We start from the raw sequence: 144,179 nt of genomic DNA on the forward strand, positions 1-144,179 counted from the left end.
TATATTGTGACAGTAGTTGCAAAGTTGCGTCCATATTTTAGGTCAGATTTAAATAAACCAGCTTTCCCTGGACGTGTCAGGTCAAATGAAGCAGTGCAGTGAAGCAGTAGTCATCTGATGACAGCAGCATCAGCAGCATTGGTCACTTTTTGTCTAGAAGACTAATGAAAATTAATGAAATCAGATAAAGCGGTTTAAAAATCAGTTGTGAGTTTTACTGTACTTTAAACAGGGGATACGTTCTGTTGACCAAACACTTTAAACACACCTAGATATGAAACAGTATAACTAACTGCCCTTCTGCTCCAGTCCAAGGGCAGAGGCTGCGCCACAATTTCTTTTGGTTCCTGGAGATCTATCAAAACCAATTAGCCATGGATTAGCATCCAATGTTGCTAATTATGATGCTAATTGGAGGATAATACACAGTGGACCTCGGAAAGAAGGCTGAGGCTGTGACTTGAATACTGACAAGGTTTCCAACTTCCATTTCTAATATGCTATTTGTATGGCTTCTATCTATCTATCTATCTATTGTACATATTATTGACCTACATAAATTAGTTATGTTTGTGTCTATCTGCCTTTTAATCCAGTCATGTAGTGTTCACTTCAACTCAACATATTATTGGTGTGAGGTATTAAAAAATAATGTACATGGTCACTGGAGTACTTTATCCATTGGATTAGGGTTTAAATAACTTTTTTAGCACTAAATTGGATGGAAAAATCAAAATGACTTAGACATAATATGACCTGAATATCGCATTGGGTAATTGCTGCAATCAATTGCTCTGGCTATTAACTGCAACCAACAATGCAAGGGTAAAAATCAGTCAGTCTGTCCACATGAATAATATAAATACATTAATTTAATAATGAAACCGTATGTGCACATGTGTCATTACAAACCGTATCTGCTGTGACGTTATGCGTCAGAGCTGACACGTTCATTCAATGCTGCTGTGTCCAGGGGCACACAATGAAAGTCCGGATGGAAGTCGCATGACAGTTTTTGTCATTGCACTCTTTTTTTACATTTGAAAGTCAGCTGATGTAAAGAGACAAGTCCGACAGCTAGATCTTGAACTCGGTGTGCTCTTAAAAATTTGCGGTATTGAGTTTCATGCTTTCTGCTTTATTATTGAGAACAGCAGCCTTGAAGGAATCTCAGACAGCACAGTCAGTCAAAATATCATCTAAAGGCTGAACACGTATTTCCCTAATGGTTTCTCATGTTATTATCAGATGTTTAGTCCAGTTTATTTGGGTAACTGTTTTGTCCTAAATAAATCTATTATCCCAAAAGCCGTCTGCATGGCTCCGGGAATAGCACTGCCTGTTGTCCACCAATTTCATTAATGCCCCCCTGGAGGCTGAATCCTAAAAGCCAGGTTACGCTTGAAAATAACTAATTTGTACGTGTTGTCTGTCCTCGTATGTCAGTTTTCAGCCATTCTAAACAACCACCCTGTTAGGTGAATTGAAAAGCCATTGTCATACAGAGTGGGGGGGTGCATAATATCTTTGGAATCGAACCCCGGGTAAGGCGGTAAGGACTGAGCTCTTGTACATGGGGTGCACGCTCAACCAAGTGAGCTACCATGGCGCCCCTGGGAGTGGCAACTTTGACCTGCTGCTGGCGCTCGAGGGCGCTTAGATCATTAAAATAGGGCCCATTGACTATCAAAAAGGTAAGACTGGAAGACTTCGGTGCAAAAAATCAGCAGGAAGTTTAAGTTTAATTTATTGTAGCCTAACACTGATAGACTGTGATGGCTGGTATTAATTGAGCGAAAGCAGTGTTTGTTTTAAATGGAAATGGACATTACAGTAAATGTATGACGGTAAAACTCAGAGGCGGATTGGCCATCTGGCAAAGGGGCCGGACCAATTGTTAAATGTGGGCCGGTCAGATTTTTTTTTTTTAAATATACAAATGAATTGTCTTTACAGACCGACAGCACGTAGGCCGGTTTTTATCGCTTGCGCGATTTCACTATGGTTATAATCATAATAATAATATTAATAATATTTATTATTATTATTATTATTATTATTATTATTATTATTATTATTATTAAGCATTTGGCCAGCCTGGTCCCGAGATGGGCCGACCGACCCAATCAGAAGTTACTCAAATTGGGACATTCAGTCAAAATCAAGCACTTCACCTTCAAACGGGATCTCCGGTTGCAGGGTTCAGGCTGTACCGGACCCTCCTGGTGATCATGATGCTCTTGATCATGCTAATTGTTACCTGCCACCAGAATTTTGTGATTTCCTTGCCATAAATATAGACATTTTTACCATAAATTGGTGCCCAAAATGTATCAGAATGCAGGAATTGAACTCTTTTACACTCAAATGGGGGAGACCAGACCCCCCTGCTTTATGTGTTCTCCCAAAGGCCAATTCTGAGCAAGGAAAAACCCTGAAGTATAATTACAGACAGCCATAAAAACATATTAAAATTGCAGTTAGAGAGTTAAAACAGATGAAAAGATGGAGAACCAGACTGACAATATGTACAGTGTCAACAGAGAGAAACACGGACAATCGAACAGACAGACAGTGACGACAAAGAACAACATACTGTAGAGAATGACAGCAACAGCATACAAACGGCATAAACAGATTTGTTATAAACGTGTGCTCTTTAAAAAGTATGCATTGTTTGCCAGTTACTTACATTAAATGTTTAAAATCTGTTACATAAGGTACTGCTTATATTATTTCACCATCTGTACACAAATGTAATTAGTGAATGCACGTGTCCGTGGGTGGGGCTGCATGGTAATGTGGGCTGGTGTGACTACGGTGCCAGGGCTGAATTTTTGTCCCAGTCCGCCCCTGGTAAGACTGGAAGTCTTTTCAGTGTGAAAAATCAGCAGAAAGGTTATGTTTAATTTAGTGTAGCTTAACAATGATGACTGGTATTAATTGAGTGAAAGCAGTGCTTGTGTAAAATAGAAATGGACATTATAGTAAATATATCAAGACACCAGGTGAGGTGGATAATGTTTTGCATTAACTGGGGACATAAGAAATAAAGGCTTGACTATAAGCCTGTTCCAAATAAAGGGCTTGTTCTCTCTGCAGCAGGAGTAAATAAAGCCCATGTAGGTGTATACATTGGATGGATGGGTGTATGAATAGAGTAGTTACTATGACCAATGTTACACTTCATGGCTGAACAAACACAAAAAAACAGTGCCACCAGCAGAAAATCAAACTTCCCCAACTGTTAACATAAGAACATAAAGAGATCTTTAGAGATCAATGATCTCCCAGAAAATGGCAAAAACACCAAAGACGTTAGCAAAAGATGGAGGCAAAATAACCAGCAAATGGAGATCATCGCATTAACCAGAGCATTCCTGCTCAGCTGTTAACCTTATTAGTTGGTCTAAATGGTCTACATTTGCACATGAGAAACCAAATCTTGATTCACCAAGGGATTTACACATTTGACTCCTCTGCGTCACTGAGAAAAGTCCCATCTCTGTCAGAAAAGCTTAAAAGTATCATACTATTATAAGCTTCAAAGAAATCCACAGATAAAAAGGTGGATGTTTTGAAAATCTGCATTCATCCAGCTGCCAGGTCTGCATGCAAGACTGCAGAGGATTGATCACAGTCCACTGTGCAAATGATTTCTTTTAAGCTCTGCTCTGCCTGGAGTCAAACACCACCAATACACTGGCTGATAGGGCTATAGGTGTGTGTGTGTGTGTGTGTGTGTGTGTGTGTGTGTGTGTCACCATGGCAAAATGTGGTCCTGTGTGTGTTAACGGCGAGCATATGTGCAGTCATGAAAATAATATTATCTATGGCTAAAACCACCAGCTTCACATATAGAGTGTCAAGCTCTTGTTCATCTACACACTCTCTTAAATAATGCACATAGAATGGACGTTCTCTCTTTCTCTCTCTCTCTATCTCACACACACACACACACACACACACACACACACACACACACACACACACACACACACACACACACACACACAGCTGCAGCCGCTAAACAGCATTTGGAGTGAAAGAATAAAGACGGAGAGAAGGAAAGAGATGAGAGGGAAACAGAGAGAGAGAGAGAGGTGGAGATGAATGGAGTGATGGTCTTTACCTCGTGCAGACGGATGTGTTCGGACTCCCCTCTCCTCACGCCGTGTTACTCTCATCTGTCTGTTTCCCTCTCTCTAGATCCCGCTCACTGCTTGCCACTGGACAAGCAAGTGTATCTATCTCTCTCTCTCTCTCTTTGACTCTCTCTCTCTCTCTCTCTCTGTCTCTCTCTCTCTCTCTCTCTTTGACTCTCTCTCTCTCCATGGTTGTGACACTGAGAATAAAAGACCGCCTCTGTTCAATCTGTCACCATCTCTCTCTCTCTCTCGTCACTCTCCCCCTTCTATTTCCTAATCTATCTCTATACATATATATATATGTTTTGTTATGCTTGCAATATATATATGAATATATGTTTTGTTATGCTTGCAGCCTCTGCAGTGAGACCACAATTGGCTGCAGCACACACACACACACACACACACACACACACAAACACACACACACACACACACACACACACACACACACACACACACACACACACACACACACACACAATTGGCTATACAAAAACACTGAGATTATGATTGGCTCCACACAATTATTTCTGCAGTTTGCTCACACACCTCCCTGTCAGTTTCTCTGCATCTCTCAATATGGCTACAGATGGCTAAAGGATAATTCTATCTGACTTCTTACTTATTTCATATTAGTAATCACGACATTGTACTCACCAAAGTAATTGCTAAGATTTGAAAACACACTGGTTGTGGCAAAATCTGATTGCTTTAAATGGATGGGAGCTGTTCTTAGCTCTGAGATCAGTAATTATTCTTTCTTGGTCACTGGCTAATTTAAATTCAACTTTTTTTTTCTTCACCTGCTCTTAGATAAGACGTTCTGCAGATGCAGAAGTTTAACTGCAGGGATGGGGGCCTTTTTAAATGCCCTACTTGTGACACAGCTCGCATTAGAAGAAAAGACACCTGGAGGCTTGCCAAGGTGTCACACAAACAGACATCCACCTCACCTGCTGCTCGGTCCAAACATGACCTAGACCAGGGGGGTCCAAACGTTTTTTTAAAGTGCCAGATTTGATAATGTGAAGATGCCCCGGGGCCAATGGTCCATTCTGACATTGTTTTTTTAACAATAAAAGTTACATACAAATGCACTGACCTATAACATTTCTATCTGCATTGTCACAACTATCTTTTTTTTTAAATGGCAATGTCAGACGTGAACAAATCTACAAAATAAATTAAAGAAAATTCTGCCTTACTTTTACATCTGTAGTCTGATGACCAAACATACTGTATGGAATACCTTAAACTTGAAGTTGATAAATATCTTAACCTCATGTTCATTTTAAACATGACTTATTATGCGTAATGCAAAGTTTGTTAACATTTAAGCTTACAACATCTGACTCTTGCTCTTGTCCTTCACAAACCGAAGCTGCGGGCCATATGAAATCTGGCTGCGGGCCGTGATTGGCCCCTTGGGCCGGACTTTGGACATGCCTGACCTAGACCCTAGTCTATCAGCATCTACTCCTGATGCATTGTTCCATCTCTTCTTCCTCACTGTGACTAAACTTAACTGCTACGCCCTCTCCCTAGGCTTCTCCCAAACACTGTCTCTCCCTCTCCACAATTGACTGCTCCTCCGCATGTGCTGTTCCCTCTGCACGGTTAAATCAAACATCTGCCATCCACTCCTCAGCAGATACACATTCGACAGTTGCCCATTTTAAGCCTGATTCGGCAACAACTGTCTTTTACTTGTCTTGCCATGTCTAAAACTTCAAGATGAATCCTGAACATGGGTAAATGTCCTCACTGCAAACTTACTTGCCATGAAAGACATATATAGACATATCCACAGTAAAAAGTCAAAGAACACAACAGTGAGTGATCATTTAAAGATTGACTGTGTGGATGCTACAAATGGGATAATGCAGCGTAGCTAAGGGCAACACATTCTCACTCCCACCGCGTCAAAATAAGGACGCTTGGTCAGGTGCCTTTGGCGTTTAGAACTGACGCAAAAAGTCTCCTTTAGCGTCGGGACTCTTGGCATCACTTCTTGACGCCCTGGGTCGGCACTGACTTGGCGTCAAAAAAAAAAGTAAATTTATAAAGTGCTCATATTATGCTTTTTGGCTTTTCCCCTTTCCTTTATTGTGTTATATATCTTTTTTGTGCACGTTATAGGTTTACAAAGTGAAAAAGCCCAAAGTCCACCCCAAAGGGACTTACCATTTCCAACACTGTTGAACACTATTCACAAACTGCTCCAAACAGCTCTATTGTAGTCCAGCCTTTTTTTCCGTGACAAACGTGCGTCACTTTGTAACACACGTTATAATGCTCGCCTAGTTGCTAGCGTGGCACTCCCTCATACTCTGTTTCTGACTGGCTAGTAGTCCTTACCTAGATACTGAGCATGTGTGACTCCCAACAAAGGTGGAGCAGAAGTGTGATGCCTCACTCTGTAGCTAAAACAGAGAGCTCAACACACAGGGTGAAAAGAGGAGCTGCAGCAATGTGCAGTACAACAAAAATATGGTGTTTTTTTGAAAATTAAACCATGTAAAACTATTCTGATATAACCTCTAAATACAATTATGAACCTGAAAATGAGCATAATATGAGCACTTTAACTGACATGAGGCACCAGAAAGGGACAGTTAGGTTTAGGAAAAGATTGTGGGTGGAGTTACCAAAAAAAAGCTACAGTAAGTTAGTGTATTTTAAGATACGCCTTTTAAATATAGGTGTCCCAGTAGCACAAGGACAGAAATAGCACAGACAACTAGACCCAGATAAAATAGAAATAAATAGAAATACACAAGGGACACTAAAATGAAGAAAATAAAAAGTCTAGCAATAAACATGCATTTAAAGCTATAGTGCGTAGTTTCTGTCTCTCCCATGAGGAATTCTAAGTAATGAAAAATAAAATAGGCATCTAGCGGTGCCTATAGCCGGCTCGCAGTCACCTATTGGCGGCTAAGAAACTGCCGCTGGTAGCCGGCGTCCCAGAGCTCTGTAGCGGCTAAATACAACCAGCAACTGCTGCTCAGATTTTATTGTTTTACGGCACTATAGACTGTTAACGTTACAGCGCTTTACTTAGTTTAAAATACTTATTTTTTAGAATATATAGTCTATTGCTGAAGTAGCATTGATCACTTTGAGGGTGTGTGTGTGGGGGGGGTACATTTTATTATTAAAAATAATAAAGCAGAGGCAGGGATATGTAGACCAGAAAGAGGGAAATCCCACGCATCCCCATTATTTTAAGACACACTGGCATAGATAACCATGCTACGTGCTACGTAGACAAAATAGACAAAATCGATATACAGTATGCTGTAAAGAATAGTTTTTGATGTTACAATGTTGACTAATTAATTAAATAAAAATCAACAACAAAATGCTTCCACAGGAAGTGTCTACCGGATTTTATTTTGTATCTTACCAAAAGTGTACACAATTTTATTTTGTATTTTTTGCGTGCATTTCCTGTCCTGAGAGTGGAGCTGACTTTAGAGCAGAGCCTGGACCAGAAGCGATCCCACAGAGGAGCCTTGCAGGCAGATATTTTTGAAAGAGTGTGTAAATGCCAGTAAGTAATGAAAAGGGAGACAGAGAAGCACACAAAGCGAGGCAAAAGATATTGAGCTCCTAACTGCCGGCAGGGAGACAAACAGTCCTTTCATCAACTCAGAACTCTGGTGTGTGTCTCAGTTGTTCTGATCTTTTAACCGACGGTAGGAGAGTTTATTTTAGCACATAACAAACACAAACAAGTCTCAGCCGTGTGGCTTACTTGGCAGTTGAAAACGTGTTAAAAGTGTAAAACAAATGCCACTCCATCTATCCGCAGGCTGCGCCAGATGTTCTGGCAATTATCCTGGAAATGAATCGTCGTTGAATAAGCTAAATTGATCTTTGGCTGGACCCAGCATCCTCCTGGTCCCCTAATTGGGATTGAAAATAAGGATGACTCTGCCTTTTCCGCTTTAATTTTGACTATTTTTTTAAATCTGTCTCTTGCAAGTCAATAAATGTTATGGAACTATAATACTAAATCCCTGGAGTACCAGTTTAAGTATAAACACAGTTTCAAAAACCTGACCTTTTCATTTCTCATGAAATGAAATGTAAGTAATGAAATCATTGCACTACTGTTGGACTCAAATCTGGATAATTATTTTTTTATGCCTCAGTGAAAGTTGGCTTCACAGCAAGGTTTTACCTACCTACATTCACATGCACATAATATTCCGTTTTTTTGCCCTTATTCCGAAAAAGACGATATCCCGACTAAGCTGTTTACATGGCTAATGAAAGTGAGTATTCCACTAATAATCTGCTGCTCTTTGCTGCTTGTTGTGTTTCTTCTTCTTATCGGGTCTGCAGCCTTGCAAACTGTTGGCTGGTTGGTTTGTGTACAGCAACCATAGCAACGCACAGAGCTGACCACAAGTCTGAGGTGAAAACCCCAATTGAGACGCATATTACGAATGCGCTGTCCAAACAATGCCTCTAAAACCCGAATAATACAGGAATATCCCACGTCTTAATCGGAAAATGCTATATTCAGAGAAAAGCCTTAGGCGGAATATCCAACCGGAATTTGAACATTAATTTTTGTATTTATTTATGCGTGATAAAGTCAAATGTACAAATATTAATGATTTAATATTATATTTCATCATTCACTTCACTATCATAACAAAAGTCAAGCTGCAAGTCTGTCCAAAACCTTAAACTGGCTTTCAAAAACCCATTTGAGCCAGACTCTTAACGTAGTGTCTCTCATTGAGACATTTCATCTGACTGCTGTTGACAGCCAGCGACCAGACATTTATAAAGTGGTGGAAAGAGACACTAACTGTCAGCACACATCAACATCAATCTACCACATTGTTAACGACGCTCACATGGGGACCACAGCACCTGACCAGAGTTGGGTTGAGCAGCCAAAAGTGTACTGAGAAAGTACTGTTGCTTTGGTATACGATGTGTTGGGAAGGTTACTTTGGAAATGTAATAGATTTGGATTATATAGTCTATATCGACAGCGTTTCATTTCCGGGATTGCTCCGGTGCCGCCGGAAATTCCGCCGGATGTCCCTCATTCCGCTTTCTTTGTGTTGGCGTTCTAAACTCCGGTGGATTCATGAGGACTATGGTTAACTGCTCCTCAGATCTCTGCAGGGTAAATCCAGACAGCTAGCTAGACTATCTGTACAATCTGAGTTTTCTGTTGCACGACTAAAACAACCTTTGAGTGAACACGTTCCACCAAAACAATTACCTTCCAGAGGCTATTTTGCAGAGGCACCGTTGCACAGTCTCCGACGATTATGATTGGTTCATATGCCAATACACCAGAACACATTTTTCTCCCATCCCGGAATGCTGTGTGGACTATCCAGACTTTCAATGTTTTATGTAACTTATTACATTTAATTATTAGGGCCCGAGCGCCGACAGCGGCGAAGGCCCTATTGAAACTGAAGGAATTCTTCCTTTCCTTTTTTGCGGCAAATTAATTGCCTTTTTGAGGGGCTTAACATACTCAAACACTCACCAAAATTGGCGGTCGCATCAATTCTGGTGTATATTTACGTATTTTAAGGGTTTCGGGAATAGGCGCACAAAAATGGCTCGCTAGCACCCCCTACAAAATTAAAACAATTGAGCCCCTGCAGTACGTTTAACGTAGATTAACTAAACTTGGTACACATATGTAGCATGTCAGGATGTACAAAAAACGTCATTGGAGCCATACCCTAAACCCAACAGGAAGTCCGCCATTTTGAATTGAAAGTTTGAAATTAGTGCGATTTTTCCACGTGTCGTACTTTAACCAACTCTTCCTAGAGATTTCATCCGATCAACTTCAAATTTGGTCTGTGCCATCTTGAGACATTAAAGATGAAAAGTTATTAAAAGAAAAACTTTTCGTCATAGGGAATGGTTGTGGCGGGGCGGCCATTTTGTGCGTTTTGCCAACGAAACAGGAAGTGGGTGTAACTTGAGTGTACATTGTCCAGTTGGCTCGAAACATTTCAGGATTCATAAGAGTCCAACCCTGACAACATCTAAAGGCCGTTATTTACTCAAAGTCATAGCGCATCCCTAGTGGCAACAGGAAGTAAGCATAAAAGTCAAGGTGCTATACCTTAACGAACGCCTAGAGATTTCATCTGATGGACTTCAAATTCGGTCTGTGTTATCTAAAGAACTTAAAGATGAAAAGTTATTAAAAGAAAAACCGAAATTTATCACAATTGACAAGGGTCCAGGCCTGAGGACATTTATTGGCAAAAATTGGCAAAGGAAATCAGGCTTATATGATAAACATCATCCGATTTACATGAAACTTATAATGTGTGATCTACATGTTATACTGAGCCGCTCCCTATACTTTAATCATGCCCACTTACTCAGGCCACGCCCCCTTTCATAACGTTTGAACCATTTAAGGTAGAGTCTTGTGTGAGGTGTCATTGAACTCAGCAAAGAGTTCCTTCTTCATTGGTCATGGTTTGGCCCGCCCCCTATGCTTAAACCACGCCCCTTTCATAACTGGTGACCCATTTAAGGTAGACCCTTGTGTGACGTATCATTGAACTCAACAGACAGTTTATTTTTGATTGGTAAAGTTTGACCCGCCCCCTATAATATAGCCACGCCCCTTTTTATAACTTATGACCCGTCTGATGTACACCCTTGTGTGAGGTATCATTGAACTCAGCAAATAGCTCCTTTTTCATTGGTGATGGTTTGGCCCACCCCCCTATGCTTAAGCCACGCCCCCTCTCATAACTGGTGACCCTAAGGTAGAGTCTTATGTGAGGTATCAATGAACTCAGACTTCCTTTTTTATTGGTAAAGGTTTGCCCCGACCCCTATGCTTTGGCCACACCCACTTTCACAGCTAATGAACTGTAGGACGTAGAGTCTTGTGTGAGGTATCATTGAACTCAGCAGGGAGTTCCCTTTTCATTGGTGACAATTTGCAGTGTCTGAGTGCCGCGCAAATGCACGGTCGCAAGGAGTGGCGTCCACCAGTAACCCCGACGCGCGCAGAGGCCGAGGGCCCATCCAACGCTGCTTGCAGCTTTAATTTTGATTACTTTTCTAACTTCTTATGAATGGCGATTAAATATGAACTGGATATGCAAAACATGGTGCTAAAATACGTCTTCATTACATATTGGAAACCCGGTGTGTAGGAAGGTAGGCAGGTCTTCCCTACTTTATTTAATATGACTACTTGCAGTTACTGTAAGCTAACTTAACTTAGATACCTGCAGATGTTTCCTGAGGTTGGGCATCAACTTCTTTTGCATATTCAAACAGGATAACCAAATTGAAAGCATTAGAATAGCATCAAACTTTACCAAACGGCTGTGGCTGGAAATGGCAAAAAAAGACATTGTGCACATGAAAAACATGCAAAGCAACATAATTAATATTATTCAACATATAGCCTGAAGTTACCCCCAATGTAATCATGAACATTCTGATTTTATTAATTTACAAAAAAAAAAATCCCAGTAACTATAACGAATAAAATGTACCTTTATTTTTCAATTAAATAACGTAACACTGTGACATGTAACTAGTTACTTCCCAAAACTGAGTATAAGTACAAGTAAAATAACTACATGAGTTAAGAGTAGGAGTACAAATGTATTTGCTGCAAAACGACTTGCTGGTTGCGAGTAACTTAATTAGTAAAAGAAAAACCACAGGCACTCTGTCTGACATCTGTCAGAAAATTGTGAGTCTTGGACCCAAAATGCAGAGTTGAGGAATTTATTGAACAGAAAACTTACAACAAAAAGTGTCCAGAGGTAGGCAGGCAGGCACACACTAACATAATCCAGAAGACATGAAGGAAAGGAAGCAAGACAGCAAGACCAGACGCAAGACAATACTCTAGACCAGTGGTTCCCAACCTGGGGTCCGGCAAAGATCACAGGGGGGGCGCAAGTCTATCTATCTGGTTTGAGGTTGAGGTAAAAAAAAAATATGTGCACATGTTAAACAAATTATGATAATACACTAGAATATATAACGTATACAAAAGAGTTACCTCAACTTCGGTTTCGGGGGGCTCAGCTTTTCTTAGACATAAGTAGGGGGGGTGCCAAGGAAAAAAGGTTGGGAACCACTGCTCTAGACAATACGCTAGACACTGAACCCAAGACAATACAATGAAACGACACGAGACTGAAGACAGCAGTGTTTCAGGGCCCCAAGTAAGCCGTTTTCGCTGGGTAGACACACGGACACACACACACACACACACACACACACACACACACACACACACACACACACAAACACGCTCTGTGCTACAAACACCATCAAATGCCTCTTTTCTAATCAGCAAGGAGTGCTGAACACCATTTCCTATCCATACTGCTGTTAACCATCTTCCCAAATGATTGCTAATATTATGCCAAAAACATTTTTCTTGCTAGTGCTGAAGCAGCAAGATACTGTACTGTATGTCTGCACAATATTCTGTCTGCAGAGGCACTGCTTTGGATTCAGATTTTATGCTGAGTGCACTGTCACAGTAATTGGCTGAGAGACTCCTGAGACAGAAAGACAGACCTATAAATAAATAAATAAATAAAAAGCCAATAATAAATGCCAACAGCAGTGCCAAGACATGCTCAGAGGGTAGAGACAGGGCTGCTAAGGACAGAAGCAACTCTGTGTATACAACACAGCCTCATATCATTATTTCAAATAAACACTGAGACACAGATCACATCATCAAATTGTGTCAACCGTTGAAATAGAGCTCAACAGTGTGGTTTCAGAAATAAAAATCCCATTAATTTTCTCCATAAGGATTTTGATTATTAGCCATAACGTCTAAATCATCCAAAGTAGACTTACCACAAGAAACAAAGTTTTATGCTCATGTAGAAGCCACATGTCCGTATGAAATCTGTTTTTCACGTGTTTTTTACCCCCCATTTTTGCTGTGCAAAGGCCGATTAATAATAGTACGTAGGTGCCACACAAAGCTTGGCCGTAGCCTACGTAAGAGGCCTGCGACGTTGTGTGAGCATTTATACTTTTGCGCTGGCGTGTCTGTGTCGTTCTAGCGTATCTCTTTAAGAGAATAGCAGAGCCAGTATGTGTGGGTAGTGTGTGGTAGAGCGAATGAGAGAGTGGCAGGGATTAGCTTCGGAGCGAGTAAGAAAGACATGCCGGTGAGGACGGAAAAACAAAGCGTCTCCCTTGTGCTTTTCGACTACGCTACCAAGCCCAGCCAAGCGGACCAATCACAGTTGTTGTGGTGTGTGTCCATTGTCAGCGTCATTTCAACGCTTACATTAATTTCTATTGGAGCAGTTGTGCAATTCATTTTGGTAGCGTAGGGGACTTTGGAGAAGCAGGGCTTTGAGTCCTTGGACTCATCAACTCCTCATTTGCATAAAGTTGAATCCAGCCAACTTTATGCAAACGAGGAGCGGCCGGCTCGGCACCTCTCAAAAGCTGACAAAAATCGTTTAAACTTACCTTTGTTGATCTGAAATAACGATTGATTCAGCGACTGCACAGCCTATTTCTCGCTAAAAATGTTTTCAGCAACACGTTTCGGTGAACTATTTTCGTAAAATAAGAGATTGTATTCTGAGTGAGCCGCCATTATGGTCGGTTTGAAATCCAGGAGCAGCCAGTCCCACGGGACGCATTCGTCGAATCAGCTGCAGCCATCGCGGTTGCAGGAGGGTGTAATGTAGACAGTTTGCTGGTCAGTGGTCATTACAGAGAAACTGGTGGCAAGCCCACTAGCATGCAGTACTGGGAAGCGGTGCGATCACATCCATGAAAGCACGCGTATATGGACAGGTACCTTTAGTTACATTTCTGGGGAGGTGCATGTCAGGCTAGGGTCGGTATCTATGCGTACCTACGTACATAGGTATCTACGGCATAGATGATGCCAACCTGGATGTTGATAAGTGTGAGTGTATACAAATTCTAACACTTTAGAACATACATAAAAAAGGTGTAAAGAAACACCTGCATAAGTCTGATTAAATCAACTATACTTCCACTCCACTACTCATCTTTCATGCCACCTACTCCACCATATTGGACCACCCCTACCATTGTACTTTGTAAGTCTTTATTCATAGGCCTTCCATTCAGTAGGTGGCTAAAAATACAACAGTGTTGGCCAAGGTGTGCATGAAACAGACGTTCCTTGTTATTACCAAATATTAGCTGTTACCAACAGCCCAGTCTCATTCGAATGTTCGTGAAATGGTCACGTTATTGAATCTATTGATTTGTGTACTGAACACGTTAATGTCGTTATTTTCGTGTGGTGAGCACAAACTTTAAAGTAATGTATTACTATAAAATGGGAAGCATATTTCGTGATCACAGAACGATTACGGTAGAGAGTAGTATTGATAAGGCGAAAATCTGCGCAGGGAGGTTGGTCGGGGTGGTGGATGGTTCAAACAACACAAGACTTTCACCCCGGAGACCAGGGATCGTGTCCCGGTCTCCAAACAACACAAGACTTTCACCCCGGAGACCAGGGATCGCGCCCCGTGTGTTGCAGTTCCTTTCCGTGTTATTCTCTTCCTAACCACAACCGTCCCGTTGTTGTCGGCGTTTCCTGCGTGTGACGGTTCCTTTCTCCGTTCTTCTTTTCCTAACCACAACCGTCCCGTTGTTGTGGCGTTTCATTTCTCCGTTGTTGCGTGCCACAGAGACCGCAGATCGTGTACCTGTGCCCGTCATGCCAGTCATGCCAGTTCGTGAAATGGTCACGTTCGAAAATCATGACCTGTACACGAAATAAACGAGAAAATCGTGAACTGTACACAAATCAATAAATCAAAATAACGTGACCATTTCACAAACTGGCGTGAGACTGGGTTGTTACCAACATCCATACAAAAATACTATATACATAGACATCAGACTTTAAAATGGTCCCTATGATCCTATGTAAACCGTATTACATGGCCGCTGTATGTGGATCTGAGCTCTGTAAAGCTTCAGCTTCAAATCCGAGTACTTCAGGTCAGACTAACCAAGATAGTGAGAGGATCAAATCAAAAAGGAAGGCTAAAACATTTAAAGCTTTTTCACAAAAACAGGAAGGAGCGAGAAGTGGATAAAAAGGTGGAGATGAGTAAGAGGCAGGAGGGTAATGAAGAAAAAGAAAAAAGAGGTAGAAGATGCCCCACTGAGAGAGAGAGAGCAGCGAGGCTGGGGAATGAATGAGAGATGATGGCGATATGAGTGATGAGCAGCAGAGTGGGAGAGATAGAGAGAGAGAGAGAGAGAGAGAGAGAGAGAGAGAGAGAAAGAGAGAGAGAGAAATGAAGACTGGAGAGAAAAACAGGTGGTGAGAAAGAGAGGGAGGGGAGGCAGGACTGACTTAAAGCTGGTCCACCTAAATATTTTTATAAAGTCTTGTACTGAAACATAACATATGTTTTAGTTGGCATGTGCAGCAGAGTGTTTCATTATTAATAATAGCAGACATGAGTAATTTCAGAGATATTTCATGGACTAAAATGTTGGTTAAATAACTGACAGTGGTCAACATGAATATTTATGTCAGTCCAGCAGCAGGCCTTTACATTTTGCATTTTCACAGGCGGGGTTTTTTCCACATCGAAGAATTTTTGACGCCCACCAAAGGGGTTTAAGTCGGCTTTGTGTCACGTCTAGGGAATAGCAGGCTTGGACCCAAAGGTGCAGTGTGAAGGTTTAGAAGGTTTATTAAAATAAAAAGGCTTACATCAAAAGGTGTCCTGAGGAAGGCAGGCAGGCAGGCAAAAGAAATATCCAACACAAAATCCAAAAACCACATCGAAAACTAAAGCAAACCCACAAGGATGGAGAGAAGACGGGAGTTACGACGATCAGACAACAGACAAAGAACGCACAGAGACTCAGTACAGGTGACATGAGGGCTGATGAACAGGTGAAACACAATCACAAAGGCGGGGAAACACACAAGGCAGGAAGTAAAACAAGACGCGACACAGGAGACACAGAGACTACAAAATAAAACAGGAACTGAAGCATGAAAACAAGAATGGTACTGGGAAAAACAAAACAGAATAAACAGAGAACAAATGAAAGGAAAACATAATGGTCTTAAAAAGGTCTTAAAAAGTCTTAAATTTGACTTTGATGAAACCTGTTGTAATCTTGGTGCTTATGGCGTGGACTTAACGCAAGACCATAAATAACTTAACTCATTTGTCCTGCATTGTGTGTAGATTCAGTGGCAGTAATTAGGTATTTTGGAAGACTTGCTTTTAATGAAAAGCTGAGGCTATTTCGGGAACCTCTGCAGCATCTTCTCCCTTAATGAAAGACACTGTTCAAATCAACATTTCTCAGCTCAGATGCTTATCAGTAAACCCCAATACATCCCCCCCCCCATGCATTGACAACACTACAGAGGTTTTGCTTTGTCCCCCGCCTTTTCATCAAAGTGCCTCATCTACTCCTCCGTTTATAAATAGATGTTACATTTTTAATATGAATCAAAAGGAATTTCCCATCCCATATACGAGTTGTTTCCCTATCCTGGCATGTTCTGATAGGAACGATCGTACCATGACTGTCGGTAGCCGAGTGTTGGCCATTGTCACAGCTGAGATCAAGTCTTGATAAAGTGAAGGTCATCACCACTGTCTGAGGCTATCTGTTACGCCAAAGCAATCAACAAAATCTATTTTCCATCACAGCAGCCGCAAAGGAGAAGATGAATTTGATGCACGTGGACAGGTATTGATTTGCCAATTTCCAAAGGACAAACCAAATGGTCTCCCAACTGTTTAACTGTTTCTATTTGTCTCAGAGAATGTCTGGTTCTTTGTGGGAATTTCATACATTTTTTAAGCACAAATTAATTCTCCTGACAGGTTTTTCCCCACAGTTTTGAGATCGATGACAGCATCTAAATACTGTAAGCTGGTGTATAAGTGCAAGAAAGTAGGGGACATGTTTTTTTTATAGAATTACAAAAAATCATTTAGTGTAAACTTTATCTTTCAACCTGGCTCCTATTTTTCCACGTTTTAGTGTCTAACTAGTCTATATCTATAACGTTCCACTTCAGGGATTGCTCCGTTGCTACCGGATATTCCGCCAGATGTCCCTCATTTTGTGATGGCATTTCTAAATTTCTAAATTTTCTAAATGATTAACTGCTCCTCAGATGTGGCTCACCTGTTGTGGTAATGTTAATGTAATGTGGTATTCATAGTGTTATAACTTACCTGGGATAGACAAATTGCCATAGATGTCAGACTCATGTTAATTTATTGACGTGTTCCATGCACAGATCTTATCTTAATCTTTTTTTCATTCATGACCAGCGACCTGAAGTTCCTATAACTTTATTAATGGTTTATTTTGCCTTCATTGACATCCCCCTGGCCCTGCCACCTCTCCAATAATGCATGTATAGGTCCTGTTTGGGCATGTGTGTGCATTTCTGGCCTGTGTGTAATGTGCAATACCAACAGAGTGACAAAATGTGTCAATAAGTCAATCATCGTCTTCTTCTTCTGCAAACATAACACAGAACATTATCACCTTATAAAGCTGTTATGATTGACATGTTAGCCAATAGTTACATATTAACACATCCAGCTGACACAAAGCAACGTTAGCATTCATTTATCATGTCATGTTTGTGTCCAACTGTTGAATGTAAGTCTACAGGAGGCGGGATGCACGGATCCATCTCCCCAGGAACAAACGCTGTGTCGGGGGGGCAAACTCATGTGATGCGTAAATGATTCCGTGGATGATTTGTAGGCTATTAAGTGAACAAGGTGTACCCGGTCCACCAAACACTGGGCCGTCTTGACCGTCTTAATTCTGCACATAATTCTGTTGCTGTAGTCCTATTTACTATTTCATTATTTCATCCATGCGTGGCGCAGCGGATCCGTGCGCACTGTCACCTGCCGTGGAGACGCTGGCCTCACTAACCTCTCCTCCTCTGAGTCGGGTCTCCCTCGCGCTGGACTCAGTTTCACTGACCCTACTAACACTTAGAAAATAAATAAATGGCATTACATCAGTGAGTTCAAACTGCTTATTGTGCGTAATTTGGACTGACACTGAGATGCATGTTGTTCTGTAACTGGTGTGGCGCTGCCACTATTCTCTTGATTTCCACTTCGACATTAGATTTTTTTGAGTGAAAGAGACGTTACATTTAGCATATAAAATCACAGGTAACAAGCTAACCATCTCAAAGTGTTGTGCTAATGCTGGGAACAGGCACATTGTATCTTTATCATTGTATCCATATGATGTGACAGACTTAGGTTAATATTTCACCAGGTCAGAGGGCTAGAGGGATGTGTTAAATAGACCCCATAGAGTTATGCTACAACTGATTTTGATACTGTATGGATGGTAGCTACAGGACATGCATTGAATTCATAAGATTTAACAATACAGTGTTAGGGACAGATCAGATGGCCAGAGACTTGAGACTTGACTTGGACTCGAGCTCAAAGACTTGAGACTCGACTTGGACTTCCAAAAAATGACTTGTGAACATTTCTGACTGCATGCGTAACGTATGCAGACCGTTCGCGGTGTGGAAGTGCCGCAGAATGTATCTTTTAACTGGCTACACCTGCTGCTCACACACCTCGTAGGATTGTGCGAGTTACAGGCGAGACGGTGAGCTTTTGCTTTGGGATTGTTGTTGTTTCTTCAGTTTCTGGAGCCAGCACAGCGCTGTGAAATGTAAATCTACTGTAAGCTGCTATTAAAGGACGCAGGTGACAGGAAACAAGAATTAAAAACAGAAATCGAAACTGGTAATAAGCTCACTGACAATCATTATGTCATTTCCTGTATATCAGTAGTTTAATTTAAGAGAAATATAGACACTTAATGATCCATTTCTGTGTAAAAGGGCCAAACACACCTAGCGTAAAAAATAGAAAACTGTCCTATTTTTACGCTTGTAGAGTGTATCTCCGCAGAGCATACGCACAACTTACTCGTGCCCGGTGTAGCCAGTTTCATTGATTAAAGTGGAAACATAGTGTTGGAATATTCGCTCCGAATACTTTACGTGTGCACATAGCAGCTTTACAAAAGTTAATATATGTCTGGCATGTATGTATGGCATCTTTTGTTCGCTTTTCTAATCATAAAGCCCCTGGTTTGGAAGTTGAACAGAGTGAATCTAAATGAATAAAAAAACAAGTCTTTTTTCAACTCTGATCCAGACCAAAGAAAAATCCAGACGTGAGCACACCCTTAGACCGTGTTAAAGCTGGTGAAGAGATACACGGCACGTGGACAGTAATGGTGTTGACAACTCCTACAAGACACATGGGTTTTCTGAAAAGGCTAAGTCTGATATTTATTGTTATCCTACACTTGGCTCAGTATCATGACTAATGTGCACAAACAGGAACAATTAGCGCACAGCCCACACAGTCATACAACATGTGCCGTATGACTGAGCAAGAATTCTTTGCTTGTGTCCTCCTACCAAACTGAATTCATTTCCCATACTGATGACTCAAAGTTTATCAAATGTTCTGTTTTTATTTCTATTCTAGTTATTCTGTTTTGTCTAGCTTTATCTGGTGGCAGCCATTTCAAAAATATTTCAAAGCAACTGCAGAGCAAATAAAGTGTAAAAACAATGGATCACAGAAAAGGAGTGCCATAGTTTTCAGTGTATAAAAAAACCTGATATCAAATCGCATGCAAAAAAATGTAAATTAAAAAAAAGCAATGTGAGCTAAATCAGAGTTCCCACTACTTTTAAGAAATCATTTTTCAGGACCATTCTAGGAAATGTTCCAGGAGTTATAAACCAGACAACGAAACTATTGCTGCAAATTGAGAACAGGTCTGCTCCACTCCGCCATCTTGACGTGCACTGTTTTTTTAACCAGGCTGTTCTCATAAACCATTAGTTTGTATAGCTACGAAAAGTAATGCATTGTAATTTGTATGTATTCCACGTTATATTTTTTGCTGGGGACAGCCTAGGGAAGAGGTCGGAACGGATGGGTGGGTTATAAAACAGCACTTTTAAGCCATGGAGGGACATTCGTTACCTGGGGAAAACAAAAGACTTTCAACCAGGAAAAGCGTGTTTATTCCTGGGGAGTGTTTTAATCCAAACCACGATCTTTTTCCTCAACCTAACTAGTTGCTTTGGTGCCTAAACGTAACTGTTGTCGCTGCATGACGCTAACTTTTTGCCGGCTAAACTCAACTGCCACGGCCCCTGAAAGGACCGTCATCTGGTGAGGCCTGTACCTGGCTCACAGTCACCTTCTGTCGGCTAAACTCAACTAGCATCTGGCGCTGATACGACGGAGCTCTGTGGCCAGCGGCACATGACCTGTTCATACATTTTTGTATTAAATTATAACAACATAGCGCGAGCTGCGGTGGTGGGCGGGGCGAGGCCAAATCCAGAATTTCTGAATGAGGTAGAAAGAGTAGATGTGCTTTACTTTTTATCATAGAACATAATTTCACATGATTTAAGATGTGTCTGGAGTAGGACTTTATTATTCTCACAATCAGTAGGTAGGACATTTGGTTCAACCGCAACTAGCAAACCGCCCCATGACACCTCCTTTGGTTGTGTGTTTTTAAACACCTTTAATGCCTGCTGCTCACAATGACGATGCTATCATGCTGATGTTTACCATGGTCACCACCTTAGTTTAGCGTATTAGCAAGCTAACATTTGCTAATAAACACTAAACACAAAGTACAAGGGATCACCAAAAGTATTGCAATTCCTCCTGTTGGGGACATGCATTTCTGTACCAAATTTAATAGCAGTAGCTGTTGAGACATTTCACTCTGAAACAAAAATGGCAACCTCATGGAGGCGCTAGAGGAAACGTTAGGGGATCACAGGAAGTGATCACAAGTCAGTACGAGTCCTCCTCTGGGAACCAACTGACCGGCATTACAAAGAGAAAAGCATTTGATTTTCCGATTGAATCCCTATTAAGAAATGTTTTGATGAGACTAAAGGTTCTGATGTTGGAAATCACATCAGATGGAGATATATTTTATTAAGTAACATAAATTAAAATACATGTAAACACATAATACCTCAGGCACTTTGAGGAGCTATCAAGTTGACCTTTTCTAGAGCTAGATTCTCCGCTCTCTCGCTAACCAATCCACAACTCTACTTCACATGGACAGCTTTCTAAAAAAACAATCATCTTCATTCTAGCCAGTGCCTGTCACAGTAAAAAAAAAAAACATGTCTAAAAAAGAAAGCCAATTCCGAGATGGCCTCCCAAAAGTCTCTGTGCTGTCCAGCTTCCTCTCAGCTCTCCTCAGTCAGAGTAGGCGGCTGTCTGTCCAGGATGCTAGCCAGTGTTTTGAACGGTTGTCCCCAGTCGCCGAGGGAGCTAAAATCCTCTGAATGGTCAATTACCCATGACTCTATGGAGCTGAGCGAGCCAGCCATCGAGCCTTCGCCCTCGTAGGCGTAGGTCGCCAGCGAATCGTAGGGTGGGGCAGCGTAACCCTGCTGACTCTCCTCCAGCCGATGCGCGATGAACTCCCTGATCAGTTTGGCGTCGCCATCAGTCACTTTGCCACGGGAAGGGGGCGGGGCCTTGTCGTCCGCAGCAGCGATGACACTGGCTGTTTGCCGATGGATGTCGGGTGACCTGACGTCGTCGCAGCGGCTGCTGAGATGCAGCAGAATCCCGTCTCCGTAGCCATTTTTTTCCTTCTTGGAGGTGCTGCTATGAGTGCTCGTGCGCTGGGAGTGCGTGTTGCGCAAAGTGCCCATGTCGAAGGCCCGAGTGTCCGCCTCGCCGCCGCCCTCATCGTCATAGTGAATGACATTATCGCGGATGTCCTCTTTCGATGTCATCAGAGTCTCTTTCTCTTTGTGGCGCCTCTGGCCCATGTATAATGCTGCCATGACTGCAAGACACAGACAGAAAATATGTCAAAAAAAAATTCAGGTCCCACTGGATGTTGATTAAAACCTGAAAGTGTACTGTTTTTTATCTTTCAAATGATTTGACCCAATCGACCCAAGAGTTCATCGACCCTTCTGGCATTCGCCAGAACAGCCAGGTTGCCAGTCCCCCTATGACACATAAAATTCAACAAGTGTTGAACCCTTTAACTTTGTTAAAAGTTGTAATTGCAATAAAAAAAAATCTATAAAAAGCATTCATTAGTGCAGCTTTAAATGGTAAGGAAACATGTTTCACCACAAATGAAAAGAACATGGATTGTAACTCCAAATCAATAGTGAGCGTTAATGAGGTCTAAAGCCATTGATATCCTGGCATACACTTATTTCTTGGATCAATTTAGTGCTTAAGTTATTGTATAAGGACACATTGGAGGGAGAAGGGTAAGCTTTAAGATCTGGGGATTCATTTCTGATATAAGAACCTGCAGCTCAGTTGTGTGTTCAAATGATATTGACCCCATCTGTTTTATTACAGAAAAGATTTGCTTGAATGGTCACTTACTCTAGCTGGAATGCTCATACTGCCCGTTTATTTTAAACCCTGGAGTTATTAAACATATTTGACATCGACAAACTTCAGGTACATTTGTGTTTCAATTGTGTAAAAAAAAAAAAAATCACTTTTTTCAAATTTCATAATTTCTTTCTAACTAGGTCTCAGATTCATTATTACCACACCAGATCAGTTGATCTTCTATATAGTCAGTTCTCCAGAACTAACCTTGGCCACGTTTCAATCAGGTAAAGAGGCCCAGCTTTATGGAAAAAAAGCTTCATGGTTGTTTCTGCTTCCTTTCACAGTCACTCCTCATTTATGATTATATATATTTTTTTAAATCTTAAACTTCTGTTGATGGAGTACAGCACTATGTAAATTTAGTTACGATACATGTATAGGCTAAACACAGTGTACATATGTTGCTGTAACATTTGGTTTTCTTTTCTTCCTTGTTCTCTCTGTAGTACTCCTTTTCTGAAATGTTTATTCTTTTCTTTCATTTAAATGTTCATTTGCAAATTGGTGTCAAGCATGTAGGCTACAGACTTTGAAAAGACAACAGTCTGACACCATCTCACACCTAAAGACAATCATCTCACATCTAACGTCAAAGACTGTCATAGTATGTGAAGACTGGAGATCTTGCAGGGTCACAAATTGCAAGGCTACAACCAGATTTGTTTTGAAAAATGTAACCAAGCTAGCTAGCTACCGCTAGCGTTAGATGGTAAGTTAAGGGAAAGTTTGCAGATTTTCTGTTCTGCAGTACATGCAGATGAATGGCAGCAGTACCCGGAGGTACACGTTTATCAGTCGATAAAACTCCCGTTTGGTGCTGGAGGGAGCGCACCCATTGGTTGTTGAAATTGTTAACATGATTTAACTTCACTACCAAGACTTAAATCTTACAATAATATCAAACACGTTACATTTTGTCGAAACGTCAAGACGGGAAAAAGACTGACTCGGACTGAGTTTCATGACCACCTTACACCAAACGATTGAGATGACAGGAGCGCGCCCAACTCTAGCAAGACTCAGGATTTCATGCCAATATTAGAAATTTGTCTGCAACAGTGAAATCACTTGAAAAGTTGATTGGTGTCAGGTTGGCATTAGTTTTCTCATGTTTGCGACTGGATTTAATGCCCGTTTGTCTCCTGTGCTTCTGGATCTCAGCCTGTCTGCTACCTCGGCCAATCTCCCCGCCTTGCGATCTGCATTCCACCTGCTGTCTCCGGCCATCTTTATTCATCTCATCTCCTCTCCTCCAATTACAATAAATCTTTTAAATATCATCTGCCTCTTGAGCCTCTGTTCTGTGTTTGGGTCCACTAGAGAACTAAACCTGACATAATCAGTTTGTTAGAGGGGAGGCTAGTTACTTGTCCTTGCTGCCACTTTTGACTCCTACTGGTTGGTTGGAGCGCTTGCACAGTGAGAGATAGAACCATATTATAGTACTGGTACTATTATTGTTCTCTGGCCTATGTTAGTATGTTGAGATAATTAAAGTAAAAAGGATAACTTGTTATAGTATGTTACCTTGCTACCGGAACTACGTAGGTTGCAGTATAGTTCTAGTTCCATTTTGTACATGTTGCTGTTGTTGTGATCGCTCTGCTCTGGTGTGTACTCGAAAAGTTTGTCTCATCGGGGTTAGAGCTTTCACAGACAAATATTGCCATTCTTTTGTCCCGAGTAATCCTTCCTCCTGCATATATACATCCGAATATCCCTCGTTAGCTGAAGCTAACAATACAGTATAACATGAATAATTGTGCTTTGGTTTGCACAGCGTTTTGTTTCCCTCACAGGACAACACAGACCAGTTTCTGTATGTTATGACTTAGGCTGTTTTTCAAGGCAGCCATTAAAGAAAATGCCCAAACAGATTAGTGAGAACAGAATACTACTTTAGAGTCTAAGTTCTCCAACCTATATGATGATATACACTCATGTGAAAAAATTAGGACACCCATGCTAAAGTTGACTAAAAAGAGGAATAAAAAAATCATCTTTTGGAAATTGATCTTAATGCCTTAATTAAAAAAAATTAGGAAAAATCCAACCTTTAAGGACACCAATTTTCTTTGTGAATGAATAATGTATCATAAATAAATAAATGTTCTTCCTTAAAATACAGGGGGCATAAGTAAGTACACCCCTATGTTAAATTCCCATAGAGGCAGGCAGATTATTATTTTTAAAGGCCAGTTATTTCATGGATCCAGGATACTATGCATCCTGATATAGTTCCCTTGGCCTTTGGAATTAAAATAGCCCCCCCCCACATCAACACATACCCTTCACCATACCTAGAGACTGGCATGGTTTTATTTCAGTTAGCCTAATAGCTGGTTTGATTTGCATTGAGAGATGATTTTATGGAAAGTACCCCATGCCTGTAGGTCGTTTGTTCCTCCCCTCAAATACGACTCACAGGAGCATTTCATAAATTAGCGCCCTTAGCAGTGGCAGGAAATACAACCCAAAGGAGCATTTCCCTTCCTTACAGTAGGCCTATATCTAAACCGGTCACAGTTTGTTCAGTTTTAGCGAACCAAACTGCTACAATCAGTAAATTTGTTATATTACTTCACTTCCTGTTACGCCTGTGATGAAGAAGGTGACTTCATTCTGTTTGTTACATAAAGTTAAGACACAAACCCCGTTCGCCTGGGTGAAAGTCCTTTGTTTGTTTGCCACTCTTATACCGTTTTTTTCAACCTGGACCCTATTTTCCTATGTTTTTGTGTCTATGTGACTGATGGGAATAACAATCTTTGACATTGGTATTAAGTGAGATCGCTGCAGTCGGCAGCGGCGAAACAAGCCACAATGTAAGTTAATAGGGCAATTTTCTAGCTTGTATTATCCCTTCACAAAAGTGCTCGTTTTGCCCCTGACAGGCTCAGATTAATAGTCTAAGTTTCTGACATTATGGAACGGATTTCTAAGGAGGTCTTTCTGTTGAAGAGTAAGATCCTTTTTTTAAACATAAAAACATCCGCGAAATCGCTTTCCCTAAACCCACCAGACTAAATAAACAGTAATTTTAGCATCGTAAAATATACTTCATTCAAAGTCGACAGAACCAAAATAAAACTATAAAAAACAGTTTGGGGTCGTCTTTCCACTTTTCCAACCACCACAACTCTAGTTTTGGTTGAAATAAACACAAAGTTTACCGATTTACATGAGAAAATGTGTTGCCTCTATACACGCTAAAAGTATTGCTTTTTTAAATGGAGTTTGGTGGGTTTAGCGATAGCGACTTCAGTGCTGTTTCTGGTTTAACAGAAAGGTCTCAAAGATGTTTTAAAGGTCTATCTCTGAAGGGATCCTTTTCATTATATTGTCAGACACTTAGAATATTAATCTGAGCCTGTCAGTGGCAAAACGAGCACTTTTGTGAAGGTAAATACAAGCTGGACAACTGTCCTGTTAACTTACATTGTAGCTTGTTTCGCCGCTGCCGACTGCAGCGATCTCGCTTAATACTGGACCAATGTCAAAGATTGTTGTTCCCCTCAGTCACTTAGACACAAAAACATAGGAAAATAGGGTCCACGTTGAAAAAAACGGTAGTTACCCTTTCATGTCTTTCTCTCGTCATTATTATTACAGCTACTAGAGGGAGCACTGCCTAACAATAAAACATCGATATGGGTCATAATTGCTGATTGTACAAATTACTTATGAAGACTTTTTTCGGGGAGAGGACAGTGTTCTCCTGGTTGAATCCTCAGTACAAAAATGAACTGCAAGGCTTGATGTACAATTAATCTTAAAATGATGCTCTGTGGTGTGCTAACAGCATGTTGAAGCCGAAGATTATGCTTCTCAGAGAATAATAATAATAGAATAACATCTGCATCCTAAAATTAATTACCTTTCAGATTCTGTTCAGTCAAATTTGGATAATATCAGCAACTACGGTATGACGATGTCTTTTGTTCCCTTATTCAACAACGAAGTGTTTTGAATTTACTACAGCTCTGATTCAAACATGATTTGTCCGAATACAAGTTAAAACTAGAAGGGCAGAGCTCCACCAAGGCCAAATGCCTCTGTCAATGTGAACGAAAGTGAAAAAAATGATTTGTGTATCCGCTCTGTGAATTAGAGCCGCTCCTTGGCCAATGCTACACCCTTCCACTAAGTCGCATGAAAATCAGGCCAGTAGCCTTTCTGTAATCCTGCTGACAAACTAAAAAAAACAAAAACAAACCGAAAACATTACCATAATTATAACTGGAGAACATATCATAAACCTATAGGATCGTACGTAAGAGTCTCCTGAGTCCTGTGTTTCTATGTTAATTAACATTGAGGATATCATTAAAAGAAACATTTGAAATGGGAATACAGAATGGGGCCAAACACTTCTGAAACAAGCAGCGCCCACTTAGCTACTCTATCATGGCAGACATGACGCTGAAAGCAACACATCGACTTTACCATATTTTAACAGCTTGTGGCATTTCTATGCAAATAAAAATGTAAACTTAAAATGTTACAATCACATAATTTCTACACATACAGGCTTTTAGACGGTATGGTGTGCTTAAAATATGGTGTGGCTCTCTGCTCCTTCCTCTGTCCTGGTTAATCTCTTCACTTTTAATTTACTCACTCATTCTCTTCTCTTCCACTTTTGATAACAGGCAACTTTATTTGTCCACTGTGTGTCCTGTCTACTGCTGTATAATCAATAGGTGCAGGAAAACAAAGGCAGCTGCTCTAACCAGGCAGTCAATAAAGATTAAACTGCCCTGTGAGGCCTCCTCTTCCTGGCTAATGTCACCACTGCTGCTGCTAGCTGCAGTACACTAAGGCCATATTAGATAGCTGAGCACACAGAAACCGCTGTCTTCTAAAAGATACGGATACTTGACTGAGTTTGAGATGTTATACTGCTGTGGTTGTGTTATGTGTAATGTCTCTCTGTTGTATATTAAAAATCCAGCACAAGTTGCACTTTTTTTATTATTATTATTATTTTTTTAAGATTATTTTTTTGGGTTTTTCCGCCTCTAATCGACAGGACAGCTAGGTGAGAAAGGGGAGACTGAGGGGGAAGACATGCAGGAAATCGTCACAGGTCGAACTCAAACCCTAGGCCACTGCGTCGAGGCATAAACCTCGAAGTATATTTGCGCCTGCTCTACCCACTGAGCCAACCCGGCCACAAGTTGCACATTTTTCAAATTATCATAATTTCAGTTGGTCACAGGTTGTTGTTTTTCTTAGCCATGCATACTTTATGTCCTCTTCCTGTCATTACAAACACAGCCAGCAGTGGTTTCTACAAAGAATGTTCTGTAAGCGTTTTTGGGTGCAGAATTTCAACACTTACACTTAGTACACAAAACTAATGTACATAATGTACGTAACTGTACACAGAGATCTTTGACTTTTGGTTTAATTCTGCTTCACACTGTAGTTGTTTTGTACCAAAACATCAACAGACCATCTTTCCTGATGCTCCAGTATTTAGATTGGTCAGTATATGACAGCACTGTTGAACCCAGATTAAAAGTAACTGCACTTCTGTCAGTAATGTACTATTTGTGTTCTATCCTGGTTTACCACTGTAGCCTCCAGCACCGTTTACACACAATATGATAACTGTAGATGTTTTTCATGCTCTTCAAGTAAGATTATGTCATCTGCATTCTGACTGGTAATTCTAAATAATGTATGAAAGTCTTTCTGCTGTGGACTGACTATTAATGGTCCCATATTATGCTCATTTTCAGGTTCACACATGTATTTTGGGTTTCTACTAGAAAATGTTCACATGCATTAATGTTCAACACATTCTTTTTCTCATACTGTCGATCTGACTATACCTGTAGCACCCTCAGATTGAAACGCTCCGTTTTAGCTTCTGTCTCTTTAGGCCTCGCTCCCGAAAAAGCCCAGTCTGCTCTGACTGGTCAGTTGTGTGGGGTCTTCCGAATCTGCGCTCTTAGAATCTCTGCACAGTCATTGGAGCCGGGGAATGGATGTAACGGCATTGTAGCTGCACTTTCTACCTATATATAGTATAGTTGTGACATCACAACCATAAAGTCCTGACAGCTTGTTTAAAGGCACAGTTACTGAATTCGGGCTGTGTGCATTTCTCTGTGGATTGAGCATTTTGGTACTTTCACAGTATTTATATAGCACTTTAAACTGCTTTAAAATCAAACAAGACAAGCCAAGAAATCTCACTTTTTACAATATGGGACCTTTATTTATTTTGGCTTCCATCTTAAGAAAGGACTGCTTATTGGACTGAAGTCAGAGGGCTAATAATCAAAGATCTAATCCATATGGTCTTTCCCTCCTATTTGCTGCTGAAAGTCCTCACTGGAAGCCCTGCGAGCAGATGTGCTTTGTCATCCTTATATAAAAACTACTCTCCTCCACAGAAAACCAATCATCTGATCTGTGAAGCAGATCAGTGCACAGAAAAAAAGAAACTTAACAACATCCCCTTGGGGTTTGTGCTATAGAAACTAAACAAGGTCATAGTGTAGACTAGGAGCTGGGTTAATGGAGGCTGCTGTTATGTACTTGAGTATATTGATGTTTCAGCGTGTTCAGCTCTTTGGGAGACCTAATAGAAAACCATCTTGTGTTGGCATCAGGGGTTTTTGTGAACTGCTTGCTGCTGGATGAACGAAAAGCGTACAGTATGGTACACCTGAGGATTGTAAAAAGAAATAAACATGGTTCCCGAGAAATAATAACAGTTGGTCAAAAGGGGAATTCAGATGAGAAGACACACAGTACATATTCTGTCTGTGATAAACCCATCCACTGAAAGCCATGCGCTGTTTATTAGATTCCTTTGTGATTTAGGTCAAAGTCAATATTGTGTTTGTTGGAGTGTGTAACTAAATAGTTTTACAATTATAGAGAAATAAACAGTGCTGTACATTTAAAAGGTCAGAATAATGTAAAATCACATTTGTTTCTGTTTCAGCAGCAGTACTGTATCTTGCTGCAGGTTGGAGAATAACGCTGTGTTAGCAGTAGAGGAGGATTTATTTAGTGTATGGGAAGAGGAGCAGGAGGTGGGGTTGAATAATGTAGCAGGAAGCTACTTTCTAACATTACAGACAGATACACCTTCTGAGCCAAACCCAAATGAGAAATAAGGCACTGTAAAACAGAACTGATCTAGCCACCAGCAGCTCACCATGAATGAAACCAGGGCTGCAATTAACAATTTTGTAATTATCGTTAAAACGGTAGATTATTTTTTACGATCAATTAGTGATTAGATGTTAAGTCTATAAAATTTCAGAATGTAATGAAAAATCTCCCAAAGTGATGTGTTCAAATGCCTTGTTTCATTAAGACATATATATGCAGACAATTTACCATGGAGACCTGCTACAAGCTGACAGGGATTATAGGTAATACTCATTTACATTAACTCCTAGGACTGGCGCACCACAAGGATGCTGTCTGAGCCCCCTACTGTACAGCACATAAACAGTGCATAAAAATCACACCGGTTTAAGCTCGTACACTGGACCGCCAAAACCGGGAATTGACCCAACTCTACTGAGGCGCCTCAAGACGAAAAAACTCGAACTTACTCCTTACAAAATAATTAGAATAATATAAATAATAATATAATAATGAATATCCTTATTTTAGTCACTTAGTTTAATCTCTGTAGTAGTATTGGATTGGAATTGGAGCTTTGAATTTGAGTTGTTTAGTCATGTTACCTTCAGCTAATACAGACCTCCAACATTCAACTTTACCTCTTCTTTGTTGATCTGGAAAAGGTCATGTATGCCTTAGTTCTTTACGCTTGGCTTATCAGAACTCCAACAGCCGTCGCCCAGAGAGCTGCAGCCCTTCTTTACCAAGACTAGGTGACAGAAACAGAGTTACCTATAATGGCCTCTTGTTAACTTAAGGATTGGTTTTAAGGTCATGCTACTCAATAACCCTTGAGGGTTCAGCCAAGTCTGGCCCCAAAGTTTGGAAACCCCTTGAGCCATTATAGGTAAGCCTGAAAGTAGCCTCGGATTCTTAGAGAACACCTCTCTGGCTGTGTCAAAATCCTGATAGAATACCAAAGGTGAGTTAATCAGCTTTTACACTCAGAACTGCTGTGCTTTAACTCTCTGCCTCAGGTCTTTTTAAATCCTTGCTTAAAACATTATTTTCAGTTCTTTTTATGTCATTTTTGTCCAAATGTAATATATTTTAGTGTGTTTAGTGTTGTTAGTCTTTTTTTATAGTGTATATTTTTTCTTCTGTATCTCTGTTTCTTTGTTCTTGACTTTACTTAGTTGTGCACAACAACAACACAGTAGTTTATTAATAGATTAATAATTGACAGGAAGTAAATTGACAAAAACTTTGATAAACGATCAATCCTTTTATGGTCATTTTTTGGGCAAAAATGTCAAACTTAACTTAAACTTAAGTTAAGTTTCCAGCCTCCCAAATGGGATGAGGATTTGCTGCTGTGTTAGTTACACAAATCAAGACATTTTAAGGCATTAGTGTGGGCTCTGTAGGAATTGTGATGGTCATTATTTACTATTTTCTTATATTTTGTTGACTTAATGAATCAATCACTCAGGAAATGCACTCAAGAAATATTGAGTCTGGTCTTGATGGCCTATGTCTGGATTTTTTTAAATGTTTTTTTTCTTTTGGTCTGGTTCTCCCCGATCCACCCACTTTTTGCCCTGAAGGTAAAAAGCTAACAGGAAGTTGATAAAACAGAATAGGAGATGCCATTCCCTAGGGAAGACACAAAGCTTTTTAAAATCTCTCCCGTTGTTCTGTTATGTACCAGCACTGGCATTCCCATTGTACCTTTTCCAGGGAACCTTCTTTTGCAAAATAAACTATATTTAGATGTGCCATTTTAGGCACAAATGTTAAGATAGTAATACTTCAGTTATTAACACCATGCCAGGATTTCTTTTACCCTGCCTTCAAGACCCTTCTTCCTCTACAGCAAATTCTTATATGCATGAGAAAAGAAAGAGAAAAGAGGTGGAGAGGAGAGAAAGAAGGAAAGAAAAGAGGTGGATGTTATGTATTAGCAGCTATTAGCCCATCCTCCCTTCTTCTTCTTTATGTCCTCTTTTAGCTATCCTCTCTCTCTCTCTACAGAGGACACCAATAAAGAAGGCACAATGTCCTCGGGAAGCTGCGATTATTCTCTGATGAAATGCTTATACACACACACACACACACACACACACACACACACACACACACACACACACAGCAGGATAAAGAACTGCTTTCACACTGCTTCATCTGTGTAAGACACACATATACGAGAAGCATCCACACACAAGTTAAGACACCCAATGAGAGCTGTGTACATGTGGCCTTGTGTTTTCACTGTGGTTAAACAGGTAAGTTATGTAACTACAATTTTCTGTAACAGACGCAGCAATTAAATGATCTGATAAGAGGGAAAAAGAAGGAAATGAAAGATCCGCCTCTCAGAGTGTACTTAAACACCTTCCTGTGATAATTAGAGGTTTGTGATGGGTTATTGGCGCCCTCTAGTGTTACATCACATGCATTAATTGACTAGCCAAATGACTCCATCAGCTGCAAGCCAGAAACATTTCAAGTTGAAGCAGAAACTACAGAAATAATGTAAGGGTTATCACACTTAAAAGTATATTCTGGATAAAAGAAATGTTTTTATTTCCAGGTCACCAAGTTGTGACAGTTGTGTCATCCCAAAATTCCCTCATAAAAAAAATCACTGTAAAACCTATTAACAATGCACTAATGCAATAGTTGCAAACACTTCAGGCTAAGTAACACATTTCATTCCAAATGGAACAACACTTTTTCTCAACTGCTTAAAAATGGCTCGCCCACATTGCTGTTTAAAATACCTCAATTAGTGATGTCACTGATTGAGAACGCCAGCTGCCCGTAGGTTCTGCCTGGGCAAGCACAGCCCGCCCAGTGGGTTGTTTGAATTTGGTTGACCAATCAGAGCAGCGGGCCAAGAACTGATTGTGATACAGAGGAGGAACCAAACCACAGTAAAGGGGGGCGTGGGGGGGGGGGGAGAGAGACCAGAGGCAGAAGCCAACAGCAGGGAGGAAAGTGAGGATTAAGTGGCACAAGAGTGGACAAAAACAGCTCTGTGTTTGACAATGACACAGATATGGTACTGGAAATAACTCTTGCTGGGCTTGTAAAAGAGAAGTGCAACACAATCGTGTACAACTTGGGGCTTGAAAAAGTTGAGGCCTATATGAAAAAGGTGAAACATATTGGCCCTCATTTATCAACCTAACGTAGAAACCAGCACAGATATGAGCGCAGAAATCATCTTACGACAGGCTCCACGTGTGATTCATGAAACGTTCGTATCACACCAATCAGAGCGTAAGAATGGTCGTACATTGATAAATGCAGCGGCTGGAAACGATCGTAATTTAAATATCACGCCCCAATATATTTTCGGTTTTGAGGCCTCGCCCCTACAATTTACGGCATGGAGATACGTAATCCGGCTGAGAAGCGGCACATTTCAGAGGTGGAGATTGAAACCCTGATATCTCAGGTTCACTTGCTCCAACGTGTGTACTATTTGGCAGCCTGAAAACTGCTATTAAAGGCTGTAGAAAGAATGCAGAATGGAAAGAGATCATCAACAGTGTTGCCGTAGTAAAATCGGACTCCAGCTGAAGTTTATTTAATGTATACATCCTTGACATATGTATCCTATAGTCCTAATAGTAATATACATGCTTATATTACAATCTCTAAGGCCTACACCTACCTATATATAAATAAACACACAGTATCGGAGTTCATGCAGTGTCTTTTATTTTACTCGTGTTTTTTTCATGAGTCAGAATCAGGCAACAGCTGTGAGGGAGAGGGCGTGTCCTCTGCCCCCGGTGCTGAACCACCACCCCAACTAGAGGTTAGATTCTCTGCCCGAGCCCGAGCCCAAACTGGACCCGACCCACGGGCCGACATTTCCTGGGCCGGGCTGGGGCCTTCATAAAGCATTTGTGTTTTTTTAAACATTACTTTATTAGCCTAATTGGGTGGGGGAAAGCTATACCATAATCATGCGCAGCGTCTCCTCCATTCGCACGCATCACACCGGGCCTGCTGTGCTATATGGTGCAGCTTAAGTGCAACATGGGGCTTGAAGATGTAAAGAAAAAAATTAAAACAGGAGAATTAGCCTACCTTTGAACAAATTTGGAGGAAAGTCGGAGGTATGTAACCATTTTAGACAAGTCGTGGGCAGTGCGGCACGCTGCTCTCCGATGCCATGGCAAAGAAGATGATAGTCATCCTTGTCCATCCAATGTCCTCTTTTGTTACTTCTCCAAGCATACCCCTTCTAAACAGATTTCTGCAGTTCAAACAACTCTCAATTGTAGTTGAGAACGTCTGTTATAAAGGCCAACGTATTAAAAAAAATGTCGGGTTCAAATCGGGCTCGGGCTCATATTTACAGTTAATGTGTCGGGCCGGGCCGGGCTCGGACACAACATGCACGGGCTCGGGTAGGGTCGTGATTGATTTTTTAGGCCCGATCTAAGCTCTAACCTAAACCATGTCTCCTGACAGCAGATGGGCTGGAAAATACAAGCCGAAATAACAATGGTCAATAAATCGTTCCCTTGTGGCCATTAACCAGCGCATAGAGGTCCTCTGTAAGAGCCAGATCTGCCATTGCTGATAAGTGATCAACTGATGACTTCTCCTTCTCCTGTTAAACCGATTATATGCTGCACCACAAGTCCACAATGACTCGAAAACTTGAGTACACGAGTTCAGACCAGACATGAGATTTTATCGCAGCCTACGCTCACGTTGAAATTGAAAAATGCCTTGCTTTGCGTAGGAATCGGCGTATGCCCGTCCAACGCCTGTTTTAGGTTGTACGCATGTTTCATAAATAAGGGCCATTCTGAAGGAACCAAGTTGACTGGAGATAGCAGCAGTATAGGTAGACCTGAGAATGTAAAAGAAGGAAGACAGAACAAAGTTGCAAGGGTTGGGTGAAAGTCTACTTCATGTGAGCAGTGACAGGTGGAAGATTTAGATAGAAGCGTGTTAGGGTCCTGACAGGAATACAACATCAGAGCTGGAGGAGGAAGCCAAGAAGATTAGGCCAAAACAGAAAGGTACAACATTCATCCACTTTGTCAGAAGCAAGAGTGTGGCTGGTACCAACGATAGCGGCTTGCTGGGAGCAGCAACAGACTTGGGGGCTCAAAGCTGACCTCACAGGACACTTTATTTTACCCCAGGGGGATTACCGATACATCTCTCAAGCCAGATTTACTAATCTGGTCTGAAAGCACAAGGAATGTCATGTTGGAGATGACGGCCCCGTGGGAAGAGAGGATAGAGGAAGCATTTGAGTGAAATACCAGACACTTGTGAAGGAACATATTGATAATGAATGAAATGTTAAGTGTGGAAGTTGAAGTTGGAAGTTTGCAAAGAGGTTTGCCAGGCCAGTCACTGAATTAGCGCACTTTCAGTGCACTTTCGGAGAGTGTAGTGAAAACTGCCAAAACGGGTATAGCTTACGTCTTTGACGTGCTTTTTCTCTGACCTTGTTTTGGGTAAATACAGACATTCAATAGAAAGTCCTGTGCCCTTTATATAACCATAATCATGTGTTATTATGTAAAACATTCACACGAACAGACAACGTAGCATTCTGCCAACCAAGCTAGCGAGCTACCGCTAGTATCTGGTAAATTAGGGGACGTTTGCCCATTTTCTGTTCTGCCGTACATGCAGATGAATGGCGCCAGTAGTCGGAGGTCTGCGCTTACCCGCCGGTAAATCTCCACTGGATGACTCGCTTCAGAAGGGTTGATAATCAGCAACATTCCCTCTTTAGCATTTAGCTTAGCTCAGCGCCATTGCAACCACGAACAACACCCTCATTAACAACAACAACAACAACATCCTCCATAGATCTTTCCTCTTTTAAAAAAATCGTCAAGTCTGATTTAAAAAAAAAAAACAAGATGGCGACGGCCAAATTGCCAAACACAAGGCTTCTAAACGGCAGTCTACAAACCAATGGGTGACATCACTGATGCTACGTCCATTATTTGTACAGTTTATGGTGCATACACAGTGCTTAGTTTTAGGTGCGTGGCAGTCAGCAAAAACAACCAAAATATTTGTCACAGTGAATAAGGGGTGGGAAAAGTTTTTTTTATTTTATTATTGTGACTTTTTTTGCGACTCTTTTTTAAAATATTTTGGATTTATTTATTTTTTTTAGCAAGGACTCATGTAAATACTTTCTTTTTATACGTTACCGCCGACGGCGACTACATTATATCTGTTTCCAGCAAACAACATGTATTTTGTTAAAAAAGCAAGACAGCGGTTGCTGCTGCAACAGAGAGAGAATTGGTGTGGGAGAAAATTGCTCCTCGAGTCAATGCATAAGCATTAACAGTGTATTCATTTCATATTTAATCGCAGTTAACTGATAATATTACTGGTGAAAACTGGAATTGTATTACACCTATAATTTCATTTAGGTGCAATCCTGCGGGCGAAAAAGTAAGCTATACTAATCTTATTCTGGAGGCTGAAGCACCATGATCATTAACAGAACTATAATTTATAATCATGTATTTCTTTATAATGGCTCTCACTGGTTTGTGTCCAGGGAACAATACAAAAAACGTTTAAAAAACGTTTCAGAGCGAGTCACACTTTTCTGACGGCTCTGCATACATTGGCTTTACTATTACAGTATGATCCGCATCACCAATAAGAAAACTGCCGTTTGCAAAACACGTAATGCGACACAAAGAATCTGCTTGGATGTTAAAGCCTGTCCACGATGGTGGATGTTAGTGATATGAGGGCGGATAAGGTATCTACATATCTGATGGACTGTGAAAAAATGTGGAAATGAAAATACATTTAGTCGGGACTCAATATCATCTCCCGACGTAAACTCTCTGTGAAGTAATACAGCTTTTTCATCAACGGGATCGTCGACAAAAGGACGTGACATGTTTGAGAAAAAAACTTTTATATTATATTATTATATTGTATTGTCCCAGCCCTACAGTGAATAGACCTAACATAAATGCTAATACATCTTAACACCATGTGAGACTCAATCTGGGGCAGCCTTAAATGGTCAAATGTATGATATAATGTCAAGTCAACAAAAGTAACGCAATTGCAGTAATGTATTCCTTTTTGCTGTAACACAGTACTTTAATGCATTACTAATACATCTCAGTAACGTGAATTCCAACGCATTTTAACCTGACATAATAATAATTGCAAAACATTTCGGCACAGAAAAAAAAGAGTCTGTGAGTGTCAATTCCTGTTGCTGGATTCAATGGTTGAAATGACTACGGAGCCAGACACATTATTTTCAGGAGTTTTTTACGCTGCGCTAAAGCGAGGTGCTGTCCCGTCACTGTTTCCGTGGTCAGAACCAGAACCAGAGAAGGTACGGACAACATTTGAGTCCCAACAGGAAACGATACGTCAGCGCGGACAGCAGTGTGTCCGAGCAACTGACAGATATAAACATTTCGGGAATTAACCTTTAGGCTTGCTACACTTAAAGCTATAGTGCGTAGTTTATGTCACCCCCATGAGGAATTCTAAGTAATGACAACAAATCTGTAGCTGGCACGTCAACATGATACAAGCCTTCCGTGATCACGCACCACCCCCACCCCTCCTCCACGCAGTTGCTAGTAGCCAACTGATTGTGTGGAGCTGATAGTCTTAATTAGCTTTGTAGCAACTCATTTGGCAATTGTTACGATTAGGGAAATGGCGGACCCAAAAATGTAGAGACAACAGGGCAGTGGTGAGCTTGAGGATTTAATAAAATAAAAAGTGATACAACAAAAGGAGTCCTGAGGAAAGCAGGCAAAAATGGTACCAAAAACTGTTGAGGAACCAAAAGACCAGGCATCCAAAAATAAACAGGCACACCAAGACAAAGCAAGGGGGGGGGTAGACTTACACACACAATGATCTGACAACAGACCAAGACAACACAGAGACTAAATACACAAGGTAACGAGGGTGAAACAAGGGACAGGTGACACGGGGACTCAGGAACAGGTGAAACACATCAGGGTGGGGCAGACAATCACAAAGGTGGGAAAACACAAGGCAGGAAAAAAAACAAGACATGGGAGAACACAGACTACAAAATAAAACAGGAAACTGAAGCATAAAACATACACAAGGATGAAAACAGGGTACAACGCAACAGAGAACACAAGAGACAGTAAACAACAAGGAAATGGGGAATAAATTAACACAATAAAACAGGAAAAACTATAACCGAAAATCTCAACCATGACAGCAATGGCTTGAACATAACAGACATTCATTAATATCAAAAAGTTACGCACTAAAGCTTGAAATATTAGCATTAAGTTGTCTCTTTCCTCTTCTGAAAAGGCAAACGTGTTGTACACATCCAGCGCGGCACGGCCAGCCACTGTTAGCAACAGAGCTATCTTCCGTCGGTCGTTCCTTTCTTCCAGTCCTATCGCCAGCAAATAAAGCTCAAAACTTTTCCTGAAGGCTTTCCAGTTTTTGTTAACGTTGCCCGTTATTTTTAACTCATCAGGCGGACGAATATTATTCATTACACTCATTTTCCGGCCATTCTTTAGAACCGCATTATTGACGTCTTCTTGACGTGCAACGTAATGCAACAACATGTAAAAACAGCGCCCTCTGTATGTTGGCTGTATAGCCAGTATCAGTACAGATTTTATCAGCGGTGGAAAGTAACTATGCCGTACTTCAGTACAATTGTAAGAGCCTACTTTTAATTGAGTATTTTCATTTTCTCCTACTTTATACTTTACTTTAACTCCACCAGTCAATGAGGCCTAATGTACGTTTTACTTCACTATTTATTTTATAGCTTTAGTTACTTTGCAGATGCAGATTAATAATTCAAAATATTATGAATAAATTATGATATAGTAAAGTGGATAAAGATGAGACTATTAATCCCGTTGTGAAATTTACAAACTACCTGCCAAGATATACTTCCGCTTTTATTTTAGTAAAAGTAACTCAAAAGTAAGGCAAAAGTAGTGGAAAGCATTACAATTCAGAGACAGTAATATTGTATTATTACTAATTACCCTAAAATGACAGTAACTAGTAATCTATAATGTATTACATTTTGGAAGTAACTTGCCCAACATCATGTTCATCTTATTGTTATGTTGTAGTTATGTGACATAAGTAGGATTAGCTTACCAATCAGCAGAGCTACACATAGCAGAATAGCCATCAGAGCTCCAGTGCTGAGGCCCACGGGCAGGAAGATGGCTTCGGCCGAGCAGGTCAGCAGCAAGCCTCCGGCCTCGCAGGAACACACTCGGATGGTGAGGGTGGCTGTGCTGCTCTGGGCAGGGTAACCACTGTCTTCAACCACGACAGGAAGAACATAGACTTCCTGCAGCCGCCGCTGGAAGCCTGTGCGTCGAGTCACGATGCCAGCGGTGTTGTCTGGAAACCAACAGAGGGTGACGTTACAACACTGACATGTCCCAGATAGTAATTATTTTCACTGTCACGCCTTGAAAGAGTATACCAAGAATTCAAACGCATGTGTGTTTAAGTTTATTTTGAACGTGTTAAAAAATCATAAATAAATAAAATAAAAAGATAAATAAGAACATGTACATGTACCAAATGCTCTGCAAACTTATATTTCAAAATTATTGTAAATGATTCTAATAAGGATTTCAATGTTCAAAAAGGAGTAGGAAGAAGTAAAAAAACTAAATCTAGTCCTACCCCCTTATTCTACTTTTCTACTTTAGACAATTTAATGATTCACTTGTGTATATATGTATACGTACACATACATGCATATATACATACTTACAGGCACAGGCACATGAAGCTGAATGCATGCAGCATAAGCTTGGTTGAAGTGTTGGCCTTTCCACTTTTAACATTACTTTCAATGTACAACAAATTAAAGCAGTGGTTTCCAAACTGGGGGGCCCGGAGTTATAACAGGAGGGGCAGGGCGAGGCTAAATATATCACTTAGGTAAGTATCGGTTCAGGCACAGTTTGGCTCCCTTTTAAAGGTATCACTTCATCACCGGTATGGAAAAAAACAAAACTATACCCAACCCTATCTGTTACATAAAAGAGCTTTGTTCATGGCAGCCATCATGTGGCACACTTTTTGTTCTCCAACACACAGGAGGTTGTATGATGCCAAGAACATGGTGTTTAAAAAAATTATTCTATCTTCCAAACTACACTGTGTTTGTGTGTGTGTGTGTGTGTGTGTGTGTGTGTGTGTGTGTGTGTGTGTGTGTGTGTGTGTGTGTGTGTCAGAAAAGATCCATTTTCCCCCCACTGGACCGAGATGTAGCCTGACAAGGTAGAGAGGCGCCTTGTTCCTGTCTCTCTCTCTCTCACACACACACACACACACACACACACACACACACACACACACACACACACACACACACACACACACACACGCTCCAGTTCCCCTTGGTGGCTGAAGGCCAGTGTGTCAGACTCTATCAGACGTGATGCTGCTGTATACGTACAAACATACAAAAATATAACAATGCTTGTTGGTGAGGTGTTGCAGCTGAAAACAGGAAAATGTCAGATGAGGATTTGTAAAAGCTGACCATCCCAGAGCAACATAACGGAGGCAAGAGAGACAGACACATTCAGTGAGAGTGGGAATGGGTAGAGGACAAAATGAATAGAAGCAAGGGATTTCTGTTTTCACAAAACAGTTTGTGACCAACTTCTTCTTTCCTTATAATCCCCCTCTTACTTACTTCCAAAATCACGAACAGTGAAGTTTCTGTTACGAAGCTCTCTGGGGGACTTGAAGAAGAACCTCTGGCCGACAGGAGGAAGGTCCTTGTCCACAGCGCTGACCGTCTGGATCACCTGGTCAGGGAGCGAACACACTCGGCTTAGCACACTGAATCATAGAGCCCACGCAGAACTTGTGAATTAAATATCGCTGGTTGAAGTCTCTTGGCTGGCAGGAAAATATAATTTCTCCCCTCCCTCAAATCCAATGGAGCATGTTGTTACGTTTTATTATTTATTTACAGGGGGGATGGGGGGTTACAGCCCCCCACAATGATCTAAACTGTCCAGTGCAACCTCCCCTCTACATTAATAAAGACATTTGCACCACAGCGTGATGCATAAAAAGCACAAATTGTGGCAGACACATTCACCAGAATGTAGGAAAAAGTGGAGAGCTCAACCCCTCCAATGTTGAACCCAAAGTTATGCCCTTGCATTTTTTTGTATCTGATTAAGGATATAGCGCTGTGGAGAAAGGTCTGGCAATGCAAGACTACAGATATTTAAACACTTTGAATTGATCATAGGAAAGTGTTGACTATAACATGAGGTAACTCAGATCTCAAAATAATACATCTTTGTTACCCAGAGTAGCCACTTAATACCAATAATAAACCAATAATAATATCGTCGTAATACAGTGTCTATATCTGTCTGTAGCACTTTGTGCTACATTTGCTTGTATGAAAAGTGTCTAATTGATTGGTTGGTTGGTTGATTGATTGATTGATTGATTGGTTAGTGTTTCTCCTTTTCATAACATACAATCAGCAGATCGTTTCAGGCAGATAGAGTTAAGTTTACCTGTCCCACTCTGGAGTTTTCACAGACAAAGGTATCTGAAGGAACCGCCAGCTCAGGAGGGAACTCGTTTACATCCAGGACGGTGACTGTCACGGACACTTTGGCAGACAGCAGAGGGTTGTCTGTAAGGGGCAACATGGAGTCAAGTTATGACAATATACTCAGTGACACAGCAACACACCTCAGCAAAAATTACGGCTACAGTGTGTACCCTATGAGAAATCAAGGTATCTCAGTATCATATCAGTCATACTAAAACATTCAAGGCTAAGTTATGTATTGAGCTTTGAACAGTTAGAAACAGAGCTAATATGCTTCATCCTCAGGAGTTTGTGTGTATGTGTGTGTGTGTGTGTGTGTGTGTGTGTGTGTGTGTGTGTGTGTGTGTGTGTGTGTGTGTGTGTGTGTGTGTGTGTATGTGTCAATAATAATGGATAAAGCTTCCAGGTATCTAACTCCACTGGCTCCAAAAAGAAGTCTGTTTCTACAGAAGTCTATGAGAAAATGACCCAGACTTCTCACTTGATTTATTACCTCAGTCAACATTTTCATAATGAGTTTATGGTCTCAATCGCTAGTTTCAAGTCTTTTTCAATACAGCATGATGTTCATTTAGTGAATTATGGCCCAAGTTATTTTAAAATAGACGAGAAAGTGATGCTTTAGGGACGTGGCTATACGCTGACATCTCAATCATGACAGAGGCTTAGCAATGCTAACCATGAATGAACTTGTTTTTGAGCGTTGTCCGTCTTTTCATCTTAAACTTAACCCTCTCCCTGTGTGTTTTCACTTCGTCAAAGTTAATTGGAACTTTTTGGCCGCCTACAAATGTATTTTTCAGCATTCTGCACCAAGCTAGCTAGCTACCACTAGCATTAGCTTGTAATTTAAGGGATTTGCACCCTGCCAAAAGCCCTCGCCACACCATGCAAAACATTTATACCTGCCTCAGTGTGTTTCACTCCTCTTAATCTGTGGGAATACAACCCATATTCAGCATCTGACACATTACTCTTCTTCAAGTAGTCATTAAATTGAATCATTCTTCCATCAACTACAACCAGAGAAGCAGTTCATCTGTGCTGCAATGAAAATAATACAAGGTTCTAAGAAGACCTGAAAGTCCGAACCAAGTCCTGTTTTTGTACATTGTATAGCCTAGATCTACTCTATAAAGTGTCTTGAGATAACTCTTCTTATGATTTGATGCTATAAAAAACATTGAATTGAATTGAATGAATGAATAAATGAACCATGGGCACATTGAATGCTTCAGCTGTATGTTTGTGCACGTCGTGTTGACTGAATAACCTTGACTGACTGCATGTTGTGGCCTGGTTTTCTCTCCATGTATTGCTTCTTTGTCACTTGTGTGACTTTTTCTTTCACATCACCACATCAAATGCTCCTATATTACACAAGACATTTAGAATGCATGGAGTTGATCACCACCGAGCACATTCATTCTTGGGAACTCTGTCTTTTAAACAAGATAGTGGCATCTAGACTGGTTTTAGCAACCTGGGGGAATTTTTGATTCTCTGATTAAAAGACATACTGTACATAAGAGTGGGTCTCTGGAATTAAACTTGAATGTTGTTAATACATTTTCTGAAAATATAATGAAATACTTTGACAAAAACATCTTTACTCAAGCTCCACTTACTAGCTTTTCTGGACCTTCCAAAAGCATGTCATGGTGTACAAGAGAGTATTATATTTTCAATGGAATTCCATTGCTAGGCAACAGCCTGGACCTTTGTTAACTTCTTGTCATATGATATCATTTACATACACTGCAACAGGAAATCAATTGGGGGCCATTTTGAATGTTTATGTTTACAACAAGTCTTACATAATTGAAGAAATACATTTCATTTTCCTAAGTTTTTTTTTTAGACATTGAGACCCACCTGAGCAAAAAATGAAATTAGTAGCTTACTGAACAAAATCTAAGAATTGATTTAGTACTGGTTCCAGTTGTATCCAAATGATGTTTCGAAAGCATTTACATCACATTATCTTACATGCCATCTTATTCAGCCAAACCCAAAATGCTACGGCTGTGTTCTGGCCCGTTGATGTTATTTGAAACATCGGTTTTGGCCACTAGATGGAGCCAGATACTAATCAGATGTTTACATGAGCCAGCTGTGTTTAAACAACCTGTCAGTTACCCTTCTCCAATTACTCCGGATCATCTTACCATTAAACTCACAAAATCTCTTGAGTCAGAGGATTTAAAATGATGCTCTATGAATGAAAAAGATTGGCAGATTTGTGACGTGCCGGCCCTTTGCCTCCTCAAGGAGCTTCCAGGAGGAAATCATATGGTGCGCACTGTCTGGATGAGTTAAGCTGCTTGCCCCAAATATACTAAATTTTGTTTCCACTACAGACCCTACAGCTGCACTCCAACCAAACGTGCAGCGGACTGGGGGAGAGAGAGCAAACTGCAAACTAAAGTTAGATCATAGGAGATTCAACGGAGGAGCACCTTCTCTAAGAGGCTCTGACGGCTTCGATGTCGCACGGACCGCTACAAAAAAATCATTCCTGCCACATTCCATGAAACTGTACAACGTCTCAGCTGTGTGTGAGATAACTCTCTCTCATCTTCGGATTGCTGCTTTTCAAATTTATCAATTAAAAGGTCAGTGGCTGATAGAGTAGTTTAATACTTGTGCTTGGCTGGAAAGGCCACTATGTGGGGATAGTGCGCTGAGTGTGGGAGAACAATAGTACACATGCCAAAAGCTTTTGGCAATAAAGAGAAGCAAGGGCACAAATTTGGTGCAAAGAGGGGCTGGTCTGTTGGCCCAGTGCAATGTGATTGGCTATTTGCCAAGCAGTAAACATCTAAACCTGTAGTAGAGGAAATGATCAGGAAAACTGTGAAGTTTACATGATTTCTTTTTAGCTGGCCTGAATTCATATAGAGTTTCTATCCAAAGAACTTTACAATTACACATTCACACAAACTTATACACCTATGGCAGAAAGCAAGGAACTGAACTGGTCTAGCCATTGGGATCTACCAGTACGCTACTATCATTGTCAGACCGTTAACTTGTTTCCAGTCTGACTTTTTATAAATATAGAGTAATAATTATAACCTTTCATATTAAGCTCAGTTCTCTCGCTAGAAGTAGTAGATATTAACATTTTCAGACCTCATGGGGATTTCACATTTTTTTAAGAGATTGGGCTGGTGCAAACAACTGCTTTTACACCTTCTAATTTTGGAGGTGAAACTCTGTGGAGCTGCACACGTGGTTTGTCAATGCTAACTCTCATTTCACTCAATGAAAATAACTATGTAGAAAGACAAATATTGAATGGCAATACATTGAATAGCTATTGCAACAACAACAAAAATCACAATGTGATATCACAAACACATTTGGCCCTATTTTAAGGATCTAAGCGTACGGCGTGAAGTGCCTGGCGCAGGTGCGTTTAGGGCGTGTATGAATCCACTTTTGCTAGTTTAATGGCGGAAAAAAAGGGTCCGTGCGCCAGGCACATGGTTCAAGAGGGCGGTACTTATTAATCATAGGTGTGTTTTGGGTGTAACATGCAATAAACCAATCACAGTGTCATCTCCCATTCCCTTTAAAAGCCAGGCGCGTTTGTGTCTTGGCACATTGCTATAATGTTGGAGGATTTGCTGAGCAGGAAGGAGAGATTTTCAGGAGAAGAAACTGATCTGCTCATGCGTGCGTGAAAGCGTGCAAGCAGATCATATAATATACTATTTCACATTGTAAAATATTTATTTTTAATCTTCTGCATGTTTTGGGCTGCTGTGCGTCCCTGTGTGTGTAACAGGCATAGTGGGCGCACCATGTGCACGAGCCTAGGCGCATTTTACTAATGCGCTGTTAAAATAACAATGAAATGCTGCGTTATTGACTGTAGACCAGGTTTTTGTTGGTTAATGGCGCGATCACTTTCCGCTGCCTCATACGCCAAGAATGTAACTGAACACACCTGGGCGCGCTGGTGCATTTGCTATTTAAACGACGTGGGCGCTGGATGGCCTTAAACTAGCAAAGACACTTGCGTTGGGCTTTGTGCAAGATAGGGCCCGTTGTTTTCTCTTGATGATCAGCTCTGGGCTCTACACTTTGTTTCAGATGCAGGGTGTAATACTTACTGACTTTGGTTGCCACTACAGTGATATTGTGCTGAACAGCTGTCTCTCTGTCCAGGTATTCATTAGTGGAAATGGTTCCTTCAACAGTGTCAATGTCAAAACAGCTGTCAGACTCTGGTTGCCATTCCAAGGAATACCTGCAGCGACAAGAGCAGTCCACATGAGAGGGGAACCAGTTACAGTGATGGGCTGGGTGCTCTGTCATCAAAGGGCTCAGATTTGAGAAATGCTTTGCACTCCCGCAGTGGGGAGCAGTGAGGAAAACTTTAGCCACAGGAGAACTCATTAAAAAACAGCAAAGTGCTAGTTTTGCTGTTTTAAAGCACCAAATTAGCATATCACTTCGGTATTTTGCGGTTCAGTTTGGGACTCCCATAACTATGACCCACACAAGAAGAGCTGTATTGTTTTCAAACCAAGACTCACATAACATTGCTAAAGCTTCAATGCACCAACATTAATGTTTCTGCCAACGGTTAGAGGCCACCGACAAGTTCTAATACAATCAAAGAATTGGTTGTTTGTCAGTGCCTTCCAAAATACCAATATGACCAAAAAACATTCATATGGATGTTTTCTGATAGGCCACCTCTACGGTTAGATCTGCAAATGTAGGTAAGTAGAACGACTTTGTGAGGTGAGGGAAAGATCATAGCTAGGAAAACATTACTGTCATGGTTTAAGGAAATCAACTTTGATTTAATCTCCCCAACCCTATCGTCTAAAAAATGATGTTCTCATTAAGCTCATTAACTACAGTAAATACACTGTAAAAGACATACAATGCTACCTGGATTATGTTGTGTTGCTAATCAAAATATTTGCCAAGTCCCAAAATGTTTCTGAAAATTGTTCATTGACAACATATTTCTATTTTTTTTGGTCCTGCAATATCCAATCTTACAATACCTTAACTAAAACTAACACAGGATTAAAAGTAACTTCTGGTTAATAATAAGATAATAAGATAAAGATCTTGGTTTTTTGTTAAATACTGAAAAAGTCAAAAGCGAAACACATCCTGCCTTGTCTTCCAGGTCACTTTTGAGTTTTTCAGTATATAAAGGTCCAATGTGTAATATATTTACTGTAATTAATCCCAAAATGACCCCAATGCATCATCAGATATTAAGGAAAGATGCTAAGTTGAAATACTATCTTTTCTGACAACAATGCTAATGCCAGTATTTTCTCCTTTTGAAATTTCCGTTCCGTGACGGAATTTCTGTTTGTGTTTTGGCCTGTGTGTTGATATCAACTACCCTGTTTGACAGCCAGGCCGGGTTGCCAGATATACCTGTAAAAACGTAAACTCAGCGGGCTACAGCTGTAACGTTAGTACAGCCATGAAAGCAGCAAACAAACGAACAGGATCAACGGAGATAGATTCTACCTAACCTAAAAAAAAACGGCATGTTTCTAACAGTTGCATGACCAGAGACGTAACAAACCCCGGGTAAATACTGGAGATGTATTTGAAAGATGGAGACAGCTTAGAGTCCAAAGGGATGCTGAGTTGGCTGATTTCCTCCTGAACAGGTAAGCATTAGCATCTAACGTTAGCTACTCCACTGTGCTGTGGAGTAATGTCCTATGTGAGACAAGCGTCTAGCAACATTGTAGCGGCTGCTGCGGTCTCAGCCTGGCAACCTCCGTGAACTTCAAGTCTGGGGAGGAGGGGGTGGGGGAAACGACTCTCTCCAGTATTTTGAATTTGTACTGCAGTAACTATTTTATACACTAGCTGTCAGTATTACATATTGCAGCTTAAAATTAACAATTTGCTGACATGTTGAGTATCAACATTTAGGGACTTGGCAAATACATTAAATAACAACAACAGCATTTTTATCAGAATACAGCATAGGAAATATGCTTATAAATATAGTAAATATTGGATCGACAATGTAATTCTGCTAAATAAAACATCACATTCATTATTAATTTCACTTGTTTTCATTTTAAACAAATTGTCTATCCGAATACAATCCACATTTTCATTAGGCTCAGTCTGCCACTTTAAAAAAAAAAACTATTCCAGTGCTGGTTCCATGGTATCAGAATTTTGGATAGTCGTCATGGAAACGACTGGGCTGGGAAGATTGGCAGAACAGGCAGCCAAGTGACAGTACTCTGATCCAATGGATCCAATGGATGGTGGATGGGTCAAACAACACAGGACTTTCACCCGGGCGAGCGGGGATCGCGTCCCGCATGTGGTGTTCGTTTCCCGTAGTCTTCCTAATCACAACCGTCCCGTTATTGTCGCGCGTCCCCAGCGGCCGTCTCCCTAGCGTGTGAGGCGTCCTTTCCCCATAGGGTATTTCGTGGTGGCCACCACGTAAAAAAACAAGAAAAACGTCCCCGTGAACACGTATCAATAGATTAAAATTAACGTGACATTTACACAAACTGCCGTGAGACTGGGTTGGATAGTTGGACCCAAAGTTACGCCTTTACCCTAAACCAACCAGACTATCAGTTAAAACGGACCAAACTGCTCAGGTGTGAACGCAACCTTAGTCTGAACTTGGGAAGTGCTGGGTGCAGCTGGCTCCAGGACTGGAAATTGAATAATACTAAAATGGTAATACTAAATCTAAATCATACATCTCACTGAAACAATGTTCATGCCCCCTTGTGTACTTAGACAGTGGCTATATGCGGTACAGGGTGCTGTAAAAATTGTTCCCATTGATTAATGCATTATACTGTTACCTGACAGCACTGCTGCTGGCATCCAGGTCCTGAGCCGTCACGGAGCCGATGATGGTTCCTGGGGGAGTGTCCTCGTACACGTCCATGGTGTAGGATGCCTTGGTGAAGACAGGAGGCTCATCCGTGTCCAGGACATTTACCTTGACTGTCGCTGAGTCCTTGAAGGGCCCCAGGTGGAGGAAACGGGGGTCCAGGTGTGCGTTGGACGCTTCCACCTTGAAGGTGTATGACTTCTTGGTCTCATAGTCAAGAGTCTGCAGAAACACAAGAAGAAAGTAATGGAGAGTAGCCTGACGTGGTCATACTCAGATTCTAGTCAGAGTATGAGTCTGATACCGCTCCATTGGGCTGTGATTATGGGGCGTGTTTCAACCGAACCAGGAAAGAAAATGCCTCTGCACTCAATTGGATAGACCTCCAACCAATCAGAGCAACGGAGACAGACGTCACAGAAGCTGCAAGTCAAAGGCAGGCTTCGACAGAGCAAAGGCAGAGGCGGCAGTTTCCGTGTCGTGCTGACGGGTGTGGCGATGTGTATACATACGTGATCGCGGTTCTCTGTTCCTCTTTTAAAATTGCGTTATCGATATGTTCTATAACAGACGCGATGGCAGCCCAAGCGCTCTTTGGTGACGTGGTTGATTATGTTACTGTTGATCATCTGTCCATCATCGTATAAAGCCCGCACTGACAATTTGATTGGTCCGAACAGCTATGGTTCGAGCATAGTTGCTCCACAACGGATCAAGCCCAGACCGAACTTCCCAACCTCAAATGTTGTGGGGGGGCTAAGTTCAGCTGGCATCCAAGCTAAATGGAGAGACATGGAGGGATGAAAACCATAGACAGTATATAAAGTGGACCAACAGATCCCGTTGCTCTGGACGGAGACCAGATATTAGAAGCACTTTTCCGGTGATGATTGAGCGTTACTGAGCAGCCTCCAACTGAGCTTGACGACGTAAATGTGACGTGAGCAACCTGTCTAAAAGTTGTAAGTCTTCTGGTAGCTGTGCCAAGAGAAATCTCAATCATTCCCAATCTTGCAGAGACAGAGAGCGTAGGTATATGTAAGGAGATAACATAGGCACAGGCTAATTATTGCTAACTAAAATGCTAGTTAACATTAGTAATTAAACTTAAACAGCTAATGTGAGTTGAAACTGCCTGCGAGCTTCTCCTGTACTATACGGTAATTCCTCTACTGTGCGACAGTAAGTCGCGTGGTTATGACACAATCGTTAGCCTATTTTTTATAAAAACGTCTGCTACGGAGCCATAACGTGAAGTACAAGGTAATGGAGCCTTTTATACATTGTCGTGTTTCTTTAGAAATAAACAAACGCTTCAGATGTAAAGTTATTCGCTGTCAAAGTGACGTCAAAATGAATGGCAGTCAATGGAATGCTAACGTCGGGTGATCGTTTGGTATAATCAAAATGGCGCCATAGGAGGTTCGAGTTCTGAAGCGAAGCTTGTCCCCTTGATGAAAACTATAAGAGAATGCCGCTGCACAAATAGCATGAGAAAATGATCTTGTAGTTATCAGATACAGATGTCGTAATTTAAAAGGTATCCTTATTGTTTCCGCGAATGAAATGTGCTTCCATATGTAACACACCAGTTAAAAATAACTAGAGTTAACTATCTGTAATGAAATAAATGAAAAAAGGATGCCAAACAGTTTGAAACCAAACCAAAAAGAAAACTCTTGTGGTCACCAACAGCAAAGAAGACACACTGCACAATCACACACAGAGTTCAATATTTTACTTGCTGCATTTCAAACATGATGCCAGGATAACCTAGTCTTATTGTTACATAGCAACCATGCATCTTGATGAATGAATTCCTCACAGTAGAGACTTCAAAGGGCAGCGTATTTGGTTATTGATGTCCAATCAAGTCTGAAGAATGCACCATTGATTGATTTGGACACGGAGGTGGGTTTCCATTCCTCTGCATGCTTATGTGTTTGTGAATGCACAGGAGAAAGATGCAGGAGACTTTGAGCCACTTTGATATGGAAATGTAGCCGCAAACTGTACCGAGACACAGTCACATACATATCAAACTCCGTTTGTCTCAAGACGCTGAATCCAATTCACATTCCTGAGATTTGACTGTCGCTCTGTATACAGTATATCAGAGATAAGAACGCGTGGATGTTTCGGCTTCCCTGAAGCTTCTACCTTCCATTGTATCACTGGGAAAGGTTTGGAAAGCTGAGCGAAAAGGAATCATTACCCGCATAATTTCCAGCCCACACAAGCACTCATATGGCTCGGCCTTTCATCCACTTCCGAGTCACCGTGTGGGAAAGACACATATTGTCGTTTCCCACAAACACCCCTCAAGCAGCTGTATTGAGAAATAAAGTAATGCCTGTGCATTCAAGACTACACATGTGTGGAATAAATGGATCTTAGAGCAGAAAGTATCACTATATTGTATAGTAACAAGATCATTCATTTTATTTTATTAGGTATTTGAGGGAGTAATTTAAAGTGACTATATGTAACTTTTTAGTGTTTCTGATACTCATTTTTCATATAATGACCTTAAATGATCTGTAACAGTAAATGAGACGAACAGTGAGAAGAACCCTATTTTTACGTAGTTTTTATTAGTGCCGTTGCTCGGGTCGGGACTCATTCTGATGGGTCACAGATTTCAGCTGAACACCGGAAAAGCCTGTGTTAGCGTATCCAGCCAGGAAGGTAGCAGGAGATGTATTTATATAGGCCTAATTGTATTTTAATGTTATTTTAGAAGTTATCTGCTGTAGCTATGGCTGATACTGGGGCAGGGCCATCACAGAAAGGGAATGTGAAAGACGACAACTTTGGTCAGGTTAGGGAATTGTAAATGATTCAAAAATGCCCCTGAATTGACCCTCAGGTATGTAATATGTCTATTTCATTCATAAAATAACTTTAGATTTTTATTTTTAAGGTTTTTATATCATTCTTGCTTTCATGTGTCACATTTCATTTCATTGTCTTTTTTTAAATGCCCTTCATGTTTTTATTTTTTATTTTATTGCAAATATTTATATGTATATGCTTATGTTGTCCTTGCGCTACTTTGTTTTGTGTCTTTTGTCCTCTTGTTTTAATTTACCCAATTTCTTTCTTGCTAATGTTTGGCCCCACCATTTAGCTCTCTTGACCTCTATTGACTCTGGGTACCTTGCTTTTGCCTTGCTTTGTCTGTCTTTAAAGGAGCTATATAAATAAAGTTTGTATTATTATTATTATTATTCTGTAGCTTTTCCGGTAGTGTTCCTTATGTATTCAAATCCAAACATTCACATTTTGGTCGTACGTATGTTTTAGCACCAAAATGCTGTTTTTCCAAGCCCTTCTTGAAACTTTTCCCACGTGACCTTAACATAGGTTTCTGTATGATGACGTTGCTTCAGAACATCAGTACCATACAGTGCAGTTTAGTACAGTACTCTCTTCAAATCCATCAGACTCCATTGACAAAAACAGTCACTTCACCTCGCAGAACACATGAGAACTCGCAGAACTCGCTGGTTTAGCGTTACCGCTGCCTCAAGTGGCGTCCAAAGCAGTAACATTGCTTAGCTTTTGTGCCACCTGTGCATATTACATTAAGATAATCCAAGCCAAACATTATGCCCACTACCTTTTTTGTGCTCTTTTATTTTTGTTTGTTTGGCTTTTAGTCTAGTTTCCCCTTTTGTCTTGTACCGTGTCATATGTGTCTTCATTTTGATCACTCTTTAGTTATTTTCATCTTGCAGGAATGAGATAGTTGATTAAAATGTAGAGTTGTGTTTAGCAGTTTGGCATTTCTGAGCACATAAAGCCAGCAGCGACGTGCAGTGCAATTTACAGACCCTTCACCTGTCTCTCATTAATCTTTCATTTTGTTCATTGTGTTTATCCCTCTGAACTCATTACTCTAAGCAAATCCTCTTAGACTGGCGACGTCTACAGGAAGACAGACAGTAAGGACAGGACACTGTCAGACCTTGTCTGAACCGCTGCCGTCCACACACACACACACACACACACACACACACACACACACACGCACACACCAAGGACTGTGCCTGTAACTAGTGCTTTTTATTTATTGATTTATTTTTAAAGTTGTACTTACACAAGCATCACTTCTGGCACGGCTTTTATTTATTAATTAGTTATATTTTAACTATATATAGTTAAGTAGCTGCACTACAGAGGAAAGTGTCTCCTGCCTAACCTGAACTTGTCTGGTGTAGACCAGAGAGTTAAAACCTCTCCTGGATCAATAGAATTCACTCTGCGTTTGACTCAACTGACACATAGACTTGTAGGGTTAAGTGAGGGGAAAGGAAAGGGAAGAGAGGGCTGATTGGCAACGAGGGAGCCAGGGAGGATTAACTGATTGGCATCTTGCCCCAGACAGCAGAGAGGAACAGGAGCCTGGAGAGAGGAGAGTGGTTGTAGTGTAGTGAGTGTCCGATAGAGCGGCAATATGCTACTACACTGTACAACTGTTGACATGTCACATGGACCATTTTGACAGGGACAATGCACAGCTCCTTAGCAGTACCAGAGTTAGCTATAAGCTAATTTCCATCCGTAGTAAAGTGTGAGTAAGAGTAAGAGAGTAAGGCTTCATGGAGGATTAACTAAGTCAAAGAGGCTTTAAAGGTATAATTTGCAGTGCTTTCCTCAAAAACAATGTAAAGACTAATACAAAGTAATCCGTCTCAATTATCACTGATGACCCACTAGAAGTGTGTGGTGGTGTCTGTATCTGCAGAGACCCTGCCATCTGCCCTGGGTGTTCTCTTTTCTTCTTACTTTGCTGTGTGCGGGACGTTTCTGGGCGTGGTCAAAGAGCCTTTGGGCCCCATGTGGGTGTGTAACCCCCAGCCAATAACAGTGTGCAGGGTGTGCAGCCCATTGTCATTTGCCAACCGCCATTTTGCCCCACAGTGTCTCGTATTGACACATCATTAGCTGTTGTGGCTATCCTAACAATGAGTAAGGAAAGTAGTCAGAGAAGAAAAGTGCAAAGCTAGACATTTAAAATAAAGCTCACCCTAGCATTACTTTTTATTAATAGATTTGCTGTGGCTGTCGTCTGGCTCTGAACACCTGAGGTGGCTTTATGGATGCTGGCTACTGTCTCTCATGGCGGTTATGTTCTAAAGCACAAATTAACACCCACATTGCTGGATTTGGAGTGAATGCAGAGCTTTATCCTGTCTAATTCTTTGTGTGTCTGTCAGTTAGACCTGAGCGTCGATATGAGACCCTAATATATACTGTAAGAAGAGCTTGATGGTTTTAAGCCCCCAACATCGACTTCAAGGCAGCCCTGCGACCGTCGACTTTAAGGCACCTAACCCTAACCTTAACCCTAACCCTAACCAGTGCCTAATCCTAGTGTATTCCAGGCAGTGCTGCCTGGAAGACGACGTTGGGGGATTAAAACACGAAACACCGTAAAAAGACTTCTACTACTGTTGGAGGCCTTTCACTATTTTCCAATGTAGCTAGCTATTTTCTAAGACTACAGTTCAGTGATTTGCATGATCCACTAATTTAGATGTGATGATGGGCTGTAGTAAAGGCTGTATTTTGTGGGGAATATGAATTTCAGAATTATGAAAAAGATATGTGGGAGATGTTTGGTGGTTCTTAAAATCCCATTGACAGGACTACTGCTGTAAACAGATAAAAAAGACATATCAGAGACATCAGAAGACTTCGCTGCATAAATAGGCCTGAACATCCAACGTTTGGCCACACTCTTTTATCACAGTCTGATGTATCCTAAATATATTCCAAAATGCTATCATCCTGTCACTCACTTCCGGAATTTGGGAGACTTGTTAAACAAATGTGATTAAAAAGGTCAGACAGATGATTTCACTCTGCAGCAGGGGCGGAACGAAGGGGTGGCTTCTGGGGCTCCAGCCCCAAATGTTTTCTCAAAAGACCAGAATCTTTTTAGGGATTTAAAATAACTTCAGCGTCCCTCTGATGTTGTTTACGTCAAATTCCTACCCTACGTACTGTACATTATTAAATAGTAACATCATATGTTGCCTCTCTTTAGGTGGCAGGAGTGAACATAAGTTATCCTCAACATTTGTTGTGTTCTGGTTTCAGAATGATGTAGAGATCAATAGATACCAAACTGGATGTAGGCTATACCGGATGATTCTTTCCTTGTCAACTATCATGTTATTCCCAAATGATGTACAGATGTTTAGGCATTCTTATATTAAATTTCTTGAAAAATAGTGCTTATAGTTGCCGTAAATGGAACATGCTCCCGGACCCCCTGTAGATTGGGCTGAGCCCCAAAAGTTTACAACATCTGGCTCTGCCCCTGCTCTGCAGCCTAAGGGCCCAGTTTTAACGATCTAAGTGCACGGCGTGAAGCGCCTGGCACAAGTGCGTTTAGGGCGTGTACGAATCCACTTTTGCTAGTTTAACGGTGGAAAAAAGGGTCCGTGCGCCAGGCGCATGGTTCAAAAGGGTTGTACTTAATTAATCGTAGGTGTGTTTTGGGCGTAACATGCAATAAACCAATCAGTTTGTGTCATCTCCCATTCCCTTTAAAAGCCAGGCGCATTTGTACGTTGGCACATTGCTATTATGATGGAGGATTTGCTCAGCAGGAAGGAGAGATTTTCAGGAGAAGAAACTGATCTGATCGTGCGTGAAGTGAAAGCGCAGAGCATATCATATCTTAATACTATTTCACATAGTAATATTTTTATTTGTAATCTTTTGCATATTTGTGTGCTGCTGCATGTCCCTGTGTGTGTAACAAGTGTGTGCCCGCGCTGTGCACGAATCTAGCCGCAGTTTACCAGTGCGCTGTTAAAATAACAATGAAATGCTGCGTTATTGACTTTAGACCAGGTTTTTGTTGGTCAATGGCGCCATCACTTTCCGCTGCCTCAAGATAGCAATACGCCAAGAATGCGCCTGAACACACCTCCCTGTAAGACCAGCACGCCCATGGGCGTACAGATGGGCGCAGGATCATTTGCTATTTAAACGACGTGGGCGCTGGACGGGAAACTGACAACTGCGTCGGTCTTAAACTAGCAAAGACACTTGCGAGGAGCTTTGCGAGGAGCTTTGCGCCACGCTGCGGCGGGTGCAAGATAGGGCCCTCTCAGTCTGTGCTGTTCTGTGCCGTTCTATACCTTAATGATTCAGAAGTTATGTTAAATGAGGGACAATTATGATTAAAACTAAAGGAGGACTCACAAAACAAGGTTTACGTTTATTCCCAAGTCAAACTTTCAGCCTGCGAATCACAAACGTGGCACGTCTACCTGAGCAGTCCACGCGCTCACTAAATCTCTTTCAACAGTGGCTGAACCTTTTCCTTTCGAACAATGACAAGTTCCTCAGGTGTTCAGTGCACATGAAAAAGCGTCATGTCCTCATTTTGTAACCCTGTTAAGTGTCATTTCCCTTTCCTATAATAAAGCACACTGGGGGACAATGCATCAGGTATCTCGTCAGAGCTCTGGGTCTACCTGTATGCTCTGGCTCATTTGTGTCTTTTGCCATTCAAATCTCATTTGTTTATACCTCTTAAACAATACTTTAGATACTGACATCCACACAAACACTAAGACTTCCACCCAGAGCAGGTAGAAACACACCCGGGGCATGTTGTATGGAATCTTCATAAAATATTACCATTTAGATTTCTTTTTTTCTGACCGATTGCCGACCCTCGATAACCGATCACTAACCGTTAACCCTTGTGTTGTCTTCCCATCAACCATCAGCTCAATTCATGGCCAATAAATCTAATTATACAACAAAAATGTAATTTAAAAAAATAAATAATTCAGCGCTTTTGTCGATTTTTTTGTAGTTTCTTCCGAGGTTTTTGTCACTTTTTTCAACGACATTTTTCACGTGTTTTTAAGAGTTAAGATCAGAGGATGTGGATGGATAATTACAGACATGTCAAAGTTTACTCAGGATACTGTCTTGAAACCATTTAAACAAACATTTTTAAATGCCATAAAATTGAATAAAACAACCAAAATTCTATTAAAAGTAATCATTCATTTTACCTGAAGAACATTGTATGGCATCCATGTTATTTTTAGGCAATTAGGTTGAAAAAAAAAACAAGTTCCTGATATAAAAAACTTTGAAAACGGGTAAAATTTGACCCGAGGAAAACACAAAACAAGCTGGCAACTTCACCAGTTCACCTTTCCGAGAGGCTCAGACATCAGACATACTTTCTGCGTTCCGTGGACAGTTGCGGACTTGTACCGGTCGCACAACCACGATGTTGCGGGCATTGTCGTGGACACAAGCAGCCACTTTCCTAGAAAAGATTGCGTTTCCACGCAACCAACACAAGTCCACAGCGGTCTGCGGAGCCCGAGCCCGTCTCCACCGCATCCACCTGCGCGGTTATCAGCTGTGTGTCTGCCTGGCATACTCTGTGTGTAGGACGGGCCCTCATTGATATAGTGGCATGTGTCACCCTTTCAGCAGAAAGCCATGAACGAAATGTAGCAGTTAGAGCAGTTAAAACTAGCAAAAGAGCTATAGCCTATTTTTATTTTTGTTTTAATGATATTGTTTTTAACCGTTTAACTGAGTATTAATCGGTCAAAATTGTAATTGGCGGTTAACGGTTCATCATTACAATCATTAACACAAGCTGTTGTTGTAGCAATATTGAGTCAATATATGAATATTCCTGTCCATATACTGTACTATTTTCTAGATATTTTTGTAATTGTAATTTATTTATTTGAACAGGGACAGTGCACAAAAAACATTCATAGATGTCTTGTGCCAGGTTGTAGCAAATTGCTATTTTCCACCCGTAGTCCCTGGGCAGGTAAATGGCACATTAAAATACAGACAAAGTATTTACAGTACAACATATAAAATACAGATACATAAGTCATACAAATCTACAGACATTATTCCCCAAAAACACACAGTAATGTAGCACATCAGTTTACTGGTGGTCTGCTCAGTTAACAACCAATGCTTTGCTAAGTGTGAAAATGAGTGCAAGTTAGTGCATGAAAGTAGCTCTGTAGGAAGAATGTTCCACTGATTTATAGCCACATAGGAGAATGATGTCCTCCCAAATGCAGTTTTGTGTTATGGAAGACTACATTCACCCCTTGTGGCTGGTCTAGTTACCCGTAAAAGGATACTTGCAAGGACCGAGGGTAAAGTATGCTTTTTCTTTGACAGCACAGATGTGTCCCATTTTTCACAATAATCCCATCCTACCTGTTTACCCTTGCTCATCCCTGTCAGTGATGCTATCCTGCATCCAGAGAAACACTATCTCATCCAATTTCAAGGACTGCCTTTAAACATTGCCTCTCAGTTTGCACATGCACACGTTACGTGATACTGAAGGCAGAGGAGGCACCAGCTAACAGCTATTGAGCCAAAACCACTGACTGTTTTAATACACTGCTACTTTACTTGTCTAAAAGGCAACATGTATTATTAATAGATTTATGGCTTCCCTCATATCAAAAAACGAGAAACGAAAAAGAGACGCAGCTGGCAAGTTATGGTGCTCAGAAAGTAGCTGTCGTGTCTGTACTGATTTAGAGGACAGTCTGAAATAAAAGCCTCCGCAGCCCTCTGATGTTAAACTGCCTGATGTGATGTGACGTGTGCGCTGTGTGTGTTCCAGTGTGTGTGTGTGTGTATGTGAGTGTGGAGGTGGTATCCCTTTAGATGGAGCATTTAACCATGATGAAGTCTTCCCAAGTCCTCAGATGACTCCTTTTGGAAGAGCTCTACTCTGAGATCTGATTTCCTGTTAAACTAGATGCTGTGGTCCTCCAGGAGCAAGTGGCATATGTTTAAGTTTATTCTCCCCCCCCCCCTTCTCTTTAGTTCCTTTTACATCCCTCTAGTCCTTCCGTTCTTTCTTTTCTCTTCCCCTTTCTTCAAATATCTACCACAGATCTTAAATCATCAGGGGAATCCAATGGCTGACGCTGCAAAATAAAATCCTTTGGTGTGCATGAGAGCGTGTGTTTGCATGCGTGAGTGAGTGTATCAAGCATTATCTGGCCTAATAGCTTGGTTCGATGGAAGGTTAAGAGGAAGAATGATTGGGATCACAGCCAGATCAGCACATTCCTCCCACTCTTAGATCGCTAGCACAATTCTGGGGTTTGCTAAATTTGCCTTTGATTCTAATTTATTCAGGTTTTTCTTTTTCTTTTTTTTATCATGGAATACTATAGCCAGATTTACATGTATCTGATTTAGGGGCGGAATTGAAATAATTGCATTTTTTCCAGTTTTTCTCAGTCCGAATGGCCCTTTAAACCATGGATCTGCAATGAGAAGTAAGCTAATATCCAGAATACTAGGTTGTCTTTATGCTTCAACTCTGTCTACACAGTATACCTTATGCACATTCGACTTAGAAACAACCTCTAAATGGCCCAGCATACAAAAATCTGATACAGTATTTGAGAAAATATGGAAACTCCATATATAGTGTATGGAAGTAGCTGCGCAGTGAGAGATCTCATTTCCTTCTACATAAATAAATGATACAATAATCAGATATAGACCTACGTAGGTGTTTAATGATATATGTGATATCTGTGACATTATGATCCAACTGTTTGTTGAACTGTTTATTGACCGACTGACTGGGGCAGTGGGTGTGGCCCTGCTTGGGTCAAAGGGCATAAAAGCAGGAAACGGAAGAAGAAGGTGGTCCCGGTGTGGACGTGTCATGGCAGATGCCACCAGCAACGCTCTGTTTTCCTGAATTGATTAACGGTTTTCTTTTGCTCCATGTATGTTAAGTTTGATCGACGTGTTTCAATGGAAACTAAATGAACTCTTGTCAAGTGACAGCTAGCCGGGCCCGGCCGAAAACAACAACAGGTCACATGTCTCACATGTCCCCGTCGGTGGTCAATCATTTAGTTTACCAATCTCTGGGGGGTAATATCCTAGACAACAGGAGCAAACAATCACAGGCTTGGTTCATAGCATTACATATCAAACGTTGCTACATTAAAAAAAAATCACATTCTAATTACCACAAGTTGGCACATAATGGTGATATTGGTCCCATCTAGAGCGTAATTTCCACTGGGGACAGGGGGGACATGCCCCCCCCCCCCACTTTTTAAACTCCAGTTTGTGTCCCCTCTACTTTCAAATTCGTTACAAGTCTCAGTGATCAGCTCCTATTTTAAACAATAAAGAAAGTAAGACATAATTTTCTTATACATAGTTAAGTACTATTCTTTCTGGAAGAATTTATCATTATACTCAACTGAATTATTTCCTGGATTTTGTATCACAAAGGACCCCGGCCCAGACACACATACACTTTTCAAACTGAAGTTACACCCTTGCGGTCCCAATATGGTCCCAGATATTATTTGAGACCTGGCCTTTTATTTTTTTTAGAAAAATTAACCCAAGGGATCACCATGTATATCAGATGATGTGCAGCTGATGATGAGTGAATGTACCTTTTTCAGGACTACAACTCCCTCTTGACTTTGGCCATTAGAAATGATGTCAAACATGTTGCCCTCATCTCCTGGAACAATGGCATAATCCACCTGTGCATTGCTGCCAGCATCCAGATCGTGAGCTCGAATCCGGCCTACTGCTGAGCCAACTGCCGCCGACTCTGGCACCCGCAGATGGAAAATACCTGAGAGAATGACAGAGAGCGAAAAAGCAATTAAGTGCAATTTAAGAAATAGATGTAGAGACTGATTTCATTCATTCATCTTAAAGCTTTAGTGCGTAACTTTTTGATATTAATGTCCGTTACATTCAAGCCATTGCCAAATGAGTTGCTACAAAGCTAATTAAGACTATCAGCTCCACACAACTCTCTCTATATTTTTCAGTATGACTACGTTCAGAAGATTGTTATTGTAATTACCTCTTCTGAGTCCATCATGTTTTTTTTAATCCTCCGTGTCCTTGGCTACTAGCAACTGTGTGGAGGAGGGGCGGTGGTGGGGGCGGGGGGGCGGTACGCGGTCACGGAAGGCTTGTATCATTTGGACGAGCCGACAGTTTTACTGTCATTACTTAGAATTCCTCATGGAGGAGACAGAAACTATGCACTATCGCTTTAAAGGGATGGTTCAGAGTAATTTCACCCTAGGGTCCTTTGCACCATGACCTCAAGCCAAACACCCCCCCAGAAGCTTTTTTCCCTTGGTCTAACATTGGTCGAGTTAGTGCTATCAGCCGAATGGCTTAGTGCAGGCGCTAATGGAACCAAAGGTGTATCTAGTGAATTACCCCACTAATAATGCCCGGAATGGTACCAAACTTCTACAGTAGTACAAATATGTTATGTACTCATAAAATGAGGCATTGGAAAGTTTGTTAGTACACCAGGAGTTTATTTAAATAACACTTGCCTGATGGCTTCTACTCTCTGCTGCTACCGCTACCGCTGCGTCAACGTCACTTTAATAGACAAACCAACCAACCAATCATATATGATTATTGAGATGTTCTTACTCTTTGCAAAGCGCGGTGGGTTGTCATTGACGTCACTGAGGCTGATGTTGACGTTGGTGGTGGAGGCTAGCCCCCCCAGCTGACCGCCCATGTCCTTAGCCTGGAGAAGAACCTGGTATTCCCCTTTCACCTCACGGTCCATGTTGGCTAGAGCTGTCCGGATCACTCCTGGAGAAGGAGGAGGGGTTTGAAAAAGGGTTGTTTTGTCTGTGCCCTTCTCAGTGATTTGAAGGAGAAGTAGACTCGGTTGGGAAAAGATACATGTCATGTATTTCTGTGCACCAGCCTAAGCAGGGCCACTAACACCAACTGTGACCCGACCCACCCTGCCCACCACCTTTTAGTTTAGCTTATTGATTTACACATATACAATTACTTCAGATTAAAATACACATCATCAATAAAAGATGTAATGGAGAGATGCAAAAAAAATGAAACTCAAGAGGGGCTTAATCTGGGCACTCTCCAATGCATACTCTAATTAAAATAGAAAGTAACTAAAATACTGAAAAGAAAAGAAGGTCCATCTTGTAGGAGATTCAGGACCATACAAGCCCAGACTACTAGACTGAAGAACAGTTTCTTCCCCCTAGCAGTAAAACTGTTAAATCGTTCCTAGTCTCATAGGCAGTGGTGTCCTAGAGGTAAAAGAAGCAAGCTTGTGACCGGGAGGTCCTTGGTTCAATCCCCAGACCGATAAAATCTGGGTGGAGAAAGTGAAAGAGCAGCGCTTGTCCCTCCCTCATTACCACCACTGAGGTGCCCTTGAGCAAGGCCCTTAATCCCAACTGCTCCAGTGGAGCTGCTCAGTGGCCAGCAGATCAGACTGTGACTGTGTTGTACTGGGCAGCTTCCAGGTATGAATGTGGAACTGTGTGAATGTGATCAGGTCGTCGTTGCAAATAAGAATTTGTTCTCAATCGATTTACCTGGATAAATAAAGGTTAAGAAAAAATATCCCAAATGATCAGACCAATGTTTACACCTAAAAACTTTAAAGTTATTTATTTATCTATTTATTATCGACGCTGCTAACTAATCAGGAATGTGCAATACCTTATCTTTTATCTATTATCTGTAATGTGCATTAGCTACTGCTGTGACCTTTTCACTTCTTGTTCTTATTCAACTTCCTTTTCTGTTTTACATGTTTAGTGTTTTTGTTGTGATGGTTTTTTTTTCATCATGATACTGTCGGACAGTGACAATAAAGTATCTTATGTCAAATGTCTCAGTCAGGATTTACCAGCATTTGAATCACATCTGATGACAGTTGTGGGGTTGCTGTGCCAGGCCACTCTCAATGAAATCTGATCAAATCACACCCACACAGTCCTCATGAGTTTTTGACTGTTAAATGCATAATAAATAATACCTCAGGATGTTTTTTTTCCCTCTATTTGTTGCACATTTAGTCTATGCCAATTTAATGACATAGAGAAATGATTAAAAATGTAATTGAAGAAAAAGACACTGTTCATACGTTACTGATCAAGCACTTCTCGCTTATAATAAATATGTTGTGAAGGCAGTGGTAGGCTTTTACCGTAAAACCACCACAGGAAGTGGTGGTAATGCTACTAAGGTTAGCTAACCAACACTTGACTCTTCAATCTATAAGGTCTGAAAAAAGTAAATAATAATAATTAAGCAATGAGGGACCATTGGGCCCCCTGGTACTTTCGTGCTCGGGCCCTAATGATTAGACATTTCTTTACACTTTTTGACAGTTGTTTAATACTGGTTTATGGTAAATCAATGATCTGTGATTCTCAGACTCCAAAATTAGATGAAGAAATTTAAGACCTATATCACAACATAAAAAAAGAAATCTCACTTTTTGCATGGGAGCCCATCGCATGTACAATCAACGTTCCCAGTTGAATTGCTTTCTTGCATAAGAAGCAGTAGGCTTCAAATAAGTTGTTAGCAGCTGGCTTTAACCAAGCCCTAAATTTGGTTCTTTCAAGCCAGGTATCGCTAAACTTGTACTTCCTCATAGCTAAAAAATAAAATCAACGTTATGTCTGTGGTACAATCCTAAAGAGACTCACACCAATAACACGACAGTTGATCGGCTGCAATATAAGTTGCATGTTGGTCTCATACAGCGAGTTATTTTTGGACTAGTGAAAGAAAGAACTACAACACCACGGAATAATAAAAAAAAACATTCTAATGCGCTGCGGGAGCATTTCAATGAGCTTTAGAGGTAGCGTTACATGGACGTAGAAAAATTAAGACCTGTTTAAAATGACTTAGGAGCTAGAACACAATAATTCAGCAAATTTAGGACATTTTAAGGCCTAAAATTTTGATTTTGAAATGTACAAATGTTTATTTAGTCTCGCATTGCCAGACCTTCCTCCACAGCGCTGTGGAGGAGGGTCTGGTTAGTCCACACAGCATTCTGGGATGGGAGAAAAACGTGCTCTGGTTTATTGGCATTTCTTTAAACCAATCACAATTGTCTTGGGCGGTGCTAAGCGCCAGACGGTGCATCTGCAAAATAGCCTCAGGAAGGAACTTGTTTTGGTGGAACGTGTGTACATTCAAAAGTTGTTTTAGTTATGCAACAGAAAACTCAGATTGGACAGATAGTATACCTAGCTGTCTGGATTTACCCTGCAGAGATCTGAGGAGCAGTCAACCATAGTCCTCAGAAATCCACGGAGTTTAGAACGCCAACACAAAGAAAGCGGAATGTAACGGATATCCGGCTAAGGTGAGGGACATCCGTCGGCACCTGAACAATCCCGGAAGTGGAACGTCGTTGATATAGACTCGACTTTTTTAGACTTCTTAAGATCCTGCGGAAACCCTGATGGCTTCCAAAATTCTGCTGCCATTTTCACCAGCTAAACCACCTTTGTTTCATACCTTGATCTTTGATGTGGTCTATACTTCTAAAGAGGCAGGATGATGACGTGTGCTACTCCTCGTGACTCTCCATGTTCAGAGGCATAACCGCTCGGTTGAAATGTCCGTTTAAGGACTGAAAATCTTTGAGTCCCTTTTTAGTGCTGGTTTTAGCATTCAGGTGCAGGCCTGAGGAGAAACTCACTCTGAGAACCCTCTCGCTGTGTGTCATGGCCGGTTGAATTTCATGTTTTTCTAGACAGCTGGCACTGTGAGCTGTAGGGTTCACGCAAAAGTCACAGAACTGTTATACAACTGGGGATGAATATGAATAACTCATGGTCTGGAAGATGTAATGGAAGAGGGCATTACATTACGTAAATGACGCAATCCTCTCACCTGTCTTGGGGTCCACGGAGAAGTACGGCTGGCCGTGCAGGATGCTGTAGACGATGCGTGCGCTGTTGCCATATGTGGGGTCATCTGCATCTGTGGCGGTCACCTGTGTGACGTAGGTTCCTACACGCACAAACACACACACACACACACACACACACACACACACACACACATATACACAAGTTGATTGACTGATTGATTGATTGATTGAAAGTGTTTATTTTGAATATGTAAAGAACAAAAACAGCAGACAAGAAATAAAAACCAAACGAATGAATTTAAACAAATAACAAGACAATAAATGAGTACTAATAATAAAATACTGGCACTTGTTGAGTGGCTCTCAGCGTCGGATACCAGTGCAAAAACCACCCTTTAGCGTCTGTATGGGACGCACCCATGGATGTATTATAAGACCGGACTCAACCGGGGAAAGCAGCAGCTTGACCGCCGCGCTGTAAGATGCAGAGTATTAAGAGCGACAATGGTAGCGAGTAGTATGAAAGACCAAAAATCTGTGTAAGGAGGCAGGTTGGGGTGGTGGATGAATCAAACAACACAGGACTTTCACTTTCGTGTCCCGTTCTTGTCCCACGTTTTGTATCCCCACCCACCATCTTTTTCTAAACCTAACTGTCCCGTTCTTGTGCTACACGTCAGTTAAACGTAATTTTTTTAAATGGCGCCAAATTGGTCCCGACCTAGAGCGTCGAAAAGTGAAGCCAAGACTCCCGACCAAGCGTGATTTAGCGACGCTAAAGGAGATTTTTTCACGTCAGTAACAAACGCCGAAGGCACCTGACCAAACGTCGCTATTTGACGCACTGGGAGTGAGAATGTGTTGCATACACACAGCTGAATCCACAATTCCAACGCCAACACAATTGACTACATCTTTACGGTAATTATTGTAGCCTACTAAAGCATCGTTTTAACTGCAAATGTGGTTACTGTGTGGCTCATAGCATATGGTATCGTGCACTATTGTGCACAAAACACAGCGGACTGATGGACTTTGTGTTGCATAAACTGATGACGTTTTCACCAGGGTTATATCTCAGTGAAACTGGCTTTAAGATATCTGTTACATGGTATTTTAGGCGTCAGCATGGTTTAATGCCATGACAGTGAGCTTTAGAGAAAATTTGATTATCTTCCATATGTGTTGCAGATCAGACAATGCCAGGATGAACGAACAATACAGTCAATATCAAATTTGGACTCTTAAAATGATGAATCTCACTCTCTGAACGTGTAAGTATCTACGGAGGACACATTTACGACACACAGATTATGGATACGTGAAAAATGAGTTTTCAGTTTAAACTTATAATTCTGAGTTTAAAGTCGGAAATCTGAGAAAAAAAGTCAGAATTCTGACTTCAAACTTGATCTCAGAACTCAAATACATGTTTCCCATGTTGCAGTAATCCTCTTTTGTAAGTACTGGTTTGTATCAGCCCTTGACACAAACAAAATGAGTGAACCTGTGTAGTTTGAGGCTCATATTCAAAGCATATCAAAAACTCTCTTTGAGAAGTCAGAAAACAGTGCAAACAGGAGCTTTTCTATTCTTAGAAGTCGACTTCTCATAGATAGGATTATGTTTTATGTTTTTATCACATGGACACGTGTGCTGTTTCCTACCATAGCTAATCCGCTATACAGTTTGCTGCTGTATTTCACTGCAACCGAGACATACTGGGGTCACACTTGTGTTCTATTAGAGCACTTTGGACCTCAGCTGAAGCATTAACAGCTTAAAGCCTAAAGACCTTGACTGTTAAATTACCTCTCAGTAAAGGCATTTAACAGACAGATGGGCCACTAAGTCTGGCTTAGCGTGTGTGTGTGTGTGTGTGTGTGTGTGTGTGTGTGTGTGTGTGTGTGTGTGTGTGTGTGTGAGCAGCAGATACAACTTGATAAATCCAAGCTGAACCCAGAACTGAGCCGAACCAAAAGCCTTGGAAAATAAAATTCTGTATATGAATTTCAGTTGTTTAGTTTAGTCCAACAAACCATAAGCATATGACAAATCATTTCAGCTCCTCTCACTTTTACATTACATTACATTTAGCTGATGCTTTTATCCAAAGCGACTTTCAATAAGTGCATTTAACCATGAAGGTACAAACTCAGAACAGCAAGAAATGTACATGTAAGAGCCATTTTTTAATATCATTTTATATCTTCTTAGCCAAGGTGCAGTCGGAAGAGATGTATTTTTAGCCTGCAGCGGAAAATGTATAGACTTTCAGCTTTTAAAAAATCACTATGAAGACATATGGTTACAGACAACATTCATGATATAATGTAAAGCTTCTAAAATGAATAATGTCTGGTTTCCAAATTGTGTGCAGTTTGACATATTTTTTTTTTTATGATCACCGTTTTCTTCCCCATAGTGTTGATACCTAAGGATGATGATGTCATCTCCTCCTTACATGTATGGCAAATAAATCAATTCTGTTACTAGTTTATAAAGGTTAAAAAGGGTTAAAATGCTTAAAATTAATTATACGTTTGATTTCTGCATTTCATGCCGGTCAATGAATTAGGTATTATAAGCAATGCTTTAAGCCCCGGTCAAATGTTCTGTGGCTTGTGACCCCCCGACATCCTTCTGGATTACCTTTAAGTTTAGTTTTTATTTTTTGAAAATGCTCAGTTTTAGTTTAGTTTTTATTAGTTTTAGTCTTTTTTTGTAATATGGGTTATTTGTCAGGGGCAAGATTCAAAAAGGTCAGAAAAAGTATTGCGTAATAATAACTCAACAAAAACATCATACAACTTTAGAAACAATTCACAATGTATAGTGTAGATGTAGCCTTATGCCTCCCAGACACTAGAAGACTTTCAACTGACTTTTAAAAGACTAAAGTCTGACACCGTCTCACATCTAAAGACAATCATCTCATATCTAACGTCTAAATTTCATAATGTGTAAGGACTGGAGATCTTGCAGGGTCACACATTGCCAGACTATAACTAGATTTGTTTTAAAAAATGTAATCAAGCTAGCTAGCAACCGCTAGCATTAGCTAGTCATTTAAGGGAACGTTTGCAGATTTTCTGTTCTGCCGTACATGCAGATGAATGGCAGCAGTACCCGGAGGTCCACGTTTATCCGGCGGTAAAACTCCCGTTGGATGACGCGCTTCAGAGGGGTTGAACATCGGCAACTTTTCGTCTTTAGCATTTAGCTTAGCGGCATGTCTCATATAGCCTTTTCACTTACAATTTGGTCCACATAAAGCGCTAAAAAGTCAGCAAAAGATTCCATAGCCATGATACAATATTAAAAAAAAATCAAGCAAAACAATGCATTCTAATTGGATTTTTAAAGTAGGCTACCACACAAATTCTGCTTGTAGTGTCGTGTCATTGCAGTTTGAAAACAGTTTCCCGTCGTTTTGGTTTGGCGCACCACTAGGCGGTTAAAATGTATTTAATTGATATGCGGGCCGGATAAAAATTAGCGAGGTGCCGGATTTGGCCCGCGAGCCTTGAGTTTGAAATGTGGTATAGAAGATAAAGTTAGATATATTGAGAGAGGCTTCATGTAAGCGTAGTCCTCGTCTCAACCTCTGGCAGTCCTACCTGTTGGAGACATCTCGGGGACACTGGCGCTGTACGGACCATCGGGGAATCGTGGCTCATTGTCATTGATGTCCTGCACCTTGATGATGAACTCAGACTGGGGCTCCAGAGGCATGCCTGTGTGGATGTCAACAGCCTGGGCCTTCAGCGTGTAGTAGGACTTTTCCTCCCTGTAAAATATCCCAGATTACATATTCTCATATATGCACGGATGTTAATAATATGTCTCATCAACAAAGACTACATGATGATTATGAAGTGAGGCTTTAAGATATATGTTAGATGGTACTTAGGTGCCCACATGGTTTTGGTGTCAGCATGTGCAAATGCCCACACTGTGGGTTTCACAGATATTCTTTTTATTTTCCATATGTGTTCCGATCAGACAATATAATACTATAGACTAAGATATACTAAGATACTAAGATATATATATTATTATAATACCTAAATGAAAGTATTGAATCCATAAACAGAACACTTAACAAAAATTATTTTTCTAAATTTACATTTTCCTCATAAATGACTATCATTAATAATTACTTTTGTCTTTGAGCAAAGCAAAGGCAGAAGTAGCGTGTCGTTGTTATAATGTCATAAACATGTCTTATTTTAACCAAATTTAACTGTGGAGTGTTTTTCTAACCATAGTGTGACTGTGATCTATCCATAAATCATAACCAGGTTCATCATCATAACCACTAATCTTTACCCATAGAGGTTTCAGGACAAAAAAACAGGTTTTGGAACAATAATAAAAGTCCTTTTGGAAGATACTGACAGAACTGTCTCCCCCCGCCTCTACTACTCATTTGTGACATCTTGTCACCTGCCCTCACCTGTTTCCCATTAGCTCATTGTTGTAGCCTATTAGTTTGTCATTCTGTAAAACATACAGTAGCTGGCTCACAGGCGGGATGTGTGTCTACTCCAACCTGGCAACATGGACGCCAGAAAAAAAAAAAAAACTGGTTCGGCCAGGCACACACGCTGTAGACGTAGGCTGTGTGGCCCGGGCGTAAGGCATCCTGGAATAATAGCCAAAGTGGTTTCATCCAACCTAGTACAGAATTTTACGTCTTTGAACAGTTATGTCAGCGACAATCGCAACAATCAAACTGTATGCCTTTACATTACAATACATAAAGTAATCTACCAGGAAAGTGTGCTTGCTCATATTTGATTGATTTTTTACAAATAGGCCAATTTATTTGTGCTATAATATGCTGAAATCCTATTATAGTATATTTTCAGACATTTTAATTTTTGAAAAAAAAAAAAAACATGGGCAGCCCCCATGAACTAACGATGAGGACCCCCTAGGGGGTCATGGACCCCCTCTTGAATATAGATGCAAGTTGTTGTTTTTGTATTTGAAGCTTGGCATTGCACCTTATTACTGTATTGTTATAATTATTGATGAGTACTGACCTGTCAAGCCCCACCAGTGCATGTATATCGCCTGTGATGTGATCGATAGTAAATATGGAGCCGGCTCCTTCTCCTGACAGAGTGTACTTGACTGCACTGTCTCCATGGTCCATGTCTGTGTGGAGCTGCAGGCAGAGAGGCACACAACATTCAATCATGCAGCTCCTGAACGCTCCATCACCAGCAGCAATCAGTTACAATACAACTTGATATCTGTCATTAGCAACTACTGTGTAAATCAGAACATGTGCCGTTTACTAAAAGCTTTCATCAGCTAAAAATGAATGACCTGTGCCGTCTTTTTCAGCGTTTGCTGTTGATAATAAAGTTTCTTAAAGCATCGCAGAGGCCGAAAAATGAATAAACACGTGTCCAAAACACAGCAAAGCATGGCAAAGGAGATTTTATACGGCGATAATATAAACAAAGATGAATGAGAGATCTGTGAAAGAAAAGAGGAGTACTGTATGTAGAGCTCTTTTGCTATTGATGTCTTAATCAACACATTCTCACTCCCATCGTGTCCAAAAGTGACGCTTGGTCAGGTGCCTTTGGCCTTTGTCATGGATGCAAACAGTCTTCTTTAGCGTCATATTTAGAAGTGCTTGGTCGGGACCCTTGGAGTCACTATTTGACGCTCTCAGGACTCGCGTCTAGCCCTTTGCCGTGATATGTACAGTAGACAGGACACTCTGACACTCTGAGTTGGGACGTACGTTTCACTGACATGCATCACAAGAACGGGGCTGTTGGTATAGGAAAATATCGTGGGTGGGGTTTACAAAATGTACGTTTCAGTGACACGCGGGACAAGAACGGGACACAAACTCCGGTCTCCTCCGGATCAGCACTGTTAATCTGATCAAATCTGATCAAACCACATGCACACAGTCCTGGCGTAGCAGATTAGATGAGTTTTCTGACTGTTGAACTCTTATCAAATAATACCTAAGTCGGTTGTCTACTATTGTCAAAATAATGGACGTGTTTCAAAGTGTGATCTAGCAACAGCGTTTTGGATTGACGACCAAAGATTTCACCGCAAGGTTTTTCTACTTTCATCTGGTACAGACCAAGGCCCCGTTTTCCCAAAATAATCTTGATCATCCAAAAAATCACACACACACACACACACACACACACACACACACACACACTCACACACATAAATAAATTATAACCAACTTCACACAGGTCTCAAACCAGTATCATCCTTGCAACAATTTACATCACTTAATCTCAATCTTTAATCACTCTGCTATATTTGTCAGATATTATAATATTTCTTCATTACAGTTAGTCAGATTTGAAGCTTGAAAGATTTCAGAAATGAGACCTGGTATTCTGACGTAATGTTTAATTTTGCTGAAAATAGGACATTCATTTGTCTCTAGATCCGTTAGCCACCCAGGTTTAGATTGATGCATCCCTTTTGTTTCCTGATTCCTGATTGGGTGTAACACAGAAGGATGAGGACCATCTAAAAAAGCACATGTATTTTTCACTTTGAGATAAATGGTGTTGTTGTTCTGAATGCAAATATTGCAAACTTAGGCTTTATGACTCATGCCTGCTTCTGATGAATTCTGATGACCTCACAATATGCTCTGGAGTGGTCATTTTGTTAAGCAGTCATGACCGACAGACGCAGATTGAAGCGCCACTGCAAAGGTCAGGCAGACATGTGTAATGAGGTGACATATGTCTAAGAGCTGCACACGCATCCTGCTGGGAGACAAACAAACATCAGAGGTCTACACAGTGCACTGCAGCAATACAACCAACTCTACAGTGTTATGATATGAAGTCATGGTGTAACCTGGGTTTATTGTGACTTCATTTTCCAATGCATTTCTGTTTTATGCTATGTGCTCACACATATTGTCCATTAAACATCATTTTAAATATGTAAAGAGAGTGGAGGAGACAATCAACATACAGGTGCTGTATGCATGTGTTAGGGTTAGTGCATACTATGGGATGTATACTGTAATAAGACCTGGATACAGAGTTTGAGGCAGAGCCCAGTTCATTGCTTTGTGGGTTGCTGAGTGCTGCACAAATCCAAAAAAGTTCAACTTCCGGAGCCGGCTACTTTTGGTTTTGCACTCCGCTTACTTAAATGGGGATTAAATGATTTAATTGTGCATCTTTTCTAAACTTTCCAAATGTTATTGGACCAAATGGATCATGTTCTGGTAGTGACGTGAGTCATTTGTCGGGGTTGTGATGCTCAAAGAAATGTATCCACTGATTTACAGACGTTTCTTTCGCCATGTAAGCCTATGAGGAAACGTCTTTTTGAGTCCCATGGCATCATGTGACGGACACAGAAGTTGTAATTCCACTGTTTGACTGGTATGTCATATTGGCTTCAAAGGTCCTATCTGCACAAATATCAAGAAGGTTGCTAGTCCAGGTCAAACCTCAGTTCGTTCTATATTTAGCTGCTAGCTAACTGTTGATTTCACTCATGCACGTCCCAGCATGCAACGAGTACGCCTTATAATTGGGTCGGATCAGGGTCAGATCACGTTCTCACCACAAATGAAGTGCTCCAGAACTCAGTTGGGAAGGACTTCCTTTAAAGGGTCTTGGTGCAGTTATGTGGTCCACACCCACAAGTACCATCAGTTTTCAGATCTGCCCAAACGAATTGTAGCAAGGGGCAAGGGGTTTTAATCATTTCAACTAAACCTTTCGGTCACCTCCCCCTGACTTTCGGAGTCACCAGCATGTGGGGTTGACTAGTGTAGCTTTACCAACTTCACCGACTTGGCTATCTGAAAACAGTTGGAACAGTCATATTGATGAGTGATGTGATGAAAAGCCACAAACACCACAACACAGACACTCACACGTTTCCTTGCAACCTTTCTCAGAAGTGCAGAAATAAAGCCTGATATTGTCACAACATTGACTTGACAATGCCTAACCTTAACTCTTACCCTCACCCTAACCATAACCTAATTCTAACCCTAATCTTAAAACCAAGTCTTGACCCTCAAACAGCCCTTTAAACTTGTGGGGTCCAGCATTTTGGCCCCATAAAGCTGTCGGGACCCCACAAGTATACTGGACTCCCAGTTTTTGGACCCCACGAATACAGTTAAACAAGCCCACACATACACACACGCATGCACGCTCGCCCGCACACACGCACACACAGACACACACACACACACACACAGACACACACACACACACACACACACACACACACACACACACGTACACTGTGCTGCTGGGCTTTCACTCTGAAAAACACAACCTTATTTGTCACAGACCAGTGAGGTGAGAAATCCAGGGAGCATTTACCTCAACTTTTTCTCAGGATATGTATTCCAGCTGTGTGTGCGTGTATGTGTGTGCGCGTGTATGTGTGTGTGTGTGTGTGTGTGTGTGTGTGCGCAGCAACCTCCTGACAAACTTTAAACACGCAAGACTTTATATAACTTCATCATCTGCTGTCTTAGCCAGACATGTGGCCTGTCGACATTCTGTGCTTGATGCTGTTCAGTGTATTCTTCTAAACCTGCCTGCCTGCCTCTACAGATCCAACCAGCGGTTTTAGCACTAAAAGCTCTGACTCAAACGCTAAGTGGCATAAGGTCATCTGATTCCCTCTTCCACGCAGCCCTGCCTCCTGTGGTGATAATCAATCCTGCTATTAGCACCAACAGCAGATTAATCAGGGACCCAGGTGGAGCCCAGCTTATTCAGTCTGACAGCCTCTTCAGGCCTTGCACGTGTTCTCCTCCCTGTTTTAGTTGGAACAACAGAGAACTTATAGAGCTGAGAGACGTTTGCTTGTAAAAGTACTCTCTCCATTCCCAACTAACTACTATTGTATCCTTAAGCAAAAGTGCAAATAGTGCTAAACTCTTGCACACACTCTTTTTAATAATGTTTTTATTAATTTTTTCGGCGCCACAAGTAACGTTGACATGTTTTGACACAGATCCAGGTTATTTGGTTGGTCTCTACCCGTCTCTCACACATACCCTGACTGCCAGCTGGAGGTCTCAGGCCCCCTGCAGAGAAAAAGCGGCTGCAAGTCTACTGTGGTAGGCAGGCTGGTTGAGAGTCTGCCAACCTGATCACATCTACAGTACCATCCTGAGCTCCTCTTAATACTTTTGCCGAATGTCATTGTAGTTGGTGTGGGAAAGTGCTTCTCACAACTCACGCTTCTCCGGTTAGAAATGACAGAGCTGAGAAAGTTCTATACCTAACGCTGTACTGAAGCAAGAAGCAACATAGCTTGACTGACAAGTCACTAAGCTTTGATATCTTTGGAGAATAAAATGCTGAGCCAATTGTAAAACATGCTCAGGCAGAAAGTACTTCAATTTCTAATATATAGAGGCTGGAGGGTGTCATTAGAATATTTCTACAGGATGTCCATTCATTCATTTACTCAACTGTTGCTTTAACCACAACAGATGTATCTCCTTTGCTGCTTTACAGTTTCTGTTTTGTCCTGTCTGATGTAAAGCTGTCCAGCCAATGTGCCACACAAAAAATAAAGGTTGAGCCAACAGAGCAGTTATCTGGATCTTATCCATACGTTGAACCAATGATGTGTGTTATTGGTATCCCTATGCATCTGGTGGCTTTGTCGATATTATTGAAGAGCCCGGCTGGATGTACTAAGTTGTCTAAAGCTTGCCCTGAGTAAGTCTTTTGGGTCATTATTTGATCTCCTACACTTTCTTACCTTACTTCCTCCCTTTGGATGCTGTCTTTAATTACCGAGCAGTGAGGCTATTAATCTTCACAGAGGAGACTCAGACAACAAAGAAAAGGAAAAGGCTTCAGATCTCCCGCCTCAGCGTGACCCTCACCCCTCAAACACAATCGTCAAACATAAAGGAAGGGTTAAAAGGTTTGAAAACAGCACTGAAATCATTCGTAAAAACTGTAACAAAATGCAGGATATGAGATTTGTGGTGAAATACTGATTAAAGAAAGGCTAATTTACAAACACATTTAGCAAATTTCGTTCTGACTGCACCATAAGAAGGACACTATTCAGACATACTAAGTGAACACAAGTGTAGATGCTGCTTGTGACCAAGAGGTTACACAATAACTTAAATGGGAAAAGATCATAGGGTGCATGGAACTATTTGCAGCATGAATTGGTAGGCATTCTCTAATTAGTCTAAATGTATGTAAGTTTGCTTTTGCAACCTTGTTCACCATTTTAACATGCTTTTCAAATGTTAAATGGCAATCTAATATAAGGCCTGAGGACTGAGCCCTGGAAGAAAAGCAAAGTGACAGATTTCTTAACATTGAGTGTAAGACATGAGTTTTCAAACCATGCTGCTATGGACTGTGAATGACCTAACAGCTGTGTGGAAACTGACAGGGGAATTCTACCAGATACATATTTAACTGCATTATCTGCATTCATCTGAAAACCTACTCTAACCTAATCATTGTAGTAGGTCATTTATATATTAACTAAAAATAAGTGGACCAAGAACAGAACCCTGTGGGACTCCTGTTTTAGTATTTAAACAAGATAATTTTTAATTATTAATAATAACACTTTGTTCACAGTTGGAAAGGTAAGATTTAAAGTCGTGATGTCCAAATGAAGGTTCATCAACCATTGGTTGTATTTGTTGAATCCAATAGATGGCGCTATTGGTTTAAAGAAAAAAGTCTCAAGTAATAGCAATTCAGTGAGCTTTAAACCCAGTTACCCCCACAGTTTCCCACAGTTTCTGTGTAATAAACATTGTTTCTGCATACTTCCTTAACTGGTGAGCAATCCAAACAATCAATGTTAAAATCCCCAAAACCTAAAATTTAAGATTCATGGGAGGTTGTTTTTGTTGTTCTCTAAATTTCACAAACAAGTCACAATCACAAGGATTATATAAAGTACATTGGAGGGGACAGAAAAACATTAAGACGGAGATACTCAGTATGCGCATAATAATGACATATAATAATAACACAATTTCTGGACATTTAATTTAATTTAAATGAGCCATTGAGTTTTAAAGTTGCACTTAAATGGAAGCTGGTAGAAAAACTGACACATTTAAAAACTTTAAACCTCAGATGTTAACAATATTTACTTACTTTTCCAACATACTGTGGTTCAGATCCCATGTACTCCTCCAGGACAAAGAACTGGTTCCACACCCATCCTCTTTTAATACGCTGGACCCTCGTTCTCCCATGTGTCCTTAGCCTCGTCCTGCCCTCTAAGGATGTCCATTCCCCGAAAGATGCTCTTACAGTCTTACCTCCAGTCCCTCCCCTGGCTGACATCACTCCAGCCTTAGTTCTGCTCGGGAGCAGAGTCTGCAGGGGGATTTGGGTGCTGTAGTCCAACAGGAAACAGGAGCCCACCAGAAACATGATGACATATTCCCTTGTGATCATCAGGGAGTGTCGCTGCTAAGAAAGCTAGTGAAAAGTTACAAAAGCTGGCTATTTCCAGGTTGGAAATGGACATGCATCCAAAACTGGATTTGTCCTGGAGGTAAGCATCGGACAAAGTGTTTAAACTCCAAGATGATGAGAGGAATCTATTAATGTGCTAGTGCGCAGTTTTTGTGATATCCAGGTGATGTTGGAGTTTGACTGCAGAGGAACCAAGATGGCCCGCTTGTCTTCTCTTCACTTCAGTCCTCAGCTTAGAACCCTGGGAGAAAAGATAACAATGTTGAGCATAAAAGTTCATTCTTGACTTTGGAAACAGTAGAAACCCTATCTCGAGGAGATTGCCAAGTTGCCATATACTACCACCTGTTATCACATGAACAAAGTTTCATACTTACGTCCCATGATGACAGTTGTGCTATCTCCGTGACAGGTGAGCAATTCTTTATCACAAAAAACATCAGTTTGACAACAGCGTGAAGCTTTGCTTGCAATTAGGACCTCCTTCCTGTTTGTTGACATTTTGATGCACTAGGCTGGACATCCCCATGGCACTCCTAGTTTTAATTTTAAGATATGCTATAGAACCTGACTTTCATTTATGAATGTCCAGTAACATTTAGTGATTCAATATTCACTTTAAAAATATGTATGAATATTTGTTAATTTGACAGCTGAATAGCTCTGCATTAAAAATTAAGTAAAGATCCTGCTAGTTTCCTATAATATTTTGTATAGTGTGGGTTGCAAAACATCTTTTTTTTTAAACCCTGAGCAGATCTGCTTACATCTCTCACTAAGATCCTGATTATTACACATAAGGCACTACATGACCTATCCCCCAGTCACATTTCTTATGTTCTCGTCCCTCATTGTATTTCTCGACCACTGTTATCATCAAATCTCGGCGCGTTATCCCCCGCTCCAACTGCAGAACAAAAGGTGACCGTGCATTTGCTGTTTTAGCCCCAACCATCTGGAATCATTTTCCCCAATATATCAGATTTGCAAAATCTTTGGACTGTTTTAAGCGGCTTTTAAAAATCCCATCTTTAGAGGCAAGCCTTTTGTAGATCTCCATCCCTGTCTTGTGTTCTGGGTTCTTTTAATTTGGTCTGTCTCTCATTGTGCTGTTTTTATAGGCGCCGGGTTTTATTTAAAAAAAATACTAGATTTTGACACCTAAATTTCAGAAGGCTCTGGCTTGAAAGTGGTTTGAGATAGAGACAAAGTGTAAATGAAACAAATATTGAGAATGACCTAACGTTTATCTCGGGAGTAAATTTTCCCATCTAATTTGCATATTATGACGTCCTATGCCGGCGGCGATATTGGATTATGTAATTTCCATGAAATACCTGATATTTTGAGGAGAGTTGAACTTATTTCATCAGATTTACCCCCCTCCATCCATTTTTTATGTTGTCCACATATCAAATGAACAGGGAAAAAGTAAATTGTAAGCCAATAGTCGGAAATTAGAACTATTACTACACCACAAAACTCATGTAAACAGTAGGCATTTTTTTAGTTAGTTAGTTTTTTTTTGTTTTGTTTTTTGTGAGGGCTTTTGGACGGGGGAGGGGCTCACGGCAGCACCCGCTGCTCGTTGAGCACAGTACTTGTAGAGTGATCCGTGCTTTCACGAGTCTCCAAACACCACAAAGTTTCCAGTAACACCAGAAAAAGTCGCTAGTCGCTTTTGACAAATAAAGTCAAGTTTGGATGGGATTTCCTCGAACATTTTGCATTGAAGCATGACGTATTTCTGAGCTAAGGTCTAAGTACGGGATGTCTGCCAACTAGTGGAGGGGAGTATGAATGACATATAACACTCTATTCAGAGAAAACAGCTGTTTGATTCAGTACCGCGTCCTGTCGCAATTTTGCGACTTTGGCGCTTAAAGGGTTAAGCTTTATGCATTTATACTGTGTGTGTGTGTGTGTGTGTGTGTGTGTGTGTGTGTGTGTGTGTGTGTGTGTGTGTGTGTGTGTGTGTGTGTGTGTGTGTGTGTGTGTGTGTGTGTGTGTGTGTGTGTGTGTCTGTGTGTGTGTGTGTGTGTGTGTGTGTGTGTGTGTGTGTGTAAAGCATCTTGTAACTGTGTTTTAAAATGTGCTATATAAATAAAGCTTTACTTAGCCTACTTAATGCTAACTGTCATATAGTTAACTGTAGCTGCTGTCCACTGTCACTGTATTTTACGGCTGAATAAAATGAATCTTAACATTCTTAGATTGGTCCTTTTCTCAATCCTGTGATGTTGGAGCCCCAGCATGATGACAAAAATGTCATCACAATTTCTCCAATGTGTGCCAAAGCTTGATTTGGTACAATCAACATGTAGATCAGTACTTTACTCTCATAATAGTTGGAAACAAGCACATGCTTCATGAAAGACTGGAAGTAAACACTTGACGCAAAACACCTACTCTTTCACATTGTAATTCATGCAAGATATCTGAAAGGTGATGTGTTTACTTAGTGCGTATTACTACTATCATTGGTGCAGTCACCAGCACATCAGGCCACGGACTACATCAGATCACAGGGCTCTAATTAGAAAAAGGCTTTAGCGTGCAAGGCTGGCAGCCTGGGTGAATTAGTCTGACAGCTGATGCATGGTACTTGCACGTGCAGAGGTTGATGAAGAGGGTTTGCTTACGCAGGGCACTTGAAATCAGATGAGATCAAATATACTGGTACTGTCCCCTTGGGAAAACCTTTCTTGGGCTGAGCATCGCTGCACTACAGAATATTTATCCCCAGACATTTGAGCAGCATCCTTTCAATCATTCATATATTAAAATACATAACCCCTAACTGTAACCCCTAAACCAATGTTCATAAATTTAAAAAAACTAAACCCAATAGACCAATAAATCAATACACAAATGATAATTCCAGTAAAATCTAAATATTGCACGCAAGTATTACACATTGCACCAGAATATTGTACCTTCAATAGTAAACTGACAAGTAGAGTATTGGACATGTCGATGTAAACCCTATTATAAAGGCCTCTGTGATCATGTAAAGTAACCTACGTAGGCCGAATTAGCTATTACAGTTCCTCAGTTCCTCTTTGCAATGTACCCACAGATAAACAGACAACTATCACTGGATGACTTTGATACTGAAGAAAACGTGATAATCCTGACACAAGTTCAGAAGTTATAAGGAGCGTCTTTATTTTTATCCACATTTATTTAGGATGGACATCGAAGATAATGATATCTTTCGGAAAGTGTTAAGTCACACTGAATCTACAAACATGTGTGTCATGTCTGTGTTTTACGACTCATGAGGCTCAGAAGGAGTATGGACTTTGAAAATATGTAACTGTATTAGGCCTCACATTCAAACTCCACTCTTTCATCCGCTGTTTCTTCTCCACACTACTGGGAAGAACTGTCCCTCATGTTTACCACACAATAGAATAATACTGACATGCTATCACTCACCTAATAAGGGCAGAATGATTCCTCTCACTTGTCAACCTACTCTGAACTCTATACTTAGTTTTTTTATACAGTGTGTACGTGATTCTCCTGAAGCCATATTTAACAAATATCTCAGAATAACTCCTAGACATCGTGCAGTGTGAGGCCGTGTAGATTACGAGTTTGAGTTGAGAGTTGGCCCCGAAGTCAAGGATTCTGCATCCGTAACCAATTACATGTGTTGTGTCGACACTGTGGTATTGATTTATTCGCATATTACTTATTTCCTTTCCACTACAGTCAAGCACACAGTGATAGAACAGTCCCCCAAGAGTTTGTATCTGAAAAGCTTGTCCAAATAAACTCCTGTGTCTGGACTGAAACCCAACTGATACATCTGTCTATCCGTAGCATTTTCAAATTAGTTCATTAGGACAGTTGAAACAAGTTACCATGTGTATATATATATTATATTATATATATATATATATATATATATATATATATATATATATATATATATATATATATATAATGCATAGCCTGGGAACCAGACGAATGTGTGAGCTCATGTTTTATTTGCTCTGGCAGATACGTCCGGTCCCCCTCCCGCTCCCCCTGATCCTGGTCGGGCCAATCACAACTGTTTATCTTATATTAGGCAGGTTTCAGATCATGACTAGTCTGGCATTGCCAGACCTTCCTCAACAGCGCTGCAAAGGAGGGTCTGGCTAGTCCACACAGCATTCCGGGATGGGAGAAAAACGTGCTCTGGTTTATTGGCATTTATTTAAACCAATCACAATTGTCTTGGGCGGCACTAAGTGCCAGACGGAGAAACGGTGCATCTGCAAAATAGCCTCGGGAAGGAACTTGTTTTGGTGTACGTTCAAAAGTTGTTTTAGTCGTGCAACAGAAAACACTGTCTGGATTTACCCTGCAGAGATCTGAGGAGCAGTTAACCATAGTCCTCAGAAATCGACAGGAGTTTAGAATTCCAACACAAAGAAAGTAGAAGGTGACGGACAGACGGCCGAAAATGAGGGACATCCGGCGGAATTTTCCAGTGGCACCTGAACAATCCCAGAAATGAAACATCGCCGATATAGACTGATGACTGACAACTTTCGAAGCCTTTCGCACTTCATGCAAAATAGGTTATCACGTCATTTTTGGCTCACATACCCTCGCACAGGGACACTACAAAAAAATGAGTGCCCTAGTTTCTGTCTTGTCAACAGTATATAATCGGTCACCTAGTGTAATTTACTTTTCCAAAACGTTTACACTGTACAGAGCAACTGAAATATACTGACAGTCTTCCCTATGCATGGCAAGCGCTGCATGGAAGGCACTGGGGTTAGGCAATGGTTAGGGTTAAGGTTAGGTGCCTTGAAGTCGACGGTCGCAGCGCTGCCTTGAAGTCGACGTTGGGGGCTTAAAACACCATCGAGAGGACAATCAAATATGAAAACAAAAAAACAGTTAGAGAGCTGCCATAAAGAATAATGCAATGTTTTCCGAAAATCCACATTCCTCTTCAGGTCATGAAAGAAATGTCTGTGCTCTGCTGCCCCTTACACCATCACACATGACCAGGCAACCATGGATCAGTGCTCCCTGAAACAAGATAAGTTGAAAATGCCTCTCGGGAATGGCTTCTGTGTGTGTGTGTGTGTGTGTGTGTGTGTGTGTGTGTGTGTGTGTGTGTGTGTGTGTGTGTGTTCTCCAGAGAGCCGTTAGCCCAGTCAGGCACATAACCTTACAGAGTATTAAAACCATTGTTAAAGGAAAATGCATGTGGAGTAGTACTACAGAGTGGATTACCTACTTGCAGACCTCTATGCCCTAGAATTTTTCTTTACTACTAGTAGCACTAGTGGTGGCTAGTACACCACGATTATGGCTGTCACAGCAAATATTTTGTATTATGACATACTCAAAATATCAAGTGTATCTTGTATATTCTCACAGAAGATATGTATGTATTGATATGGTAAGTTGTAGCATCCTAACCTGTAAAAAGTGTGTTGATAAGTTCAAATCTGCTGTGTTTTGCTTGTTTTGACTGATGCCTCCATGTCATTGACTGGCACCGCTGACCAATGCCTATGTTGCTATTATATGTGCCCCAGTGTGTGCTATATTGACTGAGAAAGCAAGTATTCCTGCTCACGGAGCAGTGGCAGCTGTGCCAGGATGCATTGCGCACGCGAAGCCACTTCACTTATCTCAGCTTTTTTAGTAAACAAAATGAACTCACAAAATGTCAAGACGGAAAATATTTTTGAACCTAAACAGAAAAATACGACTCTACACCTGCTGAATTCAAGTTTGTCTCATTTACCGAACCAAGACGAGATTAATAACCTGTTAACTCATAAAGACACTTCATTCAAACGGGACAAAAACTAAATAAACCCACCAAATCCGCCTTAGTTAGTCTTTCCACTGTTCCAACAATCACAAACTGTGGTTTGGTTCGAAAATAAATCATTAATTCAAGAAACAACCGTTATATGTTCAAGTCAAGGCCACCAGACTCCATTGACAAAAACAGTAATTTTACTAGCTGTTCTCATTTAAGTGACAAGCTGCTCCTCTCAGTTTTGCTAAATACCATCTAAGTCCCCCTTAAGGCTAACGCGAGTTGGGCTGACCTTAAGGTGGACCAGTTATTCTCATTTTAGAGACAAGCTGCTCAACTGAACTTAGTGTGAGCTGTTCTGAAAACCAGATAAAAGTAATTTTGTATTGCTTAAAGTTGTTAGACCAGACATGTGTAGCAATTGACCCTCACTCATTATTTGTATATACAAGAAACAAGAATCTTTTCATTTCTTTTTGTACGAAATTATAGATAGTAGCATCGATAAGAGAATCGATAAGTATCTGTATTGACAAGCAGTATCATTATCAATTAAATCCTATCAATACCTATCCCTATTTGTATACCACTTTTCAAAATGCTTTTAACATAAGGATTACACAATGCACAGTTTAGCCTGGCTTCTGACCACATTCCTAACTGGCAGTGATGTTTCTATAATGCAAATGAAATTAAAAGACCACGTAAATACTGCAAATGACCTCAGTACCGCAAACGTGAAGCACTTGATCAGGTCAGGCAGAAGCTGATGAAGATACTGCAGAGCAGCCTGATGGACACTTTGTCCGCTGAAGGGTGCTAATGGAGCGTGCATATATGTGAGAAATGCCACTTGGAATAAGCGGCTTGGAACTTTGTACGGTAAAACCTCTCAGCCAAATGGACAGGTGTCTCCTGTAATAATCCACGCACCACTTAACACTAACTAGCTAATTAATGACCCTGTCAATCACACATCAGAGGCGACAGCCGGGGAAGAGCAGAGCAGTATTTTGGAAACTTTCCCTTATACTGAGTGTTTGAACCAGGAAACTATGAGGAAACAGTTGATCATGACATGTCTCAGAAATAGTGGCATTTCCACCAACATAATAAACACAGTTCTTTACCAGTACTTTAAATGACAACATAAAAGGAGCTGATATCAAATAGAAAATACTTTGCCAAGGTTTATAACTGTATTCAATAGTTTGCAATGGAAAGGTACAAACAGCCGTAGCTTTCTATTTATTGTATAACTTTCTATTGTGTTTCAAATTCCCAATTAGGGATAATGTCCTGGTAGAAAATCACCAGTACCTTTTGTGTTAAAGGTGCTGTAGGATCCAGGACTTAGCCAAAGAATTCGTCGACAACTTCTCAATCCCTTCCCCCCTTTCTGCTAGAGGCCAAACGGTCTCCTAAGCCCCTCCCCCCACAAGGGAGAATAAATGAGTGTGCATGAGCAGTGATTGACACGCAGTTAGACACCCCCCCCTGGCCCTGATTGGTGCATCTGAACAGGGAGAGGTGGATCTCACTACAGGCTGTGGGTGGAGCCAGAGGAGCTGGATTTATTTTAAATGACCTGCTTCATGTAGTTCTACTGGAACATAGGGTCAGTGTCAGCAAATATGACAGAGAGTTAGTTTTATAAGTCTTACCTACTGTACCTTTAAGTTTACGGACACTTCTGTCAATCCAAAATTCTCTAAATTGAAAGTATATCCTCTGTACCTTGATTGGATGTTTCTGTTAATCCAAAAAATCTAAATACGGAAAAACACCTGTGAAAAATCATTACAGAAAAATCCTTCATATTAACACAGTATATTAGCCAATATTTCTACGAACTTTTCTACCAGTGTAGGACCAGCGATTTAAAAGGTCTGGAAACACTCTCATCAACCGATTTAAACTTTAAAAAGGAACATTTTTACTTAAGCAAATAAAAGCATTGCCTGTTTTACTATTTCTTTTAATTCTGTATTAACGTACATACATATTAAATTGTATTTATTTTATTGTAACACATGGAAAATCCCTGTGTGTGCCAGCAGACATGAGTGAGTGTGTGTGTGTGTGTGTGTGTGTGTGTGTGTGTGTGTGTGTGTGTGTGTGTGTATACTGTGTACTGTGTGTGTGTAATGTTGTAGTAGCAGGGGTATCGAGGCCCATTTCCACTGCACTGATATTTAAAGACCCAGACAGCGTCACAGTGATTCAGGCTCAGCAGCCACAGAGGCAAATTAAAACTTTTAACTAAGAGTGTGTGTGTGTGTGTGTGTGCGTGCGTGCGTGCGTGCGTGCGTGCGTGCGTGTGTTTGTGAGAAAAGACATACTGTGCAGTCTTCCCAGAATATGCAGATGATTTTTGTTCCATTTTCATTCTATATTTAGATTCTGCCCACATTTCAGCACACCATCACATACTGTACGTTCCTACAACAACAGTGTTTTCCAGCAAAAATAGAGTTCATCACTTGGCTGTTCCTATGCCATGTCCCAGTTCCTCTGGTACCGGCGTTTTTTAAAGTCTGAGACTGTGGACCTCCCCTTTAGAGGAAGCTTGGAAAAAGGCGCCACCTCACAGAAAATTGGATTGAGCTGATGCGATGCAAGATAATTTTCCAAAACACACTCTTTTCTTCTGATTTTATTTATTCACTTTTTTCAGAACTCAACTTTCGGTAGCTGTACTGCATTTTCTTAATCCATTATTTTGGGCCTCAATGAGAAACATGGCTACAAAGCCCTATCTAAGGGTTGCTGATACAAGGAGGTAAAAGGTTGCATCAGATCAGATCTTTATAAGAATGGTATCCTACATATGCCAGCAATCACATATGGTCCAGTTCAAACATTTATTGATGAGATAGATCAGTAAACGCGTCGACTTCCATGACATTAAAGTGCTCATACTATGCTTTTTGGCTTTTTCCCTTACCTTTATTGTGTTATATATCTTTTTTTGTGCACGTTATAGGTTTACAAAGTGAAAAAGCCCAAAGTCCAACTCCAACAGAAAACACTGTTCACAAACTGCTCCAAACAGCTCTATTGTAGTCCAGCCTTTACTTCAGAGACAAACGTGGTCACTTTGTAACACACATTATAGTGCTCGCCTAGCTGCTAGCATGGCACGCCCTCATACTCTGCTTCTGACTGGCTAGTAGTCCTTACCTAGCTACTGTCAGGGCACGCCCTCATACTCTGCTTCTGACTGGCTAGTAGTCCTTACCTAGCTACTGTCAGGGCACGCCCTCATACTCTGCTTCTGACTGGCTAGTAGTCCTTACCTAGCTACTGTCAGGGCACGCCCTCATACTCTGCTTCTGACTGGCTAGTAGTCCTTAACTAGGTACTGTCAGGGCACGCCTCATACTCTGCTTCTGACTGGCTAGTAATTCAATTCAATTCAATTTTATTTATAGTGTCAAATCATAACATGAATTATCTCAGGACACTTTACAGAGTAGGTCTAGACCACACTCTATAATTTACAAGGACCCAACAATTCCAGGGATTCCCCCAAGAGCATGCATGAATGCGTAAGTGCGACAGTGGCAAGGAAAAACTCCCTTTTAGGAAGAAACCTCGGACAGACCCAGGCTCTTGGTAGGCGGTGTCTGACGGTGCCGGTTGGGGGTGTGATGAACAATGGCAATAATAGTCACAATAAAGATAATGACTAGAAGTAGTAGTTGTAATATGCCATGGTGTCGTAGAGCACAGCAGGGCGTAACAGGGCGTGGCAGGGCGTTGGCCGGACAGTCCTAGGTACTACTACGGTAGTAGTCCTTACCTAGCTACTGCACATGTGTGATTCCCAACAAAGATGGAATAGAAGTGAGATGCCTCACTCTGTAGCTAAAACAGAGAGCTCAACACACAGGGTGAAAAGAGGAGCTGCAGCAATGTGCAGTACAACAAAAAAATGGTGTTTTTTGAAAATTAAACCATGTAAACCTATTCTGGTACAACCTCTAAATACAATTATGAACCTGAAGATGACCATAATATGAAGTATTTAAAGCTTCTCTGTGTGAGTTTGTTGCAGTGAAGCTTTGTGGACTTTGGATAAGGATTTGACGTTTATTTCTAGAAAGCAGCTGCACAATGGGAAGCCCAGCTCTACGAGTCTGAAATGCCAACAGGGAGAAGTGATGGATGGGAAGAGCCAAGGTGTAGACCGAGACACCATTGCAGGAATCTGTGCCACTGTACTTCCAGTGCTGCTAACACACTGTCACTCACAGTGGAGATTACTCGCTAACTCCTAGGCTCGTGAGATATGGGATAAGTAGAGGGTCTTTTTTAGTTTGTTGAACAAATCAAATGACTTATTCATGCATACCATAACATTAGAGAGACCTTATAAAGTATCACTGTCTTACAATTAACTGATCATTACTCAAAGCTGAGCAAATGCCATTGTTTGCAAAATAATTCATCTTTTTTTGTTTTGTTTGTTTTTCTACAGACGACCACAGAAAGCTCCTCAATATGAATGTGACATTTTCAGCATGTGAAACTACAAACATGAAATGAATCCTCATGGCACATCTGCTGACGGAACTGATGTGATCCCTGAAAGCACAGGGATGCTGATTCTCTACATGATTTTGATGTTCATGTAAAATATTGGAGCCAATATTAATAAGGTGCATACATTCACAATGCCTATGCCTAATGTAAATATGATGAAATGGGAAAAAAAACAACTTTGCATAACAGCCATCCAGGTACTTCAATTGGGCGAAGATATAATGGAAAGTAGCCTGCACAGATCCACATCTTAGATAGTGTATCAGGTGCATGACAGCGACAAAGCTCAAAGAAAACAAAAACTCCAGCACTCACAGATAAGCAATATTCTTATTAATGTAAGCAAAAAAACAGCCATCAGCATAATCAAAACCAGCAGACAAGGCAATGAATATACACAGGTGAGGTTCAAACATCAATCAGCATAGAGGATACATAATCCATAACAGGATCCATACGTGGATGTACCGCCCAGAAATAGCCTCTCCTACTAAAGGAGGAGTACGGTTGGGTATCCTTTGGGTTTTTTTTTCGATACCGGTGGAAAAACAATACTTTACAATTGGTGCCGGCGCCTAAACGGTGCCTGAACCAATACTTTAAAAAAAAAGGCTAGTCTGGTTTTCTGTACAACAACCGTAGCAACGCACAGAGCTGACCGTAAGCCGTAAACAGGCAAGAGGTCAAAAACAGGCAAGGGAGCGTAAACTGTCGCAAACTTCGGTGAAAACCCTGATTAAGATGCATATTTCGAATGCGCTGTATACATGTTCAAAGAATGATTTAAAAACCTGAATAATACCAGCAAAATGATTTATTAACAACAAAGGCCTCATTCAGAATATTCAAACGTTATATGCTGATTGAATATTGTCAAATTGGGAATACTAGTGGAATATTAGTGTGCATGTACACTGTTCATGTGGACACCTGACTATTGTTTGAAGACAGACTTGAAAAGCTGTAAACGTTCTTTTAATATACCAATACATAACATTGTCATACATTGTCAATCCATGTCAGTCATGTGCAATAGGCCTGCTGGAGAAACTTGTTGAAAGTATATGTGTTCACTCTGTGTTCAAGTGGAGAATTCAGTTTTGATACATTACATTGATAATATAATTTCATTAATGTTTAATAATGACAATAAAACAACTAGGCAAAAGGAGAGAGAGAGAGAGAGAGAGAGAGAGAGAGAGAGAGAGAGAGAGAGAGAGAGAGAGCAGAGCATGTAGAGAGAAGGACAAGGGGGGGGTTGCAAAAGGGAGACAGGTGCAAATCCCAGAACCCAGAAGTCATCAATCTTCCACTGAGGTGGAACAAGGCGAGCTGCCCCAGTTGGAGCTCCACAGAAACTCTCCACATTGCCAATTTCATTTTTTATTACTCGCGTAGATTTCCATTTTTCACCAGCAGTTCCTTCACCATGGCAAGAGAAATTTGACAGGAAACATAGATGGAATTTTGTTTTATTTTATTTAGTTATTCATGGTCTGCTTTTGTTCCCACATTCATTGAGTGGCAGCCTTGATTTAAAAAATTTCAATCTGCACTGTAGCCTTGAAAGCTCATCACATCTGGAACGGCCAAAACACCTCCTGTATACATACTTTAGTATGTTTGTTCAACTCTTTGGTATGACCCTCGGTTTATTTCAATAAAGAATCTCTTCAGAACCAATTGAAGTTCATCTGAGGCAGTTTATATTAACTTTTTATTCAGGCTGTCCTCATGAACCATTCGCACATTTGAAAAGTAAGGCACTGTTATTCGTATGTATTCCACATATTTTTTGCTTTATGCACCACGTTGAGTGCTGCAGTATAAGACCACTCTGGTCCGTGTATTGAGGTGGTCGGGGTGGATGGATGGGTCATAAAATACAGGGCTTTTAAAGGTGCAGTAGGTATGCCTTATAAAACTAACTTTCTGTCATATATGCTGAAACTGACCCTGGGCCCTATTTTAACGATCTGAAACGCAAGTATCAAACGCAATTAGCTTTGTGGGCGGATCCCGGGCGCTGTTGCTATTATACCCTCGGGATAAATGACTCTTGCGCCCTAAAATGGGTTGGTCTGAAGTAGCTTCCTTACTCATAGGTGTGGTTTGGGCGCAACGTGCAATAAACCAATCAGAGCGTTATCTCACATTCCCTTTAAAAGCATGCGCGCTTGTTCCATGGCGGATTGCTATTATAATGGTGGATTTGCTAGGCGCACGCTCTTAAGACATCCATGGGCGCACGCCAGGAGCGGTTCACAGCCGAGGAGACCGACGTTTGCTATTGATTTTTCTTTTTGACAAAATGTATATAAAGAAATGTCACAAAAACATACTTTCCGATGTTTTGGGCTCACTCTCACTGAATCACGAGGTTATGAATGCACGGTGATATTTTTGCAATGTAGTCTAACATTAGACCGAGATGACCTCACTATAGACGATGCAGCTCTTCTGTCTCTCCTCTCCCGTGCTGCTGCTGGGGCATTTGGGTCAAGTGGCATCGGCACATGCAGTTCAACATCACATCTCCTTAAGTCCTCTAATATTTCCTCATCAACACATCCATGATTCATGGAAATGTTGTGTAAAGCAAGGTCATATTTTTCCTTGTATTTATGTATGGTTTGCAAAAATGGGAACTGCTGGGTCCGTGAGATGTGAGAAGAAAAGTGTATGGCCGGTGTGCACCCTCTACATTACGGCCAAGCATGCAACCTTAAAATAGCATCTGAATAACGCACCACTGACTTTAGACTAGCTTTTTCCTGGTCTGTGGCGGAACTGTTTTCTGAAACTGCAAAAGTTCATTCCCTAATTTACCGACGTGAGGCTGTGGAGAGTAAAGTCCACTGTGCGTCGGGTGGAAAATAGGAATGATACATGCGTCGGTGTACAAAGTCAATTGTGCTGGTTGCAAGATAGGGCCCTCTATGTCCGAGTAGAACTACATGAAGCAGGTCATTTAAATTAATTTTTAAAAAAAATCTGGCACCACCTACATCCTGTAGTGCGATTTGCAAAAATCCACCGCTCCCTGTTCAAATGCACCAATCAGGGCCGGCGGGGGGGGGGGGTGTATAACTGCGTGTCAATCACTGGCCATTCCACATTCATTCTCCCTTGTGGGGGGAGGGGCTTAGGAGATTGTTTGGGCTTTAGTGGAAAGGGAGGAAGGGACTGAGAAATTGTCGATGTTAAAATCCTGGATCTTCGCAATCCTACCTTCAGCACCTTTAAGCAGGGGAGCAGAGTTTGTGTACCGGGGAAAACACAACGTTTTTCACTCAGGAAACGGGTGTCCTGGGAGTACTACTTTAGGGGAACGTGTGTTTTAACCTAAACCACAATCTCTTTCCTAATCTTCTAGTTGGTGTCCTTTTGTCGGCTTAACTGCAAATGCCTCTGAAACATCCGGCACCTCGTGGTGCTCTCTACCCAGCTCACAGAAACCTTTCTCTATGTTCTAGTAGAAACACAAAATACAAGTATGAACCTGATACCATGATTTTTACATTGTTGTATTTGTCCTTTTTCTGTATTGGTACTTTTACTGTACTTCATCTGAATACTTCTACCACCGCTGCGGACATGGAATCTGCTGCTACCACATGACACAGTCAGAGACCCTAATCAGACCCTTAATCAGTTTTTTTATGACGTGGTCCAGAATTGTCAAAGTAAGGACTTACTGGTTATTTCACATGAAACATTTCTGTATTTTGTGTTTAGTTGTGTTTGTTTGTTTCAATAATGTGTGTGTTATAATTAGAAGTGTGCTCTCTGTGCTGTCTTGTTTTCTGTAGTCATGGCTGGAGCCCGATTCAACCAGCAGAGCTTCAGAAGATACATATAAGATCTGACTGTGTGTCCTCTGACAGAGGAACAACATTAATTCCATTATGAATGACCACATCTGTGTTCCCCTGTTGCTGCGGGCAAACACTACTGAATTAGCAGCAACATCACTGCTGTTTACATCTGCCTGGTCCACTGGGGGCATGAAGTCAGCAGTGACCAGGATCTTTACATGAAAAGTGTGTAATGTAGATGTCAAAATAAACAGTGTATTGCACTTTGTTACTATGTACGTAATGGAAGAAGTGTCATATATTCTCCCACTGTCTCATTTTTTTTTTTCAGTGGAAAGGTCATTATCACCATTCAGCTTATGTTTTCACCTTCATATGATTGAGTAATTATTTTTTTTGCACAAATCTTATTCCATATACGTGATGATGAGCTTGGAACTAGGGTAAAACTGCAGGGAGTTAGACATTTTCAGAGCAGTTTTGAGCCACAGATGAGATGTTTCTGATCATTGCACCATGAATTTCTCACCAGGATCCACGCAACCCTGAGGTTGCAGTTTCAGCAATCTTGAAGCCCAGAGTAAAACCAGGGCTCCTATCTTTCATCTTCACCTTTTAAATGTGATTCATCCATTGCAGGCTTCTAAATGTGACTCCTAACTACAATAGCTTAAATGATTATGTTGTTTGCATTTGTGCACATGCTGCAGCCACCACCCTTAAAACACTGGGTGCCATTCACCACTGTAACAATTGATTCGTTACTCAAGACAGCTATCGTGTTCCCAAAAATCACTGCTGATTGGTTGGCAGTGATCTGAGTGTGATTTTTCTTGTTTAAAAGTAGTGGCTTCAGCCAATACTGAGTGAGGAAATTCAAGCCAGGCCAGACATTGTCTGTTCTATTCATATGCTAATTAGGCCAGGCACTCTCTGGCCAGGAGAGGTTTCGCTGCTATTCATATGCTTATCAGAGCCATTAGCACCTCCGCGGGAGCTCTCCACATACGTCATGGTTCGTTTCCGACAATACGTGGCAGAGACGAACGTGACGTTCACAGCCTGTAAATTGTCGTTAACTGACGAAAATTATGGCGATTTACTGGCGTGTACGGGCGTTTACGGGGACGAAAATCCCACTTTTCATGCAGTGCTGTGAGCGTGGCTTAGCTTAAAGTTAAGTGCCTTTGTGACCTTGGTAATGGTAGTTTGACGAACAATTTACCAGCTTTTTACATTTTTTCCAATCATTTTTTTTAAACTAACATGTACAAGTCCTACAAGTGCAAGGGACGAAAGCATTACAGCTATTGAGCTCATATGTCAACAGATCTACCTCTATGACAACTGAGCAAACTCCATTTTGCTGGAGTTGGAATTGCTTTGTGGAGAGTGGAGGCTGTTACAGCATTGGGCTGATATAATGCCCATGGTTTTGAAATAACGTGGTCAACAGTCACTAATGGCTGTAATGTTTGGGGCACTCATACTGTACATACTGACAGAAAGTAGTATGCATTTGGTATTCATTATGTCTATATTAGAACACCATCATCTATACTAGAGGTGTTGAAATTAATCAAATAATTGATGCATCGAATCGTGGACATGGACGATGCTGCATCGATAATCGGCCGGGCCATAATCAATTAATCTATACTGTGACCAGAATCTTCAATTCTAACAGGTTCTAATCTAATGGAGAAGGTTAGTTTGAGGTAAATCCTCAGATACTAAAATCCTCTACCTAAGGCTAAGACCCATGTGCTATTGGAAATCAGGGCAGAGCCACTTGATATATTCTACACCATACAGGGAGACGGAGTTTATATCTAAGAGGAAAATCATTTATGCATCTTATTCATGTAACACCACACTCCAGTTCTGTTATTTTATTCAGCACAAGTAGACTGTTCAGGCAAGACACCTTTCTTCAGTGTGCAACAGTCAACCCTGTTTGTCACAGGTGTACGCAGGGCTGTCGTACACGAGTCCGGATTAAAGTACTACAGTACAAGAGCCCTGCGAGACTCTTTTGTGTTGTCTCGGACTCGGATTTGGACTCCGACTTGTCTCGGACTCTGGGATTGGACTCGCCAAATATTCTAGTTGGTCTCGACCGAGTCCAGCACTACATGCTTTTATTCTGAAGTAACTTCCTCCTTCAAAACAAAACCATTGATGAAGCGCGCCGTTCAGAAACAGGTGTTAGTTCGATACAGCTGACTTTGACACGCGTTCCTGTAAGATCTTGGATTTCGATACCAATTTTATAAAATCCATTTGAATCAAAAAAAGAGATAACAACATTACACTGCTACTACATGAGCCCTGTCTCTGTGCGTAACGTAGATTTTGTCCTGCCTCTACAATGTGTAACCCTAACCTTAACCCTCCAAACTCATTCACTGTGTTCCTTGTTGTATAATCCAATTTATACTTCTCCCCATCCTTTCATTGAGCCATATCCATAACGACAGACTCCACTCCTCTACATTAACATCCAAAACAGATCACAGGAATATTTTCCTCTTCTCAGACACAATGTGAATGTTACAATGACTCTAAAAGTTACAATGTTTCTGTGAGGAGAATAAAATTCCTCATTTGAAAAAGGTGTGATGCAACCATTAGAGTAACATAATGTACACAAATAATTACATAATCAGGTATCAATATATTGATGATAACATTGCAATCAGATAAGCTTCACCCTTCATTTTTCCAGAGTACGATGACTACAGATAAAGTAATAATGTAAATTAAAAAAGAAAAGGGTTATTCCATTCTTGTATAGAAATTCGTATTACATCACTGGGAAATGTAAATGATGCGTTTAAAAAAAATGTAAACGACCTACTGTACAAGCATAGATATGTATCCGAAATTTTGTGAGTGCTACATTTCCCCCTCACAGCTCACAGTCAAGTTGTAAAAAAACAACAGTCAATTTCAAGCAATTGTTGTTTTAAGGGGCCAATATAACTTAATATGTAAATGTATCTTTCATGTGTTTACCAACCAATCTGCCACACTAAATTCCTAACTTCTCCTGTTCACTAACCCTGTTAACAAGCCCTGCCACCAGCTAAACGAATGCTGAACTTCCTGAAGCTTCAAGCTTCACATCACAAAATCATGAACTGATCAAAGGGCTTAAACCACAGACGTGGTCCTGCTTAGGGATGCACAACATGTCCTGATTGCAGCTCCTCTTCTTTAGCTGTCACTTCTTTAATTGATTTAAGAGAGCCTATAGAGGCTCCCCAACCCCCACTGGCTTACTGTCCCACCTCTCCCGTTAAATACTTTAGGAATAACCTTGATACTTGGCAACACATGAAATAATAAACCATTATTAAGAGATGGACAAGTACCTCAGAGACTTCATTTGAAAACTCGAGTGTAGAGTGCTCTTGTGTTCATTTTCTGATCAACAAGCAGTGTTAGGAGTGAAAAGCAGAGCAGTTACCTCACACAAGCCTCTCAGTGTTCCTTCGAGCTGCTGCTGAGTAGACTAAGTCCACATATTTCCTGTAACTCTCCGTGGCGATTTCTCTCTCCATTAGTTCACCCTGTTGAACTAAAAGCACGCTCCATCTGCCCTTTTCCCTCTCTTCGACTATCTTCTCTGTGTCTCCTCTCAGCTCGCTTTATCTTTCTCCCTCTAAGTCCCTCCCTCTCTCATCCTCTTTCTCTCTCTCATACATCTCTTGACCCCCCCCCCCCCTCTCTCTCTCTCTCATAGTACTTTCATCCAATCCTCTCACCATTCTCTCTACTTGTCATTCACTCTCTAGGTTTGTCTCTAAAATTAAAATTTGCTTAATTGGGAGAAACCTTAATTAAGTACTGTGTTGCCAAATCAGGTTGAATGCAATATACAATGATTTAGAATGTTTAAGGAAGTCAGAATCAGATTCAGAAAATTATTTATTGCCAAGTAACAATTACAAGGAATTTGCCCTGGTGGATGGTGCATACATAGACATATGAAAAGGAAATAAATAATAAATGCATAAGAAACAGTTACATAAACAGAAATGTACAGTATACCTGCTTAACAATAATAAAATAAGGCTGTATGATTCAGTGCATGATGAACAAAGATGATGAGGTATGTGCAAAAGTTGTTTATCAGTGTTTTAAGCCCCCAACGTCTCCTTCCAGGCAACGATGCCTGGAAGGCACTAGGATTAGGCAATGGTTAGGGTTAAGGTTAGGGTTAGGTGCCTTGAAGTCAACGGTTGCAGCGCTGCCTTGAAGTTGATTAGGCAATGGTTATGGTTATGGTTAATGTTAGGGTTAGGTGCCTTGAAGTCAACGGTCGTGGCGTTGCCTGGAAGGAGACGTTGGGGGGCTTAGAACACCATTGAGCGCAAAGTTCAGTATATATAGTATGTGCAATGGACAGGTTATAGTCCAGGATGTTCGTTGTATTGTGTATAATGTGTAGTGTCTAGGGATGGGTGGGGATAATGTCGTCTGGGATGAACTGGAAAAACCTCCCATTATTCCAATTTAAGAGTGCCCATGCATTCCTAGAAGATGTTTACCCCTACAGCTAGCCTTGTAGCCACACCATTTAATAGCATGAAAGAGCTACTTTTGGTGCGGTTCTTTAACAAGAGAAACTAGATACATACAGTGTTTAAGTAATTTTAGCTCAATTGATTTAATTAGTGTTCATTTTGGATTTTATTTTGATGTACTTTTGTCACTGACTTGTTGACAATTCTGTAGTTTTCATATTTTCAAGTGTGTACACACAGTACAGAGCTGCAGTCAGGACATGTTTGGTTTAGCACATAGACTGTACAAATAGTGGACGTAGCATCAGTGATGTTACCCATTGGTTTGTGGACTGCCCGTTTTGAAGCTGGGAGTTAGCATTTTTGCCATCGCCATCTTCGTATTTTGGAGCCAGAAGTGACCATATTTGGACAAAAGCGTGGAGCTGGGGAGGATGACACGGCTAAGCCAGTGTCTAGTGTGTCAATGGTGTTGCGCTAGGCTAAATGCTAATGAAATAAAGTTGTCAACCCTTCTGAAGCGAGTCATCCAGCAGAATTTTGCCGGCAGGTAAACGCGGACCTGTGGGTACTGGCGCTGTTCATCTGAGCCGGTTTAAAATCTGCAAAATATTCCCTCAAGTTACCAGCTAACACTAGCGCTAGCTAGCTAGCTTGGTTGGAAGAACACTGAACAAAATTTTTTTTTTTAAATGTTCCAATTAATTTTGATGTAGTTAAAACACACTGAGAGGGTCAACGTCTAAGTTGAAAACATGGACATCACCCAAAACATGTTCACAGGGTTTATACGTTTTATTGTTAGGAGGCGGTACAGAAGCAGTTGGTTAGAGCTAGCTGTGTTGCACTGCCTCCAGTCCTCATGCTGATATTGGTCTTGTCATGTCACTGTTGAATAATGTTTGAACATTTCTTAATTGTATTCCATGATAGAAGAAAAACAAGTAGTTGAACGCAAGTCATCAAAAAATAAAACAATATTACATTTTTAATGTACTGTATTGTCTGTGTGTTGCTGTTTCTCATTCTGCACAGACTGTTGTTGAAAATGTCACTAAACTTATACATCTCCCTTGCTCCCTCTCTTGCAGCAGCCTCGCTCTCTGCCTCTTCTTCTCTTTTCATTTTTTTTATTCCCTTGCCCCCCCCTCCCTCATCCCTCCTAGTAAAGAGATTTCAGAGTTGTTGACAGAGTATCAGTCGTGAAGATTCCAGGCAAACGATCTGTTTCTCTGCCGGCTGTGGTTTTTTTGCTGTATTGTAGCAAAGACGCTATCTGACTGCATCTCCCCTGAGCTTCTCAAGCAGGGTTCTCTCCCAGCACTTAATCACACACACACACACACACACACACACACACACACACACACACACACACACACACACACACAATCTTACAAGTATGCCTCTGCTATGACAACCGAGCGCACAGCGATTCCTGCATAAATATGAGCAGAGGATGACTTTACCTGTAAGTGTGGTTGTGTATGAAAAAAAATATGACGTCTCAATCTCATGTATACACACAAATAAACAAACACCCTCTCACACACACACAAAGTAACCCAAACATTTGATATGTATGACATGTACTGTGCTGACATACTGAAAACACCTCTAAGTGACATGCCACACTTGCAGCAGGTTAACACACAAACACACATACACAAAGACTAAGGGGCCATCCACACGGAGACGCTTTTTGCATCTTTTGGGCCGACCGTCCATACGAATTCTGTAAACGTACTGCCTGAAAACGCACTTTTTTGAAACCTGGTCTCAGGGTGAAAAAAACGAAAACGGCTCTTTTTTGGCTTCGTTTGGATGGCGAATACGAATACGTCCATATCGATGATGTCATCGCCACACCCCTCGACCTCTAGTGCACGGCCACACACGACTTCACTCACTGCGGTGAAGCTAAGCAAGCATATCCCATCTCAATGGTCAAACCAGCTCACTTCATCTAGCTAAATAGTTTGTCTCTGCTCCCTGACACTTCCCTCTGCTCTGCTGGTCCTGGATTCTACACAAGATATATTGCTAACGTTATGTAGCTAACGTTAAACATCGCTAAGGTAGCTGACCGCTACAGCAGCGACGTAACGTTAACGTTAGCTGCTATGGTTAGCTGTTTATAAAGTGGAAGCTAGCTAGCTAATCTGTCTGCTTATCAACTCCTTGAACGGATTATAGTAACTTTTACTGCTTATTGTAGAAAAGCTACTGCAAGAAAACATATAGATTATCAAAAAGACATTGGTTCATTGATGTTTGTTTGACTGCCAATGTTAGCTAGCAGAGCTAACATTAGTGCGCTAATGCTAGCTCTGCTAGCTAGCGCGCTGCAATCATGTCCGATGGCAGACAGAATTGCAAAATAAAAAGCAATCCAACAGCACATTATACAATGTAAACAAAGACACGTTTTCTTGCGCCGGCCTTTATAAAATGAGCAGTGGTGAAAGTTATTATAGTTAGTTCATGATGTATTAAGAGAACGTTAGTCCAGCTAGTCATGTTATGATGGAAAGTGGAAGTTAACTATGCTCTTCTTCTCCGTGTTTTGGTGAATTTCTGTAGCAGAAACAGCGCCGCCTATAGGCCTGGAATATGAAGTAGTGTGTTGAGTCATTTACAAATGGTTTCATTTGGACGCAACTATTCTTGAAACGAATCCAGGGAAGACGGGTAAAAAAAAGATTGTTTTGGTACGTGTGGACGTGGCCTAAATTGTGGCTTAGTGTCACCCCCTCCCCCGTCTTAAAGCTTGACGCTGCAGGGGTCACAAAGACCCTCATCCTAGCTCTCGTCTTAACCAATTACAGACTTAGCATGAGATAAGCTAAGACTATTGTTTATTGTCTAACTTTATTGTCTGGTCACACATTATTTTTTCGTGCGTCGTCTGCTCCAACAATCAACAGAATAACCAAAAACACAAAAGCATTAACAAATCTGTAAGGTAACTCTCCAAAAACATGTGATGCTGTGTGTGTTCACAGCTAATACATTTGTATAAATGTGTGTGTACTGTCGCCAATCTCATTACCCAGCAGCACAGTGCTTGGTCTCCCTGAATGAGTAGTTTGACAGATGATCAGAGCTGTTCTATATGTCTTTAATCTAACTGCTAATCAGAAAAAAGATGCAGCTGTTGCATTTTTGATAGAGCCTTGATGGATGAATGTCCCTCACTGCTGACTGACCTATATACAACCTCGCTCTTGTATTGCTCCCTCTATTTTTCTGTCTGACTTTTTCTCCTGCCTGCTTTTATCTCATTGACAGACTATCGTGGTGACCCACCCTCTCTGCCCGTGTTACCTCCACTTTGTCTCTCTCTTATCTCCCTCGCCCCTTGCTTTTTTTCCCAAATCTAAAGCAGCGACAAAAACAGGTGAGAGGGACCAATGTACATTTTAACTGGTATTATTGATCTTAACAGTCCCTCCACCCAGTGACCTTACAATTCCGAGAATGATCAAAGATCTTGAAATTGTGTTGGATCTAAATTATTATAAATGATAGGCAGCAGGTGATTTGAGGGGGCATGCCATCTTACCTTGCATGGGAGCTGAATTCTCGCAATATCACGTCATCACGCATCACATGTGACACAAAATCCATCTTGTAAGGCTTCAAGAAATGTGTTTGTGTCTACCAGTTACCAGCCTACCGAACCAATCGGCGTCTGGTGAGGAGCTACTGGCAGCTGCAGGCGTGGTTTAGGTGTGTGTGATGGCCGCAAGACTGTTGTTTTGAACAAACAGTCGCGGCCTTCACAAACACACACACACACACACACACACACACACACACACACACCTTTAAATCCTAGCAGCAGAGATAGTGCCGGGGAAGAGGGGTTGTTTAGTTGAATAATTTAGTCTAGTTTGTTCATTATCTGACTGAGGTTTGTGCAAGTTAGAACCTATGGCCCCGACCATGGCTCTGAAATAACACTAGCCTAGTCTCACATTGCCAGACCCTCCTCCAAAGTGCGCTGAAGGAGGGTCTGGCTACTCCACATAGCATTTGGGGATGGGAGGATAAGTGCTCTGGTTTAATGGCATTTCTTTAAACCAATCAGAATCGTCATGGGCGGCGCTAAGCTCCGCACAGAGCCGCTGCAAAATAGTCGTGCGAGAGAAAACTCCGATTGGACAGATAGTCTAGCTAGCTGTCCGGATTTACCCTGCAGAGATCTGAGGAGTAGTCAAAATAGTCCTCATAAATCCACCGAATTTAAAATTCCAACACAAAGAAAGCGGAAGGAACCGCAAAATACATGAATCCGTGGAACATCAAGGATATAGACTAACGCTAGCCTAACTGTGCTGTGTATTTATAAATCCATGCCGCTGTCCGTGGTGCTGAAGTAGCAGACGGATTTGTAATTATAACTTTTCCTGAGACCCGCCCTTCCGTCAGTATCTTAACACACATTTTCTGAAGCTAGAGCTGTGTCCAAAATACGTCCAAACTAATGGAAAGCAAGTTTTCAATGTGTGATGTGTTCACACTGTGAAACTGTCACAATTGAAAACCTCAAGCAAGACTAACAGCCACACGAAATGCTAACTAATGATGACATGCTCACAATCAATTGAAGGTACACTGTCGTACACTTCACTTGTATGAAAATTAGCTGTATTATAGAATAATATTATATACCATACCTTCAAGACTGCATAATCCTCGAATGGTTTTACTTAAAAAAAAATAGTGAAAATAGCTTGTACAAAGAAGAGTCAAACTCCTAACCACTGAGTTATGGCCATTTAAATGTGTCATGTTGTGAAGCCACCTACACCTACACTCCTAGATGAAATGCTTTCAAATTGTGTAGGATTGCTCAGAAATGTGCATGTGTAGACAACAGACACACACAAAGTTGGCTTTCAAACTTTGAAAGACACAACAACACAACACACTGTTTGAAGGAGATGCAGCCCTCATTAATGGCTGATGTGATAAACATCCACGCTCTCTCATGGCCAGAAATAGAGTTACATAAATGTAAGCATTGCGTTTAGGGCAATGGTTTGGTGCAAAATTCACACAAGAAATGAATAGCATGCAAATGGGGAGGTCAGAGGTTAGATTCGAAAAGTCTGTGTAGTCCTAGTTTTTAGTCTCGCTATCATATTTTGCGATGTTTTTGTTTTTTTTAACTAAGAGTAATCCTTCCTCTTAATTAGGTCCAGACTCAGTGGGAAATGTACTAACATACAGTAGCTGTCTAGGAATTATATACTGGCTTTTCATTCAGACACAGCCAAATTAACTTCACACACGAAGTGTTGCCAACTCCTTTCCAATGAAAGTAGCTAGCACTAGCTCTAAAAGTCGCCAAATGACGTCATAAGCTCATTTCCGTATTGGTGACGTCGTCACGTATTATTTGCATAAAGCTTAGTGGCTAACTTCCTGCTGCTCTCACGACCAAAGGGGAGAGGTGGAAGAAGAAGACGGCCGTGGACTGTGATTACTCTTAACAGCATGCATGGGAATGAATTACAATATAACAGCAGAGTTATCATACATCTCTGAAAGGCATTAGTAAATCAAATGCACAATCTCCTCCATCAGCACAAAGGAATTTAAAACAGCCTTTAGATCACACTGCACACACCGCCATACTGCATAATCCCTGCTCCTGCTGTGTGTAAGTGTGTGTGTGTACATTTGTGAGCACTTTCCTCTACATGTGCACATGTACAGTAACGTAGATGTTGAGCATTTAGCATGCAATCTTGACCAAACATGTATGCTACTGTTGTTTAGTCTTCTCTGCAAAGTCAATTAAGGTGGTCTACGATCAAGTGATTATGAGTAGACTCAAGAGTACAAATGTGTGTGTGTGTGTGTGTGTGTGTGTGTGTGTGTGTGTGTGTGTGTGTGTGTGTGTGTGTTTGTGTTCGTTCTTTGGTCAGCTCCAGCACAGATGGTATGGCCTGCCCCTTTAGAGATGCACAACTTAATCCCTCAAACACATGGTGGGCTTAATCGGAGCGTGTGTGTGTGTGTGTGTGTGTGTGTGGGTGTGTGTGTGTGTGTGTGTGTGTGTGTGTGTGTGCGTGTGTGTGTTTGTGTGGTGGTTATGTGGACAGCATGCTGCACCCAATAAAGTGGTAATGGCTGTGAAAATGAAATGTTAGTGTTGGCATTCTGTGTGTGACATTAGTTCACACACACTTTAATTAACAAAGAAACTTTCTGCATTAAAGTATGCTCTTTGGTTTTTTCATTAGATTGATGAACTAAGATTGGTCCATTTGCTCCTGTGCTCCCCACACACAAACACATACACATGCAGGCCAGACAAACAGCTTTCCACAGGGAAAGATAATAAATTGGTTTTTCAGTAATACAGTAATATATAAAAGCCTCCAACTTGGCAAATATCTGGAGGAACAGCGCCTCCCCAACACAGCCAAAAGGTCCCAAGTTCCCCACCTCGGGTCTCATGATTCGGATCGGCCATTGTGCAAACCGAGTGGACGGCTAATGTCATGACTTGGCTCTTAGCCGATTACAAATGACAATGTGATGCAGGCATTTCTTGACAAAGAACTGTAAGGGGAAAAAAACTGAAAAAGTGGGCTGGGATTGCCTCCACATGGCTCACAAAGACTGTTTTCTAACTCTTGAAATAGCAACGTTTTGTCACGGCCCGTGGTGACTTATACCGACTGTGAAGGAGTTACAGTCTCCGTTTCGTTTCTGTAGAGCTTTCCGTATTGGAGAAGCATATGTGCACATTAAAGCGTATTAGGTATGTTTGCACAGTAAAATAATTGCACGTTATTAAAGTAATGATGAGACAAACAATGATTTCATTTAAAAACCATTATTGGATGGTCTGTCAATCGTTTGTACATCCTACGTTTAATCTGTTTGTTTTAGATGCTGGGTGGTCAGATGGCCACGCCGCCCGTGGAAGATAATTATAGTGTGATTAGCGGAGCGCAGAACAACTATTCCGTGGCTCAGAAAATTTAATGAGTGAATCAAATCCATAGTTATTGTACAGTCCTACTCCCAGGGTGTGTGGTAAAAAGAGTCCACGGAGAAACCGGACCACCACAAAGGATTCTGTCAGGGGTGGGTAATATACTTGGTGTATATTTGCTACATTTGGGTATACTTGCTTTTTTTTTTTTTACTGTGTATTGATGTAGTTAACTTTAAAGGGGTTAATGGATGTAATGTACATATTTTGCTGTTGTATATATTTAATCAAGTTGTATCAAATTGATCAGCGATTACTTTCCAGCCGTTCTCTCTGGATTTGTGGACCATCCACAAATCCAACCATTTTAAGACCCCCTAACGTCGACTTCAAGGCAGCACTGCGACCGTCGACTTCAATGCACCTGAACCTAACCTTGACCCAAACCTAACCGTTGCCTAATCTTAGTGCCTTCCAGGCAGCGTTGCCTGGAAGACGGCATTGGGGGCTTAAAACACCAAACACCGCCATCTGCATCGTTTCAAGGTCTGATTCACAAAAGATATAGTGCTAATGATGTGACATTGTATACACATGAAGTTAGGCAGCTTTGCAGTCATAAAGTTTTGCAGCTGAGGCCAATTATCCATGTGGCAAAGTATAAATGTCGCACCAAGAACACAGTCGGCAGAACAATGGCAGAGAGAAAAAGAAAAATGACATTTTTCAGAGCGCGAGCTACAGCTCCTGACCGACAAGGTGCGGAGGCATTCCTCAAAACTTCAGCCAAGGAACTTTAAAGGTGACAGAGAGATTTATTATCCCAGTCCGTCAGTTACTGTTGCTGTTTTCAAACGCACACCTTCAGACTGTTAAAAGAAGATTTGGAGCAGAGGACACTCCTTATAAATGTGCTTCATTACCACAAACTCTCTGAAGATGCTAATATTTTAACTGTAACTCCATGTGGCTATTTCAGTCAGGAAAGACTTCATTTAAGAGTGAAAATAAGTTTAATTGAGATGGTGCACAATAGGTTGAAATTTGAGAGTTTTTGGCAATTAGAATCCAGTCCCTCATGAACTCCCTACCCATACACATCTGGGACTATAATGACCTGGACACTTCAAGTCACTCATCAAAACACACCTCTTCAGATTAGGCTCACATAGTATCAACTGTTAGTTACTGGTTTTATTGTTTTTTTTTACCCGTGTGTTCCTGTCGACCATGCAACTTTTTGTTTTCCTGGGTCAAAATTGTAAATTAAAACTTTTCAAAATGTTGTTCTTTTTAGACACCTGTCATTTTTCCCAAACCTTTTTGTTCAAAGGTTGTTGAAAGGATTTTCGTCACTTTTTCTGACGTTTCTGTCACTTTTTTCCAAGGTTTTTGTCCCTTTTTTTTGGACACTTCTTTTTTTAAATGCTCTTGTTGATTTTTTACCCTGCATTTTTTAAGCTTCATCTGACATTTTTGTCATTTATTTTCCAAATGCTATAAAATTGAACAAAACACCCAAATCCAATGAACGTAGTGAACTGATCATTTATTTTACTTGTGTAGAATAATGTTCTTACTAGTTGCAGATAAATATACTAAGAATGTAAAAGGTTTCCATAAGAGACCACGTGTGTTTTGGTGTATGCTTGTTGCACAGAGTTGGTTCCCCAAACAAAGCAAACTCTGATGCACAGATGGTTTAGCTTAAGCAGTAAATATAAGATAGTTAGGGTCACGGTGGCCTCGAGCAAAGTACATTGAGTAATAATAACAGGAGCAGAATATATCACTTTGCAAATGAGGACAAGACACAGCACAGTGGCCTCGACCCTGGCGTGGGTTGTGTGAAGATAACAATCCCTGTGCTGGAGAAAAGAGAGGGCCCAAGAAAGAAAGGCATGAGGGGGAGTGTTGATCGGGGGTCACAAGGTCTGACAGTCTAGAGATACGTGGACCGGCTCTGGCTTTTTGTTGCTGCTTAGTATCTGCGTGCTTTGTGATCCCACAGATCTGTGTGTTGAAACTCTAATGCTTGATTGATTAAATGAATGTCTTTGACTTCATCTTATATTCTTATTTGGCTCTTGCTTAGGATCAATGTAATTCCAATTTAACCAATGAACGGGGATATATAGGTCTTTTATTTGGAGTCAGACACATTGTCCCAAAACGGGGGGACACAGAGGAGGAAATCCCCAACACCATCCACGTTATTTTCTTTGACAATTTGTTTGACAGAAACCCAAATTTCTGATATAGAAACCTTTTGAAAACAGGAGGTTTTAAATGCTTGTTTTATGTGTTGGTTTTATTGCTTTATCTGTTTTTAATGTGCTAAATGTAGAATGATAACACTGGGGATGAAATGGGGGGGATGGCACTCCTATAAATATATGCGCTGAAGGGCTGTTAACACTTCTGGAGAGCCGAAGTTTTTTGGTTCCTAACAAATTAATCATAGTTACTTAAGCCAGTTACTTTGTGAAAATCAGAAAAGGTGTCTAATACCAAGTGCTTTAGGCCAGGCAATTATCACATTTGAATTTACTAGTATGTTTTACATTTTTTGTTTTTTTTATTTAGGTTTGTACTCAGCAGTTATTATTACAATGTTGACATTTTAAGCCCCAGTGTTTTGAGTGCTACTTAGAACTCAGAGAGTAGAGAAAACACTGCACAATCTTTATCTTCTTCGTCTATCCTTAAGAGTGCCATAATTTCTTGTTTTCTGCTCTGTCTGTCTGTCTGTCTCCTTCCTCTCACCACGTCTTGCTCTTTATTTGTATGTCTCTGCTTCTTGACCTGAAGTGGCCTGCCTCCATCGCAGCAGACACAGTGACATCCTGACGGAAGAGTTCTGTCCACTCAGTTATTGGGCTTTGTGGTACAGACAGACCTGGAATTTTGACTGTCTGCACCCCGTAAACACACGCACAAGCGCACTTCCCAGTCACACTCTCCCATAAGCTCTCGCTCCTTTACAAATAACTCTGCTAACCCACAGACCAGCTATATCATTCCAGTAAGAATCAATAATATCAGTAATCAGAGGTACAGCGCTACACGCTCCTCTGTGCTTCCTTTGAAGCAGCCACCCATTCATAATCCCATAATCTCGGTGTCTGTCCCCCGACTGAGATCGGTAAAATGTAAACGTAAAACATAAACCAACGAGGTGCTATACTTAACTTAAGGGGCCATCACAGAATTGTTTGTGATTCCGTGAAACTGCCACAGATTTTGAGTTAATGGGGGCGTGTTCATTTCACGGAATTCTGTGAGATCAGGTTGGTCAGGTACATGTACTGAGACTGATGAGGGAAAGGGAAAGGGAGAGGAGAACAAGTGAGTACGTGGGCGGTGAAGGTCAGGTGATGGCTGCAGCCCTTGTCAGTACTGGAAAGGGTTGGAAGAGAGTTGGCTGAGTGAGGGAGTGAAGTGGCGTAGATGGAAGATGATGGGACGTATACTGCGGCAGGACCAAAACAACAACTGCAACATAAGAATGATCTGGGTGCCAGAAGGAAAAATTAAGAAGAGGAAGACCAAAAAATACCTGGCGGCGCACAGCCAACCCTTTCCAGTAACTCATCAGTACTGACATGGGCTGCAGTCTAATAGTAACAAAATTACGTCCTACGTCTTTTCTGAACCACTTTTCCTGTACACAGATGCATGTTTTTACCATTTGTGCAAGTATGAATACTTGCATATGTGTGAGAATGCGTGCGTGTGCTTATGTGTGTGGTAAGCTGTGTGTGGTGTATTTTGCCTGCTGTATTAGCCAACTCTTCTGCAAATATGAGCTACTGTATGAAAGCGGCATTAATGATTGTGTAAACCCAGCGTGTTGGCTGGTATTTGAAATATGTTTGGTGGGATAATCAGAGTTTTACAGTGCTGTTATATCGGTAACTTACATAAAAAACATAAAGGCTATGAGTGTCAAGGGAAACTCTAAATTTCAGCGCACCCTCGCTGAAACGTCAAGCAACCCCGTAGCACCAGCAAAAGTCTCTGGCGCCGCCACTGCACAGATGGCAAACATCATGAGGTCAAGGAAAGATGTTAGGGAGAATTCATGAGGACTTAGGAAAAGACAAACGCGGTGCAAGGACAATGTGTATGCACTAACACTTGGCTACGTAATCATGCGACGGCGGATGTTATGAATGTGGGTAAAATGCTAAATGGGGGACAACCATTGAAAACCCATTTGATTAACTCCATGTGAAAATCATTAATTACCTGATATCGGCCTCATAGTCAATAATGGACTGCCTCTCCTCCTGCAGTAACACACTACCTTGAACACTGACTGTCAGACTTGTGCGAACATGTGGGATCGAGCAGATTTGAACACCGTTCTTTCTTGTTGTTCACTCTGTTGACCACAGCGGCCCTCTCTCTTCACAGCAGCAGTTATTGTGCACTGTGCTGTGGACGGAGAGCAGTGAGCAAATACACTCCGTTTGGCTCAAGACATTTGCGTTTCTTTACTTGACTTATTGATGCACTGAAGGGGCCGACATAAACTCGCTGCAACAAAACAAAACTATGTTACACGGTAACACAGTGACAGGAGAGATTTATTAACACTATGATACGTTCCCCTTGGCTCTGATTGGCTGGCATTCATCCATTCAAATCGTGTCTGTGGATAGCTCAAACATCCCTCCATCCAAAGTTTGAATGTACTGTATCTGCCAAGTTGCTAAATGTCAACACTGAACATATCTGCAAAACAATTCATCCCTGTTATTTATTTGTTTCTACTCAAGTAAATGAAATGTGGGGCATATACTGGCAACTCCAAACAATTGTTAAGATTAGGGAAACATTGTTGACTTTTTCAATATTTAACCAAGACGACAGTGATTTTTTTTCAAGATGTATTTTATCTATATTTTAATACAAGAATATATTATAATTTTACATTTTTCAGTGACATTTTCTTTTTCAATATCTAACCAAAACCATGATCTTTCCCCACCCTCAATCAAAGTTCTTTTGACCACGTTGGACGCAGGACTCAAACTACGATCTCTGAACCTGTCAAACTTTTAATCCCTTCCTTTCTCTGCTGCTGTCAGCTGTCAATTCAGTGTTAGATCAATGTGACCACCTCCAACCAAGAAGCCAACGGGTCCTTTCAGTGAGTTCTAACTTCCATTCTTCAATTCTTCCACACTATATGAATTTAATTAATTTAAACCCTGTACGCCCTTCTTTCTATTAGTCTCTCCTAAACATCAGCATGTTAGCATTATCACTCTTAGCATGCTGTTGTTGGCTTTTAAAAGCAGCTGCACAAACTCACAGAGGGTTGATGCTAGAATGGATGGTCCAGAGGGATCGGCGAAGACATGACCCACCTCTGATTGTAAAAATCTCAGGGTAAGCCAATCAGAGGCAGAGTAGGGTGGGTCAGGCCTTCGCCTGTCCCTCCGGACCATCCATTTTAGCATCAACTCTCACAGAGCCATTACCATGACTATTGTTATTTATAGAGAACAGGCTACAGCTTGATCTATGGTTGTGCGGAGGCTCCACGCAGAGCATTCGCCGTAGCCTACATAAGTGGCATGAAGTTTATACCTGTGCGCTGGTGTGTGCGTCTATCTCTTTAAGAGAATAGCAGGGCCGGCATGTGTGTGTGCGTGGGGAGTGTGTGGTAGCCTTGGCGCGTGTACCGACTCTAGAGTCATAGTGAGAGAAACAAAGTGTCTCCCCTGCGATTTCTGACCACGGTGGAAAATCTGTAGCAGGAAAAGTTAACCCTCTCATTGATTTCATGTTGTTTATGGAGAAGGAGAACCTGGAAATAAGTTGGGGAAATGCAATGCTACCAAGCCACGGTCGTGCAATGCGATGTGTAGTTACATTACTTACTTACTTACTTACTTTAAGGCCCTGCACACCCACATAGGTGACTCAACTTATTCTGGCTGATTAAACATCTGCTCAGTTCAACCTGAGTGGCTGCAGTTGTGTTAAGTAAATCAAAATCAGAGTTTCAGACTGATGCCAATCAGTGTTCATGCCCATGCCCACATAGTCCTCGGAAGACATCTAACCAGGCAAATAGTTCACAGGCTTAGTTGCATAATTATACTTTCTTATTATAGTGTATGGAATTGCACACTATATTTGTTCTATCACTTCTGTGCTTTCCAGCAGCAATATACAGGACTGGACTTTCAGTCCCCAAGCCTAAATGAAAAATGTAATATAGGTTTTTGCTCCCGTTTGCTAATTTGCTGATTGTGTCCTATCACATTAAAAAATAGAAGAGAGCAGACTACTGCATCATGTAGTAGGTTAGATGAACACAGGTGCAAAAGTGCATATCCAATAGCTCCTTCACACACAAGTACACACTTCATCACTCCCCTGGTGCCAAAAGAAGCCTTAAAATACAGAAGGGGTATGTATGCCTGAGGGAAGAACATCTAATTACATCTAATTGTTTCTTTGGGGTCCACCTGACACTGGCCAAGGTACATTGTGAAATATCTTCCCAACTGACAAAGAGATCAGTGAATATACAGATATGTTTTCATCATTGTGGGCGGAGCTACAGAACATGTATAGAAGATCAGTACATTATAGTAAAAATAGATCAGTGGTGGAAGAAGGATTCAGATCCTTTACTTAAGTAAAAGTCATAATACCACACTGTGAAAATACTCTGCTACAAGTAAAAGTCCTGCATTGAAAATGTTACTTACGTAAAAGTGTGTAAGTATCATCACGGAAATGTACTTAAAGTATTAAAAGTAAAAGTACTCAATGCAGAAAAGTCCTCATACTTTAGAAACTGGAAACGATAAAAACAGATCTGTCAATCAACTAAGTGTTTAATCGGCTAATCATTTGGGCTGTACTTGTAGGTCTATATATTGTTGGGTAATTTATAATAAAACATCGTCGTTTATAAAATCTTAATTTGTAAAGTAACTTGTAACTTAAGCTGTCAGATAAATGTAGTGGAGTAAAAAGTACAATATTTCTCTCTGAAATGTAGTGCAGTAGAAGTAGAAAGTGGCATGAAATGAAAAGACTCAAGTAAAGTACAAGTACCTCAAATTTGTACTTAAGTACAGTACTTGAGTAAATATACTTAGTTACATTCCATCGCTGAAATAGATCTTGATATCCATCACTAAATCCACAACCAGCAGGCTTTGCTCTAGTTTGTGAAAGATTACTCAAACATTATCTGACAGTTTGACTGACCTAAGTAGCTTGTTTGTAATATAGCCCGTGTGCCAGTTGACTGAAGCAAATATAACCAAAAATCAGAAAAAATAAATAAATAAATAAATATTTATTCAGTGGCAGCTTCATAGATAATGAATAATGTAGTAACCTTGTTAAGGCATACGAATATAGACTTAACACTAAAATAAAATGTAAATTCTGCATTGGTAAGAGGAATGAGCCATATGGTAATTTGTTTTTAAAAAAATAAAAAAACATAGGCTAAAGGATGATTCCTAGGGAAGAGGATTAGGGCAACATTTGAAAAATGTTATTCCAGTTTTGAGTTTAAAGTCAGAATTCTGAGAAAAAAGTCAGGTTGCATCCAAAATTGTATACTATGCACTACATACTCAATATGTATACTATCGATCAACATACTTTTGTGTAAATAAACAGCAGTGTGCATCTTTTCTGGACGCACTAAGTTGTAATTTTCAACGTCACTTCCTGAGAGCCTCCTTGTCAGTTCGAGACCCATAACCATGGTAACTCCTGCCGATCTCCGCTCTCGCGGCATCGCCAGATAACGCTTCAATTACTGGAAAAGGTAAGCAACTAGTCCAAAAGTCGCAGATGAGAAAAATCACAGATTTTTAAGATGTAGAAATGTAAATCCAAGTGTTTTACGTTACTACCGTGTTGCATTGTGGGATACTTATGCCGGCGTAGTGTCCAGTGTTTGCATACTGTAATATTTCACTGGAAATAGTATAGCAATTCATGTACTTTGTTTCATACTAAGATTTCGGACATAGATAAAAAAAAATCTCACACACTGTTTCATCCTACTAAATAGCACGTTAGTATGGAATTTCGGACGGAAAAACAGAATTTGATCATCTGAGAATTCTGAGAAAACAGTCGGAATTGTGAGAATTATAATTTGAAATTCATTAACTATCAAGTCCAGTTCGCGACGAGAACAACGACTCTTTGTACTTCCGCTCTAACTTCCGACTTTTAGCTTTTTTGTAGCTAGATATTATTAGTTTCGTCTAAATATGAATGTGGATAACGTTAGTGATCGTGACATGCTTGCTACAGTTGCATTTCCAGTGATGAATCTGTGAAGACACGTTTTATTTCTCTGATTCCTGGCTTTGTTCTAACGCCGCTGGGCGCTCCCTCTCCTCAGTCTCTCTCTGTCTCTCTTGACCATGTAACGTTACCGTGCCTTCAGGCGGTCGTTGAGGCTCCGTCTAAAACTCTGCCATTTCGATGAATGATTTCCATGAATTATGGATCATTTTATTTCTATAGTTTATAGCTGACTTTACCATCTGACTTTGCTATTGACTGTTGAAACAGGTGACGTCTCTTATGTTCTTAAACCAGCCTCTGTGACTTGAAAAGCTGAGTCGATGCGACACCATCAGCTGCAACTTTTCCGTGCGACGTTCTAAAACGGTTTTGTCTCACCGCAAATCTTTGGTCTGAACTGAGCTTTACAGTTAATAAAACCATAACGTATTTTGTTTCTACACTTAAATATAAAAGGTGTGCTTTATAGGTGTGGAAGGTTCGAAGTCGCTGAGAGACACCTTTGATGGAGATGTGCTAAATAACGGAATGTAATGTCATGATTAATGTAGCTTAATTACTTTTGCTGTTGAGTAATTGTACTCGATCAATGCCAAATATGTAATGAGTAATTGATTACATTTTTCAAATAACTTGCCCAACACTGCAAATGGGCACATCCTTCAAGCTCCATGCCCCCAGGGATTTATTGACGCACACATTAAGTTAGGGACCTTGTTCAGGCTTGCATCAATAAATGAATAATGCACAAATTGGAGTGTGTTGATATTTTTCCAATCATTACACATTGAATCTGATCTCCTGCACCTCCAAAAATCCTTTATTTTGTGAGCAGTGATGTATATGTTGTATATCAGACTCTACAAAGAGCCATATAGGACATGTTACAACTGTTTTCAAAGGCTGACTAGAACTCCTCATGAATTTGAATCTTGATGTCAAAATAGGTGGATCTCAAATCAAAATTTGTTCAGTAAGCACTTTAATGATAAACTCCAGTCATCATTTACTTAGCCAGTTAGATAGCCTTCTCCTTTTCTTTTAAAAGTGTTCCACTCCCTGTTGTGGTGTTTTGACAGTTTTGTAATGGATGAGGAGAAAAAAGCATTCCCCAAGAGGGAACTGATGTCCTTGGATGCAGATGGCGTGTTGCCAAGGGCATACGATGTTCTTTTTTAGTTGAATTCATATTTTCGCAGGCACTGAAATTCCTGTCGTGTTTCGCCTTTTTTTGTCATTTCCCTCCAATTTGTTTCACTTGAGTGATTCAAACAGTTACATTCACTTAATCCCTGGCAACATAAACAGACAATAAAGGCACATCAGCCAATAATATAAGGAAAGCCTATAGTCTGTTTAAACTACTTACACAATTTCATTTATTTAAAGATCCCACTTCATGACCACAGTTTTGCACGATGAGGACGTAATGAGAGAATGATGGGATCTAAGGGTCCAGATGATCAGTGATGCAGATTGAAGAGCAAACTGTGAAACGTCCTGAACTCCAACCCCAACTGGAGCTGTATGATATTTTGTGTCCAGTTCATCTCTAGATCAACGACGAAGTTCATTTACTGGATAATTGCTGGAACCAGTGCTTGAAGTGGAAGAAAAAAACGGTGCCGGTACTCTCATCATTATGACGTTTGAGATTTCTACAGTGAAAAACAAAACTTGAAGATATTGCTGGTACAACAACAATTTATTGTTATTTATTAACAACATAAATGTATGTATTTATTTAAACAAGTGGTGTGTGTGTGTGTGTGTGTGTGCGTACGTGCATGTGCGTGTGTCATTCTCTTGACAGCTGTTGTAAAATGGTGCTGCAGCTCCTTTAAGAGAGCTCCGTGCATGTGGGTGTGTGTGTGTGTGTGTGTGTGTGTGTGTGTGTGTGCGCGTGTGTGCGCGTGTGTGTGTTGTACACAGTGTGTGCGGTGTCTGAAACAAACTAGACACACTTCTTTTTATTTTCTATGTTTTCAGCAGTGATAAATCTGTTACGGTCAGGCTGCAGGCAAATCAGACAAAGTGCAGGTACGCTTAAGAGTAAAATGTAGAAGTGCCGGTACTGTGTACCAGTGAGTACCGGCCCACTTCGAGCACTGGCTGGAACCTCTGGTTCGCCTTGTAGTCTATATCCACGACGTTCCACTTCCGGGATTGCTCTTGTTCTGCCAGAAATTCCACCGGATGTCACTCTTTTCTGATGTCCAATTTTGGATGACCCCGTTACCTTCCGCTTTCTTTGTGTGGTAATTCTAAACTCCGGTGGGTTTATGAGGACTATGGTTAACTGCTCCTCAGATCTCTGCAGGGTAAATCCAGACAGCTAGCTAGACTATCTGTCCAAGCTGAGTTTTCTGTTGCACGACTAAAACAACTTTTGAACGTACACGTTCCCGAGGCTACTTTGCAGCAGCACCGATGCTCCATCCGGCGCTTAGCTCCACCCAAGACGATTGTGATTGGTTTAAAGAAATGCCAATAAACCAGAGCACATTTTTCTCTCATCCCGGAATGCCGTGTGGACTAACCAGACCCTCCTGAGCAGCGCTGTGGAGGAAGGTCTGGCAATACCAGACCCCTCGCCTTGTAAAACTCTGGTTTGTTTCGGGAAACAACAACAACCATTGAGCTAGCGAGCTACACACTGAAAATGGCAAGTTTTGAAGAAAATTTGGATTGTGCAACAAGACAGGCCTGCTTGTTTTTTTCGTGGTATGATTGTAAAGATTAACAAAGAATTTGTTTACGGCATCTGCTATCTAACCGGGACATTTTTGGACTGATTGGCAGGGATTTGTAATAGTCGAGAGACACTACAGGTGAATAGGGTAACATTTTAACTAATAGATATCACCATGAAACTTTCCCAGTTGATTACTCACATTGAGGCAATTTATTTTATTATTATATGTATAAGTTTTTTGAAATGTTTATGCAAATGAGAAATTATCTACTGCCATCTTTTGGTTATTTACGGAGAGATATACAGGTGCAAATAGACAAAATGTAGTAAAATATACACATAAATGTGTATTTTCAATGTTTGTTTTTTTTCCGACTAGAAGAAGAAAAGTTATGGAAGCAAAATAGCCCATAAACTTAAAATTGAAAAATTCCCTTCAGGCTATTCCAAATTTGACATCATATTAAAACCTTAGTTTGGCTTACTCCTCAAAGTTTCCATCTCTGTTGTATTCCTGTTTGTTCTGACATCATTTTTTTCTTCCATTTCCTGCACTGTTGAGTTTCTTGCATTGTTTCTTACATCTTTGTCTCGACAGGCTGTTCAGTATGTTGTGAGTGCTCTCCCACTTCACTATCAACCTAATCCGCCGCTTCCCTTTGATCATCCAGCACTTTGTTCTTATGAGAGAAATTGACACCACATTTAGGTACCCATTGTTCCCTTCTTCTTTCTTGCACTGAAGCAGACATACATGTGTGATGTGTGTTACAAAAAAAATACAAGGCATCTTTTAGTTTAATGAGGATGCAGCTTTTATGTAAGACAGCAGTTTCATTCTCTGTCTCATCGTTGCATATCAATTGTTCTAGCTCTTCCATTCAGCGGACATATTGTCCTTATGTCCCAAACCTTGTGGTATGTTCTTCTGTTAACAAAGATAGGAAACTTTGCTTCTCTTCCTTCCTTATTTCAATGACAGAATATGCTCCTTTCTCCCAGTCACTGATGCCCAATTAGGCGTTGTTTACCAGATCCACAGGGTCTTCTAACGGAGAGGCGGTATCATAGCCCAGAGCCATTTGAATTTGTCACAACATAGCAAGGTCTGTATGTGATGACACCTCCTCTCCACAATCAGTTTGTTCAACAAATGGTCGACATCTAAATCCCAAAAGCGATTGCTGTTTTTTAATGAACACTTAGTCTCTCTTTCCTCCTAGTCTATATCCACGACGTTCCACTTTCCCGTCTTTCATTTCGGCCAGATGTCCGTTACTTTCCGCTTTCTTTGTGTTGGCATTTTAAACTTCAGTCGATTTCTGAGGACTATGGTTAACTGCTCCTCAGATCTCTGCAGGGTAAATCCAGACAGCTAGCTAGACTATCTGTCCAATCGGAGTTTTCTGTTGCACGACTAAAACAACTTTTGAACGTACACATGTTCCACCAAAACAAGTTCCTTCCCCAGGCTGTTTTGCAGCGGCACCGTGGCTCCGCTCGGTGCTTAGCACCGACCATTTCTTCCATTCTCTAGCTGTGGGCAGCCATGTCAAAACGTCACAACTTGGAAAATGTATGTTTCATCTAGAATCCCTATTTACCAGACTTGTTTATAATACTTTTCAGGGCATTCTAGTGCATTTTCTGCTGAAACACATAAACGGAACATTATCCAAGCCCGGGGAGCCAAAAGTTGCCAAAAATCATCTCCACAATAATACAATCCTGTCTGTAAATGTATTTCAGTAAGACAACTCACGTTTAAAATGTTTATTATAACAGCAGAATATTGTGTTTTGGTGGCCAGACTCCAACCTCATCCCTCCCTGCACATTGGGTTTACATGAGATATTGGGGAGTGATGATAAATTAGCTTCCCCCCTGACCAGAGACTGCAGGTGGATGCTTGGGTGGTGGTGGGGTTTAAAGAGCAGGCAGCAATACGGGTGAAGGGCAGCAGCAGCATTGACAAGCGAAGATGAGACATTTTCCATCCTAAATAGACCGCCAAATTGATATACCCAACCCGTTCTCACTCCCAGCTCCTCAAATACTGACGCTTGGTTAGTGGCAGTGGAGCAGCAGCTTGACCACAGTGCTGTAAGATGACGTAGTATGTAAAAGTAGCGAGTAGTATGAAAGACCGAAAATCCGCATAAGCAGGTTGGTTGGGGTGGTGGATGAGTCAAACAACACAAGACTTTCACCCACGAGACCTGGATTTGTGTCCTGTTCTTGTCCCGCGTGTCACTGAAACGTCCATTTTGTAACCCCACCCACGATCTTTTCCTAAACCTAACTGTCCCGTTCTTGTGCCGCATGTCAGTTAAACGTACGTCCCGACCCAGAGCATAAAAAAGTGACGCCAAGAGTCCCGACCAAGCGCGTCTAAATATGACGCCAAAGGGCTAGAGGCCAGTCCAGAGAGCGTTAAATAATGACGCCAAGAGACTTTTTGCGTCAGTAACAAATGCAAAAGGCACCTGATCAAACGTCGTTTTTGACGCGATGGGAGTGAAAATGTGTTGATATACCTAATTGTGATTTCTTGATTCAGCATCTTCCTGAAGAGCCAGGGTCTGGCCAACTGGACAGTTTGTTCCTGATCAATGCATTTTGCAAATAAGTTTTAAATGGGAAAGCACATTTCCTAGAATATTTCTGTAAAATGATATTAATATGAATTTGCCTTACCATTCTATTATTGTTTTTATGTGAAACAGCTGTTGAAAAAGCTGTACTGGAAGCCCAGAGTAAATAGCAGCTCCAGCATCTAACAGCCATGGTCCAAACCCTATGGGCAGGAAGGGTAAGGAGGCTGCACTTCCCACCTGAGGAGGAGGACATGGAATTTCAGCTTCCTCTTCAGTCACTAAAGACTTGGATGAGCTTGAGGAGAAGCTAAGAAACACCTCCACAAAAAATAAGCTGGTGACTGATTCAGTATATAGGAGAGCAACAGCCTATTACATAACCTCTCTCATGTGTATATCACTTTCTGTATACTAAATTAAATAAACCCGTAATTCACCCATGTACATGTGAAAATATGCTGGCTCTATACAGGCTAAAAGTATTGATTATTTAAATGAAGTCTGGTGAGTTTGATGATGGCGATTTCAGAGCTATTTCTTGCTAAACAAAAAGGATATTACTTTTTAACAAAAATGTCTATCTCTGTAGGGATTGTCTATCTCAAAGAGATTTTAAAGATAAAGATAAAGATTCATTCAATGTACAATTCTGCTCTCTAGTGGGTATTTGATCAAATGGCTGGTAAACTGGAAAGAGCTTGTGTTTGATGCTGTTATAATTGGTATTAAACCAATAATTCCAAATATTCTCAAATAAATTATAAATGTGCATGGTTCACCAGAAATGTTGGCAAAATGCTGCCAGCTGTAGTGCCAACCCTGGAAAGAAAACTTAATACAAATTGAAAAGAATAACACATACAATGGAATAATGCAAGATAGATTCAGTATTCTGTACTGCCAGTGTCACAGAAGTGAAGGGAGTCAATGTTGGAATTTCCTCTGAAAAGTGGAGTGTTACAAAAGTGTTATACTTGTAAAGTGTGAATGCACTAAGTCACTTTGAGTAGAAGCAAATAAGAAGAAAATAAATGTAGTGTAGTCTTGGGTGTTCACACACTACATGTTGTTGGCCAAATGGCTTGCATTTGATTGTGTGTAGACACTGCCATGTGTGGTTTCTGCTGCAATTGTTTCCCCATTTGCATAGCAACATGTTTTTCTTTGCCCTCTCTACGGAACAAGGTGTGTTTAAGATGAGTCTTTATGATTATGATGAAAGGATTATTTAAAATATGTCCACCAGTTATCATCAATTTTGACTGAGAAAGAGATATAAGACATAAAATGGCCTTTCCAAACTGTTGCCACAATGTTGGAAGTATACTGTTTTCTAAAATATAATTGTATGCTGTAGCAGAAAGATCCCCCCTTCAGTGGAACCAGTTTGTGGGGTGACCTTGTGGAATGGTCCAAACAATGAAATCAAACAGAGCCAGAGTATTATACAGTTCAAAAATAGATTCAAGAAAACAATATTTGACCATTACAGAAAGGTGATCTGAAGATATTAATGGGAAAGTACACACAGTGTATAGTTATAGTGTGAGATATATGTGTGTATGTGTTTGTTGTGTTATGGTTGTCTAAGCTACTGGATGCCTAAAATTTCCCTCGGGATGAATAAAGTATCTATCTATCTATCTATCTATCTATCTATCTATCTATCTATCTAGTTGTATTATTGTATGACTTACAATTGTTGTATGCTGTATATGCATAGTCATTTGTTTTTCCTGTAACCAAACCATATAGAAAAACAGACCATGACCAAAAGTACACAAAGGTGGACACCCCTGTCCACATACTTTTGGTTGTAGTGTATTTTACAGCTGTGACAACTAGAGGGCACTCAAACTCTTTACCAGCAGCATGTCTGAACGTAACTGCTTCTATTCAGCCCAGGACGCAGTCAGTTACCAACAATACAAACACCACCCATGGTCGGCTGATTGCTGTTATGACAGTGATGATGATGTTAAATGTCTCAGCTTTGAATATGTCAAAATATCCTGGATGTACAAGCACAGTTGATAGAGTTGTGGGATGGGGGACAGAAGCCAAGAGTACTAATCAACTCTGTTGTGTGGGGCCAGGCGTGTTTGCATGGTCAGAATGTTTTGGGGGTGCGGTATTAAGAAAACAGTCCCATGCAGGGATCTACTGGGAAGGGACAAACGAGTGAGATTAAGATTCAACTCTTCTTTGCTTGGGATGGGAGAGAGAGAGAGAGAGAGAGAGAGAGAGAGAGAGGGAGAGAGAGAGAGAGAGAGAGAGAGAGAGAGAGAGAGAGAGAGAGACACACACGTCTGGCAGAGATCTGCACTCTGAGTGCATTTTTCTAATTTTGAAATTGGGTTGTTCAGTGTTTGGTGTAGCATGGCAATGTTACTTCAGACCAGGACAAAACAACAACCATTACATCTTAGAACCTTTTTTTCACTTTGGGTGTTGTTAAGGAAAAACTCAGGAGCAGCACAACTCATTTCAAGTACGTGAAGAAGGTTCGGGAGACTTATGACTGATGTGTTATTGTGCAGTGCCGTTGTCCCAACTCTCTGAAGGTCCTGTCTTCCTGAAGGTGTATATAAACTCCGTAAACAAAGATATAGCAGTCGCCTAAACACAGATGCTAAAGCCTAGTTAAGCCTATCTTTCTCTCTGGGAAGTATGCTAAAGTGTGGCTGGCCAACCCGGTCTCACGCCAGTTTGTAAATAGTTACGTTATTTTGATTTATTAATTCGTGTACAGGTCACGATTTTCTCGTTTATTTCGTGTACAGGTCACGATTTTCGAATGTTACCATTTCACGAACTGCCATGACACTGGGCTGCTCTGGGGGACGCAACAACGGGGAAATTAAACGCCACGCGCCTGTTGAGGTTAGGAAAAGAAGAACTGGGAAAGGTACCGTCACACGCATGACACACCGACAACAATGGGACGGTTGTGGTTAGGAAGAGAATAACGCTGAAAGGAACTGCAACACGCCGGATGCGATCCCCGGTCTCCGGGGTTAAAGTCCTGTATTGATTGACCCATCCACCACCCCGACCAACCTCCCTGTGCGGATTTTCATATTACTCCCTACCGTTGTCGTGCTGTGATCACGAAACATGCTTCCCATTTAAATACACTAAATTAAAATTCGTAATTACCACACGAAAAAAACGACATAATCATGTCCTGTTCACGAATCAATAGATTCAATAACGTAACAATTTCACGAACTGCCATGAGACTGGACTGGGCTGGCTCATTAGTTGGTGCCGTAGCAAAATAGCCTCGGGAAGGAACTTGTTTTGGTGGAACATGTGTACGTTCAAAAGTTGTTTTAAACAGTACATGTGAACAGTTTAGTCGGAATATCATCTTTTTCGAAATTTGGGCAAAAACCAGAATATTATGTGCATGTAAACGTAGTCAGTGTATCTTCCAGAGACAGTTCACAAAGGGTTTAATTACCGTAGCTCTCCTGATGGCAGCTGTTTGCGCTTCATTAAAAAGGTGTGTGGGATGTGTAGGATTGCTTTGGTCCATCGCTCACATTTAGTTTAGTTTAGTTTAGTTTATTGCTACAGAATAATATAAATACAATAAAAGATGTGATGGAGAGATGCAACAAAAACCTCAGAGGGGCTTAATCTGGGCACTCTCCAATGCATACGCCAATTAAAATAGAAACTAAAATACTGAAAAGAAAGAGAGAAAAAAAGCCCCAAACAAAAATGACACACAATATGAAATCAACAGAATAAATATGAATGTAAAATAATATTACGAGTTACAGTTGTTTACAAGACATCCCATAGGGATAACATTGCACAGACAAAAACAAACCTTTGACAGCTTTCTTAAATTGTACGCTAAAGTGTTAGCTTTGAAAAATCTGATGGCAAGGCGTTCCATATCACTACAAATTCTGTAATTTAAACCAAATGGTAGTTGAGATGTTCGAAATAACTACAAACTCAGGTTTGTAGTTATTTCGAGTGACATGGTTATGAAGTTAACAGTAAAAATGATTATTTATTATTACTTAGAATTCCTCATGGGGGCGACACAAACTACGCACGTATAGCTTTAATGTTGGCATCACATTTAAACATCATTTTATTTCCCATGTCATTTTTTTGACCTTGCACTCTTTGTTCCACCTGCCTATTATGTAGATGAGAAATATAATTTGGGCAACATTGTATTTCCTACAAAACATATTTGCTTATGCAAATAAGTTGCACATGAATAATATCTTAAGGAAGCATGGGCGCCTATCAGGGTAGAGGTAATACAAACAGACAGCCAAATGAAAGAGAAACAAATTAAAAAAGCCAAGTTGGTATCCTGGCATCCAACCCTACAGACATGTGAGGAAATACATATCCAGGCCTTTAGGCAGTCACACAGACACACAGGTACTTAAATAAACATAGACGGATTCTGGCTATCAGACTGACAGGTGAGTAAAAAGAAAGATAGGGAGAAAGAAAGGTGGGTAAACAGGCATTCGGGCGATCAGACGGATGTTGAGCTGATCAGGCTGCAGAAATATTGGTATTGATTTCCTCTCTTTGATCCACCCAGTAAAAAGCATCAAAGGTTCAGCCCAAGCCAGAGAGGACAGAATACAGAAACTCAATATTTGTTTGGACTTTTTCTCCTCTTTTACTTTGTCGGGGCCTGCCTTTTCCCCATGCCACTCTCTAAAAACACCCCAAGTTCCTCCATGACAACCCGCAGCATGTCATTGCATCAGCCTATTTCTGGATTTTGTCTGCTAGGAAATACATGCAGTGGAAGAGAGCGAAAAACACAGTTGTGAGCCAATTAACTGGTGTTTGAGCTTTTCATTTGATGTAAGCATTCAAACGATGGTGGTCTAAGTCAAAAGTTTAGTTTTAGTTTAGTCAAAAGTTAAGTTTTAGTTTAGTTTAAAGTAAATACTGACTGGCTAGTCCACACAGCATTTCGGGAAGGAAAAAAAAATAAATTGTGCTTTTTTTTCCAGCGACAAAGGAACATCCGGTACCTTAGAAGAATAACATACAAATGACAGGCTACAAGAGGTCGGGTGTTGCAATTCCTCCACTTTAACATCCTGAATGTCAAAAAACCAAAAAGTCTTCCCATCACAGAGCCAGGCAGGAGACCAAAGACATTGACAGTGGGGGGGGGAGAGGTAAAAGATCGGAGGCAGGCATATGGATCAATGGTAGGAAGGTTTTGTAGCCGGCAACTCTCCTTACTCCTTACTCCTTTTCATCTCGTCCTCACTCGGGCTGTCAGCTTCACTTCCCTGCACTGCTCCTTCTAATCTGAGTAGGAAGCAGGTGATACAGGCTGCTGACACATCTGACTGCATGAGAGGATGAAGAGAGGGAGGGGTGAGGGAGAAGGAGAACGGAGGCAACCAGACAGAAAGTGAGATGCAGTTCGAGACCAGTACACCAGACTTCTATTGAAATTGTAATTTACAATTGGTGTGAAGGATTAACGCGTAATTGAATCCCCACACCATTATAATGTCACCAGTAGTGAAATGATACAATGCAAAAATCTTACTTATTAAGTCATTTTATTATGAAGTCATTTTTTTGTCTTGAGTCCTGAGACAGATATCAATCTTCTCATCTAACTCGGCAAGAAAGTAAATAAGTGTCGACCTTTAACATGGCCTCGATTTGGATTTGCTATGTTTCCATCCACTTGTCAATTGAATTATCTAAAAACATCCATGCAGTAAAGCTGGTGAAAGTGTGTTTCCATCCAACGGCTTTAAAGCGAATAAAAACCTGTGCGTATTGACGTCACATGCTGTTTAGCGATCATATTGGTATATCGAATTGATTTGAGACTTTTTTAAGGTGTTTCCATTCATTTTCACACTGAATCGATCAACATTGAAGCAAACATCTGCTAGCCAAAATAGATCGCGCTGTCTGCCTACAAATGATTCATATTGGACAAGTTGTAATGGAGCTCAGCGTAAAATCTTGCAGGAAGACTTCTAAACTTAATGACGTTTCTCTCTCTTCTAAACTGAACAGCTGTTAGAGGCGTTCACTTTTATTTCAACCAATCAGAAGCGGCCTTGAATTTCACGAGCCAATCACAGCATGACAATCCCTGTTTTAAACCTGTCTCTCTCTGCTGCTCAGTTATTTCAGGCTAAGAGCACAACCCATCCTCTTCCCCTTGCTCCTCCGGTCTTCATCATGCACGGCTCCTGGTTCCTCCTCCGGCAAGCACTGCCGTCGGCTCCTCGGTTCGGTCTTCGGGCTCCTCACACCACCATCAGTGTCTAGACTCCATCGGGGGATCATCTTCTGGCTTTCTACCCCTCTAAAAGAAAATATCATAACATAACGATGGAGTCTAATCTCCAAAGACTGTACGTGTCATATCATGCATACGTACAATAGATCTTTGCATATCTGCAACGAAGTCTCTCCTGGTTGAAATAGTGCTTATGTGCCAGCTGATAGCAACGTATCAAGCTACAATATGACAACAACGACGCTATCAAAACAGCGCTATGATGATGCAGATGCACGTAAATGCCAGACGATTTTTGCTATCTAAAATAAACGTTGTATTTTGCTCGTACATTACATTTTAAAAAGTCTCTCGTCTCCTCTTTCGTCCACATATCTGTCTTTGTTGACACCCGCCATGTCTGCAAAGATAGCAGAAGTACATGGCAGAAATGAATAAAACTTCTTCTTTTTATGGTGGGTTGGAACCATAAAAGGACCTAAAACGTAATCGCAATTCATTATTTATTCGGCAAATAACGTTTCCATCAGCGTTTATCGCATAAGCCAATCAAATGTTACTGTTTCCGTAAGGCATTTTTCATTCTATATTACTTAATTCGCATAAAAACTTTTGGATGGAAACATGGCTACAGTCATGTCCACTCACATCAGGTAATGATCTGTACGGCAACGGTAATTAGGCATAACTACGAAAACCAACTGTGTGATTTTTCCTGACTGACATAGTTGACGCTGGAAATAAAAGATATTTCATACAATTCCTGGCAGCCATCCGAAACTCATAAAACCATATTTATATACACCAGTAGTTTTTTAGTGACACCACCAGTGTAGACAGCTGTATTGAATAAAACTGAGACAAACAAATAGAAAAATATGAACCTCATCCAGTGTAAATTGATCTTTAAAGAGAAATGAAACAAGCATTCAGCTTTTCCCGCCTTCTACACAAATTGGAAAATCAACCAAAGTAGCAACCCAGCAAGTTGTTATCTCAGAGAGAAGTTACTAACAATATAGAGAATGACTTCTCCTCAGACAAAAAGTAAAAGATAAAATAAGACACACCTAGACTAACAAACAACCCCATGACATTATTTCACTAAGCAGACAGTTTACTGCCATTTCTGTCTGGATGATGAGTTGCATCCAATATTTTGGCTTTGACAGTTTAATTTACCAACGGGGTTGTTTTTTTCCCTAAGATTATTCCGTCCTCTGTGTGATAGTCAAAACACTGCTCTCTGAATGATTGCCCTGTGAAAAGCCTCTGTATAAATCTCCCCGAAAGAAGCCGCTGTGAGCGATTCATTGTGCAGCTGAGGATATGAGCTAGAACTGTACTGTCTCTGAGTCTGATGATGGATTTCTACAAAAAAAAAAAAGGCTGTTATGGAGGAGGCTGCACTCTTATTGATTATCCATATCACTATGAAGTCTTCTGCTGGGGTTAAAAAGGTTATGGATTAAGTAAAAAAAAAAAAAAAACACATGCTATGTTGCCAATACAAGGTGAAATGGTCCTCTCATGAATGTACTTTTCAGATTATTCTTTCTCATTTCTGCCATTATTCTTCCTTTAAAACCTCCCCATTTCCAGAAACATGGGTGGCTGGGGTATTCCAGGTGTTTATTTGTATTATTTATCTTACAGTGATAGATACACATTGTCATGGGTATATAAACGGCAATGTTGTGTATTGTTTTGTGGGGAGCGTGCCTATGTTCCCACAGACCTATGTTCCCACATTTCCTTTTTCATAAATTTGTATCAGATTTTATCCTCCTTTCTCCCCATCTGGTAGCCAATTACACCCAACCTATTATCCAATAGCAATGGACTACAGATGGAATGTAACCCTAAACCCAACATAGGGCCTAATTTTGGAAAAAAATCTTAGAAATGTGGGAATTGTGGGAACATAGGGACTAATTTTCAGTGAAAAAAAAAATCTTTGAAGTATTCTTTGTTATTAAAAAAAGAATAGGCCATACAGACACAAAGTAGAAACATATTTTTTTTTAAAATAATGAATTCAAAACTTTACAAAAAGTCAGTACAGTTAGTTATGCAGTAACTTACAACCAGGTAATTTCAAACAATGTTTAGTCTTTTAAACAAACAAAGCAAACGTTCTTTTTTCTCACATTCTTGCAGCCCACTCAGAAAAAGTGGACATAAAATCCTGCAGTTAGTAATACCTCATTAAATCGGCTGGTTTGGAATACACCCTGTTGACATCCAAATTAGAATGTCAATTAGCTCAAAGTGTTTCTGGCTGAAGCAGATATATGGGCTGACATTTCTTAGTCCAGTGAGACCAATCCATGCTGGCCACGTCTGCACCATCTGCAGCCAAAAAAGCACCATTGTGATCTGGCCGGAACCGGGCAACCAGTTTTACCTCAGAAATGTGAAAGAAGCCAGCATTTTATCGTCTGTTTATTAGGAATTAAAAAGACAAATACATCTGTTCACACAAAAAACAGTTGGTACACTTTTCAAAGTAGAGGCTGGAGTTAAACAGCAATGCAGATGAGATTTGAGAGATAAACAGAAAACCAGATGATGAGTGATGAGATGATCTGGTAACTTGGCTATAAAGCGGGAGAAAAACTGTGAGTTGTCCCAGTTGGGACCATAGACATTAGCTAAAACTATTTGTGAACCAAAATGTTTACCATCAACAAGTTTGTATCCGGGATGTCTCAACACACGCTCCAAAGCCTCGGCACAGAACGTAACATCACTACTAGTTGTCCGTGCCTGCTCCAAATGTAGGCCCCCTAATCTAGTTCCTGCTAATGTCTTTTCACTTTTGTTAGATGTGCTTGTGTGTGTTTCACACTGGTGGTTGTGACGCCCTCAGATTTTATGATTCTTAGCATATCAGCTTCCCTCATTGCATTGCAATAGTCTCGTTTCCTTTTTTTTTTTAAAAAGAACTATACTATACTAACTATAACTTTCACTGTCTTCTGCAACTTCATTGCAACAAACATACAAAAGACATTGCGACGTTTATCGCAAAATCAGGCATTTTGGGCTGCAACAATCTAAAAAAAAAGGCCACGAAATCCTGGAGGGACTGCCCTTGTGTGTTTTTTTCATGTGTCATGGTGCGCATTCACCAGTGGTTTTTTTGTTGTTGTTGTTTGTTGTGGTGCTCGTAGGCTACTCCTGATTTTGTCATCTCATCTCTTATATGCTGTGTCTCTGTGATCCTATCCTGTCCTATTGATGGTAGCCTACTCGTGGACATTGCGCCGTCATCACGTGCTGTAGTAGGGGGGCCCGCCTTGATAATCCTGCTTAGGGGCCTGGTGTTGGCTCGTTACGCCACTGCTAATGGGTGTTGGCTGACTATCGAAATAAAAGTTAACCGAAACTGACGCTATCCTGATCAGTCACTTAAGACACAAAAACATGGGAAAATAGGGTCCAGGTTGAAAAATACCAAAGTATCCTTTTAAGATAGTTAGTCGTTTTGTTTTAATTAAATTAAAACTATAAAGTATATTTCAATCAGGAGAGACTTCATTGCAGATATGCAAGGTTTATTTGTAAGTTCCGTATGCAAAATATGAATTGTACATAGTAATACATAATCGTATAAAATGTATATATGGTTTAAAGGGTTAAAAAAAACAGACGTATCCCCCGATGCAGTCTAGACTCTGGTGGTGGCGATGAAGGGGCACGAAGACCGGATCGAAGGAGTCGAAGGAAGTGGTCAGCCGGAAGAAGACCGAGAGTGCCGTGGGTAAAGATGCCCGGAGGTGGAAGGGGAGGAGGAGGGTCGCACTCTTTCCTGAAATGACAACTGACAGCCGCAGAGGAGAGAACTGATTTAAAACATGGATGTCATGCTGTGATTGGCTTGTGAAATACATGGCCGTTTCTGATTGGTTTAACTGAAATGTGACTCTCTCGAAAACAGCTGATCAGTTTAGGAGAGAAGTGATAAAGTTATTGAAGTCTCCCTGAAAGAATGTACACTGAGCGACATTTGTGAACGGTTGTCGAAGATGAATGTCTTTAGTAGGAACCAAGAGCCACAGACAGAGTAGATTCATCTTTTCATGGCATTTGTTGACAGTAGGAAAAGTATTTTCTGTTATGATACCCTATATTCCACAGTCGAGCTTTGCGTACTGGCTTTTTTAACATTCTATGCTCCGATCACGTGATGACACCTGAGCAACTTTCATTAGGTGAAGAGGGCGATGGGACATGGTTGAAAGCTCCTCATAACAGATGACTGTATATAAGGGGAGATTGCAACCTCTGTCTTTATATGGTTTATATAATAAAGCTGACATGTGAAGTCTGCTGTGTGCAGTGTGCTTAACAGACCTGGTAAAAAAAACCAAGATATCTTAACCTACTGTATAATGAAAATATTGTTTTTGTACAGAAGGCCATGCAAATTACCATTTAGCACGATCCAAAAAACTATTTCCATTCCAGGATCTCCCATCGCTCCAATTATAAAGGGACTGTAGGGCACGAGGTGCTGCCTTGCTGGATTATATCTGCAACTGAAGCAGGTGGTGTTTGTAAGCAGGCATAGGGAGGCTATTTACCCACACAGACTCCTTTTAAAAAAGGTTGGCATGTGCTTCATTTGCATACATTTGCTGGCATTTGTCTCTAAACCCCCTGAGTCATAAGCCATTTTTTTCCCCAATATTTTGGTACTGTAATGCACTAACTATGCATCAAGTTATAGACATCATTTCTTCCAGGACAATTAGGGCTATCTGGCCATCTATGATGAATGAATGTCGTATACATGTATGCATTGGTATATGACTATAAAGACCAAAGAAAAGAAATGTATTGAAATCACACAGAACAATGATGAACAAGACTTTTGGCTTTTATAAAATTGTTCTCCCAAGTCTCCGGCTTCATGCTAATGAAACAATAATCACACTGTGACCACATCTCACTTTGAAAGAGTAACTAGTACAAGTTATGGTAAAAAAATAACATGGCAAGTCCCTGGTCTCTGTAATTGTGGTAGGGGTTTAGAGAAACCTGATTTCCTCAGTTAGACTTCTCTTGGCCATGTGTAAGCCAGTTTGTATTCTGTTTTTTCCGTGTGTGTGTGTGTGTGTGTGTGTGTGTGTGTGTGTGTGTGTGTGTGTGTGTGTGTGTGTGTCAAAATGATAGGAAAGACTCCACACATTACTATAGCTTGTTTGTTTTTGTCATGTTGGCGGTTTCAGTCAAAATGCTCCCACAAAATTAATAAATAAATAAATAAATAAAGTCAGCATTTTGCATCACTATTACACAATAAGCTACGGTTTCAAAATGAGAGAGAAGCCTGATTATACCGACCTTCTGCATGTATATGCACATTTACAATAACCATACTGCAGTGCGTGTAAAGTTGTCAGATTCCTTATGTAAGCGGATTTCTTGTGACGTTACTGGTATTGGGGTGTTTGAAAAGTGTCCATGGAGTGATTTCATCACCTGTTCTCGCTCTGTGCTCAGTTTGGTGCTCAGCTGTACAGACAAACATCTGTGGAATTGCTGTAGATAGTCAAATGTTCAACATATTGATCAGAGGAAAAAAAACTTGCTACACAGTCATCAGTTGAGAATTCATTGAGCCTGTGCTTTATAGGACATATTATATTCTGCATTTGAAATAATCGTTGGCATTGGACTTGGATTGTGAGGTGCAGAATTTGTTATGGGGCAGCTGTTCTTCCCCGTCCTGTATGTGTGTTCTCTCCCCTTTCCATTGTGTGTCTAGTTTTCCGGTGTTCCTAGTGCTCCTGTTAATTACCTGTTCCTCTGTTCAGACCCCGCTCAAGACCTGCTGCCTTCTCTGCTGATTTCTGCTGTTCTTCCAGCTCCTCACCGCTCTGTCCTTTCCACCGCCACAGTCGGATTCTACAGAGAGACATTGTGGATTCTCCTCTGCCTGGCCGCCTCGAGTCTCGGTCCAGTCCTGGATTCTCCACTGCCTGCCCGCCTCGAGCCTCGGTCCAGTCCTGGAGCTATCTAGCCCTGTCTCAGCTATCCTTGATCGCTCTTAAGTACAGACTATTATTAAAACACCTTCAAATTCTTACTCTGTGTCTCGTGTGGTATCTCTGTGTTCTGGGTCGGAACTGCAAGCGTAACAGAATTGATGTTATTCCTATGACACTGGGCTGGGTGGTATTACTTGTGTGTGTGTGTGTGTGTGAGCAATCATTATTTGGTTGTGTCTTGGTTATGACAAAAGTCATAACCAAAATAGATCTTGATTTCTACACTTAAGTGAAGCTTCCACAGCTAAAAAGGGCTACTTATCTGAGTAACTAGGGTCACCCCTGGCTGCATTTATACCAAAATTACCCTGTAGACTCTTTAAATTAAGAAAAGTAAATATTGTTATGGCTTTTGTTAATGTTTTCTTACAGTGTTCACATAGAACAATGTCATGAATCCCCTTTAAATGCTTCTCAGTAGATGCATTCATGGTGCTCCCTGTTTTTAATTGTGCAAAATAAACCTGCTCTTTGAACATACAGTAGCTCTACAAGAAAAATATTACTCAAGGCTCAAAATTGACCGGACAACAAAAAAAAAAAGAAAGAAAATCACATTCTCACCTTGGGTCCCTTGCTTTCGAGTCTCCATAGCAACAAACATTACTGCACAGAATCATCGGTCAGTGCATCAACACTGGTTATCTGGCAAACATGCTGTGTTTGCACATGTACATCTTTGCATATTATGTGTAAAGTATGGTGTGTGTGCTGGATTCGCGTAATGATGACTGGGTGAATAGGTCAGGATGTTGCCTCTGACTGGCCTGGCATAACGAAGAGTGATTGGGATCAGTCCTGCATCTTTCAGTGGGGCATCAGGTGAGGAGAACAGGCTTTAATAGACAGGGTGAGATGAGAAGGGAGTCCAACAGCTGAGGCTCTGTCTCAAGACGCTCGTGCAATCAAATCTGACAGGTGGCGATGGCTGTCATCGAGTCAGAACAAGTTCAACGGAAAGGTTGGGATTCAACCTCTACATATCAAGAGTTGTCTAAATGTCTGTCTTTATGTTAATTCGTCAAGATGTTCTCATGCAAGCATTTGCTGGATAGACACAGACGTCTGTTCAATTAGAAATCACATTACATTTAGCTCACGCTAACGTGACATAATAGAAAATAGTGGAGTTAGCATCCGTGACGTCACCCATTGATTAGTGGACTGCTGTTTTGAAGACACGAGTTTGGCGACACAAGCGGGGAGGACGCGACCAAGCCAGTGCTGTTTATGGTTGCCAAGGTGCTGAACTAAGCTAAACGCTGAAGAGGGAAAATTGTCCATTTTCAAGCCTTCTGAAGAGAGTCATCCAGTGGAGATTTACCGGCTGGTAAACACAGACCCCCGGGTACTCCCACCATTCATCTGCACGTATGGCAGTACAGAAAATCTAAAAGCTTTCCCTTAAAAAAAAAAAAAAAAAGCTGCTGTAGGTAGGATTGTGAAGATCCAGGACTTAGCAAAAAAATGTGAACATCGACAACTTCTCAGTCCCTCCCCCCCTTTCCGCTAAAGGCCTCTCTTAAGCCCCTCCCCCCACAAGGTAGAATGAATGCGTGTGCATGAGCAGTGATTGACACGCAGTTAGACTAGGGTGACCAGATTTCCCGGAACTAAAACCGGGACACTTTGCGCGTGACCGTAGTGCTCGTGCACGCGCACGCTTTTTAACGTGAATATGTGCCAGCGCAGGTCAGACATAGACACAGACAGACAGATTAGACACAACAGCACACGTAGACCTACTGCTCACAACATAATGGGGTATCTCAGTTAATAGTCATGAATTTTCTTGTTATGTAGCCTACATATCTTAGAAATATGAAAAAAAAGACATTGAGTGAGTTTCTTATGGGACTAACTTTATTTTTCAGAATTAAAGCATTCTTTTGGAAAATGCACCCACTGAACTTGTGAAAAACTTTGCGAAAAGATATTTTTCATTGCATGACACTAAACAAAATAATTTGGAACTGCTGCCACAGGCTTGAACTAAAGTTATGGTAACACTTTATGGTATGGGTACATTAATTATGAATAAATTCATGATTTGTGCATTACTGTACTTCATTCCTTTATATCTTATGAATCATCAGGAATTGACATGAGTTCATAGCCTCTCATTCATAAACAACACATCAACTAAAGCATTAGCTAAGGTGGGTAGCCTACATCATTGTGCACAAGTTGTGTTCAAATCAGAATTTGCGTACGTCGCCAAATTCCTTTCCTTGTTTCTGATATGAAGACGAGACGTGTGGGACTCAAACATCTCACATTTACCAACAAAACGTACGGCGAAAGACCGTCCAAAACATTTCAGACTGTCCTGCCAACGTGTATACATTTTACCATCAATGTACGCTGTAACGTTTTCACTCTAAAGTCGCTGAAGCGGCTGCTGTTTCAATCCTGTCGGCTCTCTGCAGCGGGCGGGGCTGCTGCTCAGTTCACACCCACGACTGATGCGTGCGCGCACGCACACACACACACACACACACACACACAAACACGGTGGATGCAGGAAAAACCGGAGATGAGACGACACGATGACCTAAATTGAGGACGGCTCCCGCAAAATCAGGCATTTTGGGCCCCAACAATCTCAAAAAAAGGCTGCGAAATCCTGGAGGGACCGATTAAAATGAGACAGATAAGAAGAGACATTGCGACAATGTTTACAAATTGCAACACTGGCTGCACAGATTATGCAGACTGCTACGATACACACACACACACACACACACACACACACACACACACACACTTTATTAGTCTTTCTACATGGCTATAATAAGACCATGTTGGCTATGTAATCGCTGACAACCGGGACAATTTCATAGTGGTTGGTGTAAACCAGAGTCTCTACTCTGAGAGTCAATTACTCTCAAACGTAGCATCTGGGTTCCCGTGTTTTGACGGAAGTTACGAGTAACTAGATGGTGAAAGGTTATATGACGCCACTGACGGGCAACTAAATGAAACGTGACGTGAAATAACAGATTTCTCTGGGTTTGCCATTTGATGGAAACATTTGGGATAGTGTAACTACAAAACTAAAAAAAATATATAAGATAGGTATGGTCGTTTTTAGACATTTTAATGCAGAAAAGTTACATATTGTACCTTTAAATATATTTCAAAGGGAGGTCAAATATGTTGCCTTAATTTTAACTTTGGACAAATGCAAGCACTTGATGTGTGTTTTTATCTAAAAACATTGATACATAAAATAGAATAACTATTAATAACTAACCCTGGTTTCTTTTAAGCAAGTAGCAAATAGCCCGGATTGCTTTCAAATGCTATCCATCCATCTCCGTCTGGCTCTCAGAGGCATTGTCATGTTTCGTCCCTGTGTCAAGTTGTTGTTTTGAGTTTGTATTACATTTTCTGTTTTGTTTTCCACTTCCTGTTTTATCTTGAAGGTTTTCTGTTCTCCCTGGTGTTGTCTTCTTTTACTTCCTGTTAGTTTTTCCCGCTTGTGTGAATACCTGTCCCCGCCCTAATGTGTTGCACCTGTGTCTAATTTAGTTGTGTATTCCTGTTTGCCTGTTTGTTTTTGGAGTCCCTGGATTTTTGAACTTTGCCTGTCTCCTGGATTTTCCCTTTGCCTGTCGGTTGTTGGACACTGTTGCTGAGTTTATTTATTGTTAAATAAACTATTGTATTTTACACCTTGAGTCGTGCCTCGTGGGTCCATTATCTGTGTGCTTGATAGGCATAGATTGAAATCATCTTTTCATTTTGTTTAATTTTCCTAGGTTATCTTATCTACGAGGAAAAAATAAGACTTATTTTGGATATGAATTGGTTTACATTTATTAGACTAAAAGGTTTTCACAGGGAGGTCAAACATGTTAAAAAAGTCTTTTAAATAGATAAATAAAATGGAAATACCTCTTTACAGCTGGTTTCTTTTAGGCATATAGCACATACCACGGATTGCGTCTCGTCTGTCTCTCCCTAGAGGCATGGATTGAAATCATCTTTCCACTTTTCATGTGTTTTAATTTTCCTAGGTAATAGTACCCTGAGCACATATCAGTGGTCTGAGCTGTTTTTGTAATTACTCATCTTCACATTGCCTGAGTCTCTCCTCCAAAGTCCTTGGAGAGTCGTGCCGAGGGCACTTCATGACAGACACTCTCTGCTACCATGTTGCTCCTGTTTGCATCACTCTCCTGATTTACTACACTTTTTTTTCTCCCTGAAAAACTGAATTACGTGAAAATGGTTAGGAGAAAAAGATATTATTTGTTTCTGATGGATATTGCCTCATATCAAAGGCCAGCGCGGCATGCCAGGAGAGCTGCTGTATGTGGCCGCGAGGCGAGTGGGTGGAAGCACAAAAATGGTTTGGACAGACATAAAAAGACTGGGAGCACGTAGTCCTATTCTGTTGACTAAGTTATTTGATTGTAGCTCTTTACAAATGATACAGTCATTAAACACTCCTAAACACTTCCAAATGAAAAGATCCATCTGCAGAAATGAATTGACTGCTTATAAAACTAAGTAACAGATGTATAAAAGACAGAGTTTAACAAAAACGTTCATTGGATTTTGAATCTGGAATAATCTATTTTTCTGTCTCTGAATTCCGGGTAGCATTTCTTTTTCTAAAACTGTCATAGAGCACCTACTGTGGGTCCCTGGTTGTTTGGATGTATAGAAGCACAAAAGACAATGCTTTCCCACTGATAGCTAATGCAAAAGAATTTCAAATACAGCCAATTCACGAACTAGACAGTGTCCTTGAATCAAAAATATCGTCTTCAAAACTCATGCATAACAAGGTTATTATGATGCCTGTCTTACGCATCAAGGTTTTGTGAATACCACATAATCCTTTTAATCCCCGCAGTAGGCCAGAACCTTGTTAATCTCAACACCAAGGGAAGAAAGGTTTCTTTGAATAAGCAAAAATATTTGGGTGCCAAAAAATGTGGGCTGCAAAACCTTTATTCTAAAACTGCAGTGTAGTTGCTATTCAAACATGAATGTGATGTCATATTTAGAGATGAAACTGGACCGTATTGGCCGTAACATGAAAGCACTAGGATTTTTATAGCGCCTTTCAAGGGACCCAAGTACACTTTTAAATCAATGAGGCCAGAAACAGGAACAAAAATACTAGTTTCACTCTGCTTGAGGCAGTTAAAAGGTAACTTCATTTTTTATTTGTTTTTAACCTGGACCCTGTTTTCCTATGTTTTTGTGTCTAAGGGCATACTCACACTTGGCCCAAGCACGTTTGACCCCAAAGTCTGGCTCATTTGACTGGTGTGATCATTCCACACCGGGCCTGTCTTGCTTGAAAGGGTTGGGACAGGGCACGGTTTGGTTGGTCTCGGGCACGGTACACATCAGTGTGATCGCTAAATGTGTCCGGGTCTGATTCTTTACCTTACAGATGAACGGGAATTGTAGTTGGCGAGTCCCGCAATGTAATGATGTAAGCGTGCTCTTGCCCTGATTGTTTTTTTGCAGTGTGAGTGCAGGCCAGTAAGGGATAATGTAGAGCCAGCTGGTTATCATTCCGAATTAGAACCCTGACAGGGTGATGCAAATTCAATCAGCTTCGCTCTACATTATCCTGCTTATTACGTCGGGACGGTAAACTTTACCGCTAGTCTCGCGATGCCAGACCTTCCTCCACAGCGCCAAGGAGGAAGGTCTGGCTAGTCCACGCAGTATTCCGGGATGGGAGAAAAATGTGCTCTCGTTTATTGGCATTTCTTTAAACCAATCAATCGTCTTGAGCGGCGCTAGGCGCTGGATGAAGCAACAGTGCCTCTGCAAAATAGCCTCGGGTAGGAACTTGTTTTGGTGGAACGTGCTTTTTGAAAATTTGATTTAGTGGTGCAAAAGAAAACTCTGATTGGACAGATAGTCTAGCTAGCTGTCTGGATTTACCCTGCAGAGATTGGAGGAGCAGTTAACCATAGTCCTCATAGTCCCCAGTTTAAGGTGAAGGGGACGGAAGGTGAGGGACATTAGGCCAAAAATGAGGGACATCCGGCAGATTTTCCGGCGGCAACGGACCAATCCCCTAAATGAATCCTCCTCGATATAGACTACTTTACAGCTGATGAGCACTGCTCTCCGGTAAAAGCCAGGTTGCCCCGGTGAGTGAGCTAACCATGGAGACAACTAATTATCTGTTTGCACTCTAGCAGTTGGCGCTGTTAGCGAGCCCTGTTTCCTCCTCCCTGTCTCTCCCTTTGTGATCCGCTGATCAGCGGTATGAGCCCCGTATGAGGACAAATATTGATTCAAAAATGATTTGATTGATTTAAAAACGGTCTGCCGATACACATACAGGTCTACGTGTAGTCATTAATAAATCATTGATTGATTGAGTGAATGATTTAATACCTTTTAATGCCCTTTGGACACCCCATATCTCTATAATTTCCAAATACAAATGCAATATTTGTATTTTCTATGACCCAGGTGCTCAAGGGTCGCTGGTGCACCAGATTCGGTTTCCCATGTCTGTGTCCAATCCCCATATGACTGATTATTTTGGGAAATGTGTCTGTGCAGCACACCGGGGCGAGGATTAGGATTAAAGCGTAGCTGCACAGTGATTGAAGTGTGTCTGCGGATGTCTCATCACGCTACAGCTATATGCTAAACAACGCACAGCTCCAGTCCCAGAATAGCTCGGGCCTCGAGCGTTTATGGAGTCGAGGCGTGGGACCTTTCCGTTGCCTGCCAGTGACACTTTGTGATATGTGATATGTACTCCCTTCAGCGCAGAAAAATGTTAAGCTTCTCCTCAAAATATGTAGTTTTTTCGTTGTACATCTTGACATTGTATATGTAAATGCATCAGTACCATGCAGGGATTTGATTTGTCATGATTTTGTTGAACGTAAGATGGAAGGAGTTCTTGCAGAGAGCTTTCATTTGTTCTGCTCTGAATGTAGTACAGCATCTCCTCAAATGGAGATATGAACCTATGATACCAGGCTTTCAAAACCAATTAATTTGCTTTGAAGTAAACATAATGTATTGACACATTTCCGTTGGAGAAGGAAATTGGTGCCCTAACACGGGTTAAACCGTTTTATGACTCACAGGAAGTCTACGTTCCCTGAGGGGAGGGCACAGCGAACTGTAGTCTACCTGAGAATAAAGTTTCAGCTCTTTGTTCATTAAAAAGTTTCTAGTGAAAGGACAAGGTTTTTTTTCCCAGAGGGGACAGCGAGAGCCTCCAGATCTATGTGACACTACAGCTCATTAAAAACGCTGACAGTCCCACTGCTGTTTTATTACCGGACATTTTCTTTCTCCGACTGCACCAGCCTGCCATGTTAAGGTAGTAAGAATGTGTGTAAATGTGTTTTTGTGAGAGTAATGAGGGATGGGGGGAGAGGGAGAATGAGTAATAGTGAACGATAGATACAGAGATGGTCTAACGGAACCTTTGTGAACTCTGATTAATTCAACCTTAGCTTCATTTGTTTCCCGTTCTGCCACCTATCAGAACATGACTGCCCTTAAAAATGGGAAGCCCCAAGGCAATGAGTCCCACCCTCATGGGATTAATTTGAACAAGAAAGGTAACCTTTTCCTGAAATGACATCATATTTTTTCAAATTTGCGTTTTTAAAGTGCAATTTATTTTCAGTGTTTAATTGTTGCAGTGTCACCATCACTGGACTTCTTCTAGTCAAGGAATAAGTTCTGCAGTATCCTTTCTTACCAAGAGTAAATACCCAAAGCCTTGCCATAAACAGGATCAGCTATCTGTGTAAAATATACATACACACACACACACACACACACACACACACACACACACACACACACACACACACACAGTTGATGCTTTTGTGCATGGTAGTGAAACATCTACATTTACACGCTGCTCTGGTGCTGTTGGAGAACCTTACCACAATGAGATTTATAGAAAAGAACCAGATGTAGGCACAACTTTATAAATCTGACAAAGAGTATGCATATGTATATATATTTCTCAATGTACGTACACACAGTTTTATTCATCTGGCCACTCATGTGTCATACAGAAGAAGTGGTCAAGTCACAGTAGCCAAGATGTAGCCTACCAATCCAGGGAGTGAATGTGATAACAGCTTTTTTGTGTTGAGTGGGCATGTGTGGGAAACAGGACAATGGCTTCCATCACGTGTCATATGCCACAGGTGTGTGTTGTGCTAAAAGCAGTATTATGTTTATTGATTTTTTTTGGCCCCTCGGTGGTGGAAAAACCTGAAAATACAACATTGACCACACTGAACATTTGGCCAACTTATGAAGTGCAAATGGACTGCATTTGTATACCGCTTTCAACGTCTACTCAAAGAGCTTTAACATAGTACAGAAACCATTCATCTGTCACACACATCACACATCACTGGTGACTGAGGCTGCCATTAAAGGTGCCACTTGCTCATCAGATAAACATTCACACACCGATGGCGCAGCATCTGGAGCAATTCAGGGTTTAGTTTTTTTGGGTTTAGTACACTTTGACATGGTCTTCTAAGTCTAATGTTCTCTTCTTTTAGTTGTGATTTTAGATCCACCAGCTCCTGGAAATATGTGGCTGCTTAATGCTCCACTATGTTCCCCAGCATGTCTAACTGTGTCTGTCTGAGCAGGTAGTGTTCAGTTGGTTTATTAGAGCTTTCTTTTTTTTGGCGAAAAACTGGATTGATTAGAGCGGAGAGGCTTTACCACACAGTTAAGCTGTTGCAAGTTGTAAATCTAAAACAAGAAGCTTAAAGATGCTTAAACTCTCCATACTAGCATGTAGTCTATATGGACGATGTTTCACTTGGCGGGATTGTTCAAATTCTGCCTGATGTCCCTCACCTTCCGCTTTCTTTGTGTTGTCGTTCTAAACTCTGGTGGATTTGTGAGGACTGTGGTTAACTGCTCCTCAGATCTCTGCAGGGTAAATCCAGACAGCTAGCTAGACTATCCAGTCGGAGTTTTCTGTAGCTAAAACAACTTTTGAACGTACACGTTCCACCAAAACAAGTTCCTTCCCGAGGTTATTTTGCAGAGGCACCGTTGCTCTGTCCGGCGCTTATCGCTGCCCAAGACGATTGTGATTGGTTTAAAGAAAAGCCAATAAACCAGAGAACGTTTTTCAGACCTTCCTTTGCAGCGCTGTGGAGGAAGGTCTGGCAATACAAGATAAGTGGACTTGTAACCGCGAGCGACACTTTAGGCTGCGTTCAGACTGACTGGTTGGCCGTCAGATGGTCCGGCAACATCGCAGGTCTTTCCATTCATTTTGAATACGGGTAGTGCGTTTAGGCTGTGGCGGCGTTTGCCGCAGGGGGGAGACGCGAAAAAACGCAGTGGGCCTGCGGTGAAAAGTTGAGACCGAATCAAATTTTGGAAAAACACAACCTCACGTCACTCTGTGGTGGCCAATCATGTAACCCGCGATCAGACTTGTCAGTCGGTTTTGAGGCGGTGTGAGAGTCCAGTAAAACAGGAAACATCACTGCCTCTATGGCTGCCACAAGAACGTTTTAAAACAGAAGCACTGAACTGCCCGGGAATTTGTGTAACAGCTGACTGTTTGTCAAACAACAAAGCACAGTCGATCTGGCTCGCTCGTCTCTTTTCTTTCTCTCTTTCTCTGTGAAATGAAGCTGCCTTCAACGGTCGGGAACCTTGAGATTTAGAAATGATCTGACGGAAAACAGTAACTGTGAAATATAAAGTCTACTTGTGCTACATTGGGGTGGGGATAAAGCTGTAGTGCGTAGTTTCTGTCGCCCCCATGAGGAATTCTAAGTAATGACAACAACACTGTCGGCGTGTCCACAAGCCTTCTGTGATCACGCACCCCTCCCCCCACCCCTCATCCACGCAGTTGCTAGTAGCCAAGGAGGACACGGAGGATTAAAAAAAAACATGATGGACTCTTCAGAAGAGGTCATTATCTTCACTGGAGTTTCTGTGCGCGAAAGTCACCGGACTCAACAATCTTCTAAAAATAGTCATACTGAGAAATACAGAGAGAGTTGTGTGGAGCTGATAGTCTTAATTAGCTTTGTAGCAACTCATTTGGCAATGGCTTGAATGTAACGGACGTTCACTAATATCAAAACGTAACACACTAAAGCTTTAAAGAACGGAACAGGACGTTACACAAATGGGCCATTTCAGTGAAACTCCCACCACTGCACAACCCTGCGGAAAATCGCAGGATTGTTTGTTTTGGTCTGAATGCAGCTTTACACATTACACATAGTTAATTGCCCCATTGTGAACAATAAAATATCTATTGGTGCATCATGTGCCCATGCGTGTGCCTTAATAGCTAACTGACTTCCCTTCACATGAATTAAGAAGCCACGTGTATAAAAACACAGACTTATAGCGTGGAGTCACCTCCAGCATACATCTGCAGGAACCAATTTGTCCTTTATCCTTTGGCAGCGCTCCGTGATAGCACTTACAGAGGTGAGCCTTGACACAGATCCCCACCTGCTTCCTATCCAGATCCACTTTGCAAACTCTCATCAAACAAGATAAATTGCTGCGGAGGGAGAAGGTCAGAGAGGAAAGAGTGGGGAAGTTTGAGTTGCGTAACACGGGAGGGGTAGGAAGAGCGAGAACCAGAGAGAAGAGCATTCTTAAGAATGGAGTATGAAATTGAAACGTGAAGGGAAAGAACGGAGGGAACATTCTAAAGACTTGACAGATAGTAAAGAAGCACGGCTGTCTATTAAGCCCTGTCCTGGAGCACAGTGTGCAACAGCTCATTAACTTCCATCATGCCTGGCTGTGTTCCGCTTATGAGAGGAGACCATGCAAGTCAGTAACTGCTTCCAAGGCACTCTTCTTTCTCTTGCTGGTTGCTCCTGTTATTTTGAGATGTGAGTGAGAGAATCTGACTGATGTAATAACAGACAGACAGACAGATACAGGGAGACACAAGTGAAGAGAGAGATGCATTGTTATCTTAGCACCAAACTAAGGACTCAGTAATTTCTTCAACCTTCTACTGAGAACTCCAAATAAAAAAGTCCAACACATTCTCACTCCCAGCGTCAAAAAGCAACGCTTGGTCAGGTGCCTTTAGATAGACAGAGAGACATTTATTGATCCTTTCGGAAATTCATTTTGCACCGTACAGCTCATCAGACAGACAGACAGACAGACAACAGACAACAGACAACAACAGGACCACTAAACCCTCCCGCACAACAACAATACACAACACCAAGTATCTCTACATTATAAAATAGTAAAGTGCAGTATCATCAGCACCAGTGGGCTATCAATAGTAAGGTGCAACATCATCAGTGACATTTTAATATTATACCAAAGTGCAGTATTATCACACAGAAAGGATCAAGTAATGTTCCTTAACTTATTCAGTAGTGTAATGCTGGTAGGAATAAATGATTTGCGAGCCAGGTTGGTTTGTAAGGATGGCACCCTATATCGTCTGCCTGATGGCAGCACCTCATACGCCTGGTATAGGGGATGTAGCCCGTCACCGCAAATTGCTTGTCCTTTCCTCACCACCCTGGATTTGCAGATCAGCATTTAGCGTTTGTTACTGACGCAAAAAGTAGCGTGTAGCCCTTTGGCGTCCTATTTAGACATGCTTGGTCGGGACTCTTGGCGTCACTTTTTGACGCTCTGGGACGGGACGTACGTTTAACGTTTAAAAACGGGACAGTTAGGTTTAGGAAAAGATGGTGGGTGGGGTTACAAAATGTGCGTTTCAGTGACACGCGGGACAAGAATGGGTCATGAACCCCCGTCTCCTGTGTTGTTTGACCCATCCACCACCCCAACCTACCTCCTTACATGGTCTTTCACACTACCGCTGATTCTCTTAATACTACGTCATCTTACAGACGGTCAAGCTGCTGCTAACCGGTGGTTCCACACAGACGCTAAAGGGGGATTTTTGCGTCGGTATCTGACGCTGAGAGTTACGGTGGCCGACGTGGGTAAATGCATTGCAGCTCAAAAAAAAAAAACACAAGCAAATTAAGAAAACATCTTCGTTAATTTGACGACACATGCTGCAAATAAACACAACACAACCAAATACACAAACGCACCGCAAATACACAAACGATGCAAAATGAAAAGCACACGAACCCCGAAAACAAATGCAACAGAAAAATGCTGCATCCAGTTTACACAATGGAAGTTGTCCAGGCCTTTAGGGGGAGCGCTAAGTGGAACAGCTTGATTCTCGACCCCACAGAGAGGCAGAGAGAGAGAGAGAGAGAGAGAGAGCAGATGAGAGGTTTGTTTTGGAAATGGGAAGTGTAGTAAAGAGGCGACATCAAAAAGTGCATATTAATTTTTAGGTTTGGCCCTAGTCTTTTACAGTTATATAAAAGAGCAACAGGTTTCCGTAGCTACCGTGTTAGAGACTGACTTCTACAAGAGCTTGCTAGCTAACACTAGTTAGCCCATACTGAAAAGTAGAACACTTAAAAAAATGAGGCAAGCAAAATATCCACTCTGTCTGACATAACCTACCTCGCCTTCCGTTGTGTAAACTGGATGCAGCTGTTTTCGGGGTTTGTGTGCCTTTCATTTTGCATCGTTTCTGAATTTGCGGCGCGTTTGTATATTTGGTTGTGTTGTGTGTATTTGCAGCGTGTTTGCTAAATGCTGCGCATGTGTTAATGTTAATGAAGATGTTTTCTTAATTTGCTGTGTGTTTGCCCCTGTCGGCCACCGTAGAGGGCCACTGACAAAGCGTCACCATTTGACGAGTTGGAGAAGGAATGAGAATGGGTTGAAAAGTATTTTTGCTTTGTGAGGAAGACACCAGCATTGGCACATGCTCTGTCGGTTTGAGGGGCTTGGTGGTGGGGTGGAAGGACTGGAAAAAATGAGGACTGGACTGGAAATTGTGTACCGCAGGAGTAAACTAAATGCTCTGTTACTGTTTCCATCCCACTGTGCGGATAGATGCTCAGTTAGACTGTGAGTGAATAGCTGTAGGACTTAACAGAGAGCCAGCCCGGGAGATCTGGACTGTGACAGCTGGTCATTCAGGCTTAGTGCTGGAGGGGGTTGGGAGTACAGGGGCCTTGGAAAGCCTGTTTAGAATTAATGGAAGTTTAATGGTTTTTATCTGCATAAAGTGTTGTCTCCTTGTGGTTTGTACAAAGGCTGTAAAAAATCAGATACCTTCTCTAAATTAAAAGCATGGTGTGGCCGGGTTGGTTCAGTGGGTAGAGCAGGCGCACATGTGCTTAGAAGTTTATGCCTTGACGCAGAGGTCTAGGGTTTGAATCTGACCTGTGACATTTTCCTGCATGTCTTCAACCTCTCTCTCTCCCCTATCTCACCTAGCTGTCCTGTCAAATAAAGGCGGAAAAGCCCAACACATAATCTTTAAATTAAGAGCATGGTTGTAATAGAGGAGAGTGAGAATAACAATAGTGACATAATTACCTGTGTGCTTGATCCTCTTGGTGTTTGTGCACTGATAATGTGAGGTTGTGAATCAAGAAATGTACATGTATGTGTAGGTATGTGTCTAGTCTGGATCAGGGAAAGTACAATTCCAGGATAAAAGCCTGACATCTTTGAGCTAGCAAACCACACGCTGAATGGCAAGGTTTTAAGAAAATTTGGATCGTGCAGCAAGGCAGGCCTGCTCGGTTCTTTCGGGGAATGATTGTAAAGATTTACAAGGAATATGTTTACGGCATTTCTATGGGACCCATTGGCAGGATTGCTATGGACGAAGTACAAACGGCGATACACTGGTAGGAGTTAATATATACTTATCCAGCTAATGTAAATAGCTCACTGATAACTGTTCACTGCTAACTTTATTGCGTGAACAGTTAACTTTATGTAACATTGTATGTGGCGTTTTCTTTTGCGGGGTGCAAATGTTCCACCAAACCAAGTTCCTTCCCGAGACTATTTTGCAAAGCGCTGCGTCCGGAGCTTAGCACCGCCCCTTGTGATTGGTTTAAAGAAATGCAAACAACCCAGAGCGTTTTTTTTTTCCTCGTATTTCCAAATGTACAGTATGTGTGTGGTGCAGCCAGACCTTACTCCACGGTGCTATGGAGATAGGTCTGGCAATGCGAGACTGAGAGTGTGTGTCTATTTCAGAAGTGAACCATAACCATTGGACTACTGGTGTTATGGGGTGTCGTACGACAACGTCTAAAGGCAAACATGTTAATACCTGTTTAGAATGGCCATTCCTGTTACCATAGAGTGGGGCAAGATTGTGATGACAAATGGGGATAAAAGCACACCTATTGTGGCTGGGTTAGCTCAGTTGGTAGAGTGGGCGCACATATGTAGATGTTTACCTCGACGCAGCGGTCCCTTTTCATTTCTTTATCTGTCCTGTGAAAATAAAGGTCTAAAAATGCCCCCAAAAAAGATCTTTAAAAGCACACCTTTTTAAACGTTCTCTCCACAAATGCAGTCATTGTGTCGCACTCAGTTGCACCTTAGAAAAGTGACGGAATCAGTTGTGTGTATGAAAAAGGAGAGCAGTGTATGCTGGAATGTCTGTCAAAAATTGCTGGACACAGCCCTCCCCCCCCTGCTGATTCCACTATTATAAAGGACGTTTTAGATGCCATTAGAACATCTGACACACACTTCCTTTGAAGCGTGCTGAAGTCTAGAAGCCCTCTGTCCACTTTCCACCACAAGCAAAAAAGAAGAAAAAAAACACTACTTAGGGCACAGTTTATGGCCACGAATAAACACCTATGAACACTGTATATTACAGAGCACTGGGTCCACTACATTTTTGTCATTTCAACCTCACAAAGCTCTATTGAGCCGAGACTGTAACACAATCTTCTGGCCCAGATAGAACCTTACTTTCTAAAGGTTGCTGCAGATATTATTGCAGAGCCTATTACTTCTGTCTTTAAACGGAGTTGATCCTCCAACAGCATACCCAATACCTGGACACCAGCAATGGTTCTCCCTTTATTAAAGGGTGGAGACCCCTCTCACTTGATTTTGAATTCCCGTGCCCTATCCAGACTGTCTCTAATGGCCCAAGTTTTTATCTGATAATAATATTCTCTGTGAATCTCAGTCAGGTTTTAGATCAGGCCATAGCACTATAACAGTGGCTAGTCGAGTTACTAATGATGTCATCAAATCTTTATATGTAAACAACATTCTCGTGCAACACGGCAGGCCTGCTTGATTCTTTCATTGAATGAAGACTTACAAAGAACATGTTTACGGCATTTACTCTCTAACTGGGACGTTTTGGGACCGATTGGTGGGATTGCTGTGGACGAAGTCATTTAAATAGCTCACGTTACTGTATTGTGTGAACAGTTAACTTTATTTAATATAATATGTGGCATTTTCTTTCACGGGGTGCAAAAGTTCCACTGAAACAAATTCCTTCCTGAGACTATTTTGCAGAGCCATTGTCTCCGCGACTGGAGCTTAGAGCCGCCCAAGACGATTGTGATTGGTTTAAAGAAAAGCATGTTATCAGAACACGGCATAGAAAATCTGCTTAGAAATATAGAAAATATTGGATATTGGATAGAACAACACAATGTAATTCTGCTAAATAAAACATCACATACATTATTCATTTGAATATCCGAATACAATACACATTTTCTATAGGCTCAGAATGAGCCTATAGCCACCCTGTGCCCCCCTTCTAGCCCCGCCCCTGGGTGTAGATAGGATTTCTGTTTCCTGTTTTCTTCATAGTTATGGTTTTCCATCTCTAATCTCTCCTCTTTTTCCCTTCACTTAGCCTTCATTCTTCTCCCCCCCTTTATCTTCCTCCTCCTCTACTCCCTCTACTCACTTATTTTCTCCTAACTGCATCATCTGTTTTGATCTCAATGAGCTCCTACATGTTACTAGAAGTTCCACAGCAGCTGAAGAAGGGCACTGCACCGCCCACAGAGTGTGTGTGTGTGTGTGTGTGTGTGTGTGTGTGTGTGTGTGTGTGTGGGGGGGGGGCTGACTGACTGACTAAGAGCAAGGGAGAAGAAGAGCGGGAGGATGGTGAAGTAATAACAGCTACTGACTGAACAACTATGTACACGTTTGAATCCAAATCTCTCTCTGTCCTCACACATCTCTTACAATCATCGCTACTCCAGATGTTTTGGTCATTCTGCTCTGCAAATCATCTCGATCATATTCCCTCCGCATGCTTCTGCTACAAACACTTATCCTTTACCAATGCCTTTATATACCTGTGTCAATCTTTCTCTCTTCTTTTATGAGGAACATTTTAAAAACGATGACCATAGCCTACCATAACCAATTCTGGGATAGGAGAAAAACGTGCTAAGCGCCGGACGATGCAACGGTGCCCCTGCAAATAAGCCTTGGGGAAGGAACTTGTTTTGGTGGAACACGTGTATGTTCAAAGGTTGTTTTAGTCGTGCAACAGAAAACTCAGTGGCGGCACCTGAACAATCCTGGAAATGAAACGTCGCCGATATAGACTACAGAGACAGACAATCAAAGCTCTACTGCCTCTTAAGAGTTTTACAGAGACAATAGACAATCATATTATAGATAATAATAAGTCTCAAAAAGCTGGTTATTCACCGTCTCTGCTAAACTGGATATTCCAAAACAAGTGTAATCATATTGAAGATGTGAGGTATTTAAAATAAATTCACATTGCCATCAGCTTGTTTAATGAGATGAGACAAATGGAGAAAGTATTATCATGTATATACATATTAGAAACTCTGAAGCAGAAAGTTTTACTGAGCAATGGCCAAATTGTTAATATATGTAGCCACCCTTTTTAACTTTCAGTCAGGGTCTGTTTTTCATGGTTTGAGCTGGTTAAAGCTACAGCATACAATGACATTTTAGAAAGTTGTGTCCTAACTTTGTGGCAACAGTGTTTGTCCTTTTCCTGTTTCAGTACAGTGTATGGCAATACATATGACTGTAATGTTCAGTTGTTTGGATCTTGTTGGGAATGGGAGAAGGTCAATTGTATAGCCTGGGTGGCCAACTGGTGGCATGAGAAGGCCTTATCTCTTCTTCTTATTTCTCCTATACTAAACAAAGACTCTACTGGCCTTAATCATGGTGTATTTGTGTCCCTGTGACGATATTGAACGAATACTGACTCTGATTGAGTGCTGATTAGC

At 41.1% G+C, this 144,179-nt stretch overlaps 1 protein-coding gene across 1 annotated transcript; it reads right to left on the bottom strand.

The window, feature by feature from the left end:
• Positions 1-21,325: 21,325 nt before the first annotated feature.
• LOC144526276 (cadherin-12-like) lies at positions 21,326-75,447 on the bottom strand. Its single transcript, XM_078263639.1, has 12 exons — positions 75,142-75,447; positions 69,040-69,164; positions 67,609-67,778; positions 64,009-64,128; positions 60,751-60,918; positions 59,733-59,920; positions 48,218-48,471; positions 45,500-45,636; positions 41,338-41,459; positions 40,491-40,605; positions 38,924-39,175; positions 21,326-22,076 (listed from the first exon to the last, which is right to left on the bottom strand). The coding sequence occupies exons 1-12, from the start codon at positions 75,445-75,447 to the stop codon at positions 21,466-21,468; spliced, it is 2,568 nt and encodes an 855-aa protein (XP_078119765.1). The 3' UTR covers positions 21,326-21,465.
• Positions 75,448-144,179: the final 68,732 nt, after the last annotated feature.

The sequence above is a fragment of the Sander vitreus genome, chromosome 12 (assembly GCF_031162955.1).
Source record: "Sander vitreus isolate 19-12246 chromosome 12, sanVit1, whole genome shotgun sequence".
NCBI classification, from domain to species: domain Eukaryota; kingdom Metazoa; phylum Chordata; class Actinopteri; order Perciformes; family Percidae; genus Sander; species Sander vitreus.

What these genes read in the sequence shown, in the direction of transcription:
- LOC144526276 (XM_078263639.1), bottom strand. Translation starts at nt 75,447, where the DNA reads ATGATCACAAGGGAATATGTCATCATGTTTCTGGTGGGCTCCTGTTTC. An exon ending in GCCAGCAGCAGTGCTGTCAG is followed by an intron (nt 45,637 to 48,217) that starts GTAACAGTATAA and finishes TTGTCGCTGCAG; the next exon opens with GTATTCCTTGGAATGGCAAC. An exon ending in CACTGTTCGTGATTTTGGAA is followed by an intron (nt 39,176 to 40,490) that starts GTAAGTAAGAGG and finishes GTTGGTTTCCAG; the next exon opens with ACAACACCGCTGGCATCGTG.